A 144179-nucleotide genomic window follows, 5' to 3' on the forward strand; every position below is an offset into this window, starting at 1 on the left:
ATCTGCTAAAAGGATTTGGGTCCAAGGTCCAATAATCTAGGGTTTGGCATTGCTCAGGGTTGTACTGCTGTAGGCATGCACTATGAAACTATGACTTCATGACATTTTCAGAGGTGTATAACTATCTTCTATTTTAATGCAATGCTTTCTTGAACCACATGAATCCCATCAGCTTAGGCGCATACTGTTGCTCCTCTGCAAATATGATTTAGTGTGTGCTTTGTTTATGGGCAACAAGGATTTGTGGTCCTATGTTTGGAAAGAGAATTCAAAGGTCAAATAGCATTGTTCTTTCTTCATTCATTCTCGGTACATGAAAGGTCTGCCTTGAGAGCACTGCTGAAGGGCAGTCGAGAAATGCTCTGACTAAAATACATTAAACTGTGCTATTTTATTCCTTGCAAAAGCAATCTAAAAACAATTTGTTCTCAGTTGCTTGCATGTTTAGGTTACTAGCATTTACTTTCTCCAAAGTTCAAACTCTGGATAGTTTTTGCTTTCTTATTGGTCAAGACGCACAGGTGTGGAGTAGACTTGCCTCATACCTAGTGGATTTGGAAATTATGCAAATTTGCAATTACGTAGCAGAATGGTACTCTTGGTATTTGACAATTGGCTGATCTATATGGAGTGGTACCTCGGGTTAAGAACTTAATTCGTTCCAGAGGTCCGTTCTTAACCTGAGGTACCACTTTAGCTAATGGGGCCGCTCGCTGTAGCTGAACCGCTGCCACACGATTTCTGTTCTCATCTTGAAGAAAAGTTCTTAACCCGAGGTACTATATCTGGGTTAGCGGAGTCTGTAACCTGAAGCGTATGTAACTTGAATCATCTGTAACAAGAGGCACCATTGTACATTGGTTCAATCACAGTGGTATAGACTGAAAGCAATCATATGTGTCTCAAAAACTCGATTTTACACTTGCCCAGTAAATTGGAGGGTAGTTTGGATGCCTCCATGCTTTCTCTTGTATACCTAAATCACTAATATAGAACTCTGAATAAGAAAATAAAAGTGGGTTTCTGGTTAGTTGGAAACAGTGAAGACAGATGGCTTTGCTAGGGTCTGAAAGTGGCATATAATGTAGGGTTGCCATATTTCAGAAAAAAACCAAGGCCCCCCTGAAAGTTGTTGAGCTTTTTTTTCAAGAGACTTGCCTAAGATCCCAGACAAAGCACTGCCTTTCTGAAATTCCCCCCGGACCTCATTTCTGCCTTTGGAAAAGCCAAACGTATGGCAGCTCTAATATAATGTATAAGCTGAACTTTTCCCGTAAAGAATAACACATGGCTGTTTCCCCGCTTAACAAAAGCAGTTGTGCTGGGTTCATAGCAGGATGAGGGTCACAGTATGCAGAGAAGTTTTTTAAAACCTTCCCTATGCCACAGTTCCATCAAAAATGCCCTTCAGCTGCTTTTAGCCCCATGAATGATGCTTCTATAGATCAGTCGGCAGAGCACGACCTGGGTCTCAGGGTCCCGGGTCTGAGCCCCACATTGGACAAAGGATTCCTGCACTGCAGGGGGTCGGATCACATGACCCTTCCAACGCTAAAAACCTGTGATTCTATGAAAACATGAGCTTCTCTGCTATGCCAAATACCAACTTTGGGAAATGGAGACATATTTTTGGTGGGAAAGGTTTTCAACCTCATCTCCCCGCATGTCACAGTCCTAATCCTGCTTGCTCCTAAAGGAAAACAAACAAATACACCCACACATTTCATGACACCAGTGGCGTAGCGTGGGTTGTCAGCACCCGGGGCAAGGCAAGTAATTTGCGCCCCCTAACCCATGGATTTGTGCCCCCTAACCCTAACCCCCAGATGTTGCGCCCAATGCGGCCGGGCCCCCCTGCACCCCCCACACCACGCCACTGCATGACACACCTGTTTTGGCCCTGAATGATGGAAAGCCTGTGCTGATGCTGCCCCTCAACACGGGTGTTTGTGACGGAGCCCTGTGGTCTAAGTTTCTATAAGAATTATAGAAGCTTTGTAGCAACTCAATAAAGCCTAGTGAATCTGCAGTTACTGATCTGACGCAGTCTGTTCCTTGCTTAGGTCTCTGTTATATAATCAAAGACACAGAGATGTTGCCCCTGTCTGTACATGAATGGACAAAAGCTATGTATTGGGAAGAATGAGGAGAGTAGTGGGTTGGACTCTGATAACTGCTAATGCCAAGGCACCATTCACTTTGCACAATGTTTCCATAGCTTTCAGCTGAAAATGAGCAAAAGTTGCTATTGATTTAACCCCAGTCACTTGTTAGCAGTGAAATCCACCCATGTTATGTGATGGTGGATCTATAGCCAATAAGAAGACTGCCTTGTAATGTTTCCAGAGTCCCTCCCCCATAAAGTGCTCACTGCCCCCAAATCTCATTCTGCACTTGTAGGAACTCCAAAGGTTCTTGCTACTTACACAGAGCCTTGTTAAACACTTAGGTTGTGGGATGTCTACAGCCTGGACTGTGCAGAAGAGCATCTGAGCATTTTAAAGTAATATATTAAGTGTTTCCTACCTCCCCGAGTGGTAAGTTTTTATGGCCCGCACTGTTGGATTTAGTTTCCTTTGGGTAAGAGACACCCTGGAGATTTACAGTGCAGTGTTTCAAATATTGAAGTAGAGTGTTGAAGAGAGCAATTAGGCTCTTATATGGAGATAGCAAAACTACTGAACCTGTTTAAGATTCCCCAAACTGACTAGTTGTCTCCTGTACAGATTGGCCTAACCCAGGTGTCAGCAACCTTTTTCAGCTGTGGGCTGGTCCACCGTCCCTCAGACCATGTGGTGGGCCGGACTATATTTTGGGGGGAAAAAAGAATGAATTCCTATGCCCCACAAATAACCCAGAGATGCATTTTAAATAAAAGGACATATTCTACTCATGTAAAAACACACCGATTCCTGAACTGTCCGTGGGCCGGATTGAGCCACATCCGGCCCCTGGGCCTTAGGTTGCCTAAGACATTTGCTGCCTGAGGCAAAGGACAGGATAGTTTCCCCTCCCGATTCTACCTGCGGAAGCCACCTGAACTGGCAGTTAAATCTAACTGGGCCTGGTCCACACGCCTTTTATCCTCCAGTAAATACACTCCCGACGCACTGAAGTGAGATTCAACAGCCAGGATGGTCATCTGCTCTGCATGAAATAGAAGCAGGCTCCTTTCTTCACTCCAGGCAGCAAAATGCCTTGGGCCAGCCTGGACTCCCAGCTTGCTTTCTTAAGTCTTTTGTCTCCTAATTAAAACTTGCCACAAACTAGTTCTATGTGTATGTGTATGCGCGCACTGGACTTTAGAAGTTTGGGGATAAATTCCAGGTCATAATGGGACATTAAATTTCTTTTGTGAAATTCCTGGTCTCCATCAGACAAAATCATAATCATCAACCCATTCACAGTAATTAAGATGTTTTAATTTCATAATACCATGCAACTTTTTCTAGATTAAAAAAAGTAGTTAACTCAATTTATTGGTAAATTATCTTATGATGAAGCTCAGAATAATTGCAATGAAAGTCTGACATTCACATCATCACTACCATAATTACAGGCATTATGATTGTTCTTGCAATGAACACCCAGTAATTTAATAATAATAGAGGATATAAATAATTTAACTAAAATTTGGTAGATCCATCTCATTTACAAATGAGAACATGACATCTTCTTTTTCTAGTCACCTTGGACTAGTCTGCTGTAGATGAATCACTTCCTTCAGCCAAAAGTACTTGAGTAATTGCACTGGAATTTCTTTAGTAGCAATCAGTAAAAGGAAGGCGAAAGCATGCCTCTTTTGAAACACTCTTCAGTGAATTTCCTTGCACATTTGCTTTTAAATCATAGCCTTTTAAAAAGAATATTGTACTCATGGTGGTTCATATTTGAACAACAGAGGGGTCAATGCCCTGCTTAAAAGTTGCCTCATGAAATGGTGGGTCAGTGTAACCCAGTGTTTTCATGACAAAATCTTAATGGAAAATAAGTCCCTATCCATAGTGAAGGAGGTCAGATGTTTTCCGCCCTATTTTAAGGGTGCCCGTCATGCTGTCAGGGCTCTTGGTACTGCCTGGACTGCCTGTGATGAGTGTGAGGCCATTTAGGTAAAGGTAAAGGGACCTGTGACCATTAGGTCCAGTCGTGGCCAACTCTGGGGTTGTGGCGCTCATCTCGAGCTTCTGGGTCATGTGGCCAGCATGACTAAGCCGCTTTTGGCGAACCAGAGCAGCGCACGGAAACACCGTTTACCTTCCCGCCGGAGCGGTACCTATATATCTACTTGCACTTTGATGTGCTTTCAAACTGCTAGGTTGGCAGGAGCTGGGACCGAACAACGGGAGCTCACCCCGTCATGGGGATTCGAACCGCCGACCTTCTGATCAGCAAGTCCTAGGCTCTGTGGTTTAACCCACAGCGCCACCCGCGTCCCTGTGAGACCATTTAGAGAATCACAAAATCCTGACAGGCAGAAGGGTCTGAAGTGGGGGTGGGGAGGGCGAGTCTGTGGCCCTCCAAATGTTGATGGACTATAACTCCCATCATGTCATGGGTGGGCTTAGGATTCCAACAACATCTGGGGGTGGGCACAGGTTTCCCCCAAAGCATAGTGGTTTTAAAACGCTTTCATTTATTCTACAGTATTTGTATACTGTTTCTCAAATGATAGTGCCCTCACATATTGGTATCAAACTGGGATGGCAGCGGCACCCAATATCCTTGGGCAGATGCTGGGTCCCAAACTGGTGATGCCTGTCCTGTTGTTGTTGTTGTTTAGTCGTTTAGTCGTGTCCGACTCTTCGTGACCCCCTGGACCAGAGAACGCCAGGCACCTCTGTCCTCCACTGCCTCCCGCAGTTTGGTCAAACTCATGCTGGTAACCTCGAAAACACTATCCAACCATCTCGTCCTCTGTCGCCCCCTTCTCCTTGTTCCCCCCATCTTTCCCAACATCAGGGTCTTTTCCAGGGAGTCTTCTCTTCTCATGAGGTGGCCAGAGTATTGGAGCCTCAGCTTCAGGATCTGTCCTTCCAGTGAGCACTCAGGGCTGATTTCCTACAATCCCTTTAAAAAATCCTAAGTTTTGTGGTCACTAGCAGAGTTCTCAGCAACTTATAGGTGGCAATTCTTCCTGTCTCCACCAATCCCTCACTTTAATTTTTTTGCACTGGGATCCTGAGGCATTGGGTGGAAACCATCGTGGCAGCTGGAAACCACTCAAGGAAGAGTTCTGCTTCTGATGCAACTCCCTACAAACACCAGTGGCAAAGTTTTTTGCAAAAAAAGGAGGGGGAGCCATCTGGAGGCCACTGAGAAAGACCTGCAGTCCCCATTGGTGGTGGAAGCAAAACTTAAATCCACTGTAAGACTCTCCCAAGGGCCCACTGAAAACTGGAGAAGGCCTTGGTATCAAGTGCTTTTAACTCACAGAATCTCGATTCCATAATGCATGCAAAAATAAAGCTCTCGTTTGGGTTACTTACTTTTTTGCTGCTCTTGAAGATAGGAGTGAAGCCTGTTAATACAAAAGCTCCTTTAGTGAAAGGCTATTTCACTGCCTTGGTGCAATTGCACTGGCTGCCACTTTGCTTCCACGCCAAATACAAGCCACTGGTTTCTACTTTTGAAACCCTGGGTTCATTTAGGTCTTCTGGAAAGACCTAACCTTGGTGTTGTCGACGGTGACCCTTTGCTGGCGGAGGAGCTTAACCTCTTCTTTGCTCGCTTCGAGAAGGAGCCACCTGAGACGCCGGTATTACAGCCACCACCCCATAGGGGCCCCTCATTCACTGTAGAGGAGCACGAGGTGAGACAGGTATTGAGGATGGTGAATCCGAGGAAGGCTGCTGGACCTGATGGCATCACTGGAAAGGTGTTGAAGGGCTGTGCAGATCAGCTGGCGAGGGTCTTTACTAAGATCTTCAACAAGTCCTTACACCAGTCTATTGTCCCACCCTGCCTGAAGTCGTCAACTATTGTTCCTCTGCCTAAAAAACCCAGAATCAGTAGTTTGAATGACTACAGACCAGTTGCACTGACTCCAATCATCATGAAGTGTTTTGAGAAACTGGTGCGCCGTCACATTATTTCCTGTCTTCCATCAACTTTTGACAACTATCAGTTTGCATACAGGGCAAATAGATCCACAGAAGACGCTATCACCACCACTCTCCATGCTGCTCTGTCCCATCTGGAGCAGCCGGGGAGTTATGTGAGGCTGCTGTTTGTGGATTTTAGCTCTGCTTTTAACACTATCCTCCCCCATAGACTGGTGTCCAAGCTAGAGGCGATTGGACTCTCCAACTCCACCTGTCTCTGGGTTTTGGATTTTTTGTCAGAACGTTCTCAGAGGGTTAGAGTAGGGTCACATATGTCCACAGCCCTTAGCCTTAACACCGGCTCACCACAGGGTTGTGTGTTGAGTCCCCTGCTTTATACTCTCTATACGTATGACTGTACAGCCATCTATTCCAGCAACAAAATCATCAAGTTTGCTGATGACACTACGGTGGTGGGGCTCATTTCAGGAGGGGATGAGTCCGCCTATCGGGACGAGGTGGAGCGGCTCTGTGTTTGGTGTGGAGAGAACAATCTGGCTCTTAATACGGCTAAGACCAAGGAATTGGTGGTGGATTACAGGGGAAAAAAGGCGGACATTCAGCCCTTGTATATCAACGGGGAACGGGTGGAGAGGGTGGCGGAATTCAGGTTTTTGGGAGTGACTATCGATCAGGGCATGACTTGGAGCGCAAATACCACTGCTCTGGTGAAGAAGGCCCAGCAGAGAATTTATTTCCTCAGACTTTTAAAGAAGAACAATCTGAGTGAGAGACTGCTGGTGTCCTTCTATCGAGGCTCCATAGAGAGCATTCTCACATACTGTATTTGTGCTTGGTTCTCCAGTTGTACAGCTAGGGAGAGGAAGGTGCTCCAGAAGGTCATAACCACAGCCCAAAGGATTATTGGTCATCCTCTCCCATCTTTGGAAGAACTGTACGGTTCCCGTTGTCTTAGGAAAGCAAACAACATCCTGCAGGATTCATCTCACCTGGGATACAGTCTGTTTGCACTACTGCCTTCTGGCAGGAGATATAGAAACATCAAGTCAAGGACAAATAGACTGAAAAATAGTTTCTATCCAAGAGCTGTGGCCTTTTTGAATGCTGTAACTCGATAGTGTGACCTGGGAGTTTGATGGGTGTGGGTGTGGCTGGAATGTGGTTTGTTTGGTTGTTGTTTTGCTTTTGTTGTTTTTTAAGGGATGGCATCCAATTTCGTTGCACTTGTGCAATGTTGCACTTGTGTAATGACAATAAAGAATCTATCTATCTATCTATCTATCTATCTATCTATCTATCTATCTATCTATCTATTTAGGTCTTCTGGAAAGGGATTCCTCCGCATTCCTCCCTTCACTGTAGTGAGAACTTCCTCCCCTGAGAGGCATGACTAGTTCCTCACAGTATTGACTTGAAAGACATCTAATAAATATTATGTTATGATAATAAGGGCTGGGCTGGACCCAAGTTGGGCTGCAGCAAACTTTAGGTGTCTGTTGGAGCGGTTAAAGGCTGTATCTCCACCTATGCTCAACCTGCATACTTGTAAATAGGCACAAACATTATAAAATGCCAGAAACCTTCCAATGCCCTCATTCCAAAGGAAACAAATCCTGGAACATCTCACTGCTTGGAAAAGGGAAATGAGCATAAATACAGACAAATGCCTGAACCTGTGCAAGGGTACGGGGTTTGGATCTCTGTCAATGAGGGAAATCAGACATGTGCTTTTCCACACATAGGAAACGAGACATCAGGAGGCAGGCTTCTAGTCTAGCCTTTGTCTTGGCATGCTAGCGCTCTCTCTCTCTCTCTCTCTCTCTCTCTCTCTGTGTGTGTGTGTGTGTATGTGTATGTGTGGTGGGGAAATTTATATGAGAGGGCATTCAGTAATGCTCCTCCAGACGACCTGTTTATTGAGCATCCATCCCGATCTGCTTCTGCAAAGCTTACACAGGTGGTTCTTGGTCTTTATCGAGTGTTCATTCTGATTTGCAACTAGCATTCATCTTGAATTTGTGCAGTTAAAATGAAACCACTGCCCCCCCGGTAAGTTATACATTTTGAACTGGCTGCATCTTTTGATGTTATTGAAAACTGCATGTGCATCTAGTCATTTGCTTTGTAGATTATGAACTCCAGCCAATCCAAACATTTCTGAAGTTTGGACTCATTGGTTCTGGAATCTGCGGAACCTGAGACCCAGGCAGGCCCCTGTAATTTTAAAAACCATCATCATCTATGTTCAGTGGTTTGGATACCATGTTTCGAAATGGAAGTTAAATGAAAACAGAAAATAACCTTTTGAGCTCTGAACATTTTATTGAAAAGTAGAATACATCAAGACGTACAGATACATACAGATTCTGAAAAAGTTTTGTCAGGCATAAACATATATGACCTATAATAACACAGAGAAGCACCCCCATAATGCTCAGTTGAGTTCCTACCTGCCCCAACTTCCGTGCCCAAGGAATGGGAATTTGTGTGCCTGCCTGTTTCTACACTGACAAGTTCTTCAAGTTCTGGGACTTCCCATTCACTGCTCAGCTCTTTGTGGGCTGATGAAGAAGGTGGAAAGTGAGAAATGGGGCTTTGCGGAGCCCCAAGGAGATTCCTTTGCGTGTGTTTCAGCTGCAACTTCAACGGGGGAAGCGTGTAGGAGGAGGAATGGTAAAAAACGAGCGTCTAAATATGCAATTACATTTTTAGGCAGATTACCATAAATTTAATAATACATTTGTAAGAATCCGCCTATCCTATCTGAGTTTATAAGAAATAGTCTAGGTAGCAATAGTAAAGTTCAGTGGTCACTAGTTTACCTTAAAGGATTTGAGCGTCACACTGATGCCTTGTTCAATACATTTTTAGAAATAGGCTGTTCTGGGATATCAAACAGGGAACTGCGATTTCAAAGGAAGACTCCCCCCCCCCTCCATTCAATAGGTAACAATGCTATAAGCTGTGTTGAGTAGCAAGCAACTGTTCCTACTTCTTCTTCTTCCCTTTCTTCTTCTTCTCTTTCCCCTTCCCCTTGTCTTTCCCCTTCCCTTTTCCCTTTCCGGTGTCTTCATTCACGGTCAGCGACTTGATTCGAGCTTTCCCCAAAGGAGTCCTTGCATACCAAGCCTACAGAATCAGACGGAAATAAATTTTTTTTTAGAAGCTTGAAAGTATGCAAGTAACATGTATTTTTCTGCCCGCTGTAGTCCTTTTCTGATAAGAACCCTAATTGTGGGTGGCTCGTGTAGAAGCGGCATCACAGTCTTTAGATCTCCTGAGAACGCTATTATAACGAGAACAGTAGCAATCATCTGCTTGAAGTGGCTCATTAACATGAATACATAGCTGTGGTACTTAAGTTGCTATAGTTATGATAGCATTACAATCTCTGTGATCAACCCTATTTCCCAGGGTATATAACTGTAGCTGAAAATTCTGTTCTTTGAAATTTGGCAATGTCGCAAGATGAGTGATTGAGTTGGGTTATCTGATTTCAGTGAGCGGGGAAATCATTAACTGTTTGTTGCAGGCTTTCCTGATTTTCTTTCTTTCTTTCTTTATTTTACAAAAATTAAACAAGGAATGTCAGCTAGGAATTTTAATACTGTTTTCGTTTTTTACAAAAATGAAGTAGATGCAAGCGGGCAATGATTACAATTAGGTGATAGAAAATTTTTAAATCATTTTGCAGCACTTGGTTTTCAAAAACTACAGTATATGGGAATTCTTTGGCCTTAAAACACTGCCGGTATCCCAAGAAGTAGGAAATGGCTGCTTTTGAGATGGGTCTCTTTCTTGACAGAATGAATTCATTGGGTATTCATCTCAAGAAACTTGGGATAATGGATATTTCTCATTGTGGACTGGCACTCTTACTATAGGCATGTCATGTAAGGCATGCCATGTTTTGTAGAGTAATAATAGAAAGTACTTCTGTTATTCTAAAGTGGGGTGCCTGATTCCATAGAAGAAATATTCATTTGAAATGTGACTGTGGACTCAGGAGAATCAGAGGTTGCTGGAAGAAAGCTTAAATATAAACGTGATAAAAGAATAAAAAATATGATGTTTCTACATGTACTGATGAGACATAGGCTAGAAGCTATATAGTTGGTTTGAGTGCATGTTGGTCATCTTCAGTGGGATATTTAACTCTTTGTAAATACAGGACAGTTGTATAACCAATTCATCAACAAAACATTTTCTTGCACCAACAGATTTTGCCCTCTCCTCATTTTCTCAATATGGTTGGTAGAGAATATCAGCTTGCATTCCACATTATTGCATTTCCTTCATTTATTTTTAAAATTTGTTTCCTGCCCTTTGCTGGAAGACTTTCTGGTGGCTTATACAGTATGTAAAACACGGTAAAAGGCTCATTTATATATTGTGTACAGGATGCAGTGGGACATCAGGATTGACCCCACTGTACCACCCTAGTTCACCTCAGTAGGGGAATGTAGTATCTACATGGAATGTGTGAGAACTGATTGCAAGGCAGGTGTGCAAGATGCTGCGGAGTCTTTATCCCTCCAAATCAGGATGGTCAAAAGATCACAGGTTATCAGGCATATCTGCGCTGCATGCAACACACTCAGCATGCCGGCATCATGCCAAATCTGTGGAGGTGAAGGGAAATCAGGATGTAAACACACACCTACAAATATATGTTGAGACCCCGGGGGCAAACCATACTCTTGAAAGTGCTGTGCAAAACTCTGTTTTTCTGTTTAATTAAGGCAAAAAGGATTATCACCAGGCAAGCACTACCTTGTATGTTTCTTCCTCCTCCTTGTAAACTGGATCCTGCCTGGCTAGGCACACCAGGAATTCAGCAGCAGTCAGTGGCTTCTTGTTCAGCTGCATGAGGCGTCGTTCAGTTAAGACGGATTGAACTGCCTTGACTATGTGTCCCTGAGTGTAACCATCAGAAACCTGTGCCAGGCAGCTGATGTTCAGATTTTTGGAGAATACCCCTCCATTCTGCTCAATGACGTGTTTCCATAAAACTGTCCAATAATAAAAGACAATCAGGTTATGACCTGAATGTTCAGAAACCTGCTTGTGTAGCAGTAGCAGCTCTAGGAACACAATAATCAGTTTAAGCATCTGACTGCATGTCTACTAATTTAAGAAACAACTAGAATGTCTGGTATCCCATAATGACTTTCTTCAGAAGACTCTGAATGGACACTACAATTAATCTCAAAATTGTGGTTCCACATATCCTGATGCAATTTTTTTAAAAAAACTGATACGGGATGTAATAAGCTATAACCTTTGTCTGTGTGTGCAAAATCATTCCCGGGACTGGCTCATCCTGCAAAACTCTCCCCAAAGGTAAAAGTACAATTGCTTCAGCACAGGTCATATGGCTGTAGGAATCTGCTCTGACTGTGCTTATTTCAGTTGCTTGCTTTGAAAATGAAGGCGACAAACTATGTGACAACTCTACAGAACTGTAAACTGTGGTTATATCACCCCTAAAACCCTGGAGAAAATTTGGCTACCCATTTCTCCATGTTTGACTAAGATCCCAGGGCAAATCATCAGTATGAGAGTGATCAGTCTTAGCAGCAGAATGCAAATGCTGCACAAAGAACCTTCACTGTGTAAAAAAGAGAGCCCCAAATATAATCCTTGCCCTACTTTGCATGTACCATAAAGAATGGTTTAAGACAGAGGTTCTCAAATTTATTTGGCTTAAAAAGGTAAAGGGACCCCTGACCATTAGGTCCAGTCGCGGACGACTCTGGGGTTGCAGCGCTCATCTTGCTTTACTGGCTGAGAGAGCCGACGTGCAGCTTCTGGGTCATGTGGCCAGCATGACTAAGCCGCTTCTGGCGAACCAGAGAAGTGCACGGAAACGCCGTTTACCTTCCCGCCAGAGCGGTGCCTATTTATCTACTTGCACTTTGACGTGCTTTCGAACTGCTAGGTTGGGAGGAGCAGGGACCGAGCAACGGGAGCTCACCCCATTGTGGGGATTCGAACCGCCGACCTTCTGATCGGCAAGTCCTAGGCTCTGTGGTTTGACCCACAGCGCCACCTGCAACCCAATAATCACCAAGCGGGTGTCAAAAGAATATATATAGACATCTTAGGATGTTATCATGCATATATCATGCATATATGATCCATTTCCCGGGCTGAGTGAAGACGAAAAGCGTTCACCCAAGCCCAGGAAAACCTCTTGCCGTGAGAACAAGCACCGGATGCAGGGGAGGCATCTCATCCCGCAACAGCACCCCACTGGCAGGAAGTGTCATTACACAACAGATGAAACAGGTTTTCAAAATTTTCTCCTTTCTTTACGCTTCCACCACCCCGTTATTATTATCCAATTCCTCCCACTGCATCCGAGGCTCCTGCCGCCCTCCTGGATCATTCCAGCGCCTCCCAGGGGACGGTATTGCCCACTTTGGGAAACACTGGTTTAGGGCCTCCAGCTTTGCATGCTCCCTCTCTCCTTGTCTCATCTGGAGATCAGAAACTTTCACTTCTGTTTCAATTAATGGTGGTGACTTGCTACGTCTGAATGCAGACAAACTGTGGCTCATCTTAACTTTGATTTAGTGAAACAAGCCAACGGTTGACTTTTACTGTGCAGGCTATATAGTCTGCTACTCCTGATGGTGTTTTTTGGGAGGGGGACATGTTACAATACGTAGTCCAGGGGCCACCAATCATATTGTGCCCATGGACACATTTGAAACCCAGAGAAACTCTTGTGGGCACCACACACACTGCAAACAACTTTGTCTAGAATGCATTTCTGACAGCCTATTTAATATAATGCACTTTACAAATGTTTTGAGCATGTTTGCATAAATTAGCTTTATGTGAACAGCACATTCATCACGTTTTCAGATACTTGCCAAATCTTGATGCGTAGTCTGGCCTTGGAACCAGAATGATTTTCTTGTAAACTCTGCAAAAGGGTTTGAGGTCTGCATCAAAGGGACGCTTACTGGTTCCTACTATCAATACTCTGTCTTCAATTTTCAGGGTTTTCAAAATTTTAGGAAGTTGCTTTTTCAGTCGTCTGGGTTCCAACTTCCAGATCAAATACAAGTAAGTGAAATGTTAGAGAGGAGTAGGTACCATATGTTAAACTTTTATTTGGACCAATATATGATTTTAGAACAAACTCACTTGATTTTATGATTATGAAGGCATAACTTGGTATTAGATTTCTCATATATTTGCAGGAATAGTCAATTCCATTTGGCAGGACTTGCTTTGATTACAGTAAAGCAAAAGTTTTTTTGGGTAGCCTGTTCAATCTTCATAGCACAAATATGTGACATATTTGCTAGGATTTGTCATGGTGAGTCTGTCCCTCCTTTTCTTGCTTAGGCTCATTTACAGGTTCAGACCCACCCTTGCGAATTTACAAAACTCTGCCTTGAGATGCTTGCTAAAACTAAGGTTAATATTCTTGGAATAATTGCTAGTCATTCTGTTTATATATCTGCTGAGCTGCACTGTATCTAGCGACAGTATCAAAGTAATGTTCTTACATCATTATTGTGATGTTCCAATGTTACAGTAAAACATATGCTGCTACTCCAGCAGCCTGTTTCCTGATGGATCACACTTTGGAACAAAGCTATTAATGTACACAAGAAAGAGTGTGTAAACAGATAACAGTTTTTAAGTTATGGAATCATTCCCATACCGATTACACACAGGTCCTGCTATCTGCACACTCACTATCTGAAAATTCACTTATCCGCACTTAAGAGAATTATGCCCCAAACCCACTATATGCCCCACAGATTCACTTATCCAAACAGATGAATTCCTTACTTTCTTTTTTTGTGCTTTGCTGGCCAGCGACAGCCATTTTCAGGCAGAAATCAAAGGGTGGGGCAGATCAGACAAATCAAAGAGGAGGAAAAATCGGATAAATCAGGGAGCTCAGACATCCGCCCCCCTTTTACCTCTCTTTTGTGGATTGGCTGAAGCCATTTCAGGAAGAAATCATTAAGAGAGCGGGGCAGGGAAGAGATCAGACAAATCCCAGATTGGAAACATTTCAATAGGAAATAATGGAAATTGTGGACTCGTTATGTGAACACTCACTCAATGAACAATTTCCAGGAGAAACATTGTGTTCGCTAAGTGGGACCCACATGTAACTATTAAGTTAAAATACTGTGGCATACTTAGGAATAAAAAATACTCAATGCATAAAAGAATATACTTGATCTCTGCTGTATCTGTGGGAAACTTGGCTTAGATAGGGAGAAGTCTTGTGGAACAAGATTTCAAGGCTAGAACCCAGGAGTCAAAGTACAGCACTAATCTTGAGCACGGTCATCCTGTCCATGCTAAAGAAACAGTTATTTTCAAAGTACAACTCTGAAGCTAGTTTTTGGCTTAAATTAATTACAAGTTTGTAAATGCTGCAAATAAATTTGATAGATATACTAGTAATTAATTGGATGGTGCTTTGGTATTCTGTCCATGATTGGGACTGGAGTAAGGGTTGCTCCATTCACATTCAGGGGACTTGAAAGGTTCCCCCTTCAAGCACCAGATAACCCTACCGAAAGTGAGGGGCCTCATTAGAGCAGCATCTCATAAGGTACAGAATGATGTTTCGCCCATCTTCATCTCTTACAGTGCTATATGTACATTCATTCAACTAATTAATCCCCCCTTTTCAATATTTCAAATTGAATTAACTGCCATGGAAAGGAGAAGAGGAAGTGGGTAAGAACCAGCCAATCAGCACTCTGAACTGAAGCTTCTGAAAACAGGAAGAAGAAGCTATTCCTGTATGTCTGATCAGAATGCCCTCTCCCAGCAGACAGTGATAGCGACCAACTAGGATGACTTTAAAGGAGGATAGGACAAGTCCTTGGGAGAGAGGGCCATCGATGGCTATGAGCCAGGATACTCCTGCTCTACTTCCACGGTTGGAGCCAGCCGTGCTTCTGAAAACCCGTTGGTGGAAACCAGGGGAGGGGAGAGAGTGGGGGGCTCATGTTCTGCTCCCTGTTTGGTCACTGTGAGCTCAGGATGCTGGACTAGACGGGCTATTCTTGCATGTAACACGGCCACCACCGAATGGGCTCTTAGCTTTAACCAGCTTTAACAACTCAGCCAACTCTAAACACTTATTGCGTTCACTAATAATTGATGGGTGAGATTAAATTCTCCCTTTCAAATCAATGTGCTTCGTTTTGACTTGACTGCCTCCTATGAACCTTCAAATGTTTACACACAAAGGGTACAAAATCAATGCTTGGTCACAGTTTAAGTGTTTATGTGGAACAGTTTGAGATTAGCGGACTCTTTCACTTTAGGGTATGAGATACAAAACATTTAATGGAGTACTTTCTGTACATGAAAGAGTTTGTGGAAGAACATTGGCCCAATAACACGTGCAGCTTTATTCCATGAGATCAGTGTAGCAAGCTGTTTATGGCAACTTTAACCAGTAGAGGGCATCAGTCACCTCATAGCCAGGTTCAACATTCACATGCAATTTTTGAAAAGCTTATCTCACATGTCTCTGCAGTTACACATAGAAACGACCAAATTTAGAACTAAAATCAAGGGGTAACATCTGTAGGAACAAAGCTTCTTTTCAACTAATATTTCACTAATAGGCAAATTTGCTGTTTTCATTTTATCATGAAAACAAATGATGACTAGAACGTAATTAAGGCATACTAATGAGTAGATAAGAGTTTCAAGATCTGAAGTTTGATACACCTGTGCTTGTTCAAGACTCACATTTGAGCGTCTTATATGTAACTGATTTCTAAAAAGTAAAAAATGAATTCAGATTCTAACATCAATACAAAACTGAAAAGTTGGTTTCAATGTTCTCCATAAAGTCACCGTTACCTTTACTTTAAAACTCGCCTCTCCTTTTTGCCTTTTAAAATGATTTGGTTTTTCCATTTCCATGGTGCCCAGTGAAGAATTCTGTATAAGCCAGAAATTAGCATATGTTTTGTGACTAACCAGTGCAGGATGAGGCAGTCTGTTTTTCAAAGGAAAAACAAAGACTAGCCACTCAGTCTTGTGATGCTGTGAAATACTATCTTTTGTTTGTGAACCTGTGATTCTACTACTAAAGTACGGAAAACTGGATTTACCTCCTTTTCAGCTTTAGGCACCTTCTTGTAGAAAGTTTTCTCCGCGTCTCCAATCCATATGACTGATGGTTGTAGCTGTTTGGCGACCTGAGAGGTGAAAGAGTTTCACATCATAACATTTCAACATACCAGTCAGGCTAAGTGAAGATTAGAGTTCTGCATCTTGACCCAGCGCCATGTTCCAGGGATGGGAGCTTCTTTGTGCCTTCCCAGACCATGCAGTATCTCAGTGGCGTAGCGTGGGGGGTGCAGGGGGGGCTGGCCGCACAGGGCGCAACATCTGGGGGGTAGGGTTAGGGGGCGCAAATCCACGGGTTAGGGGGCGCAAATTACTTGCCTTGCCCCGGGTGCTGACAACCCATGCTACGCCACTGCAGTATCTCCCTCATTGACTTCAGTCAAAGGAGTCACAGCCAAGGGAACGGCTTTAATGGGGCTCCTTCGGCTGCCGAGGAGGAAGAGAAGGAATCTGGATGGAACTGGAAGGCAGAGAGGAGAAGGAGCAGGACTTGGGCTGGGCCAGGGAAAGGGACAGAGAGAGAGGGATAAAGACTCAGAGAGATTTGCAGATATGAAGGAAGGATGGCTGATGTGAGGAAGGAGGGAGGGAGGGAGGGAGGGAGGGGGAGAGAGGAGGACCCTCCCATGGCACCCTTGACCATGGGCATTGCCAGGATTTTGTTGGGGGAGGGCAGGCCTCTTGTTTTTTGGGGGGGCAGAACCTCAGTTAGTTTTGTATTTTTATTGATTTTTATTGAGGGGGCAGCTGCCCCTCCCTACGCCCCTGACCAATCATTAAGTCACCCAAGGGTGCTGAGGCACACAGGTTGAAACTTCTGCCATAGCCTTTTCTTATCCCAAAGATACCCCACACCAAGGTAGTGGAGGTTTAGGATCAGAGATTTCCTTCTCTTAGATGGGCTCCTTTCCCAGGTTGATGAACCCCATCTCACTCCCTCTATAGAATGTGCAGAAACGGCCTTCTTGAGCTTGTCCACTCAGTCTTCACATGTAGCGGAAGTCCCTAACTCACAGAGGGTTTGAGATGCATCACCTGGTTTAGTCGGCCAGTCAAAGGCATTTCCTGGGGTGTGGCTGCTGTCGCCTGCTGAGAGCTTTCAGGAGCCACAGGTGAGAGCTGTGTGCTCCTGAGGGTGGGGGCAAAAGGTGGACAAACTACCGCAGAAGGAGCACAATGTATCCCTTAACACCCCATTCACCCTGCTGAACCCAAGAACATTATAAAACGCACCCTTTAGCCAGTCCATAATAAATTCACTGATAATTGGACCAATTTATTCTGTTAGCAATTCTAGATAAAATTATGGATTTTTAAACTATGTGACTTTGGAATTCCTATTTTTCCTTCTCTTCCTGCATTTTTGTTTTTTAAATACACTTGTTCTAAGGAGCTGATCAGTTATACACACTGTACAATTAAGCTTCTACAGACAGTATAATCAATATTGTTAAATAGACAGGTGCAGATCCTAGAATATTACTGTCTGTTTTGCTGTGAAATAACCGAACGCAAAACAGGGAGTGTTCCCACTTTATATTAACTCAGATAAATCTGATGGTCTCTATTTTCTAGTTTACAAGAATTAACTATTAATGAGCTGATTAGCCCATGTGTAGAACAGGGGTATTCTGTTGTCTTGATCTGATTAGGATTCTGCTCTATTTTTTAACCAAATGAGACACCCACAATCCATTGGTATCTAATTGAAATTGTTGGCAGATATGTAGCAGACTGTATGTTCCAATGAAAGTACTTCATTTGAATTATCCATGAGTAGTTTGAATCTATGTATAATTAAATGGACTATGCAATTAATTTATAATTGAAATTTTATTAGAGTGCTTTGCTCTTCATTTTGTTGCAGCCACCAGCAGATGGCTCCTTAACCTTTCTAATACTGCTTTAAGTGAAGACTGTGATAGCATTTCATGACAGATGAAGCTTGTTGTTCTCAACTGTTCAGCCTTTGTTTCCAGGAAGTGTTCTGTAAACCAGCCCTTTAATGCTTGTTTAGCAGAAGTTTATTCCTTTGTTGCTTGTTCTCATGTTGTGATTGCAGTCTATTTCTATTACAGAGAAGCAGCAATAAAAACAGTTGTTTGAGGCTTCTATTATGTGTGAGCAATTTGTAGCCTCAAGACTATTTCTTAATGTTATATTTTTAAACTGACTTTATCTCAAGGTTGCACAGAAATACTTTACACATTCAGAAATATCAGCTGGGGAAAAAAAGACTCAGAAACAAAATAACCATATAATCATGCTTTTAAGCAGAGAATTATCTCGTGCTTTGCTCAATATTCACAAGAATAACATTTATACTCAGAAATCTGGGTGTATTGTGGTGTAAGTGTTCAATTGGCAGACCCTATTCATCAAATGCTGATAATATTTGCAATTATTCAAATTATTTTTCTACTACTACCAGATACATTACAAATGGTCAGAAAAAACCAAAAGGATTGCAAGTTATCATGAAGTTAAAAGGCAAGTCTAATTATTTGCTTATACAGATATAAAGTGATATTAACTCAAGATTTATTCTGTGGATCTGTTCCTTTCTACTTGATGCTTATAAGATACTTATACTTAGTAATCTGTTACATTTACTTCAGCATAATATATACCTATTTTCCAATGTCATTGGCCTGCTCACTAACACAATATAAATGCTATACTTGTTTGTTTACTCAGCTTTTATAAAATAGCGACATTAACTAAGTCATTCCTATGTAAATATATAGTGGTACCTTGGTTCTCAAACTTAATCCGTTCCGGGAGTCCATTTGACTCCCGAAATGGTTCGAAAACCAAGGCGCAGCTTCCGATTTGCTGCAGGAGCTTCCTGCACTCAACTGGAAGCCACTTCGGGTGTTTGGCTTCCGAAAAACACTCACAAACTGGAACACTTACTTCCGCGTTTGCTGGCGTTCAGGAGCCAAAACATGCAAGTACCAGGGCGTTTGAGAACCAAGGTCCAACTGTACTTGCATCTCAAGATTATCAAAAACTACCTTTGACTGGGGAAGTAACGAGTGCCTTCTACAATTCTGTTTAAATTAAATTTAGCTAGTATGTTAGTTGGTATGGCCAGCTGAAAACCAGATGATTATAATCACCTGTGATAATTTTGCACACATCGGTGTATAACTTCTAGTGCCCAATCTCTCTGGAAGAATCAGCGAATTACAAGTAATATGTCAACCCGTGAGGCTAGAGTCTCCCCTGCTCTGCCACTCTAGGAGACTGCTGGAGAGGGCTGAGTCCCTTTAGCACCTTTCAGTACAGGTGGTGCTAACCATTAGATGCAGCTGTGGCTGCTATACAGGGCTGGCGGGGGTCACATTTGTTCCATGCTAAAGCAACATTGGAACTCTGTGTTCCTAGAAAACAGCCTGAGCCCTGAGTTCAGCCCAGACCCTTCTCGCTCTTGCCTTGTCAGTCTGCCCTGCACCCAGCGTAAGTTCTGGCTTGCTTTGCCACAGAGCTCCCCTCTTCCACCAGAGGCCCCTGATGTAAACATGGAGTTGAGGACGATTCTTGGCTACACACAAGAACTGGAATCAAGAATAGTCAAATGAGACGGATGGATGCCAACAACGAGGTGCCAGACACTGACATCTAGCTGTCACTAAAGTGGTACACCTGCATCTGACATGATGTTCCTCTTTTCAAAAAATAACCAACAACATTGAAAGCTATCTGTTAGGGAGAAGACTATACCAGGACATTGATTCCTGAAACGCTGTTCTTCTATTTGTAGGATATTAATGATTTCTTTTGTATGTAGGAGCATCCATCACAGATTTTCCATCTCATTGAGACTGTGCATTGTTTCTGACACACAGGTTAACCTCAGGTTAAGAACTTAATTCATTCTGGAGGTCCGTTCTTAACCTGAAACTGTTCTTAACCTGAATCACCACTTTAGCTAATGGGGCCTCCCGCTGCCACCACACGATTTCTGTTCTCATCCTGAAGCGAAGTTCTTAACCCGAAGTACTATTTCTGGGTTAGCGGAGTCTGTCACCTGAAGTGTCTGTAACCTGAAGCATCTGTAACCCGAGGTAAAAGGTAAAGGTAAAGGAGACCCCTGACCGTTAGGTCCAGTCGTGACCGACTCTGGGGTTGTGGCGCTCATCTCGCTTTATTGGCTGAGGGAGCCGGCGTACAGCTTCTGGGTCATGTAGCCAGCATGACTAAGCCGCTTCTGGTGAACCAGAGCAGCGCACGGAAACGCCATTTACCTTCCCGCTGGAACAGTACCTATTTATCTACTTGCACTTTGACGTGCTTTCGAACTGCTAGGTTGGCAGGAGAAAGACCGAGCAACGGGAGCTCACCCCATCGCAGGGATTCGAACCACCGACCTTCTGATCGGCAAGTCCTAGGCTCTGTGGTTTAACCCACAGCGCCACCTGCGTCCCTGTAACCCTGTACCACTGTAGAAAAAAAAGATGTTGCTAATAAATACCGTATTTTTCGCATGATTGGACGCACCGGACCATAGGACGCACCTAGTTTTCAGGGGGGGAAATCAAGGAAAAAATATGATCCCCCCCCCCAGCTCTGGGAGCAGTGGACAGGCTGCACGCAGCCTGTGCGCTACTCCAAGACCTCCTCCCTGCTTTTGCGGGAGGTGGCGGAATTCCCCCACCTCCCGCAAAAGCCCACAGGAGCCCCGCTTGACTCCTGTGGGCTTTTCGACCAGGAGGGAGAAGGGACTGAAACGGCCTGTCAGTCCCTTCTCCCTCCTTGGGGAAAAGCCCCCAAGAGCTGCGTGCTCTTTAAAGGCTGCGCGGCTCTTGCAGGCTCTTCTGCGAGGTGGGGGAATTCCCCCCCCCGTAGAAAAGCCAGCAAAGCCGTGCAGCCCCTTTAAAGAGCGCACGGCTTTTGCCTGCTTTTGCGGGAGGTGGGGGAATTCCCCCATCTCCCGCAAAAGCCCGCAGGAGGGTTGGAGAGTAGCGGGAAGGCGTCGCGCGCCTTCCTGCTGCTCCCCATCCTCTGGGGCTGGCGATGGGGGAAGCACTGCTTTTCCCCCCGCCAGCCTCAAAGCTGGGTTGGAGAGTAGCAGACTCTCCTGGCTTCAGCGGAAGCAACGGGAAGCCTCCGGAGCGCAGGCTTCAGAGGCTTTGCCTTGCTATCGCTGAAGCCAGGGAGCCTGCATTCGCTCCATAGGACGCACACACATTTCCCCTTCATTTTTGGAGGGGAAAAAGTGCATCCTATAGAGCGAAAAATACGGTAGGCAGTTAAAAAGAATGATTAAAATGTTAGTAGAATTCTTACTATTTACTTCCCAAGTGTGTCATGTACTCTGTCATGTTTGAAATGTTAAGTTGGTAAGCAATTTAACACTCCCTGCTACAACTGGGGTTACTAGTGAATGATTAGTCCATGGGTAGGCAAACTAAGGCCTGGGGGCTGGATCCGGCCCAATCGCCTTCTAAATCCGGCCCGCAGACAGTCCAGGAATCAGCGTGTTTTTACATGAGTAGAATGTGTGCTTTTATTTAAAATGCATCTCTGGGTTATTTGTGGGGCCTGCCTTACAATTTTATTTTCAATAATAATAATAATAATAATAATTTTATTAATTATACCCTGCCCATCTGGCTGGGTTTCCCCAGCCACTCTGGGTGGCTCCCAACAGAGGACTAAAAACAGAATAAAGCTTCAAACATTAAACATTCAAACTTCCCTAATGTATTATTGTATTATTATAACAATGAATCAAAATGAGATACACAATAAATCACCTATTAGCATATGGAATAGAATAATTATTGTATAACTAAAATACAGTTTCATATAAATTTGCAGAAAAAAATTAAAATGAGAGGATCTTTTGTGTTCCTACCTTAAATACTATGTGAAGCATCATTTGCAAACCAGCCTTGCCAGGGTATTTGCCAACAATATTAGCTGCAGATAAATTGAAGAGGTTGGCTCCCGTTTCCGTGCAGAGAGCATGAACAAGCATCTTTTTCCCGACTCCTTCGGGTCCAGCCAAAAGCAAGGCTTTCACCAGAGGTGCTTTCTCATGTACAGACTGAGAACCTATGGAGGTGAAATGGGAACAATATGACGATGTAGTCATTCCAGTATTCCACCATGTGATTCCCAAGTGCTGACCCAGACATTAGTGGTTTGGGGGAAGACTTGACAGTGCCAAACCAAGAGCTTTTGTTTTCAGGTCAGCGGCTGGAACGTGTAGGGTGATGTCTAACATCAGACATACTCTGAATAGACTCATTTCACCCCCACAAGATCTTTATTAAAGTTTTTCACAATACAACAGGATAAGAGCTACAATAATTACAAACGGAACGAGTAAAATATGGAGTCGTCTCCTAGAGGCAATTCCAAATAGTCATTTTGAAATTTATGGGTTTAAGTAATTGAAGTCAATTGACTTTAATGGGCCTACTCTGACCAAACCCCACTTTCCTGGAAGTATGTCCCATTGAATTCAAAAACAACTCTTGCTTCTAAATAGTTTAGAAAAGAGAAAAAGAAAAGAAAATCCCCCCGCCCTTCTACAAATAGTGTATCTAATAATGCATCTGCAGAAATTCAGTATGGCAAAACACTTGGCAAGTTATGTACTTGGAGGCCCCAATGATTTCAGTAAAAGAGCACGTACATAACTATCCAATTGAAATCAACAAGATTTCCAAGTGTGTAACTCTGACTGGATTGCAGTCTTGCTATTTGGGAGTTTCTAATTGTTCTCACTCCTTCTCTGGCCATGGCTTGTGAGGTGAGGGAATTAAATTCAGTTCATACCGTATTGGCCCAAATAATAAGCCTTAAGCCACACCTTTAAAATTCAATGAGGAAAAAGAAAAAAAGACAATTCCTAAATATAAGCCTCTCCCTTAAAACTGGAGAGGGGGGAATTCCGAAAGGCACCCGCCCAACGAAGCGCAATCACACAACGAGGAACACACACACGACGCTTGCCCAGGGACGGGGGAATGAAAAGGGGGTCAACAAGCACCCGTCCCAAACAAGCACACTCTCACCACCGAAGCCCATGCGGTCGTCCGCTGCCGAATACAGTAACCAGAAAATGCCCACTGCCCAGCTGTAAAGGAACTGCCTCACAGCTGACCAGAGATTGCAGCGCGTAGGAGACCTTGCGTGAGCCGCAGCCGCTGCTCAGCTTGGGGAAAAGCTGCCTCATAGCTGAAAGGCTTCTGCAGTGCGCCTGGAGCCCATGTGGTCCCCAGCGCTGCAGTCAGGCTCCGCCAAATCCAACAGTGTCACTGCCACAGAACCAGTTCAATGGCTCCCCGCAACAGCGTGCTGCTTCGCAGCCGATCTAAAAGCCAATTTCGGTAAGGTCGTGAATATAAGCCGCACTTTAACTGTTCACGGTCGGAATTGGGGGGAAAAGTGTGGCTTATATTCGGGCCAATGCAATATTTAAAGCTGGATTTATCAAATTAGCACTTTGCGATATAATCTGAGAACCAAAACACAGTCATCCTTCGAAATTCACACTTATCTGAATGTTGTGATGCAGTTCTCCATCCAAACTATGTTTAGGAAAATGCATATATTAGGGGGAAATGTGCCTAAAGATGATTATATTCATGGAAATTATATACAACAAGTATTATATTGGGAGAAACTGTAAACAAAAACCTGTTTATTGGGAGAAATTCACACAAAAATGCTGACTAATCTTCACAATTTTTTTAAATTGCAAAAATCTTGCAGAATTCTAGATTGGAAAAATGAGAAACCGAAATTGACAGATCCTTCCATTCCTACTGCTAACATGGATCTGTTCTGAAAATCTGCAAACTGGCCCAGTTTGGAGGTGCGATAGGATGTTCTTTATGTAAAATTGACTGGATCATGTTCAGAAAACTGACAGGAGCTCTACTGCAGCCTAAGGAAAAGTCTCCCCGCCCCCAGTAAAGGTTTATACTTACCATATTTGAATAATATACTATGGCGATAGTACATTTAAGAAAACATACATGTTTGGTTATTAATTTCTAGAGTTTTAGAAGGCAAGAACAATTAAAAGCACTTTCTCCAATATATGAAATGAGCTGACTAATTCCATAAATGCTTCCATTGTTCAACAGCAAGACACATTAGCTGGCTTGTAAAACGTAAATTGCAACCTTAGCCTTTTCCCTAACTTGATTAAATTTATAATCACTGGAGCTTGTATTAGCTATTACCTTTCCCAAGTGACTTCCTTTATGTGCTACAGCTCCCAAACTGTTAACATGCAAACAAGAAACGGCAACGAAACGGCATGTCAAACACACAGCAACCACGCTCCCCTTTTAAGTATGCTATTAAAACCATACTGTATCAGTTCAAGAATACTTAATTGAAAAAGAATTCTGCAGAATGCTTTCAACCAAAATCAATCAGGCACTGTCATAGCTACTAAAAGTATATGAGGCTGACAGGAAGCAAAGCATGGTGTCTGCCCTCTGACCATTTCTCCTGTGATCTTACCTAATGGCAATATGCCATACAAAGCGATGAGCTGCCTGACATCTGTGAGAGAGGGCATTGGTTCTATGTCTTTCTGCCGAAGGGTAGACCCCAGATAGCTGTACTCACCTACAGGGAAGAGACAAAGGCTTCTTCATAGGTGATACTGTATTATTACAAAATGTGTAACTCCAGACATTAGAAACTGCCAGGGAATACAAGTTTAGCATCCTGTTAAGCCATAACAGATTTAAATCTATGAGTTCTAATAGTTATTAATATGGAACATGAAGACAAAATAAAAATAGAAGTGGAAATATTCAGCCGGCAATTTAAATGAATTTTGACCCTCATGCTATTTTTCTAGAAATGTGTAAATTATTTCACAAGTATACCATCAATTGGCAAGTACATAAAAATGACAACTGCACAGTGGGCAGAATTCATAGACAAACTAAACAGATTGAATCCTTGCAGCACTGATGTGAGATAGGTTAACACTGTTCCAATTTTATAGGTAAAGAACAAGGGCCTGATTGTGGGTGCGCTTGACAGGTCTCCAAATGCAGCTGGCATCCAGTGTGCTATCTCTGGGACCACAGTGGTTCTCATTGCTAGCTGAGTCATTCAGCATGGAAACGTGGATTCTAGTTGCTGAGACGCTACAGAGTATGTAACCCATGGACATAATCACAGGGTTAAGAAGGACTGACATGTGGTGAGGAGAAATGTCTTAAGAGTACCATTTAGAAGTAGAAGCATAATCTGTACTGACGGCATACATTTATGCAAACTTTTTATTGCTAGTATTTATTTACATGAACATATTTTAAAGGTTTCGCTTTTGAAACCTTTATGTGCCTTTGATAAAGGCAAATTTATCAAACAGTAAATTAAATAAGACTGAATCATAAAAATAGAAAAAGTGGGTGTTTTCTTTACAAGCCCCCAGTAGAGAGCGGGTGCACTGGCTAAGATAATGAGGTGTGATGCAGGAGGTTGTTAATTCAAGTCTCATCTCAGTTACAAACTCACTTGGCCTGAGGAGACAAGTCACTAACTCTCAGCCTTCTCTCTTCCCTATGGAAATACTTATCCACAGCATCCACGCAGGGTTGTTGTGAGGAGAGTGCGGCAATGGGTGTGAGGCACCTTGAACACTGAAAATACTGCATAAATGACCAGTTTAGTTGCCCGTTGGTTGTTAAGGATTTGGATAGCTGGGAGATCTTTTTAGTGTTGGACAAATTTGGCAGCTTCTGGTACCTTATATAGAAATAGCAAATCCATTCTGTGAAAGCTGATCTTTGTATCACCCAAAGGCACAATCCATGCACAATCCATACTCAAAGCATTTCTCCCAACACTTTGAATACAAGCTGCTTTCTCTGCAGAGGGGAAAGTCTTCCAGTTCTAGGGACATTTCCCCCTATGCTGAGACTTCAAAGGGATCATCAGCTGACTGTCAGCTAAAAGGATTGAGGCATGCTCAGAGGAGGCTACAGTGTAGCAACCGTATTTGAACAATTCCCTGATGTCAGATGATTGACAGGCAGGTGGTCCTGCCCACCTGTTAAAGTTGGCTCTCAGTGGGTGGGCAAGATCTAGCCCATCAGGCTTAAAGGGTTCCTCCACCCCTGTACTAAAGGGAAGTGTTTGCAGGGCTGGATGAAAACCAAGGTGTGCAGAAGTGCAAACAATGTTTAGAATACTAAACCATAAGGAGAGGAAACACCCCTACACACACACACACACACACACACACACACGCACGCACACACGCGCACACACACTCCAATGTTCAGTGGGCATAGAATACTGACTGTAGTTTGGGAGGGGGAATGGAAACTGACGTGCAGGTGGTGGAGAAGAGTATTCTGGCTGGTTGGAAGGAACCCTGAACAGGGACGTTCTACGCTGCAATCTTTTGCTGCCTTGGAGATTGGAGCACGAGGGATTTTGACACTGACATCATCTGATGTCCACGTGGGTTGCCCCTGCCTACCTGTTCAAATTTGACCCATGAGGCGCATCCTGAAAAGGGTCGGGCTTGTGAAGCCTGTTTCAGAGGGGTGCAAGAGTTAATAGCATGCGCAGCTCCATGCCAGCAAGCCAGACCTGTTCGCCATTAAGAGTCTGATCATATGTTGAGATTGTTTCAGCCCAAGAACCACTAATCATTTGCTTTACCAGATAAACTGCAGGAGGGTTTGGGTAATGAGTGAAACTTCAGAGGGAAGCAGCAGCTATTGGATGGTTCGGTTGGTCTTTTGCCCCCATATGCCGGCTGGATGACTGATTTGCACATCAGGACCCGAAGCAGTTTGCATAACTGGAGCAGAGTATAAAAGTGAGTCAGAGAAGTGGCACCATAGTGGAACCCACTTATACTCTATCAGATGTTTTTAACTTGGTCTGAATTATGCTTTTGAATAAATGCTTACATTTTCCCATATTTAGGGCTGATGTGGATGTTACTTTTCTCTGCCCAGGTTTTAAAAGCATGTAAGGGGAAACAGCCTGGGATGGCTGGTGCCAGTGCCTTTGCAACAGCAAGGGGGTCAGATTTAACTAGGAGACTAGAATTGTGCTCAGTTCCTGTGGCATCTATGAAGTGCACAGTCTGACCTTTGCAGCTTTCCCAAGAAACATCTTCAAAACACAGGTAGGGAAATGCTGTTGGAAGCCTCATTTAATTTAGTGTTTGGTGCCAGCCAGATGTAGAAATGACAAAGCACCAGAATTAGAAAATATGACGATTATAAATCACAGACTAAATCATGAAGATCTCTGCTTCAACTGTCATACTGAGTCAGAAGTTAAGCTTATATTAATTTTTATATCTGGAACCAGCTACATCTGTATGAATGGTGTGGCTTGTCTATTCATAGTCCATTATAGGAACACAAGGCAGGTTGCACAACATTGCAATTTTAAAATATTATATGTAAATGTAAAGGAAATCAAGATGTACTTCTGTATTGGTACATAAAGTTAATACTTTACCCACATAATCGCCGAGTTTCACTTTCTTGGCTCTTATTAATATCTGTGTTTCTACCAGCTCCTGATAGAGAGAATCAATGGTCCTACAAAGAGATACATAATTTAACACCCAGATTTGCAGATAAAAATGCAAATCATCTCTTAAAAAACACACCCTCATGTAAGCATTTGTAATGTCTGCATATGGCTAAAATGTACAATAATTACATTTTCATTTTTAGAGAAAACACACTCGTACACTTATTGTAACATTAACAAGCAATTTCCACCTATTAGCGGTATGAAATGCTGTGGAACACTAACAATACAATAGTGAAATTATTTCATAGAAACTTGGAGTTCAAGCCTTTCCCCAACACAGGTCCTCTCACATTATTGCTTCCAGGCTACTTGAAACATAACATCACCGTTCAACATCATTGCAGAGTTCCTGCAAGTCAGTAGAACAGGGTGAATAAGAAGCTTTTAGGAAGGCATTTTTTAAAAAGAAAGAAAAAGATTGTGTATTTTGAAATGCTGGAGGCAACTCTGTAGTACACAGATCTTATCTTGGATCTAGTTAGTGGTACAATACCACACAGGGCCAGCCCACCCATGAGGCAAGGTGAGGTGACCGCCTCAGGTGGCAGGATCCACAGGGGCGTCAGATCCAGCTGCCCGGCAGCCCTCCCAATGCCACCTCTACAGTGGCCTCTTGGTGAAGAGGAGGAGCTGCTGGTCTCCTCCCAGCCTTGTTTCTGGTGTCAATCTTCACCCACCCCTTCTTTGCTGGCAGGAGAGGTACCAGTGTGCAGTTCACTTCAGGTGCCAAAATGTTTTGGGCCAGCCCTGTTTGTGAATGAATCATAGGGGCACTATCCCGTATTTAATCTTGGAAGTGGTAGTCAGAAATGTTCAGAGAGTGGAATGGCCTCCCCACTCCGCCCGCCACTCAATGAATATGGCATTAACTCTTTTGCATGGAGATGGAGTTTAGTAATGTTATTTGTGGTAGTTTGGAAGGATCTAAATAAAAAACAACGATAGACATTTAGATTTGAAGTGTCAGGTAACTAGCAAAGGTAGTAAAGCTACAGCTATTTGTTGTTTCCTTGTTTTTTAATGTCCACCCCACCAATATGGCTTCAAAGAGATTCCAGAGCAGCTCGGAACACTATTTACCCTAAGCTTTTGACCGTCAGCCCAATGGGCAGCAATCTAAGAGGCAGCATCAAGGATTGTACTTTATGATTTGTTTTATATAGGGAATAAATGCTGCTTTGTTCAATTATTACAGAAGGACTAGCTAGTGTCCTATTTCAGGGATGTTAAAAACAGATGGAAAATCTGATACGTATCTGAAACTACCAGGTGTTCCTACACCTGCCACAAGGAATAAAATTTAATGACAATTCTTCAAAGAACCATTAGAGATATGATGAAAATGCACAGAACTAAGGTCCACAGTACATATAACCTAAAATGAACTCTCTGCAAATTGGTGGTTGACATTTCCTATCTAAATCTCTCTCTATATGTTATCCATTTTAAAAGAATTCTATGTTAGATTCTCCATAATTGCTAAGGAATTGGAGCTACCAGGTTCAGGTTTAGGCATACCAACTTTGACTCTCTTTGTGTTTGAACAAAGCAAAGAGAGAGAGAGATGTGTCAATGTGAATCTCAGAGGAGCAGGTGCATTTTTACCTGTCAGGAGTCAGATCTTTCTCCTTCTTAGATTTTTTCTTCCTTCCACCCTTTTTCCCTTTTTTCTTTTTCTAAGGATCATAAATGGAGAAAGTTAGCAAAGGCAATACTTCTACACCCAGCTAAAAGTTAGCACAAGATTCTGAATAGTTTTAGTGGCCTCTAGTGATTTAACTCCTCCTGCCCATATATATACACACTGTTTATGCTTTCTTCACTTTAGTGTTTGCAATAATTGCAAGCACACTTAACTACACTCAAATACAGTTGTACCTTGGTTTACAAACTTAATTTGTTCCGGAAGTCCGTTCTTAAACCAAAGCATTCTTAAACCAAGGTGTGCTTTCCCATAGCAGCGGGGGACGCAATTTACAAATGGAACACACCCAACAGGAAGCGAAACATGTTCTTATTCCAAGGCAAAGTTCACAAACCATAACACCTACTTCCGGGTTTGCAGCATTCTTAATCCAAGTTGTTCATAAACTAAGCTGTTCTTAAACCAAGGTACCACTGTACCTGTATTTTCTTGACCAACTCCCAAAACATTTAATATTTCCCTTGAGCCTTCTTCTCTCCCCTTTGCCCAGTCTGCAGTGGCTCACGTGGGTCTGTTCTGGCTACACATTGGTGAGGAATTCCAGCCCAGCTGGGCCAGGGAATCCTGGTGTGTCATTATTTCCTTGTGAAGAACATGGAAATAATGTTCTTCAGGAGGGATCAATGTTACATGGTCCTCCTCCCTCTTGAGGAAACATGTTGGATGCATCCTCCAACACACAGCCTTCATTTTTCAAGGTGAAGTTGTGGTCTGGGCTGCAACTTGTGAATCACTGCATCAATCTCATTAATTGGGACATACAAAGATTTCAGCAGCACATGCTGTATTGCATATGAGACATTGTGGGCCTCAAATTTATCACATTTTTCTGTCGCCGCCACTTCTGGCAGTGCAAGTACTGCTCAACAGAGAAGAGCACCCTTACCAGTCTCACAGCTGGCACACCAAGCAGGCCCTCTTTCCATGCTGAGTAACCACAAGAGGACCTGGCATTGTTTAAGAGGGGCGTAGTGATCCCCTGGCGCTGTCATCCTACTAGAGGAGTCCCAGGAGTGTGATTTATAGAAGGTTAGGAAACTAACAGAAAGTATCAGAATCCAAATGTTAAGACCTAAGATGTAACAACTATACAATTAAGTTTAAGGAGCTGAAGTGAAATAACTGAAAAGAAGCTATGTGTTTACCACCTTGAGAAGCCTGTAACAGCCACCAAATTAGAGGGGGGGGGCAGATAGTTATCTGTTTCTTGAAAGAATTCTATCTCCTAACACATCTTTTGTTTTACCAATCGTTCTGTAAAATAAAACCTTTCATCCGTTTAACGTCTCCCTAGAAGAGTCTTCTTCATAAAAACCAAAACCTGAGCAGTAGTTAAGAGGGGGTTTGCCACAACATCAACTCTCTGGCATCTGTATTACATGATTTTGCCTGGAACAGGGTTAAGGCAGCAGGGAATTGGTGGCCCACAGGCAGGAGCCAGACCTGAGAGTCTTTTCCACTGGCCTGACAGCCTTTGGGCTCAACCTCTGCCCTCCTCTGAGTAACAGCAGTGACATTCAGAAACAGTAGAGTGACATACAACCCAGACATTGCAGCACACACCTCTGCAGCACCCTTCTTGCTTTTTTTGGCAGTTGGGGGGGGGAGTTAAAGGTGAAAGCCTGCCAGGATGACTTATAGTGGCCCCGGTAGCCTGATACTGGCTCCCAACTATACCAGCATTTCATTCATTCCAGGAAGAGACAGCTGGAGACTCTGGCACAACGGTTTCCCTAACCACTGCTCTTTTTCTCTTGCTGGGCTTAAAAATGTCGAAGACAAAATAAAACTGTGTATGCCTAAGGGCGTGCAAAGCCATTTTTGAGGAACTGGTGAAGCAGCAGATGAAGAAGGCAGCGGGGGCAAGATTCCCAATGACAGCACTTCCTGGAATGATTGAAAAAACATGAAACAATAGCGCTATCAAAGAACTTCTTAAAAAGCTTCATTATACATCTTTAGGCGCCAGAAGAGGACGTTCCTCTTCAACCAGACCTTTGGCTGACTAATATTCTACCGCGTTTTAAATGTGTTTGTGGGAAGGGGGTTATAGTTACTGTTTTGCTTTTCTTCTAACTATTCATTTGTGCTTTTATCCTGTATTTTTATCTTGCGAACCACCCTGAGATCTTCAGATGAAGGGCAGTATATAGATTTAATAAAAAATAATAAAAACAGTAATAACTAAAAGGCTGTTGATTTGAGGAAAGTGACTGATTCATTGAAGGCAGGGGATCTGCAATGGCCAATGATTCTGAGCGTTATGAGAGACTGAGAAAGCCAATGAATGAGGTGGGTGCTTGTGTGTGTAAATGGATGGATGTGTGGGGTTGGCTTGGGTCCTATCCAGTTGTGGCACCAGCCCCACCCACCATTGACTTGCATCAATTTCACTTGGTGATCCCATAGTCCTGTCTTTGAACTTGGAAAGGCCCAACAGGAATCGCATTACCATCTGTTATCAGACAGATGATCATTTATTAGTAATACATTTTGGATACTTGCAGAACATTTTATGGGGATCTCTCTCTCTCAGACAGACAGACAGACACAGAGGCAGTCTGATGTATCAGTTAATAAATAGAAGCTCTACTAATTCAACATCGTATTCTATAATTAAAGCGGTTTGGGCAGCGCCAGAAAGTACCGTATTTTTCGCTCTATAGGACACATCCGACCATAGGACGCACCTTGTTTTAGAGGGGGAGAACAAGGAAAAAAAATTCTCCCCCTCTCTGCTCAGCGCCCCTTCAGCGAAGCGGCAGGAGAAATGGAGCCCCTTCCATTACCCCTCCCGCTTCGCTGAAGGGGCGCTGCACAGCTCTCCCTCTTCCTGGCTTCAGCAAAAGGAACCCGAAGCCTTCGGAGCGCAGTGCAAGTTCCTGCTGAGCTCCAAGGCTTCAGGCGGCTATCCCTGAAGCCTGGAGAGCGAGAGCGGTTGGTGCGCACTGACCCCTCTCGCTCTCCAGGCTTCAGTGAAAACAACACGAAGCCTCCGGAGTGTGAAGGGAGCACTCCCTCTGCGCTTTGGAGGCTTCACGTTGCTATCGCTGAAGCCATAGAGTCTGCATTCATTCCATAGGACGCACACACATTTCCCCTTCATTTTTGGAGGGGGGAAAGTGCATCCTATAGAGCGAAAAATACGGTATATCACATATCAAACTGGATCTACAAATATAACAACAACAACATATTACAGTAACATTTTTATGCGTGCATCTGGTATTAGTAATCAAAGCTTCTTATGGGATACATAACACAATACATCTTTGTTTAGCACCTCAAAGACACTGAAGATGCACCAATTTCCTCTTCCCCATCCCTCTTTCTTTTCTTTAGGGTCTATTATCTTTTGGCCCATTATCTTTCCCTAATTTAAAAATGATCACATCATGGAGATTAGATCATTTCTGCTTACATAGACAATGAGCATATGTTCAGCATATTGGCCAACTGTTAGCTTCCTTAAGGCAATTTCTCCACTAGAGTAATTTGGAAGTTTTATATACAGTATACTGTGGGAAAAGTCTTTCTAATTAACATCAAGATTTACGGAAAAATTGGCATGTACTAAGCAGAGACTGAGAAAATATTTTTGTTCGTGGCTTTCCTACGTGCTCTACTTCATGCCATATAAAAACCTCCTTTTGAGAGAAACTATTTAACCCCCTTATGAATTTAATGAAACATATTTAATGAAAACCACAAAAACATATCAAAACAGTTAATTAGCAGCAGTCCTCTTTATTTGCATCTTTATTTGATTTTTTCTTTTTGGCTTTTTCTGTTGAATGCATGCAATTTTTCGTGGGGGGGGGGGGGAATCAAGGTGTTGGTGGATATGTGTGTTTTGAATTCTACACTGAAATCTCAAATTTTAAGTCCAGGAAACCCAAACTCTATGCAACAATGAAATAAACTAAGCCACTTCCTAAGAAAATAATCAGGAAGTGCTCAGATTATTTCAAAGTCAATCTAAATGTGGGTATAAGATGAAATAAGCCCTTTCTAAGAGCCCCCAAATCCCTCCTAACCACCTACTTAAATGTCTTCCAGTTTTGCCCCATTTTTTGCTGCACCAGCAAAATAGACATGTTTCCTGACACCTGCAAAGTGGTCCTCTCAGCTATATCCAACGTGATTTTCAATCATTAGACATCAGTGATCTTTCCTCCAAATCTGTTTCATATGGGAAGGTTCTGGCTAGTGAAATTATTTTATTTGCCATCTCTGTTGGGAAACTTTTCCACAGACCAGTTGCTGCACTGAGAGCTATTTGTGTTATTTATTTAGTCTAATGCAATGCTACTGGATTAGTAAATTAATTGATAATTTGCTAGGTAATTATTATTACTATCATTCATTTTTTAAAAAAATATTGAACTGTTTTGTGTGTTATCTTTATGAATTTGATATATTCATTATATTGCTTTTATAAGTTTAACTGAAATATGTCTTGGTGCAGCTGGCGTTGTTGGGAGCCCTGCTCAGTATGAACTTGTTTATGGAAAGCAGAAGGCAAATATGAAATACAGAAAGACATCTGTGTTTTTGTTCCTTTCCAGTTCCACTTGTAGAGGGAACCTTCTATCAAGCTGCCCCAGAGCAAAATACTGGACTTGCATGGAATGCTTTCATTTTACACAGCTTTCCGAGGTTTAAATTACCATTTTATACTATTTTTGAATCCTGACGAACAGAGAAACTTATCTTAGAAGAATTGATTTAAATAAGAGTTTCTTACGAATAAGGTGTGTCCTTTTTACATTACATTTGTTGAAATGTACTACTCTCTTTATATATATATATATATATATATATATATATATATATATATATGCAGGTTTTGGTGTCCTCGGGTGTCTTCCCGTGTAAAAGTTGGGGTGTCTAGGCGACGTTTCGACGAGGTCTCACTCGTCATCTTCAGGCTGGTGCTTTCGGCTTCTTGTTACTGGAACAGAGCAGGATCTCAGTGTTTGAGTTCCTATAAATACTGTTGAGGGGGTGTGGTGTATAGCCTCCAATGTTCTGGGCAGAGAGGAAGTTCCCAGGCTAGTGTGCCTTTTCTTCTTTTGTTCCTTAATTACTTGAGGGATATCTTGAGTGATTTCTTGAGTGATATCCTGAGTACCACTTAGGTGGGTCATTAGGTGTGGATTAGTTGCTAAAGTCTTTGTGTCTTGACCTCTTGAACTTTGTGAAGAGTTTTTCTGAGAAGATGGCTGTACTGCACTTAGTTGTGCTCTGGCTTGGCTTCGTGTATAGGGGCGAGCTGTGGTTTTGTGGCCTGTGTCAGCCAGATCTGTGTAGGGATTGCAGGGGGGTGCAGCATCCGGAGGTGCCACCATGGTTTGGCTACTGGATGGTGTCTGTAATTTATCTGTGGAGAGGGTCTGGGTTTGGGTCCCCAAAAACCAAGACACAGAAGAAAACAATGGCATGGCCCTCCTTCCTTATATCAAGGGCACTACAGATAAAATTAGCAAAATCCTCCATAAACACAATATCAAAACAGCCTTTTGCACCAACCAAAAAATAGCCAATATCCTCAGAAACCCCAAGGATAAAATCCAGTTGGAAAACCAAGGGGTCTATGAAATACCCTGCAAAGTCTGCCCAGCCACGTACATTGGACAAACAAACAGACGAATAAATGCACGTATCGCAGAACACAAGAATGCCGTCAAAAAAGAAGAAAAAACTTCCTCTCTTTTCCAACACATGAAAGAAACAGGACACGAAATTAATTTTGCAGATTCCAAATTGCTCTTTAACATGGAACATCACCACAAGAGAATAATCATGGAAGCCATCGAGATAGAGAAACACCCTCACAACATGAACAAGCGTGACGACACATCCCGCTTGCCAGACATCTGGAAATTAGCCCTCCCCACAAAAACTGACACCAGATCCAGAGGCACACAGAACGCCATCACCAATCAACCACACCAGACCCAAACCCAGACCCTCTCCACAGATAAATTACAGACACCATCCAGTAGCCAAACCATGGTGGCACCTCCGGATGCTGCACCCCCCTGCAATCCCTACACAGATCTGGCTGACACAGGCCACAAAACCACAGCTCGCCCCTATACACGAAGCCAAGCCAGAGCACAACTAAGTGCAGTACAGCCATCTTCTCAGAAAAACTCTTCACAAAGTTCAAGAGGTCAAGACACAAAGACTTTAGCAACTAATCCACACCTAATGACCCACCTAAGTGGTACTCAGGATATCACTCAAGAAATCACTCAAGATATCCCTCAAGTAATTAAGGAACAAAAGAAGAAAAGGCACACTAGCCTGGGAACTTCCTCTCTGCCCAGAACATTGGAGGCTATACACCACACCCCCTCAACAGTATTTATAGGAACTCAAACACTGAGATCCTGCTCTGTTCCAGTAACAAGAAGCCGAAAGCACCAGCCTGAAGATGACGAGTGAGACCTCGTCGAAACGTCGCCTAGACACCCCAACTTTTACACGGGAAGACACCCGAGGACACCAAAACCTGCATATATATATATATATATATATATAAAATATTTGCTTTCGTAGATTTTCACGGGTACAGGAATGCAGGTTTTGGTGTCCTCGGGTGTCTTCCCGTGTAAAAGTTGGGGTGTCTAGGCGACGTTTCGACGAGGTCTCACTCGTCATCTTCAGGCTGGTGCTTTCGGCTTCTTGTTACTGGAACAGAGCAGGATCTCAGTGTTTGAGTTCCTATAAATACTGTTGAGGGGGTGTGGTGTATAGCCTCCAATGTTCTGGGCAGAGAGGAAGTTCCCAGGCTAGTGTGCCTTTTCTTCTTTTGTTCCTTAATTACTTGAGGGATATCTTGAGTGATTTCTTGAGTGATATCCTGAGTACCACTTAGGTGGGTCATTAGGTGTGGATTAGTTGCTAAAGTCTTTGTGTCTTGACCTCTTGAACTTTGTGAAGAGTTTTTCTGAGAAGATGGCTGTACTGCACTTAGTTGTGCTCTGGCTTGGCTTCGTGTATAGGGGCGAGCTGTGGTTTTGTGGCCTGTGTCAGCCAGATCTGTGTAGGGATTGCAGGGGGGTGCAGCATCCGGAGGTGCCACCATGGTTTGGCTACTGGATGGTGTCTGTAATTTATCTGTGGAGAGGGTCTGGGTTTGGGTCTGGTGTGGTTGATTGGTGATGGCGTTCTGTGTCCAGATCCAGAGGCACACAGAACGCCATCACCAATCAACCACACCAGACCCAAACCCAGACCCTCTCCACAGATAAATTACAGACACCATCCAGTAGCCAAACCATGGTGGCACCTCCGGATGCTGCACCCCCCTGCAATCCCTACACAGATCTGGCTGACACAGGCCACAAAACCACAGCTCGCCCCTATACACGAAGCCAAGCCAGAGCACAACTAAGTGCAGTACAGCCATCTTCTCAGAAAAACTCTTCACAAAGTTCAAGAGGTCAAGACACAAAGACTTTAGCAACTAATCCACACCTAATGACCCACCTAAGTGGTACTCAGGATATCACTCAAGAAATCACTCAAGATATCCCTCAAGTAATTAAGGAACAAAAGAAGAAAAGGCACACTAGCCTGGGAACTTCCTCTCTGCCCAGAACATTGGAGGCTATACACCACACCCCCTCAACAGTATTTATAGGAACTCAAACACTGAGATCCTGCTCTGTTCCAGTAACAAGAAGCCGAAAGCACCAGCCTGAAGATGACGAGTGAGACCTCGTCGAAACGTCGCCTAGACACCCCAACTTTTACACGGGAAGACACCCGAGGACACCAAAACCTGCATTCCTGTACCCGTGAAAATCTACGAAAGCATATATATATATATATATATATATATATATATATATATATATATATATATATATTATTGCTTGCACCCGATGGTATGATACCTGGACAAATGTTTCGCAACTGAAAGTGCTTTATTATAAAAAGGATGGCCTCTATTTGTTGTTGTTTCCTTGAATGCCTTCTGTGATACTGTGAATACTTAACAGAATAATAAGTCGTGAATGAAAATTAACAAAGGAAAATGGATAGTGCGCTTGACGAAATAAGTGGTAGATGGGAAGTCATTACAGATGAAAGAAGAACTTACTGTGATTTGATGTAAAAACTACAGTTTTTATTTTTCTGGACGAATTTCTGTTTGCTACTTTTCTTTCATTTCAATAAAGCATACACGCACACACACACAGAGAGAGAGAGAGAGAGAGAGAGAGAGAGTTCTTATTTCTCCATGGTAAATGACTTATCCTAGTCTGTTCCTATTTTTATTTTTGCCTTCTGATCATGCCTTGCTCCTGCTGCTGTTATCATCATCTGTAAGTTGCTGTTGTTGTCATGATCTGTAAGTTGCTAGCAGGGATCAGCTCTTTCTGCAGGATCTCTTGAAGCTGCATCTCAAAGTAAGTGGCTGAGTGCGCCTTGTCTCTAGTGCATGTGCAGATATGCATGGATAAAACCATGAAGTATCAAAATCTATGAAGCATCTTCTGGCACTTAAAGAGCCATGCTCTTTAATTCCTGGCATTTCACACACGCAAATTGTCAGAAGTTTTTAATATTTGATGTTTTATTGTGTTTTTATGTTTTGCTGGAAGCTGCCCAGAGTGGCTTGGGTAACCCAGTCAGATGAGCAGCATATAAATAATAATTTTTTTAAAAAATATTGTTATTATTAAGTGGTCCATTCACATCATGCTGAGGCTTATCTCCCTTCTTCAACTTGCCGCATTCCCAAAGGCATACTATTTTCAAGGTCTCCTGGCACATCCATAGATTCTGTATATTTCCAAGCTGACCAGCTGTTTCATGGATATGAAAATTGTAAGTGCAGATTATTCTATTTTACTCAAACTGCTTTAGGGGTTGGGTTCAGGCTGGCAGCAGCTCCCAGTAGCTGACATTTATTTGAACATTTAAAGTGGAACTAATGTTTTATGAGCCTGTGGACTGTTGTGAGTTATGTTTTTTTGTTGTAGAAAGCTCTTCATTACAAACTGAATTAACTCTTTATTCTGAGATAAACTACTTGGTGAATTAAACTTGTATTATTGTTTCAAGCAGAAATTGTTCTGGAGAACAGCTAACTCTAGAAATGGAGAAGGAGTAGACAGACAGCAGACATTAGGAATAAAAGTTCACAGGTTTGTGAAAAGCTGTCTCTTTATTTCTGCGCTATGGATAGCTGAGAAACAGGTCCAGTTCACACAGAAGCCTGAGTAAAACTATGACTAAGTGTGCAGGTACTCACAGGAAAAATCACAGACACGTTGCTCCTTTCCTACTTCTGCCATTACATCTGAATCTGGCCTTGTGGTTTGTCTCGCTCCAGACAAACCACATCCAGACAAACCACATCCAAACTTGACATGAGCCAAGAGTGTGACGCGGCAGCTAAAAAAGCCAATGCAATTCTGGGCTGCATCAATAGGAGTATAGCATCTAGATCAGTGTTTCCCAACCTTGTGCCTCCAGCTGTTTTTGGACTACAATTCCCATCATCCCTTGCCACTGGTCTTGCTAGTCAGGGATGATGGGAGTTGTAGTTCAAAAACAGCTGGAGGCACAAGGTTGGGAAACACTGATCTAGATCAAGGGAAGTAATAGTGCCACTGTATTCTAATCTGGTCAGACCTCACCTGGAGTACTGTGTCCAGTTCTGGGCACCACAGTTCAAGAAGGACACTGACAAACTGGAACGTGTCCAGAGGAGGACAACCAAAATGGTCAAAGGCCTGGAAACGATGCCTTATGAGGAACGGCTAAGGGAACTGGGCATGTTTAGCCTGGAGAAGAGGAGATTAAGGGGTGATATGATAGCCATGTTCAAATATATAAAAGAATGTCACATAGAGGAGGGAGAAAGGTTGTTTTCTGCTGCTCCAGAGAAGCGGACACGGAGCAATGGATCCAAAGTACAAGAAAGAAGATTCCACCTAAACATTAGGAAGAGCTTCCTGACAGTAAGAGCTGTTCGACAGTGGAATTTGCTGCCAAGGAGTGTGGTGGAGTCTCCTTCTTTGGAGGTCTTTAAGCAGAGGCTTGACAACCATATGTCAGGAGTGCTCTGATGGTGTTTCCTGCTTGGCAGGGGGTTGGACTCGATGGCCCTTGTGGTCTCTTCCAACTCTATGATTCTATGAATATGCCAACAAAAACTCTTGGCTACATCTCACTGTTGTTTGAAGCAATATAAACCACAAGCTGTTATTTCTGTTGGGAACTTGTAGAAAACAGTGTCTGCATTGGTTCCTAGTTAATTAGTAATTCTGCTTCTAAAAGAGCTATAAACGTTTACTCACCTTTCCTTTTTTGCCTTTTTGGCCTTTCCTCTCTATCTCTCTATCCACAGCTAGCTTTAAATTCTTCAGTTCCTGGCGCATTAGCTCATCAACCTGTTTGGACAGATATATACAGGGAGTCTGGAAAGGCATGCTTTTTATTCCTAAAGTCTCTTTAACCAGAAAGCACAAATCATGTGCTGGAAATAGGTGAACAACATGCACTCTCAAATTTTGGTATATATATTTTTGTTTTTGCTTTGTACTGTAAGATTGGGCGTGTAAAATCTTACAAGATCAGGAGGCAGAAGGGCAGGAGCTGGAAGCCTGCTAATGGCAAAATTAAGCATATTTTTTATCAGATTCGACCAATCCCTTGTGAATTCTTTTCATCTGAGACTTCACATTATCCAGGGTCCATTTCTGGTCTGAAATTAATGGAGTCTCCTGGGCAGTGCAGCTGCTGCCCAGAGGTTCTAGGCTTTATGTTGAGGTGATTAAACACCTCAGATACTACTATGGCATTCATGAGGGGAATGAAGTGATCTCTTCCAATCCTACATTGTGCTGAGGACCCAGGGAAGCATAGCAAAAGAGCTGGTGAGGTTTAGTGGCTAAGGGTGTGAACTGGGAAGTCTACAGTTTCACTCTTACTCTGCAACTACCAGTACTCTGCAGGTGGCCTTAGGCAAGCCACTAAGGCAGCAAGAGTCTCCCGCCCTTAATCCCCATTAGAAATCCAGGGGGAAATCCAGCTTCTGCAAGCAATCCTTGTTGCGCAGATTACCGTATTTTTCGCCCCATAGGACGCACTTTTCCCCCTCCAAAAATGAAGGGGAAATGTGTGTGCGTCATATGGGGCGAATGCAGGCTTTCGCTGAAGCCTGGAGAGCGCGAGGGGTCGGTGTGCAACAACCCCTCTCGCTCTCCAGGCTTCAGGAAGCTATCCGCAAGCCTGGGGGGCCCGCGGGAGTTCCCGCACGGCTCCCTAGGCTTGCGAATAGCAGCCTGCTGCCCGAAGCCTGGGGCACGCAGTGGAGTGCATCACTTCCCCCGCCCCAGCCCCATGCCTGGGGGGAAAATAATTCCCCCCCCCAAAAAAACCTAGGTGCGCCCTATGGGGCGAAAAATACGGTACTGATCTACACATTTAGCAGAATGAGGGCATCAAGGTTCCTGAGGTGGTATAGTCTCTACTTGAGATTAGAGATGGGGGATTATGATTTAAATACTTCACATTCAAAATGAAAACTGGCATATCAAATAGAAAACTTTTATCCCACAACTCTCCCTGCTAATTCTTTTTGATTACATAGGAGAGCATTAAAAATCTGATCCCAACCTGAAAATTTATGGTACAATCTCTTCTGTCACCTAAGAACTCTATTATCTTATTCTCGCCTCATTCTACTGCATGTGTAGATCAGACCTGAGATAATTCATGTAATGTCCTAAAGTGCTATATAAATGCTAAGTAACTACTGTTGCTGGCATTTATTCAAATGTCTCAAAACAACTTTCAATTGTAAAAGAGCCCCCATTTCTAACCAAAGGAACTATCAAAGGACTTTACTTTAGCTACTTCATAGCACAGAGTGACTGGGGAAAGGCAGACCGATGTCAAATCGATTAATATGCCTAACAAGCTTTTACTAGAAATTCTCTTTGGCAACAGCCAGTGTTTGTGGCCTGCTATTGGAAGTTCACCTGTATTCTGATCTCTTCTTCAACTTCTTTCCTCTTTTCCTCCTTGATCAGTTCAGGGTCATATTCCTGTGAGAAGTTCCATCCCTCATCTCTGTTTTGCCAAACATCTATTATCCAAGAGCAAAAAAGAGAGTGGCGTTTTCGCTTTGTTTTATATTTTTTAAAAGTAGCTCTACAGTGATGTTTATATTGCTATTATCTGACAACTGGATAACAGTAACAAGCCCTAGCATCTTTACACCGCACGCTTAGACATCTCTACTCAGGAGTAAGTCCCATGGATTGCAGAAGGACTGCCGCCTTTATCAAGTTTACTGCATGAAATCATATTCTGAAACGGAAAACCAACATTGTCCGTAATGATTAAGTTTCAACTTTTAGTTGCTATTGTATTAGACTGATTTTTACATAGTCCATGGCAAATATAACGTTATAAAATTGCTTAATTTCAGCTGTTCTGTTGTAGGTTTGTGGCTTTTAATGAAACCTACTCATAATTTATATTATTAGTAGTTTTTTTATATAAAAAAGAGCCCTACAACAGAGCAGCTGAAATTAACCACCTTTTTAACTCCTCCATAAAAAGAGGAAAAGAATGACACATCTGTCTTCTTGGTGAAGTAGCATACTAGTGCACAAGGCCTGTTTGAATCTCAGTTCAAAGGAGACTTGGGGCATATTATAGTTATAAATATCATGCATGGAAGATGCTTCTTTGTGGTTTTTTTGTCTTATTATGATGTATATTATAATTTCCCCCATTATGATTTAATTCTGCCCATCCCTGCAAAGCTGTTGGAATAAAATGAGAAAGACTGCTGCTCATTCCCTGTGTGCCTACAAAGAATAGGTTTGAGAATGCTTGTCAATCACCTTGGAGCAAGATTCCAAGAGTGCATGATCAGGTTCCTACCACTGTCCTTGGCCAAGCTTTATACCCAGAATATCACCTCTCCTGATTCTCCCATGTTTCCTCTTCTGTAATGTTCTAAGCTGCACAATGAAGGACTGGCACCAAATGCCAGTATTGCAAGCTGAACACAGGAATCAGCAGGGCTTTGTCCTGGCAAAATATGTTTGGGTATCTGCTTCGTTTCTCCTGAGTCACTGATCTGGATCAGCAAAGGCATTAATCAAACATGGCCATACTGCACTACCCCTCCCCCCCGCAAAGGTTGCCCTGTTTTGTGAAATATGTGACTTAATCAGGTAGGTTGATAGTGTTATGAGTTTTTCCCCGGGGGTAGCGGTGGCGGCGGCTGTATTCCCGAGCCCCCTTCTAATTCCTGGATCCAGAACTGATTTAATTACTGGAATACCCAGGCTAGCTTCCTGGTGAGTTAGGGCTAGGGTTAGGGTTAGGCGCTAGGTATAGGCCAGTTAGGCAACAAAGGAAGTGGCTCTGTGCTGGACGAGAAATGGTGTGTGTGTGTGTGTGTGTGTGTGTGATGTGGGTGAAAACTAGAAGTGAGAAACTGCAGCTGGGAGACAGAGCCATGCCCAGTTTCTGCTGGAATCCAAGGCTGTGGCTATGGAAGAAGCAGAACCCTCGTGGGGTATAAATGCTGTGAACCCCTCAAAAGACCTTCACGTTGTATAAATTTGTAAATACTATACAAGTTGGAGGCTTTGCTCTACAGAAATAACATGTCTACAGAATGGCCACTTTGACCTGTGAGGATTCACTCGGATCCTCACTGCAACTGTTCAGCCACTGTGAGAACAGGAGGCTCTTCCTAGGTTCTTAAAACAAACATTTAGTGAGTTTTTCTCATATGCAACCAAAATGGGTTATGCTGAAAAGCATTAATTTTTAAAAGTTGCTCTTAAGCTTTTAAATAATATGATGGATGCACTGAGATATATAAGCTGAGAAAGCTGGCATGCTGGTTAAAAAGACACTTCCATCAGGGTTATGAGAGTTTGGACTTTAAGCCTGTGGGGAATATGACCATTATATAGATTATTTGATTTTTACAGAGTTTTCTGGGTGGGTCAGCAAGTTTGAAGTGTTATGTTTTCACATGGACATTAGGACCTAGTTATTTGTTATTCATTGATGGACCACACTGGATTTTTAAAGAAAGAACTTATTTATTGTACTTATATGTAACCAGATGAATGATACCATTTCTCTAAGGACAAGGCGAGCAAAGACTTCACTCTACCCCAAAGGAATGGTAAGAAGGTTAAGGTCACAACGTTCACATATTATAACTAGTAAGGTATGTATAGGGTAACCTTTATTCAAATAAAAGTGAAATATGTTCATAGTTGTGACAGTATCTTGCAAAAAATCTGCAAAGTTATCTAGTTTTAGTACTTGTATTTCAGAAGGAATGTAATAAAAACACAAAACACACAGAATATACCAATGCTCCAACATTCCTTTCTCTTCTTCTCTTCCCTTCCCCCCAAAATGTTTATCTGTTTTACAAAAATAATCCTATGGACAGGATTCCTTGTTTTTTAAAATATTGTTATTGTTTTGCCATCACTTTTATTATTTATTATTATTATTTTATGATTATTTGGGGTTTGGGGGTTGCAGGAGAGCCCTTTTGTGGGCTGCTGGACCTCTTGACACCCTAAGCACCCTCTCAGGGCTTTTTGGAGGGTGCGCCTCGCCTTGGCGCTTCCCCGTTTCTCTGCGGGGCTCAAGTCTGTCAGATGATTCAGACTCGCACTCCTTTCCACCATCTGCAGAAACTGGAAGGCCAAAAGATAGGACACTATAAAATGAAAATTTATCACAGTTGGAACACCTCTTAGCTGTTATAGACTCTAGAAGTCTGGGATAGCTCAGTCGGTAGAGCATGAGACTCTTAATCTTGGGGTTGTGGGTTTGAGCCCCACTTTTGGCAAAAGATTCCTGCATTACAGGGAGTTGGACTAGATGACACTTGTGGTCCCTTCTAACTCTACAATTCTATGATTCTATGATTCCGTTTTTTCTGTTCCTCCAGAGATAATGTGATAACCAAGATTTATGGCTTGACTGTTATTAATCACCACATAATTATCTTTGTCAATGGAGTGTTGACAAGAGACGTCTAATCCACCATGATTCCTCCCCAGAAGTCCAATTCACAAAACAGTTCTTCAAGACACTAACATTATGGAATTAGTAAGCCAGTTAACGGGACGCAGGTGGCGCTGTGGGTTAAAGCCTCAGCGCCTAGGACTTGCCGATCGAAAGGTTGGCGGTTTGAATCCCTGCGGCGGGGTGCGCTCCCGCTGCTCGGTCCCAGCGCCTGCCAACCTAGCAGTTCGAAAGCACCTCCGGGTGCAAGTAGATAAATAGGGACCGCTTACCAGCGGGAAGGTAAACGGCGTTTCCGTGTGCGGCTCTGGCTCGCCAGAGCAGCGATGTCACGCTGGCCACGTGACCCGGAAGTGTCTCCGGACAGCGCTGGCCCCTGGCCTCTTAAGTGAGATGGGCGCAGAACCCCAGAGTCTGTCAAGACTGGCCCGTACGGGCAGGGGTACCTTTACCTTTACCTTTAAGCCAGTTAACACAAAAAATGCTAAAAATTCTTTGTCTCAGTCAGTACACAAAACTTTTGACCATAATTCAACAGTTTCACACAGCTATGAATTACTTCTGCTAAAAACTTAATTATCACAATCTTTATTGCATTTCATTTCCTTCTAACCTCACTTTTTACAACCCCCATCTGTATATATCTCTGTGTGTGTACACTCCCACACCCACACTAACTTAGGATAACACTTCAAGTATCACACACCATCTGTATTAAACAGTAAAAGCTTGGGGACATTAGTGTATTTCCACATGTAATCATCCCAAGCAGGAAAATTAAGCTAGAGGCAAATTCACCAGCTGCCTTCCTTTGTTCCACCAAACAATTTTCCAGCTCCCAGCATAGTCTTATAGAAACTGTGACTCATAACAAAGCCAAATGCAGCCCTCCAGCCCTACCCTGGCCTTTCAGCTTCTTGACAACCTGCTCTTTTCTCCAGCCCAAGAAATGCAGGTTTATGACGCTTCTGGTGGGCTGCCTGATATTTGGGTTGGTAGATCACAAGTTGTGCTGGCCTCCTCTAATATATGTACGGTTTTTATAACAATGGAGTGGGAGTTCCTATACTGGCAACTTCTTGAAATATGCACACATCTGTTTTCAGTTAGGTCTCAAGAAATTAACACTACCCTCCTCTTGCCACCGTGTCTACGTGACAAATGGAATTGTTTGATGAAGAAATCCACCATCCCATATCCTGTTAAGCTGCTCTGAAATCCCCAGATGCATATTTAGAACATATATATATATATATATATATATATATATATTCCCCCCTCATTTGTATTTCTGGAGTCTTGATTACATATTATGGTAAACAAGCCCTATGGTAAAGAACCCACATAAATTTATCTCATTAGGCATGTCTTAAAGCTTGAATGTTCAACCTACATTTTCATTTGTTGAATTAGGCACATGCTAAATGGTTTTGTGCTGTCATGATTGTGCCCAGCAATGGAGTATACTCTGGATCCACAGACTTGCCTGAATAAAGGTAAAGGTAAAGGTACCCCTGCGCGTATGGGCCAGTCGTGACCGACTCTGGGGTTGCGCGCCCATCTCGCTTAAGAGGCCGGGGGCCAGTGCTGTCCGGAGACACTTCCGGGTCACGTGGCCAGCGTGACGAAGCTGCTCTGGCGAGCTAGCACCAGCGCAGCGCACGGAAACGCCGTTTACCTTCCCGCTATAAAGCGGTACCTATTCATCTACTTGCACTTAAGGGTGCTTTCGAACTGCTAGGTGGGCAGGAGCTGGGACCGAACGACGGGAGCTCACCCCGCTGCGGGGATTCGAACCGCCGACCATACAATCTATCGGCAAGTCCTAGGCGCTGAGGTTCTATCCACAGCGCTACCCTGAATGCCTGAATATCATGCATTAAATTTTACAGTCAACATTTACACTAACTATGCTTTCTCTACTTGCCTTTGTATTTGTTGTTTCCTGCTTCCATCACCGGGAGAAAATTACTAGGTGACATTTTCCAACCTTCTTCTTCTTCCTTAATTTACAAAATAAAACCTTGACCTCAATAACTTAGAAACACAAACAATTAAAAGTTGATGTTACAAAACAGGTAAAATCAATAGTGGATGGTATCAGTGGTCCCCATACAACAAGATTCCACTCCCTTTCATCAGGGCATCAGGGCTCCAATTTCACTCTCATGGTGGCTGAAATGGGAGCACTGATGTCCAGAAGACATCCTTGTTGTCTAATATTTCATGAAGTGATAAGTTTTCTTTTCCCAACCTAATCAGTATTGTTCTTCATCGGTTTCTGGAAACTGTGGTTGAGTGGATGGGGTTAACAAAGCTAGAGGTGCTGTTGTTTTGGAGTCCCTATGATCTGGTAAAAAGAATTAGGGGCTCAAAAGAATAGAAGAAGAGCCTGTTGGGTCAGGCCAATGGCCGATCCAGCCCACCATCTTGTTCTCACAGTGCCCATGGGAGGGAAGCTTGCAAGCAGAACAGCACTTTTTCAACCTGCCATTCCCAACAAAAGATATTCAGACTCTTACTGCCTCTGACAGATTCAGTTCAGTTTGATTTACTGTGTTTAGTGAGCAGCCATTACATGCAGTAAAAATAATCATAACAAGAATACTGCTAATAATAGTGGTTTATATTTCTACTTCCCGATCTTGAAAGGGTAAACCATTTCCCATTTTCCCTTTAAGTTTTATTACACAAATTTGTAAAGCCTTGGCAAAAAAATTGGATGTTCCAAAGTACATATACCTCTCTACATCAGACAACAAAAAACAGATCTTTGCAAGAGACGCCCTTCCCTTCTGCGATCTTAACAATGGGTGAATGTAGTTGTTTCTAAGGTCATCATAAAAAGGGTATTCAAGGAGAACATGAGTTATGTCTTCTATTGACATAGAGTTGCAGCCACAAACTCTATCCTTCTTAGAAATTCCTTTATGTCGGCCTGTCCAATCTGCTAACGGAAGGACATTTAGTCTTGCCTGCAGGAAGGCTACACTCATTTTAACATTTGGCCAATCCACCAGATATCTTTGTAGGGATGGATACAATGGAATAAAAAAAGCATACAATTTGTTAGACTGACAGATCTTGATCTCAGCAGTTTGTGATTGCATCTCGGGGTCTCTAAGCCTTTGGAGTATTAATTATTTAACTGTCTCAAAAACCTGCGTCACAAGAAAGGAGGCAGAGAGTCCCAACCTCCTGGCAGCAAATTGAATTTTACATGAGTTTGGGGTCATGTCTTCTAAAGGTGTAACGAGGGATTTTGATACCTGCTTTAAAATAGCTTTTAACCCAAAAAGCAAGCCTAGTCTAAGGGGTTTGGCTTTATTGGGCATTACACCCAGTTCTGCACAGAGTAGTGCTATTTTTGTAAAGGTAGGGACTGGCAGGAATCTGCACAAAAAAATGTTTTGCACTCTCTCCAGTGAATCTAAATTGGTTGTGGCGCTCCATATAACAACTTTGGCAACACCCTGGTCCTATAAAGTTCAAAACTGCACCCAGTTACCCCCTTTTGTACGGTGGAATTGTAGTAGTCCGTTTAAAGTTCTATCAGCTATTAAGAGTACTTGACTGGACCTGTGCAAACCACCTGCCTGTCCACTGAAAGACCACACTGAGATTAAATGAGAATACTTGCTGCGGTGTATTTCCTTCAAGCGACCAATTGTAAGTTTGGGTGTATGAAATCAGGATTGCCTCATCTGTGTAAAGGAGGACAGTAGAGGTGAAACTTGGCTCACATAGCTACCAGCCATTGGTGGCTTTGTGATCTGTCTTATGTCACCCAAGTCGGTGGGGATCACTGCTTCTTTTGAGAGCAAATCCCACAGTTTAACTAGGCACTGTGTGAAGTACTATCTTTTGTCCTAAATCTTTCAACATTCAGCATCACTAGGTGCCCCTGGATTCTCTAGGAAATGAGATTTTACCACCCTGTAAAGTCTTCTCTTAACACTCAATGTTAATGATCACAAATAGTAAAAAAAAAAAAGGGGGGGAAACCCCACACACTGTGTGCTGTTTGCTCTAATGATAACGAAGTGGTATATAAATCTGGTTAAATAAAAAAAGAATAAATACACATAGGGGCTACCCTTACAATTTAAAGGGTGGATAATCAGGGTTCTAGATTGTGCTGGAAGCCCCCACATGTGAAACAAGGTCTCCACAGCAAACATTAGGCCTCAACATAGTGACAGCTGGAGGAGTGATATAGCTCTGGGCGTGGAGCTAAACTTGCAAACCCCTTTCCTTATGCTTGGCTTCTTTATATCAGTAAGAGCTGTCACTTGGGGAAGAGGAGAAACGGAGAAAGAGAGGTGGGGGAGAGAGAAACATAGATAGCTTCCCTCCTCAATTCTTCCCCTGTGCTTATATATGGCAATGTAAAGCACTCAGGTTTGAATCCGACAGCCTGCTCTGGTCCTAAGGTTTTTAGGAACTATTTAACACAGTAGAGGAAAGTTTTAGGAGGGTGGGAAACAAAGAAAGGGTCCTCTGAGAGTCCACATGGCTCATATTCCAGGCTGGCTGGAAGCCTAAGCAGAAGCTTATTGTGGGTCTCAAAGTGTACACATAGTTCTCATCCAGATTCTACCCAACATTAATTGAATCAACAAAATTTGATAACAGTTGTGCATTAGCATTTCTTGCCTGCTCTTTCTTCTTTGGTTTCGGCTCTTTTTCTTTCCCTTGCTTTTTCTTTTTCCCTTTTTCTTTCTTTTCTTTTTTCCCCTTTTTCTTTTTCTTCTTTTTGAGTTCTTCTTCTTCTTTAGCAATTATTTCAGCAGCCACCTGGCAGAATGAAGAAAGGAGTCGAAACAAAACAACTAGCTTCATTCCAGCTATCAAACCAACAAATCTAACAAACATTTATAACATAGTTAACCCTTGCAACTTTATGTTATTTTGAATGAATATTTTCTTGCTAAATGATATAGGGTTCAGCCACAAAGATCAGTCCACCCTGAACAAAAATGAATCAATGCTATTATTTTACTCACAATCAAAACATAACATTTCATGTAGCCACTCCTTGAAAGAAGGAACCTTTAGCAATCAATGTTCTTGCTACCACTATCAGATTTGTTATCAGTCTCCTGTTTTCTGATTCGTGTTTCTTACTTTGCTGTTTTTAAAAATACTTTTTCATTTTTTGTCTATAGTTAAAAAGATTACTTTAGAGATATTGGCACAGAATAACTGTAACATGAAAACTAGCCAGTAGTGGTCCAAAACATCTGGTTGGGGAAGGCTGCAGCAGCCCATTGCTCAGCAGGTACTCTTAACCTGGCCTGGGTAGAAAAGACAGGCATGTGCCTCACCTTGCAGGAAGACCCATAGGCTTAAAAGGGAGTGGGAAGCAGTGCTTTCCACCAACAGTAATCAGGAGTCGGCACAAGGCAGATCAGGATCTACTGATAGATCTCTGGCTGATCAAATCAAATTGATGATGTGATTAGCCACCCCTACATGCAATGAAGTAAATTATACTGCTGATATTTAAATAGGTTGGGACGCGGGCGGGGCTATGGGTTAAACCACAGAGCCTAAGACTTGCCAATCAGAAGGTCGGCGGTTCGAATCCCCGCGATGGGGTGAGCTCCCATTGCTCGGTCCCTGCTCCTGCCAACCTAGCCGTTCGAAAGCATATCAAAGTGCATGTAGATAAATAAGTACCACTCCAGCGGGAAGGTAAACAGCATTTCAGTGCGCTGCTCTGGTTTGCCAGAAGCAGCTTAGTCATGCTGGCCACATGACCCGGAAGCTGTACGCCTGCTCCCTTGGCCAATAAAGCGGGATGAGTGCCGCTACCCCAGAGTCGGTCATGACTGGACCTAATGGTCAGGGGTCCCTTTACCTTTATTTAAAAAGCTTGGGGAAGAGGGCAAGCAGAACTGAATTTTCCTGTGGAAGGGCTGTGAGCTCTGTTTAATGCTGGTACTCAAAATCAACTTCTAGGCTCAGAATTTTTAGTTCCAAGTGCCTATCTTTTGCAGCTGGCCCCACTTGGTGGATCTGGGGTTCTAGTAAAAAACCAAGTAGATTCCTTCCCACCTGGAGTCTTTTGCCTGGAGAAGCAGATAATAGTCCAAGCTGCACATGGTGCCAAAGAAGGATAGAACTTTCTTTATGTATGCTACAGCAGCAGCAAGAATACTCATCGCAAAGCATTGGAAAACACAAGATTTACCCACCTTGGAAGAATGGCAGACGCAAGTAATCGACTATATGGAAATGGCTGAAATGACTGGCAGAATCTGAGATCAGGGAGAAGAGTTGGTGGAAGAAGATTGGAGGAAATTTAAAATTTACTTACAGAAGCATTGTAAAATGTATGAATGCTGATGACATTGAAATAATATGAAGGGGTTCTGGTGACAAGAGAAATTTGAGAGGTAAAATATTTAAGGGTAAAGTAGCAGGATTTGAATTTGCTGAATTAATTGTTAAATTGGGATACAAAAAAGGGAGGCGTGAGGAAGTCAGGAAAATAAGTTAATCAAAGATGAATAATCAGAAAAGAGTGATCTGTGTTTTTTCTTATTCCATTTTTGTGTGTTGATTGATTTTTCTTTTTCCCTTGTTAGGTTAAATGTTTATATTTTATGTTTTGTGAAACTCTGTATTGTTGTGTCTTATATTCTTTTTTGTGCTTTTATTGTTTTTGGTTTGATTGTTCCCGCTTTTATCGCTAAATTTAATAAAATATTATTAAAAAACAACAACAAGCTGCACATGGGAGTCTCCAGGGTGACATATCATCCGTCACCAATTCACCAGAGTGGCTTGTCTATCTCACCCCCCCCACCCGTAACATGGAAATGATGACACTTATAGTTATTTCAGAGGAAAAATAAAAAGACAAGAGCGTAAGAAGAGCCTGCTGGATCAGGCCAAAGGCCCATCTAGTCCAGCATCCTGTTCTCACAATGGCCAGCCAGAAGCCTATGGGGAAACCTTTAAGCAGGATCCAAGCGCAAGATCCCCCTCCACTATGAAACGACCCCCGTCTCTTCCCCCCACCCCACATTTCCCGGCAGTTCTCATGACCCCTCTAGCCCATTTTGTAGCCCATGGACTCCCACCCATTTTAAGGATTACAGAATAACATGCGTGAAGCACTTGGATATAAATGCTAACTATTGTTATGTAAAGTAGGCAAAGAGCTGTAAATATTTGAGTAAGCATATGAGGAGGGAAACAGAGGCATGGAAGGAACTGGGAGGAAGAACAAGAAGAAGAAGAAGTGTCAAGGGTTGAAATGGTGCAGTGGCCAGGATCCCAGGGTCTTATTCAATGGGAGAAGTGGACAAATTAGAAGGTCACAGCAGCTGAGTGAGGTTCATTTCTACAGTTGTATCTCCTAAATATCTTCAACTCTGAGTGTCCCTATATATGTAACAAATTCCAAAACGCTGACACTATATAATCTTGTGGCTCTTTTGAGATTAATAGATTTATTATGACATGGGCTTCTGTAGGCTAGTCTTTACCAAAGAAACAGTAACTTCTGGAACACTGTCATGGGGCAATGTTAACACAGTACAGTGGTACCTCGGGTTAAATACTTAATTCGTTCTGGAGGTCCGTACTTAACCTGAAACTGTTCTTAACCTGAAGCACCACTTTAGCTAATGGGGCTTCCTGCTGCCGCCATGCCGCTGGAGCACGATTTTTGTTCTCATCCTGAAGCAAAGTTCTTAACCTGAAGCACTATTTCTGGGTTAGCGGAGTCTGTAACCTGAAGCATATGTGTAATGGTTATATGAAGTTGCTCGTGCGTAAGTTGCCGCCACTCCTGGCTAGGTAGCCTGGTTAAACCTTTCCTGGCTGGACAGCCCTTCACTTCGTGGCTGTTCAGTCGCTAGCAGAATCCGTCAGTGGGCGTTTCTTGAACTTCTTCCAGCAAAGAAGTTCTTTGACGCCAAGTCTCCGCCTACTTTCCCTGCGCGGAAGCCTTCTGCGCAGGGCGAGTGTGGGTAGCGGAGGACCTGTGCTCTCCCCGCTGGTCTCCAGCGAAGAGTCCTGGAGCCCTCTCTCCGATTCCCCCATCCGCCCCCCTTTATCCCTGGTGTTACGCTGATTTCCTTCCCCAACTGCTGAGTCCCCTCTCTCCCTGCTTGGCCCTTCTCCGGCATCGCTTGGGAGCCCTGCCTCCACTTCTGGCTCCGATGTCAGTTCCCTGACAGTATGTAACCTGAGGTACCACTGTATGTAGTTACATGCTGAAGAAGAAGTGTGGCCAGTAGCATAAACCAGGGATAGTCAATGTGGTGCCCCCAGAGAGCCCCAGCCTTCAGTCCATGCTCAAGGCTGATGGGAGCTTTGAGTGCAGCAACATCTGGAAGGCACCATGCTGCCTACCCCAACGAAGATTTGCATGCCTGGCGTTCTGTGGGTATAGAAATACTTTAGGCTGGTTTTCGCATTGCTTTCCAGACATGGGATGGGATGAGGAATGGCTCCTGGAATGTGGCAGAAATTGTTAATACATGTGTGGAACCTTCATGTGACTTGACTGGCAGATCTCATTAAAGGACTCTGCAGAGGAACCGTTTGGCATCTAGAAATTGTAACCAGTGCCTCAGAATCAAATTCTCTAATGCAGAAGTCACGTAACAGGGTTTTTTTTAAAGAGAATATGAGTTAGGAAGGGGGATAAAAAGCCCTAGTGCAACTGTGTTCAGACCTCTGAGTTCCAGATGAGATTTTAATATCCTTTTTGGCTGCACCTGTGGATCCAACCCAGTAAGATCAAATTAGGTACTATAAATCTGGGTCTACCATACATTGTTTCAAAAAGGGAATAAATAATAATCCTTTTTTAACCTTATGTCTGAAACAAATGCTACCTCCTCTGGAGTTTTTTCAGCAAAAAGAACAGCTGAACCGCCTTGTTCTTCGTCAGGGTAGTCCGGAAATCTTCCTGTCATGTGCCTGTGTGAAATAAAAGGCTTCATTTCAAAAACAGCACAAAGCCACATGTTGTTTTAAGGTATTAATTCAAAAGGGTTAGATAATTATATATGGTTAATCAGCAAAATGTTGTTCCTACTCAAAAGCAGTTTGATGTGGGCAGGTGAAGCAAATAACTAGAGATGAAGTGTGATGTGGTAGAGACAGCTATATATTCGCAAGCCGGGTTCTCTTCAGCTCTATTCCAATGTATGCAATGCAGATGGGTTGCTCCCATCTTAAAGGGTTCTTGCGATCACTCTCTTGCAACTGCCCTAAACATCATTTACATTAAGTTTTTTTTTATTTTAAAAAAATATTTATTAGGTTTTTTAAAAAAAGAAAAGTACATAACCACCACAGAAGTAAAAAAAAATGTAAAAGGAAATAAAGCATAATCAAAAGTAACACATAGAACAGATCAAAACACTAAAATATAAAATACAGTAAAGAAAAATTCCACCCAACCAAATACAAAAACATAATAACTCCAACTTTTTTTATCATACTTAATTAACTTCCTTTCTTGACTTCCTCACGCCTCCCTTTTTTGTGTTCCTCTTTACCCAATCAGATACAGCAAATCCTTACCCTCTTTCAGATCTCATTTCTAATTATTAAGTTCATTCTATTATGTCACCAATCTTTTCTCCTCGTACTTAATCACCTTTATAATATTATTTACTTTCGACATAATATCACTTTAATCTTTCCTCCTTTTCTATTGCATTTTGCATACTTTTTAAGCTATATCACTAATGCCTTATTATTTCCAAATCCAACATTATTTTAACATTCATAAACTTTGCAGTGTTTCTGCAGATAGTCTTTAAACTTCTTCCAGTCCTCTTCCACTGATTCTTCTCCCAGGTCTCGGATTCTGCCAGTCATTTCTGCCAACTCCACATAGTCCATCACTTGCATCTGCCATTCTTCCAAGGTGGGCAAATCTTGTGTCTACATTAAGTCTTACTCTGTTAAGCACCATGCATTTCATCCTATATTCTAAATTACTGAGGCAAAACTGTAAGAATGAGATGTTGGACCACATTTTTATGTTAGTTAGCTTCCTGAAATTGCATTCATACATTGTTCCATCTAATTCAGAAATTCTCTGACAAACTAAGTGCCCATACAGTACCTTTCAGTAATTGTTTGTTGACATGTGGAAAATGAAACCCTGCGTTTCATTCTTCTGAAGTCATTCCCTTGGTTCTGCAAAGTTCTCCTTGTTCATAAAAATTAAGTGTTGGACAAGGGGCAGAATCAGCTTAACGTGAAATATCTCATCCAATAATGGACATCCCTCTTTCCCTTATTTCCAACTTTTAGTAGAGTAAATCCCACAGCTGAGCAGTAAATGGCTCTTTCTTTCCTTCCCAGATTTTTTTTAACATGATGGGGGAAATGGTTTTTACATACAGAATTATTTCTAACGAAGAACAAATATAAGGTACAGATCCAATTTTGTATTTAACTTAAATATTAAAAGTCATGCCAGATTATTCCTTTTTTATTTTTTTTTACTGCCTTTCAATGCATGCATTTGAAAAATGGCACTTGGCACTAGAACTGAAGTACAGATGATTTGGCTTGCTTCATATTTAGGCCACATTAGAGAGAAATGTGTTGTTAAAAACAAGCATAACTAATGACTCACTGCAGCCCTTGATTGCCCCCAAGTCAATTCTTTAGCAGTTTCAGCTGTTCCCATTATTAATCTGCCATGTCCTCTGTGGGGAAAGATGGTCCAGCATGAGGCACTGGTTTCAGGCTCTGTACATCTGCGCTATGCTCCATTGCACTGTGCCTCAACATTATGCAATTAGTCAAATTTTAAACATATGTACACCAGCTGAATCTCTGCAGTGGCAAAGGCTAACATGCTGTTCTTGACTACATCCTGACCTTGTTCCAAAGAGCTAGGTGCAGATGAAAAAGAACTTCAATGCAGAGAGAAGGCTGAATTACCTTTTGTAAATCAATAATGTAGGGCACAAGGAAGCCCTCTTCCTTTTTGGAACAAGAGTAATGTTGAGGTTCGGGAAACTGAGGAGAAGAGGAACATGGCGCTGACCTCCCACTGTGAACTGTATGTGTTGTGTGCCAGTGCCAAGCACAAGCAAGCTCAAGGCAGAGGGCTTAACTGGCCACAGTGCCTGCTGGATCCTGCCCAATGTTGGGGCATCAACTGGATTATCCTGTTCTTCAAAATGCAGTAATAAAAATTATTTGCAGTAATAAAAATTATTTGCAGTAATAAAAATTATTAAATGTATATTTAATATCTGGGGTTGTTTTAAGGCTGTGATTGTAATTTATTGCAGTTATGACTGCTTTTTAGATTTTGCTAGGCCAACCTATTCATGGTTTAACTCAGGACAGTTATATCCAATAAAAAGGCTCCATTTCAGAGGGCCAAAGAAACTTCTCATATTTCCATGGTTCGCACACATACACCCTATGATGCTCATTTACTATCTTAGTGTTAAAGGGAAAATTTGGGAACCATTACTCTCCAAAAGGTTCCACCTTAAAAGGAGTTTTGACCTGCTCCGTCTCTGACCTGGGCCGGTTCACCCCTCCTTGGGCAACCTGGCGCGCCTTGGCTCCCCAGGGCTCACCATATTGATGACGAACTTAGTGCGGACACTCGATCGGCATAGCCCACAGCAGCCCCGAACTCCTGAGCTCAAGCGATCCGCCAGACTCAGCCTCCAGGAGTAGCTGGATTACAGGCACGCGCCACCGCGCCCGGCTCTTAAAAGGAGTTTTGTACAACATTACCCAGTATAGATAATGCCAGGGACACTGACCCACAATTTCCTCTGGTCTGCAGGAGTCCTGGCACTGCTTAGCCATACCCCCAGAATAGCACATAAGAGACAGTGATCATTAGGGTTTAAATGTTCGGAGAAGCCAGAATTGTTCCAAAGGCAGTAGATTCAATACTGACTTTCTGAAATAATTCCTTATGTTCAAATAAGCAATAATCCGAATATCTTTTAGTCATAGTTCTAGCTCACTTTTATGTTGGGGTGTAGCAGATTACCGTAACTGAAAGAATTCAAAGTAAGCACTTTCTCCCTCTTTGGGTGGCATCCAATCCAATTCAGGCATGATTGATTTCGGGTCTTTCATTTTAATGGGTCTACTTATATATAACTTAGTTGGATACAATCCTTTCATTATTTTACTCCTATGACTACTTTGACACATAAGACCTACTGTATTCCTTGGAACTCACCTGTAAGCAAACACGTTTACAATTATACTGTAGGTCTCAAAAGAATTGAATTTGTAACAACATTCAAGTATTTTTTTGAAAATCTACGCCAAAGAAAAGTGAGTAGTATAACAAAGAACGATGTCACAGTTAATTAAAGCAAATGAACAAAAAATATTCTCATTATAAATAATAGTATTATGATGAACTTAAATTATTTGAAGAGTACTTCAGCTACAAAGAGCTTTCCCAGTTTTTAAAAAATACCCAGCACTGAATTGCAAGGAAGTCTCTAATCATACACTTTAGTCTCCAATTAGAGCATAGTTCTGAAACTCTTTCTGGTGCCTGGCAGACTTTGAAGAGAAAGAATGCTTCTAAAATTAGATTGGTATGTCCCTTTCGTCATTGCAGCCACCTTACAATGGAAACACGCATGAAACTTGGTTGTGGCAAACATCTCAGGTTCAATCAAGTTGTGAGGTGGCACAAGTCTGGCAATTCTAAAGCTGTATTGCTCCCATAACCTCTGATCCAATAAACGTATGGACCTCTACAGAGTGTGGCTTGCAGAATGCAGAAAACCCAAGTATGTACATATTGACTTGCAGACAGGCAGACCTAATTACCTTAATTGCCAGTACAACTGGAGGGCATTGGGAATACTTTTCACAGCCTTGACTCAAGGTAGCCAGAGGGCACCTTGGCTGTGAGGCCTGGAAGAGAAGACCTGCTCCCTGCCTTGCTAGCCTTTGCCCACCTGACAGACTCCAGCTACAAAAGCTAAAGTGCTGAACAGACTCTTGGGCTGGGGTGCTGTTTAGGGGCTTTTGTTGGGGTGGGGTTGTTGCTGTTATTTTATATTAATTTATGGATCTTTATTTTTATGATGTACATGGAAATTGTTTGATTTGATTGTGTACTTTTTGATGTTTTATTTGTGGTTTATGACTATTTTTGTTATGTTTGAAATTATGAGGGTTTTTCCTGTTGTAAGCTACTTGAGCATGGTTTGAACTATGGAAAGGTGGCATACAAGTAAAACTATGTATATATGTCCTTATGAAAGAGTACGGCTTGTATTCATCCCTTTTTTTGTTACTGCAAGATGACCAGTTTTAGTCAGTAATGTTCATTCCCTTTTTTGAAGTTATTGTAATTTTTTTTTATTCTGTATGCTTTTATAACTGTAAGTCACTTGCAAGCATTTAACATAGTGAGTCACAAATAAAGGCAATACATAAAAATAATTAAAATATGATTATTTGTAATAATAATAATAATACAGGTAAAACAACTTAATTTACTCGCCCTTCCACCTCTTTGTCCAATAGGAAGGTGCTGCTTAAGTACCACCCCTGGTGATCCCTGGACTAAAAAGAGGGAACCCAAGCAAGACTCAATCCTGGGTGTTTGGCTGCAGCGCATGTTGAACTGAACTCTAAAAATTGTATGTAGTAGCAGAAGGATCTCTTTGTGGAAGGCGGGTGTAAAAAAACGGTTCTGAAAATTCAACATTGGTTTTATTTATTATTAATTTATTAAAAGTGTATCTTGCCTTTCTGTGTGGATGCCCAATATGGCTAACAATAAAATACACAGTAAAAGGTGCAACAGCGTGCAACTCTCGGAAAAGCTGGAAATCCCTTGAATTGTTACAAAGTACTCTCAGTTCACACATTATATTTTGACATCCAGGATGTTTCATGAATACAATTATAAAGTCAATGTGAATATGGCAAACAGAGGTTTGTAAATACTTGCATTATATAAATATATGTCAGGGAGCTGTGATTACCTGTGATTTTTCATGGCTGCATTCATATACGTTTCCCCAATGTTTCCCTAACATTAATTTCCCATTATATTTGAGCTTTCGCATGAACACTAAACCTGCACTATATTTTGCTATATTTACAAAGTAGCATTTAAATAATGTGAAAGCTCAAATATACTGCTGAAATTAACAATCATGGAAACATAATAAAAACCCAACGATTGTGTGCAAGCAGCCTTGGTGGCTAAAGCTGCCATCTTAACCTCACTTACCTGGGAGGAATTCCCACGGAACTAAATGAGACTTATTTCTGAGAAGACATGGTTAGGACCCGTGCTTTCTTTCTGGAGTACTGGCACCTTTTTCCCTAGAAGAAAAGCACTTCTTGGGGTTGCAGCCTAAGCCAGGTTTTCTGCCACACAAAGTCTGAAATAGCTAAGGCCAGCCTCTGCAAGGTTCAGTGCGCAGAAATAGATGCTTCTTGAAGCGTTTACAGTATGTGTCAGAGGGACAAAATTGGGGTGGAGGGAAGGAATATTTGACAGCAAGGAGTGGGGAGGGAGGAAAGTATTAAATAGCAGTTGAGGGCAAATAAGATGGAGCTATAAAATATTTCAAATAATGGGAGGCAACAGAGTTCCCCATGAATGTCTGGCTCTGCCACAAGCATATATAAAAAATATTTCAAAACACATTCTTTTATAAATTGAAAAGCACAGTGAGATAGAATAACAGAGACTCTTTTGGGTAAAGATATGAGGAATGCTGTGTGTAAGATGTACATATTCACAGTTTTGTAAAACAAAATTCCAATGTTTACATGGAGTGTAAACACTTTGTGAAATAAGCTGGTATGCTATATTTCCCCCCAAATACTTTCCCCTCCCTTACCTGTATGTAGCTGTTTCATTCTGCTTATGAGTTACTTGGAAATTTGGTTAGAACTGAGTTAAATGTGTGTGTGTGTTTCTTAAAACATATTATTTACCTGGACCCTCAAGTGTAACTAGCAAAAGATGCCCTAAGGACAGCCAAGAATTCCAAATTATTTTAGTTAAGATATGCAGTGAATTAATTGTGTCAAAATACACAAAGGAGCTGCACACTGTACACCCCAAATAATGCTAACAGACTTCTCCCTACCCACCTTTTTGCAAATCATTCTCAATTTAAAACTTACTCTTACTCTCTGTATCCTTCAAAGTGCTGTACTGATGGAGATTTATGTCAGTACAACTCTAACCTAAACATTTCCCTAGTAATAGACTCAACTGTGTACTACCTAATCTCTATATTTCTGCATGGCTTTACGTGTGCTGCTCCCTTCTCCCTCTCGCCATAACTCCTCTCCCTAATTGCCTAAAGGGCTCTGTCAAGATAATAAAAAATAGTTCTTCTGAGAATAAGGATAGCTGCACTCATTTTCAAGATTATAAGGAATGTTAGATTTGTTATGAAACAAGACATGAAAAATTACTGTGCAATGTAAGAAGCACAGTCAATCTTTCTGGGGAGTAATGGGCTCTGTGTTTCAAAACCCCACCTTTTAGACATTCTTTACAGCCAGTTATGAGGCAAATTTTATTTATTTTTGTTTTTATTGCATAATTTTATTACATAATAAAAACGGTTTGGGAAGGAGGGATTGTTATAGCAGTGAATGTCTGAGCAACAAAATCCTCCCCAAGAGATGCTTCAGAAGGGCCCAGAGTCCACAAAAACCTGCGTCTGCTCAGAAAAATACCGTATTTTTCGCTCTATAAGACGCACCAGACCACAAGACACACCTAGTTTTTGGAGGAGGAAAACAAGAAAAAAAATATTCTGAATCTCAGAAGCCAGAACAGCAAGAGGGATCGCTGCACAGTGAAAGCAGCAATCCCTCTTGCTGTTCTGGCTTCTGGGATAGCTGCGCAGCCTTCATTCGCTCCATAAGACGCACACACATTTCCCCTTACTTTTGAGGAGGGAAAAAGTGAGTCTTATAGAGCAAAAAATACGGTAAGTCCCACTGTATTCAATGCAATGTCCACCTGAGAAGTAAGTCTAGGGCTGCAGCCTTAATTTAGAACAGTGAATCTTTGGAGAAGACTGATAAAGGCCGAGACTCAGGGGCACGTGAAGGAAAGAAGAAGGCTGCTTAAACTCTAAGCTATGCTCCAAAACCCAGAAAAACAGCTTGGAATGAAAGCCCCTTGCTGTCTAAGAAAACCTCAAACCTTGAAGAAAAGAGAGGGCTGAGCAAAAGGACTCCAAAAAGCTGAAAAGAAAAGATCTTATTCAAAAAACACTAATGCATTCAAGGACACTAATGCAGGCGGCAGCGAAGATGGCACTGCCCTCAAGAGGCCTTTTCCTCTTTGGAGAAAGAAAACGGTCACAATATCTAAAGGGAAGAGTTTGCAGCACAACAAGAAGCCATAACGGAGCTTATTGAAAACACTTGGAAAGAGCGAATGCTCCCAATGGAAACGAAGTTGGCAGAACTCAACACGGGGCTTGACTCTTTAACAGAAACTACAGGCAGGCATGTTCATTTACGCATGTTCAGTACGTGCACAACCATGTGTAAGCGCATCAGGCCGAACCCGGAAGTGGCCCAGAAACATCATAAAGATGTCACTGAATCGTCACTAAAAGGGCAGAATGGGGGCAGGACGGGATGTTTGCAGCTTCCCAATGGGTTTCAATTTTACATGATTTCCCCGACACACACGGTACCTCCGAACGTAACCCCCGCGTAAGCAGGAGACTGCATGTACAGCAACAAAAGAATTAAGCCAAATCCATGACAAAAAGATCAAAGAATGAAAAGAGAGATATATGCAACAAGTTTGAAGATGCAAATTAATTCTCCTATTTTGATTTTCTACATTTCTGGGTTTTTTTTAAAGAGGGAGTGGAAGAGAATGATTCTGCACAATTTATTGCTTCATGGCTTAAATCACTGCTTCCAGACCTCAAAATCTCTGCTGCTGAATTTGAATGGGCACACATGGCAATTGCACTCAAACTGAGAGAGAGGTTCACCCCCCACCCTGCCTGTGATATCATTGTCTGCTTTAAATGGAAAAGAAGGAAATCTGGAACAAATGGAGAAACCCAATATCTAACTTATAAAAGTATCCTAGTTATGGTGATGTGTTTCAGATCTGGTTTCTGAAACACTGAAAAAGGGGGAAATTCTACATGCCTGCACTATTAAACTGCAAGAGACCAGAAATTTCTGAAATTCTGTCATTCACTAAAGAACCGACTTAAGAAAGCATCTGACACATCCAAACCATTCTCGAGATGGACAACCAGAAAATGCAGCAGTTAAGATTTCAGTCTGATGTTACCAAGTAAGAAAGGGATATTGGAGATATTAAAAACAGGAGAAACCAGGCTCAAATGAACAGCAGCTGGTCTCTCCAGAAGCCAACCAAAAGGAAATGTGGTCAGAAAATCCTCTCAAACTTCTTGCTTTTCCACATTTTGTGGAGTGTTCATAAGGTATGAAAGATTTGCATGCTAAGCTATGCTACGAACACAGAAAGCCGTCTTATACTGACCTAGATCATTGGCTACTGCTGCCAGAGGTAAGATGCCAGGAAGATAGGACATTCTTTATGTATGCAACTACAGCAGCAAGAATCCTGTTGGCAAAGTATTGGAAGATGCAAGAACTACCCTCTCTGGAAGAATGGCAGACGAAGGTGACTGAATACATGGGACTGGCAGAGATGACCGGCAGAATCCGTGACCAGAGGAAAGAGACAGTGGAAGAGGACTGGAGAAAATTTAAAATATATCTCAAAAACTATTGTAAAATTGTGGACTGATAAGATGTCAAGGGGTGAGAAACAAAGAATTACAGCTGTAAATGTTAAATCTTAAGTAAATTTAAAAGAGACTTGATTAAAAATTGACTGAAGGGTTGCTTGAAAAAATGATAAAATAAGGATGTGGTGAAAGGAAGGTATGGGGAAGTCAAATCTTTGTTGTATGTTTTTGATGTGTGTGTTTTGTTTTGTATTGTCTTTTGTATGTGTAAAAAACCAATAAAAATCATTTAAAAAAAAAAACAGAGGTAAGATGCCAGGGATCAGAACTTTGGCTGCAATATGTGCTGATCCCTGCGATTTCCCCAAATGCAGGAAACTCGACTGCATAATTTCACTGAGTTATGGACTATGGGCATTTGATGGAGAAGCTGCCATTGGTGCTTGCTTGCAGTGGCCTCCAAGGATAGGGTCAGAAAAAGGGTCATGAATGTTTCTGTCATGAATCACACCTCCGACTACCTCACACAAATAATGGACAAACTGAAAAAACAATCGAAACTGGCTATGTTAGATCCTTCCTTTCACAACACAACATTGTGATGAAATGAAAAGAACTGTGCAATTTTGGATTTCTTTGCTTTTCAGTCACTAACACATAACCTTCACTCAGCCCACTGAAAATTTATTTTTGTGCCACCAAGTCCAGCCTATATTTTAATGCAGGTCATAAGCAAATTTACCAGAATTCAAAGTTTGGCTTAATATGATATGTGAACTAAACTAACTTAAACATTAATTCAATTCTAATGGCATGGTATAAGAATCCCCCCACCCACCCACAAATTCCCAACACAGCAAACACAGTTTATTTAGAAAATATGGACGAAACCAAGAATTTATTTACCTCACAGCCAGTAACAATAAGCTATTTTGCTATGTTGATTCTCTCGAAGGCTGCTGCGTACTTCTGTTCTAAATGGTTTCCTTTCTGACGTTTTTGAAGAATCATTTATGCCTCTAGATTGTCTATGCTTACAAGTGACTGTAATTTATGCCTGGATTAAATCTTTTATAATCAATATTTTGAATTGTGCAAGGCATTTTTTAGCCTCATGTCAGTGTTGTGCTAATGACATTACTGTTACGCTTGAGAAGGCACTTTGATTAAGGAGGGTTACAAGTGCATTTTCTACTAAAGAAATCGGAGAAGGCAATTTACCATTAAAAAAAAATTAGATGACTGTTGTTCCTATCCTTAATTTTTAGCACACACTAGACATTATTGTATCAGAACATTACACTGCATGTTAAGAGAACTATTAAGTTTCATTCATGGTAATAATGATTTTATTCGAACAAGAATGGAATAAATAGCACATTACAATGGTTTCACACTATCTTGTTTCTGGGGCCTGCTCTAAATAAACCATTATGCTTAGGAGAAAAGAGAAACTAGACTATCAGTTTAGTTATACAGAAATGTAATCTTTCATTTATTTATTTTTCAGGGATGCTGGACAGTGAAGATCAAATACCTTCCAGATTCCTAATACAAAGCATAAGCTGATACAAATTGGCCAGAACCTTGGCGTGCTTTCTGTGACTTCTGAAGTGTGAAAGATGATGAAGAGAAATAAACCAGATGTCTTCAATTAGAAGCTAGCCCTAGTCTAATGCGGAGAGCCCATTTATCAGTGCTGCTAATTGAAAAACTCTGTTAGCTTTGCTGTCCAAAAAACACATTACAGTGCCTTGGGATGCCAATCTCATTAGCTCCCACTTTTCATATTTGCAAAAGAGAAACCGACAGCTTTGTGTTTTTATCCATGTAGTTACCATGTCTGTTTCCTCAAATAGCAAGCTCAACTGCCTGATTTGGAGTCAAAGCAGGGATCCCTAAAATAAGGTAAGGTTTCTGTATACTTGGGGGACTCCCAAAGTATGCAGAAGCATGTGGTCTGCCAGCTATGACCATTCATGGACAGAGATCGTTTGGCCTGGTAACCTTCAGATTGGGCTATTGCCCTTTAGGTTGATTGCACTGAGTGCAGAATTCTGAAGATGGGCTTCTGGTTGGAAAAGTTCTGCATCAGTACAGTGGTGCCTCGCAAGACGAAATTAATCCGTTCTGTGAGGCTCTTCGTATAGCGGTTTTTTTGTCTTGCGAAGCAAGCCCATTGACAGCTTAGCGGATTAGCGCTATTAGCGGTTTAGCGGCTTTTAGCGATCAGCTGTTAAGCGGCTTATCAGCGGATCAGCTGATAAGCGGCTTAGCGGCTTAGGAAAAGGGGGGGGGAACCCCGCAGGAACTCGCAAGACATTTTCGTCTTGTGAAGCAAGCCCATAGGGAAATTCGTTTTGCGAAGTGCCCCCAAAACGGAAAACCCTTTCGTCTAGCGGGTTTTCCGTCTTGCGAGGCGTTCGTCTTGTGGGGCACCACTGTATGCTACATTGGTGCTGAAAGCTCTGCATACCTAGTGCATTACTGAGCTAAGTTCCATGCCCTACTGTCAATAAATCAGAGGTGCCAACTTGAATAAAATATGGGGGGCATGTAAGCCCCACCCTACATAATCAATCACATGATGGGGATCTCCCATACCATTTAAATACCATCGACTGGGGGGGGACTGGCCCCCTCAAATATTTTATTGGGAGGGTGAAGAGACTTTGGCCCCTAGGAACTGGCTCTTACACAGTACAGAGCCAAAATAGCTTAGGACCAGGTTGCCTTATCACCTTGTCCCTTATACACCTTGTCCCTTATACAGTCATACCTTGGTTCTTGAACGGAATCGGTTCCAGAAGTCCATTCGATTTCCGAAAACGTTTGAAAACCAAGGCACGGTTTCCAATTGGCTGCGGGAGCTTCCTGCACTCAATCGGAAGCCGTGTAAACTGCGTCAGATGTTTGGTTTCCAAAAAATGTTCACAAACTGGAACACTTACTTATGGGTTTGCGGTGTTTGGGAGCCAAAACGTTCAAGTCGCAAGGCGTTCAACTTCCAAGGTACGACTGTACACTCAAGATCATCCAAAGCACCTCTCCCGATTGTCCCATGGACAAGCAAATACTTTTAGCATAGTGGTGCCATTACTCTGAAACACAATTCCTATTGTAATCAGACATGCACAAACAGATGTTGTTTGCTAATGATGCAGCCTTGACAGCGCACTCCAAGGTAGCAATACAGAGACTCATCAGCTGTTTTACCCAAGCCTGCAGGGAGTTTGGACTTACCATCAGCCTGACGAAGGCCAGTGTCCTGGGTCAGGACGCCACCAACACTCCACACATCAGCGTTGGTGATCACATGTTTGAGGTGATAGATGATTCTGTCTACCTGGGCTGCATCATAACCAGCAGCCTCTTCATCATTGTTGAGTTGCACAAGTGTACTGGCAAGGCAGCTATGGAAACAGCTTGCCTCTCCAAATAATGTGAACATAAATATCCAATATCAAGATGAAGGTCTACCAGGCTTGTGTGTTGAGAACGCTGCTTAATGGAAGTGAGCTATGGGCAACGCCTTCCATATCATGAAGATTTGGGGCATCACATTTCAAGACAGCTTCAAACTTCAAGCTTCCAAGCCCACATTCCCAACATGTTTGCACTCCTGTCCCAGTGACATTTAGCTGGCTTGGTCATGTCCATAGAATAGAAGATGGCAGGATCCACAAGGACACGCTCTACACAGATCTGGCGTCAGGCACCAGGCTCCCTGGCAGACCAACGCTGCATTACAAAGATGCTTACAAATGTGACTTGAAGGCTGGTAATTTGTTCTACAGAGGTTCTATGAGCTTCCAAGATATATGGAATGTTCAAGTGTCAGTTGAAAAAGGGACAAAACTGGAAACTGGGAGAGAGAATTAGCCAGATCAGGGATCTAGGGTTGCAGGACTCTGTGCTTCAGAGTAAAAACAACACATTTTCCCACACAATACAGGGATGTGTCGGGAGATAGGAATGAAAACAGCACATCTTTTTTCAACTTTACAGAAGCCCCTACCCTACCATATAGCCCTCTTGATCTCTGCCCATCATGGCTGGGAAAGTCCACTACAAGGTTGACTGGATGTATCTAATGCCTTGTAAGATGTGGTGGTGCAGCCCCTTTTGAAGAGGTCCTCCCTGGATCCAAAGGTTTAGAGAACACCCATCTAGCCTTTAATATTCCCTTCCTGGGGCACACACACATTCTGTGCATTTGGCATTGAATGTGTGAAAAGGGTTTCAGTTGCTGCTGTTCCAGGTTGGCTAGAATTATGGCAACCCCAATTCATCTCTGGATATGTACTGTTTCACTACAGCACCGAATAAAGAAAATGCAAAATTAGTGTTTGTAATACTTGCTTAGAAGTCTTCTTTAGAGATCTGCAGGTTAAACCAACAGCACAGGTCTCCAGGATAGATCTACTTTTTACAGGAACTTCCCCAAAACAAGAGACACAACCTTAGCTAAGCATTGACAACATGGAAAAGCACCACCTATCAGCTGAAGTTGTGGTTGTATAATCAATGTTATAAAAACAGAGAAAGAAAAAAAAAAGAAGAGATGAAAACTATAATCAATGCCTTCCCCCCACACAAATCAAACAAAACAAAACAAACCCTAGGCCAAAGTTGTGGCAATTAACACCATTCAAGGGGCAATTTACAAGTTGTTCATCACTTAATCCTCCACCCACACTCATCAGGAAGCAATAAAATGGGCAGGCTTGAAGTGTTTAATAAATGGCAAAGCAGCAATTAAAGGCCTTAATACTACTTTGCCTGTCCCAACTAGACAAGATGTAATACAATTCACCCAGCTCACACAAGAAATGAGTTCTGAAAAACCACAGGAGTCAACACAGAAAACAGCAGAATTCAATGGGCTGATATTGTCTGGATGCACTGTAGCAAGTGAGTCAACGAAGGATGTCAACTCCAGAAAAAAGCACATGTGGAAGCCTCAGGTGACCTGGCAGCCCTGGATTTCTCCAGGGATGGACATTTACCCTATTTCAGGTCCATGTCCGTTTTACTTGAGTTTGTTCATAAGACAGTGATGTCCTGTTTGCACATCCAAAAATCTTTGGATTTTTAAAAAATGCATAGAAAAATTCATATTTAAATACCTACATATAAATTATGTACTCCATCACAAAATACATACAGTGGTACCTTGGTTTACGAACTTAATCCGTTTTGGAAGTCTGTTCTTAAACCAAAGCGTTCTTAAGCCAAGGCATGCTTTCCCATAGCAGAAGAGGACTCAATTTACAAATGGAACACACTCAACAGGAAGCGAAACATGTTCTGCTTCCAAGGCAAAGTTCACAAACCAAAACATGTACTTCCAGGTTTGCAGCATTCTTAATCCAAGTTGCTCATAAACTAAGCTGTTCTTAAACCAAGCTACCACTGTATTTAACTACACATTTAATCTTAATGTATGCATTTCTATGCATGCTTTATGCATTTTGTTACAATTTTTTGAGCTGAGAACTACGTCACAAAATTCAGACAAGTGAAAAATCCAAATGATAACAGTATTATAATCTGCATATTAGTCCAGGAGGTAAAAATCTGGTTTGCTTAAAAACTGACAGGTGATCATTTTCAAACACTTAATGGAATGGCAAAATCAAGAAACTATTTACAACTGTTGTGGTGACACAACTCAGCATTTCAAATTTTGTAAACGTTAGTGCAATTGGAAAAATATTGTATCTGGTGGCTTGACTCTGGAGTTCAACAGGCTATATCACTGCAAAATAACTTTTTCTATTTGTTTAATCAAGTACAGAAAATGTAAGAAACAGGGGCTTCTGGCTGATCCGCTCCTAAGCCACCAAGCTGCCTCCATTACTGTCGGAAACCCCATATATTTATGTCTAGACTAAAGTAGGGAACTTTTGCCATTGCACAGAAGCTACAACAATGACTCTGGCCTCCTGTAAATCCCACAGCACTCAATAAAACAGATTGACTACATATGGGCTTAACTACCCTCTTTTTGGAAATAAACATGATTCACACTAATGGTATGAAAAGGGTTATACAATTAAACTAACAACAATTGAATATATCCTTCAGGTATATTTCAAATTGAGTAAAATTTTCCTGCAAAGCAATTCTTAAATGTTTCCCTCTTCAATGTGTTCATTCTTTACGGTGCTCTCCTAACCTTCAGTCTGTTCCTTCTGCTCCCGCTAAAATACTTCTCTTCTGTTCAGTGGACCAACACGCTTAGCCATTTGTTTTGACTGCTTATCTATTAATCAAGAAATGCATTATCTAGCCAGGCATTTATTCTTTTCCTATAATGATTAATAATACAATCCTTTTCAAACTTTCTACATTCAGAGAACACTTTCCACGCAAATTGTCTGCTAAGAAATTGCCCATGAAGAATATGCTAGACTGATTGCTGGTCAATATGTGGCACAACCAACAGTGCCAACTCCAGATTTTGGGGTGTCCACATGAAAGTGGGTCTCCTTCAAATATGCCTTCATGTGTCATCAGTCATCCTGCTTCAAATACGAAGGACATTGCTTCTCACCCAGTAGGGTGGGGCAAGCCAGATGCCTGGTGCTCTTTTTGGCTTGAATGTAAGACTGTAGGGGCGTTTGAGGCGATTTATATTTCCTAGTGGTACCCAGCCATACCAGTGCAGCTGTACCCATCTGAAACGTATGGACTGCAAGGATATATCTGAGGAGGGACAAAATGAAAACTAACAAAATGAATTTCAATTGGGACAAATGTAAGGTTCCACACTTAGGCAAGAAGAACCAGCTGCACAAATATAAGATGGGGGGACACCTGGATTGACAGTAGTACACGTGAAAAGGATCTTGGAGTCTTAGTAGATCACAGGCTTAACGTCAGTCAACAGTGTGATGCAGCAGCAAAAGCTAAGGCTATTCTAGGCTGCATCAAGAAAAGTCTACTGTTTCAATCAAGGGAAGTAATAGTACCGCTCTATTCTGCCTTAGTCAGACCACACCTGGAATACAGTGGTGCCTTGCAAGACAAAATTAATTCGTTCCACGAGTTGTGCCGTCTTGCGATTTTTTCGTCTTGCGGAGCGCGGATTCGCTGGGTATTAACGGCTTTAAGAAAAAGGAAGCAAACTCGCAAGACGTTTCGTCTTGCGCATTTTTCGTCTTGTGAGGCATTCGTCTTGCAAGGTACCACTGTACTATGTCCAGTTCTGGGCGACACAATTTAAGGAGGATATTGACAAGCTGGAACACATGCAGAGGAAGGCAACCAAGAAGATCAAGGATATGGAAATCAAGCCTTATGAGGAATGGTTTGAGGGAGTTGGGTGTGTTTATTCTGAATAAGAGGATATTGAGAGGAGGTATGACAGCCATTTTCAAATATCTGAATGGCTGTCCCAAGCAATCTTGTTTTCTCCTGCTCTGGAGGCCAGGACCCAAACCAATGGCTTCAAATTACAAGAAAGGAGATTTTGACGAAACATCAAGAAGAACTTTTTAATAGTAAGAGCTGTTCAGCAGTGGAACAGGCTCCCACAAGAGGTTGTGGACTCTCCTTCCTTGGAGGTTTTTAAGCAGAGCTTGGGTGGCCTTCTGTGGTGGCTGCCTTAGTTGAGAGTCCTGCATTTCAGGGAGCTGGACTAGATGACCCTCAGGATCCCTTCCAACTCTACAGTTCTACAGTCTTTCCCTTTGTTTCTTAGTCAAGTGGGGGGCCACTCTCAGTCTGGAGGTTTGGCAAGTGCTTCGATATGATGACTGCTGACACCAGGCTCACTGGGCTTCATAGCCACGCCACATGAACTAAGAATGCTCCCTAGAACAGGGGTTTCTCAAGCACTGCCTAGTTTTCCTCCTCACTTATCTGCCTCTACCTCCAAGCTATGCCATAGCTCTGGGTTGGACCAATTCCTGAACCAAGAATTCCTTCTTTGGTGGGTAAAGGTGCCAAGATATCATTGGGGGGGGGGGGAGAGAAGTGAAAGTTTTCCCTTCTCTGAGATGAAAGAGCCAGAGGAGGTATTGAGGGAAATTAGAAAGTGAGATAAAAGGAGAGGGAAGAGGAGGAGAAGGAGAAAAGGGAGAGGAAAGGTGGCAAGTACAGTGGTGCCTCGCAAGACGAAATTAATCCGTTCCGTGAGGCTCTTCGTATAGCGGTTTTTTTGTCTTGCGAAGCAAGCCCATTGACAGCTTAGCGGATTAGCGCTACAGCTGTCAAGCGGCTTCCAGCGATCAGCTGTTAAGCGGCTTATCAGCGGAACAGCTGATAAGCGGCTTAGCGGCTTAAGAAAAGGGCGAAAAAAGCTAAAAAAACCCGCAGGGGGATGCAAGATTTTTTTCGTCTTGCGAAGCAACCCCATAGGGAAATTCGTTTTACGAAGCGCCTCCAAAACGGAAAACCCTTTCGTCGAGCGGGTTTTTCGTCTTGCGAGGCGTTCGTCTTGCGGGGCACCACTGTAATGACAAGGAGGATTAGAAATTAAGGTGGTAATAGAGGAAAGCTCTTACAGAGGGAAGAAGTGAATGCACCACAGCCAGAGAGGAGATGAAAGAAACTGGCCATTGCAGGGTGGAATGAAGAATAAGGCACAAATGAAGTATGAAAGGATAAGGAGGGAAATTATAGGGGAAGGGTAAAAATACTTTGAGAGGGATGTGGGGGTGGGAAGGGGAAAATACAAAAGAAAAAGCTCAAAGCTACATGCTTTAAAAAACATCTTACTACCACTATAGGAAAAAAGAGAGTAAAATTGATTTAATTGCACAAGTGTGAAGCTATAGTAGGAAGAAGGGCTTATTTCCTAGACAAAACAAATACTTGGTAAAAGAAAACATTACTAAACTCTCTGAACTATGGATTGATTGAATCAGATAATATCAAGCACTTATACTAAATATTAAATTTATCTTTGGACACAAGAATGTACAAGTATGGTGAAAAGAAATACAGAATTCACATCAGCACACAAGCACTATTATTTTATCTTTTATTATGGAAAACGTTCTTTTGTCTCTATCCTCTACTTCCTCTCCCCATCTGACTCCTGCTTTCCACAAACCTCTGAAAGCTTGTTGACATTGCACTTGGCCCGCCATCCATTTAAACCTAGTCTGAAAGGGCATTTCTTTCTTCTCCATCTAAAAAATTAATCTACATTTGTCAGAATAATGCATAGTATGTACATGAAAGCTACTATTACTTAGATCTTCTGTTATTAGGTCAGGAATGCCAATTTAGAGTTCCCCAGGGCACTTCAGAAACACATAAATCCTCCATGAAATTCAGACTAATGTGTTCTAGCCAGAGGCCACAGGATGGGTTAAGGCCTTGATTGTGAATCTGGCTGAGTCGCTCTCCAAAAGGCCCAGTGTTTACTTGATTAATGTTTTGATTCCCCTTCAGATATATCTAAATCCCGACATTCTACAGAACTTTGGGTTGCTTTAACTACAATGGGAGCATCTTAATGCTTAACTCTTCAGAACCGGGGAAGACTGACCTATTTTGAAGAATTAATCATAGTAACTCATGCAGTTGACATTCAGACTGCAGTTCAGAATACCTAACACGGTGTTGCATTCAGCACATGGGGGGCGGGGACAAACTTTCTTTTAGCCAATGTGGGTGGAGAGGCAAAAGACCGGTGGAGACTGTATCTTTGTACAGTAGGTATTGTTATACAGTGGTACCTTGGTTCTCGAACAGAATCCGTTCCGGAAGTCCGTTCAACATTCGAAAACGATCAAAAACCAAGGTGTGGCTTCCAATTGGCTGCAGGAGCTTCCTGCACTCAACCGGAAGCCGCGGAAGCTGTGTCAGACGTTCGACTTCCAAAAATAGTTCACAAACCGGAACACTCACTTCCGGGTTTGCGGTGTTCAGGAGCCAAAACGTTCGAGAAACCAAAGTAGGACTGTATTTATATTGATTTATACCCCATATTTTCCCCTGAGAGGACTAGAGGCAGCTTACAGATGAAAACAAGAACTGCTACAAATATAGAAAAACCAATCATTAAAGTACAATTAAATCTGTTTAAACATACCAACAATAACAATACAAACAAGCACAGCACCAACCATTTAATCAAAAGCAGCCAGTTTCCCAAAGCCTGTTGGAACAAGAAGGCCTTCACCTGCTAGAGGAAGGACAGCAAGGAGGGATCCAGTCTAATAATAATAATAATAATAATAATAATAACAATAATTTATTTTTTATTTTTAAATGCATTTTTATTAAAGATTTTCTTGATTTACAAAAGTATGTGCAATGTCTCTCGTATTTTTTTCCATGTAACATTTTTACAAATCAGTTTCATTTGTTGAGACATTAGGGGGGAAAGGGTGGAGGGGGGAAGATGGGTGGGGTCGGGTGGGGATGTTTCTATTTTGCTGAATGTATGTAGGGTTTGGTGTCAGCGTTGTTTGTGCAGGTTCTCTGATGTTCACTTGTGTTCCTTTGGTGGTGAGAGAGGTTGGGGTTGGCCTAGGGTGTGGTTGTTTGTTTGTGATTGGCTGTGGTGATCTTTGTTTTCCTGTGTGAGTGGGGTGGGTGGGTGTTTTGGATCAGGTTAGCCATATTGATTTGTACGCTGTTGGTGGATTTCTGTCATTGTCTTGTTGGGCTGTGTATGTGATAAAGGGGAGCCATACTGGGGTGAAGGCATCTTCTTCTATTTGTCCCCGTGTCAGTTTCAGTTTATTGGTTAATTTTTCTAGTAAGACTGCTTCCATACTATTTGGTATCATTGGTCCATGCTTACGCCTGACAGGTCTCTCCAGTGTCTGGCTATGGTGTTTCTGGCTGCTGAAAGCAGGTGGGTTATGAGTTCTTTGTGGTGTAAATGGGCATTACTGTCTTGGAAGATGTTTAGTAGGGCCAATTCTGGAGTGATTTCTAATACTTGCTCAGTCATTTTACATATTTCTAGTATGGCTGTTGTCCAGAATTATTATTATTTATTTGTACCCCATCCATCTGACTGGGTTGCCCTGGCCACTCTGGGCAGCTTGCAGCGCGCACGCACACACACATATAATATATTATATATTATAGATATACACACACATTGTAAAACGTTAAACTTTAAAAAGCTTCCCTATACAGGGCCACCTTCTGATGTTTTCTAAATGTTATATAATTACTCATCTCCTTGACATCTGATGGGAGGGCATTCCACAGGGTGGGCACCACTACCGAGAAGGACCTCTGCCTGGTTCCCTGTAGCTTTGCTTCTTTCAGTGTGGGAACTACTAGAAGGCTCGATCTCAGTGTCCGGGCTGAACGATGGGGGTGGAAACGCTGCTTAAGGCATACAGGGCCGAGGCTTATCATATAGAGAAAATTCCAAAGTCTGGGAGCAGTCACCACCGAGAAGGCCCCCCTCCTACGTCCCCACCTCATGTGTCTGAGAGGGTGGTGGGACCAAGAGACGGGCCTCCCAAAAAGAACTCGAAGCCCAGGCAGGTTTGTATGAGAAAATACAGTCTTTCAGATAGCTTGGATCTAAGCAACATAGGGCTTTATAGATCATAACCAGCACTTTGAATTATGCCCAGAAAAAGACCAGTAGCCTGTGGAGATTTTGTAACAAGGGAGCCGTCTGCTCCAGTGACAAGCGCTGGTCAACCATCTGGCTGTAGCTCTTTGAGCCAGTTGACATTTATGAACACTTTTCAAAGGCAGCCCCATGTAGAGCTCAAATGGGATGAAACTAAGGCATGTGTCACTGTGCCCAAATCAGACATTCCAAGGAATGGGCACAGTTGGTACATAGGCGCCGACTCCATGGGGCTTGAGGGGGCCCGAGCCCCCTCAAAAATTCGTTTGGGGGGGCTCTGCCCCCCCAATAATCTCCGGCGCCCCTCCAGCAGAGCGCCATCGCCGCCCCTCCCCCAGCCCAAAATGCACAGGGAGGGGCGGGCTGCATGCCTCCTGCCCTCCCTCCCGAGCAAAAGCTCCACCCAATTTCCTTTGGAGCTGATTAATAGGCGCAGCACGCTCTCCCCTATTCGCTCACGAGGAGGCGGCGCCACTTTATTTGCATATTGATGAGCTTATTTATTATTCATGAGCTTTCCCGGGCCCCCCCAATATTTTTTATAAGTCCGCGTCCCTGAGTTGGTATGCTAACTTTAACTGTGCAAATGCATTGCTGGCCACTGCATGAATCACTGGTGGATCTGCTCCTGAAGGCCATCTTAGATGTCAGGACCTTCAATTTCTTTCTCACACCCTTTGATGCTTACTAGAGCTTTCTGGATGTCTAAATTGTGTTTCTCCTCAATTTCACATCTTCAATTAACCAGATTAGAATATACTGGGACTCAGGGACACCCAGTTGATTGTCAACAGCTGATCTAGAACAGCTGGCCTAGGGCACCATAGACTCTTTTTGTAGCTGCAACATTTTGAAATCAATTCAAAGTCATGTGATTGAACATTTCTCTCTACAAAAAAATAAAATCGAATCCCTGTACAAAGCCATGAAGCAGCATTTATATGGAGAAGCATTCAGTCATGCAGACCCCATTTGCCATGCAAGATGGTACAGCCCAGATACAGGTTTATCACCTCAATGAGAAGCAGGCCTTAGCCCTACCTTAGGTAAACTATGAACCAGTCCTTGGGATTTGCTGTGTAACTGCCTACATCCCACCCTTCCCACCTTCAAAGAAACTACAGAAAGCTTCTCAAGCATAAAACTGAATGAATACCAGTTCCCTGCATATATGGTATGTTGAAAGCCTCTTTTGGAAAATACTAGAAACCTGTAAACAAGCAAGTGTGGGGGGCTGCGGAGCAATGATTGCACCAAATCCCCCTTTATGCAGGGAAGAAGGGAGTGTAGATCCACATGTGGAAAAGCAAAAAAGCAATCTGCTGCTGTAGATTTCTGAACCAGAGTTCCTACAACGTGAGCAACTCTAGGCTCATGAAGTAACGATGGTGCAAAGAAATGAGATGGCCTAATAATCTACAAGAGAATAACAAGTGTTTCTCCAAAACCGTTAAATGCACAAAAGCCGTTCCAATGGGATTAGATAAAATGACAAGTGTAGTTGCTGTGGTAATATATATAAATCTGCTAGTTCCTCACCGGCATTCAATGAACCACTGGCGGATCTGGTCCTGGAGGCTCTCTTTGATGTCAGGACCTTCAATTTCTTTCACACGCTCTTTGATGCTTACTAGAGCTTTCTGGAAGTCTAATTCATGTTTCTCCTGAAGTTCACATCTTATATTATCCACCTTCTGGGCACGCAGTATTGAAATGCTAGGTTTTTGGAAATGAGGAGGTGGAATCTAAAAAAGAAGCAGGAATAAACATCAAAATAAGTCCCATGTTGTATTCCTGGCTTTATTAACAGTATTATTCTGGTACAGTGGTACCTCCATTTACAAACAGCCCTGTTTACGAATGATTCAGGTTACGAACTTCCGCAAAACCAGAAGTTTACCTCGGTCTACGAACGTTACCTCGGTCTAAGAACGGAAGCCGAATGGTGGAAGGGCACTGGTTGCGGGAGGCCTCATTAGGGAAAGCAAGCCTCGGTTTAAGAACGGTTTCGGTTTAAGAACGGACTTCCAGAATGGGTTAAGTTTGTAAACCGAGTTACCACTGTACTAATATCAGAGGCTTACTAAAATCAGAGAATTATTTCAAGTTCTGTCACAATCAAATGTTATTTCCCAGTTTGTCTTAATATGTTCACTTATGTGTCTTGTTTTGGCTAATAGCCCATTTCCTTCATTCCACTTCTCCTTTCATCTTTAGCATCTGGATTAGGATGAGTTCATAGCCTACAACACTCACTCATGTGACACTGGCAAGTGCTACATAAGAAATGCCTGAATGTGTGAACCACATTGGTATCAGTTATATGGCAAGTCAAGTGGTAAATCAAGCCATGTTCTTTGCTGAGTGGTGGAAGGAAGGCATGCTTTGGGGGTTCTACCACAGTGGAAAGTGCGCCTGTGACTTTTGAGAGCTGCCAACATCTGAGTAGACACTGCTGAGCTAGATGGATCAATGGCTAACTCAGCTCAAGAAAGCTGCAGATGATCAGCTGCAGAGAGTGGATGAGCTGCCACACAGCGTTTCCTTTCTCAATACTATGCTATGAGTGGGACCATCTATCACATTTTTTACTTTAAACAGACATTGTCTCTCATAGTCTATGATAGCACCGTAGGCACTTGAAGTCATCAGAGTTATTTCACAGATTGCTATGGAAGATTGTCTGATTAGTGTGCAGATTAAGCATGTGATCGTCACATTTTCATTCTATAAATGGATGCAGTGTTTCTCATGAGTAAAGGGTACTTCAACCAATTATCACCATAAAAGACACGTCTCCCCATCCTTGAACCACTCCTACCGATATTTTTTACTATCAGTTTCACAGAGATGTTTGGAACTACAACTGGTTGATACAGCACTGACTGAAATGAGTCCAGTATCAAGTTTCCACATTAAAACAGGAGTAAACTGCCTGTACTGTACATCTAAGGATGCATAGTAAATGCTGCTGGATCAATTTATTCCCAGTCTTAACTTAATTTTCTCAACATCTGGAAAGACCTGCTTCTTTAAAAATAAAACAGATAAAATCCCTAAATGTACACAGTGGATAACTATGAATGCTTCATTGTCAATTAGCAATACTGTAGAAAAATGCTTTAAGTGTTGGGTCATGGGACGCTTCATAAAGGCGGGTGAGAAGACTGCTGTTTAACAAATGCAACGTTTATCCATGTCAGAAGGGTGCCTAGGATTTTTAAATTGAATTTCCCAATGTTTGCACTTCCCATTGGTTCTGTTTAATTAGTGAAGTATTGTTTCTAATTTGTTCACTTAAATTTTATGTGCACTGTTTAGTCAGTTGCTTCCTGGCATTTTCTTGCAGCTGGTAAGAGACTGTGAGGAAATCCACTTCCCCTGAGGGGGGAGAACTGTGGTAAAATGGATAAAATAAAAATTAAAAGAGTAAAATGCTTTAATAAAAAAATACTATAGATGTTTCCCATTATTTTAATAGCTTCATCTAAGAAAAAGTAAACCAGCATAGGGAGCAAAAGCTCAGCCTTCTTGCTGCTTTTATTACAACATTTCAAGAAAAGATGTTCATTTTTACCTACTACTGTGACTGTAGATGTTTTGGAAAAATTAATAGTTGAATCCTGTGCTCAACTTCACACTAGCCAGAGTTCTGCATTGGTTCCATGTAGCCTCTGCTGATCCATCTGGACTCCCTGGGGGAGGAGCAGCCTTAGCCTGAGTATTAAACTCGCTCGGATTTCACTCCCAGCCACCCTACCAACTAAAATTACATTCCCCTTCCACTCAGTGCCCAAGAATCAACTTCTGCACTGTCCATCCCACAGCAGAGCATAGGATTTCAATGAAATCTGCTGCACTCAAATCTAAATCCCGTAACAGATGACAGGGAGGATGGCCTCATGTCATACACACAAGTGGGGACTTTGGTGGCAGGAACTATAGTTGAAAAGGCACTTGGCACAAAAAAACTCTATGTACAAATAATCTGGCATCATAATAAATTCAGAGCACTGCCATCACCTCTTCCTAGCTGCTTCCCCCCGCAAGAGCAGTTTTTGCCTTAGGGGAGGAAGATGGATGACTAGTTTAGGGACCACAGCAGAACGGTGGTATATTTTGCTCCTCCTGAATCCATTGCCAGTCATTCAAGGGGGGGGGGGGGGCTTGCATATTCAGTTGCCACTGCTTGGAATAGTTGTCCCATGCCTAGTCCATCTAGCCCAACGTGCTCCCAAAGTTGACAGCAATGCCTGAAGCTAATAATCTTCTGCTGTTGCTTTCTAGTAAATAGTACTGTGTTCAGTTGTCCATTTGCTCAGTTTGGAGCAATGCTATGGGAGCTATTTAAAACAAAATTAAATTCGCAGTATCCAGAATAATTGGATGTCATCAATAAATGTAGCCATTTCACTGCTAAGGAGATCCCATCTCTCCATTATTCCTGCTGCTTCCTGTTCTTTGACCGGTTAGCAATCCATGAGTCTATCCTCGAATTAGCGGTATATACTGTTAATTTGCTCAGGAACCTTTCAGTTTGTTAAAAGTTTTTTGAAAGTCTAAATATGTCTACTGGATCCACGTGGTTGCTGATACTCTCAAAGGACTTAAATTTGAGGCAGGATTTTCCTTTGCAAAAGTGATGCTGATCCTTACTCAGAAAGAAATGTTTTATTGTATATTTGATAAATTTAATAATGTTTACCACCAATTTCCCTAGGACAATAAACTAACTGCCCTGTAATTGTCCATATCTGCCTCTTGATATTTTTTAAAAACATTTACGTTACATTGGCTATTTTTAAATCCTCTAAAACATAAGCCAATTTAACAAGTTGCTTTCTTTTGTTAGACAACCAGTAAATTCACCTTAGATTCCTATTAGAAATCTGTGATGGGTGCTCTCTGGGCCTAGTGACATCGATTTTAATTCATTGGTAAGTCCAATAACTTCTCTTATCACTTTTTCACTCAGTTCCCTAGTCTACACGCATTTGTAATATGCTCCTTAATTTCTGCCCCACTTCTATTAGTTTTGCCAGAATTGTGCTCCTTTCCATTCTCCTGACTTAGACAGGAATTCACTTTTCTGGGAAAAAAATATAGTTCCTTAGACATAGCTTATGAAGCACCCTGGCATTCTTTTGAACTTGTTGGTACTTTCCCTAAATTAAAGCATGCATTTTGAACTTCTACTGCCATGGTTCCAAACAAGGTTCCTGGAGATATCTGTTCCTATTGATGCCTCCCTGCCTTTGAATGTCAGAATTTAAGGGTTAGATTTAAAAAGTATCTTACAATTATTATTTTTATTTTTACTACTGATCAGTGTTGCTCCCATTCAACAGAGTAAGGAGACTGTGGCTGAGGCATCAAATGAAAATGTGGAGGCCAAACTAGAAGTGAGCACAGTATGTGAGGCAGCAGAATGCGTTTCCCTCTTACATGACATGGAAGCTTAAGTAGGCACCTTAACTTAGCCTTTTCCCATGTATTTTGATGCATGAGTGAATTTGTAAGTACCACGTGAAATGAAATTGGCTTTTTGAAATCCTAGAACTGAATTCTTCATCTTCTTCTTAATAACCTGCTTTCATTGTGCCATTTTCAATTGTGCCCCAAGCTTCAGAATGCCTACTAAAATCTGTGCGTAAGCTATTGTGGGTATTCAAACCAAAGCAAACACTTGATCCTTTTGCACTCTACCCATTACGTAGATTTCCTAAACCTGGGAGGTATTGCACCTATGCTTTTCCTTTAGAATTGCCTCATATTTTTACGTTCAAGCTTTTTCCTGGTTGTGCAAATTTCAAATTTGTTAACTCGCCCTATGAGCAGTTACTCATTTAAAAATAAATGTATACGTCTTAGATGCAGGCTGCATATTTAGTAGTATGTGATGGTCATATCAGCAGTAGAATAATACATCTTAATGAAGGTTTCCTATGTGAATAGAAACCATTATGTTTACAAGCTTCCTACAGTTAATGACCCAAAACAGGATAACGAAATTCACATATTTAGCTGGGTCCTCTGTCAGCAATAATATGCCTATTAATAATTGATGTTTCTGTAAAAATAGGCTGCAATGGGCACTTCTCGTGTTTGTCAAATGATAGGACTATATGGCCCATTAACTTAAAATGCTTATCTAATGTTTGATGAGCTTTGTCTTAAACTGTTGTTTAAATTGATAAGGCAAAAGTGGACATTAGCCCATGGAACAAACCATTCCAGCCCATCAGTCACAAAGTATGCTTTGTTCTCGAAAAAACTCCTTATTTTCATTTTTAAAAATGGGAATTCGTTGAATTTCATGCATGATGGTCACAGTTTCGATTCACCTGAAAAATAAAAATAAACTCTGGTGTTGGCCCTAGGAATCTGCAGGTTGGCCGATAATTAACTCAGAGCAACAGTTCTGAATGTAGGGTGCTCAATAATGCAATAAAGAAATATTTTACCAATGTAATATGACAATGAGAGTTCTTGCTAAATTCACTAATGTTGCAATGAAATAGCTGCTTTCTTGATAACGTTCTAGGTGTGCTCTGGGTATGCTGTTAAACCTCTTTTACTAATGTAATCCCCTCATTCAAAGGAGATTACTAAAACAGTGCATGCTCAAAACATGCCACACGCAGGAGCATACCTAGGGGTTGGGCAGCTTGGCTCCTGCCAAAGGCGCAGGCCCAGGGAGGCACAAAAACCGCCCCTCTCCACTCTGGTTCGGAGCCTGCCTGCCTGCCTGTGAACTCCCTGGGCCACTCCACTGCTCTGGGTGCCTTGGCAGAGGAATGAAACAGACAAGGCGGGCGCTGAAACAGCTCCTGGCCAAGGGCACAGGGGAGCCTAGCTATGCCTCTGGCCACATGGGTATCCCAATGGGGAAATGCACACAGTTCCAAAGGTGTTACCCCTTTGATAGATAGGACTCCTTTTTTTGCATGGCGGCAGCCTCTTGCTCACTTTTGGAAAATGCATAATTTAGAACTAGCGGAATGCCTTTTACCAATTTTGTATCTTTTAAGCTGCTTTCACTATTCAGTGGTGCCTCGCAAGACAAAAATAATCCGTTCCGCGAGTCTCTTCGTCTAGCGGTTTTTTCGTCTTGCGAAGCAACCCTATTAGCGGCTTAGCGGAATTAGCGGTTTAGCGGCTATTAAAGGCTTAGCGGCTTAGCGGCTATTAGCGGCTATTAGCAAAAGGGGGGGAGCGAAAAAAATCGCAAGACTCGCAAGACGTTTTCATCTTGCGAAGCAAGCCCATAGGGAAATTCGTCTTGCGAAGCGCAGCGAAAAATGGAAAACCCTTTCGTCTAGTGGGTTTTTCGTCTTGCGAGGCATTCGTCTTGCGGGGCACCACTGTATCACTAGTACAATAAGACAAAACCATATTTCTTGTATGCCTAGCGATTGCTTATCTCCTGAAAAGTAAAAAGGTGCCTTTCCCACTTCCTCCCTCTCAAAAACTGCCTTGTCTCTATGGGAGTTTTAAAAATCTAATTTCACACACACCCAATCCCAATTCCCGCAAAGTGTTGCAGTTTAACACCAACAAGAAAAACCTTGCTAGCCTGCATCAGAAGTCTTATAGTGCTCTATCCTTGTAAAGGATAACTTTTTCTTCTTTTCCAGGCTTGTGCTGCTAAGCTATACAGAGCAAAGGGGCTTAGGACTGGGGTTGGCTGTCACACCTGAACATGGTGCAGTTTGAGGACAAGAAGATTCCTAAATTTGGAATGCAATGTGAATCTCCTCCTCCTCTTTCTTTAAGGAACAGGTTTCCCCAGAATTTCATTCCTCTATGTCCTCTGGATTCCAAAGGTCCTGGTCCAGTTTATTTGACACAAGTTTTTTTTCAGGGAGCATTCTACTTTTTTGTGAAATGAAAAACCAGCAGATATATAAACAACGGTTATTTTAGAGTATAAAAAGGATGTAAAGTAGTCAAAGTTTGGATTAATGAGATCAGTAACACAACAAGGAACTCGAGAGAGTAACTGCAGAAAATAAAGCCAAAATGGCATTTTCAGATATGCTTAATGAAACAGACATCTGACACCCCTGAGCTATCTTATTTTCCCATTTGCAGGAGCTGAAGAATATTCACGCTCTACTTATTTATAGAGCTTGAAGTTTTGCTATAAGGAATCTAATTATTTCTTTGACCACAGTTTATATTATTTATAATGAAAGCCATTCTATGGAGAGATTTACTTTTCTAACTAGCTGAAGCACAAGAGGAAATAAAATACATTATTCAAGCCATGTAATTAAATAAATATATATAAGATATACATTAAAAGAGACAGAGAGGAAAAGTTACTGATGGTCAAATTATGTCCTTTCACATGAAAAAGCTGCATTTAAGTACATTCTAAAAGTGATTAAGAAAATAGTATTTTTATATATGGCCATCCATAGCTCAGTTAGTCAAGAAGGGCTTGACTTTTTCCTGGACTTGAAACAGCACTTGGATTGCTGCATCTTTTCTGGGCAGCCACTCTAGGACTGTCTGCATGTCACACAAGGCAGACAGGAAATCATGTTTCCATGTACATGAGCTAACAGCAAAATATCTGACCTGCATGCAACTAACACCACTCATCCAAAACTTGTCTCTCCTCTCCACTGGCAAGGAATAAGGCCCTCCTACATGTTGAGGGCTGCTCTTGAGTGTTGAAGGTCTTGGGCTGGCTGGAAATGGCTTCTTCATGATGCCAGCAAGAAAACCATGCAGGCTTTTAACAAGGGAGAAAGGCAGAGAGAAGCAAGGAAGAAAAGTGACGTGAGAGATGGAGGAAAACAAGATTAAGAAATGGGGAACGTGAGGACATAGTTTGACCCTGACTCCTGGAGCAGCAAGGACAGAAAAACTGTGGGGGGAGCTCTCTCCCACGCAAGGAATAACGATGGCCTGATTTGTATAGCCCGGCCTCCTAGAGCAGGAGAAGCAACCCAGATAAGAATATCTTCCTCCCCCATAGGAAAAATTAGTCATTCTTACTAGACACATCAGTATTTGTTTGAGGATAAGTTTAAAACAACAGAGGACCATGTGCAATTCATGTAACTCTGAATGCGTAAGAAAAGCAAGCCCTGCAAATAATTTTATAGTATTAAAAAAAATATGCTGGTACAATCATATATCAAAGGGGGCTTGACCACTACCTGCTGCCCTACCCCACATGAACACCAACACGAACGTGTATGAGACCTACCAGGTTCCCCAAGTGTTCATGGAAGAGAACATAATCTTAAAGAGGATCACAACCAGGACTTATGAATAACAAAAGGCCATTTTTATTCTGAATTAATCCCACCCATACTCTCTTTACTGGATATTAATTGACTGGCAAGACACTAAGTGATTTAAATCTAGCATATCTAGACTAGCATCCACTTCCCTGGATCATCAAAGGGCCTTCTTGGCAGTGGCGCCCTCCCTTCAGATGTCAAGGAGATAAAGAATTAGACAACATTCAGAGGGCATCTGAAAGCAGCCTGTATCAGGAGGTTTTTAATGCATGATATTTTTATTATGTTTTTAGGTATGATGTAAGCTGCCCAGAGTGGCTGGGGAAACCCAGCCTGATGGGCAGAGTACAAATATTTAATTAATTAATTATTATTTAGCAGGACACATTCCTTTACCAATGGGAAGGCATCAGCCTATGGTTTAAAGGAGTCATCTTCCTTTTCCCACCCTGGTTCCTTGCAATTACATATGTGTGGGGAGTGAGACACTGTTGATAGAAATTGTGTTAATGCTAAGTATCTTTCTTTCTCACACATTTAGAGAGTATTTTTCGCCACTCTTTGAATATTTTTCAGAAACCCATTAGGCAGAGGAAGCTTTCTTTAAATGTTGGGCAGTGATAATAATAATAAATAACAACAACAATATCCAAATCATTTCTAGTGGGTGGCAGGGGTGTATGACTATGAGAAGTACCATTGATCCGACTTTTGATATGCTCTTCAATCACATCAATGTCATTTACAAGATTGGTTTGGAATAAATAGCACATTAAAACCTGCTTGTAATTTTTATTCTTAACCTCATTTCTGTAGGTATAGCGTATGGGAGAAGTACCCATGCAAGGATTCCCATGGGGTTCAATAGGAGCCAATGTGGTGTAGTGGTTAAGAGTGGTAGTCTCGTAATCTGGTGAACCGGGTTCGATTCCCCGCTCCTCCACATGCAGCTGCTGGGTGACCTTGGGCCAGTCACACTTCTCTGAAGTCTCTCAGCCCCACTCACCTCACAGAGTGTTTGTTGTGGGGGAGGAAGGGAAAGGAGATTGTTAGCCGCTTAGAGACTCCTTCGGGTAGTGATAAAGCGGGATATCAAATCCAAACTCTTCTCCTCTTTTTTCCTCGCTCTCACACGCACTAGGAGTACACTATTGGTATCAGGCCAGTGACTTTGCTGTGTTCTTTTTGGCCCCTGCCAAACAGCTTTAATCTGTTTTAGTCTATTCTATTGCAGTTTTAAATTATGGCTGTAAAAATTTTTAGAGATAATTTTATTGTTTTACCTTTTAAAAATTCCATTGCGATGTTTTCTCCTACAACAAGTGGTATACCATGGTTAAGAAATAAATGGATGAAGTGTGGGGAATGAGCAGCCCCTTCCCCCGAGATGCAAGATGTTTCTGCCCTGGGGCAACAAAGTGTGGGTTCTACTAAGCGCTATGGGAAACCTCCCTGAGTGCTACCTCCGGAAGTGACAGAAAGACAGGCAAAACATAGCAAGGACTGTGCACTTGCACAGATATCAAAGGAAATTGCAATATTTATTAACTCTAAAGAGTCATATTCAGTACTGGTGTGGGAGAGAAGCTACTCTATCATCAATGTTAGGTGATGACTTAAGGAGCAGCAGTGCCGCTGACCACCCCACACTTCTCTCCTTATTTGCCACTTAGTGGTAGTAGTGATATACTACATTCACCCCCGACCCAAATTATCACTTTTCTGTTCTTATTTTGGTTAGGTATACAGGATACAGTATTCGTAATGACAACTGGGAACTGTTTTGATGTAGACATTTATTTTTGTTAGCAGGTAACCTTTATAACACAGAGTTTTAGAACACCCATTTGATAGCATCTAAAATCTGGAATTATTTAAAATGGCAAATTGGAAGGAAAGGTACATGAAGACTCACCATCCCTAGAAATACCATTTCTTCTTCTCTGAGTTTCAAACTTTTCTTCCACTGGGCATATCCACGCCAAAGCTGAATTTGGAATACAAACCTAATGAGATTAATTGCCCTTTTTACAACTTCCTGCACAGCAGCAAGGGGAAAAACAAATAGAGGAAGGAAAAAACAGACTCCAAATCTAGCAATGTATCATTAACAGTTACCATCTGGGGGTTTTGGCATTGGGTCTTAATCTTTCCTGCTTTGTTTGTAGTGTAATTTGGATGTGATAATTCTGTGAATTCATTTGGAATTTGTATGATTTATCTTTTAACCCATTTTAATCCTTTATTTCTCTCTGTCTTTTCAAATAATTTTGCACAACACTATGCACACAAATGCTATGTAAAGAAATGACTTAATCATTGAAGCTGCATCCTTTTTTCACAAAAATACTTTTCAAATGCAGAAGTAATGTAAGAAGGGATATGTACAGTTGTAAGAATTGAAGGAAATTCTTAAGCTTTCATCAAAAAGTGTTTTACGATCATAGGGTAACATCCAACTAATTCATACTCAGGGTAGACACATTCAAATTAATAATTTCCTACAATGAGTCTGCTCCAAGGATAAATAACATCACCCATACATATTTACATAGAGTCATGTTGTTGAGAAACATGTGCTGGTCATATAATCTAATATGAAACGAATGCTCCTTTGATTGACATCAAGAACCCTGCTGGACAATTTTCCCATAACACATTTTCTGCAAATATGAGGGTTGGATTTATATTTTTAAATGAAAACTAGAATGATTTTCGATCTTCTACCAAGAGCCCGTGGGTTTTCCAGCTGTTTCAGGGGCTGCATGTGCTCCACAGGGCTGTGGTTGCCCAATCTTCTAGGCATAAAAAAATCTGTTTGCCATTTAATGTCTTAGGAAGCTTACTCCTTCAATACTATCACTAGTTTTTCATTTAAAAACAAAGACAACTCAGCTTTCATTTGAAATATTCCCAGTCGGGTGGGGGGGCCTACAAGGAAGATTAGAAGACATGAATCCTGATGGCTTCAAGTACCATCCCCTGAATGCATTCAGTGACACGACTTCTTACAAATATTACAATATTACGATATATCTTTCTTTATATCTTATAGTTTACCTGATATATTTGTTTACTAAAAATTGTAAAGTGAGCAGAATATTTTTGGCAATTTACAATTCTTCCCTATTGTTGTAAGTGCCCCTATCCTGCCAAAGATGCCATTTTTATCAGAGAAACAAACAGCTCACCAAACAGCTGTTTGGAAACGTCACAGCAGATTTCAGTATTGTAGAATCCATTGTCTTGGAGTTGTTGTTTCCCCCAGTTCCTCCTGGCTCAATCAACTGAGCCAGGAAGAACAGAAAACTACAGTGCCTGGGTGTGTCAAAGCATACTCTGGAGCATGGAACGTGTGCAGAGGAGGGCAACTAGGATGATCAAGGGTCTAATAGCCAAGCCTTATGAGGAACAGTTGAAGGAGCGGGGTATGTTTTGCCTGGGAAAGAGGAGCCTGAGAGGCGATATTATAGCCATCTTCAAATCTCTGAAGGGCTGTCACATGGAAAGTGGAGCAAGCTTGCTTTCTCCTGCCCTGGAAGGTAGGACTCAATCCAATGGCTTCAAGTTAGAAGAAAGGAGAGTCCGACTAAACATCTGGAAGAAGTTTCTGACAGTAAGAGCTGTTCCACAGTGGAACGGTCTCCCTCAGGAGGTTGTGGATTCTCCTTCCTTGAAGGTTTTTAAGCAGAGCTTGGTTGACCATCTGTCAGGGCTCTTTAGCTATGATTCCTGGATTGCAGGGGGTTGGACTAGATGAGTTGTAATCCCAAAAAAGATTGCAAACTGGGACACGCACTTCCGGGTTTGACGTGTTTGTAATCCAAGACGTATGCAAGCCAAGGTACCACTGTATGAGAAATTGTGTTGGGAAAAATGGAACTCCACAGCGCCATCTGGTGTCACAGTGTTATAATGCATAAACAACACATATAAAACACTTTTTCTTTACCAATCTAGCAAAGTCCTATGATTCTATGGTCACCCTCCAGCACCACAGTTGTGCGGTGGCAGCTTCCAGAAAGATCTTGCAGGAGTTCCACAAGACCTCACCAGAAGCTGCTGCCTCCACAGCCACACAACCCTGGTAAGGGAGGTGGTACCACATTTGAGGAGCAGGAAGAAGTAATGACAGCAGGAGGCTATTGGCAGCAGAATAAGGGATTATCACAGATCCAGGCTTTCCAAGCTTTTTCTTACAGAACTTTCATAAAAAACCCTGAGCTTTCTCCAAGAGACCTCTAAAAACATCTCAGAAAAACCAAGTCAATTAACAAAGCATGCCAGGATTAGAAGAGATTGTGGATTACTAGTTTAAATATAGATTATTCTCTTTTTTCCAAAGGCAACTAAACATGCATTCCATTTTCATAGCAATAAATCTCTGATTAAAAAGAAGATATTTTACCTTCTGAATGAATAACACAGCACCATCTATATCTAGGGCTTTCTCACCCGTAAGCCTGGCTAGCCTCTCTCTCTTTTCTTCCAGATAGATTTGCTTCATGAATGTAGCCCGGAGTCGGCCCTGACGAGCCCGCTCAGCTATTTGAATGGTTCTAATAGCTTCTTCTAAGGGCATGAGCTTCACAACTTTTTTCTATAACATAAAATGGAAGCATAGGACAAAAATAAATACATTGTCTTTATCCTGTTCCAATTAAACAACGTTGCTCTTTCCTATTTCTTTGCAGAAATGTGTCAGGTGCACAAAATTGCATCAGAATGCATGTATTTTATACTCCTGCATTTATGCTTCCCACTTTTTCTTTGCTGCTATGGCATCATTCTAGGTATCAGAAGCCATGGGAAGCTTTTCAGCACACCAAAGTCCTTTCAGTGGATGTCAGACACCCTGGAAACATTTCCCGGGTTCTCTAGAACCTATGAAGGCAGGAGGGAGACATGGGAAGAAGTGTCCTTTTGACTCAGATGACAATGTGCACCACAGAACGGCTCTCAAGGCTGTAATGTTTGCCTCAGATTAAAGGCAAATGTTACAAATAAAAAACCCCTAAGGTTCAGAAGAAGGAGGAAGACATTACAAACTTCAGCAATGTCAGTAACTTCTAATACATGTTTTATTAAAATTTACATGCATAAACTTCCTGCTTCTTCCAAACCCCTGTTAGAAAATCTATATATGAGTACACTTATAACTAACAAGAAAAATAATGCATGTGGATTCCAAGGTAATCAGGAATGCGAAATCAGGAAAGTCACCAGGGCCGGATGGACTGCCAGCTTGCTATTACAAGAAAATGGAAGAAGTTATATCTCAACTTTTAAAAGAAGCCATGAACGATATACTAACCAAAGGAAAAATACCGGAGACTTGGAAGGAAGCCAGTACAGAACGCTAATCCCCAAACAGGGGACAGACTTAACACTCATCTCAAACTACAGACCAATTTCATTACTTAATAACGATTACGAACGCTTTGCAGCCATCTTAGCAGAAAGACTAAAAAAGACCCTGAGAGAAATAATCCATGAGGACCAAGCAGGCTTCCTTCCCGGACGACAGATAAATGACAATGTAAGAAACCTTATTAATATACTAGAATACCTAGAAGCTCGAAACGAAAAACCAGCAGTACTTATGCTAGGAGACGCAGAAAAGGCATTTGACAACATCTCTTGGAGCTTTATGAAAACACAAATTATTTAATGGGTCTTGGAGAAACATTTTGCAGAGGAATAGAGGCAATATATTTGGAACAGCGAGTCAAACTTATCATAAATAGCAATATCACAGATAGTTGCAACATAATGAAGGGGACAAGGCAAGGGTGCCCACTGTCCCCACTGCTATTTATTCTAGTATTAGAAACCCTGAATAGGAAAATAATAGAGGACGAGAGGATAAGAGGTATAGTAGTATGGGGGAAATCCTACAAATTAAAATTTGCAGATGACCTCATTATAACCACAGAAAATGCAAAAGAAAGTTTACCAAAACTGTTGGAACTGAAAAACGAATTCAGGCAGGTGGCAGGTTTTAAACTCAATAGCAAAAAACCGAAATTACTGGTAAAAATATGGGGATCCAGGAAAAAAGTGAATTACAAGAAATTTGTGGTTTGGAAATTAGCAAAAAAGTAAAATACCTGGGTATATGGCTCATGACAAAAAATATTAATCTATTTCAGGATAATTTCTGTATTTTTCCGTGTATGACATGCCCCTGTGTATAAGACTACCCCCCCTTTTAACATTATTTTTTAGTAAAAAAATACATGGAAAAGTACGAAACGTTAGAAACTGGAAGGAGATAAAAATGTGTTTGGAGATTTGGAGCAGGTTAAACATCTCCTTTAGGGGAAGAATTTCTACAATAAAAATGAATGTGCTCCCAAAAATCATCTTTCTGTTCCAATCAATTCCAGTGTTCGGGGGGTGCCAGCTGTTTCAAAGATTAGCAGAGGGGCAGCTCAAGATTTATATGGCAGGGTAAAAACCCTGGGATTAAGCACAAACTATTAACTGATGTTAAGGGTGGGGTGTCACTGCCAGATCTGAAACTGTATCATGACGCGGCTTGTCTCTCCTAGATCTGGGAATGGTTGACGCTACAAAACACTGATTTGCTGGATCTGGAATTTGCAGGCTTCTTGAACCACGTGGTTAGGAAATCGTTATATATGGTGTGGGCTAAGGAGAAGGACTTACTAGAGCCAAAACCACCATGGTGGCTATCCCCGACAGAAGCATTCTCGGTAAAGAAAAAAACACCTGAGAGGTAATTGGGCAATTCACCAAAATTTATTGGAAGGAAGAAAAGGAAAATAGGCTAAAATTTAAAGAAATTGGAAGAAATTCGAACCCATTTAACAGATTGGTTGCAATATTTCCAAATGAACAAGACATTCCAAAAAGACAAACAGAAAGGCTTTTCCACAGAACTTTCAAGACTCAAGAAAGATCTAATTCAAAAAACCCCCCAAAAAACCCCAGCTCTCTTAAAATGTACAGACTTCTCCTTGACAGGGAGGTCAAGGAGGAAGAAGTAAAATCAGTTATGGTCCAATGGGCCAGAGATTTTGGTTACAATATCCAAATGGAATCATGGGAAAGGTTATGGAGGGAGGACCTGAAATTCACTGCATGCTATGATTTGAAGGAGAATTTCATGAAAATGCTTTACTGATGGTATCTACACTGTAAAATTGGCCAAAATGTATAAAACCAGGTAAAGCATTCGTTGGAGATGCAGGGAGGTGGAAGGCACGATGATCCACATGTGGTGGAACTGCAAAAAAGAAAAAAAGAAAAAAAGGGGGAATTCTGGGATACAATATATAATGAGCTTAAGAAGATGTTTAAACGTTCCTTCCCTAAGAAGCCTGAAGCCTTTCTGCTGGGTATAATGAGTAATGAAAAAATCCAAAAAATTTAAGGAGAATTTTTATGTATGCAATAGCAGCAGCAAGAATTCTAATGGCAAAAGGATGGAAAGGAGACTCCATTCCTTCCAAATTGGATTGGCAGACCAAAATGCTAGAATATGCAGAGCTAGCAAGAATGACAGCAAGATTCCGAGATGATACAGATCAAATATTTAATAGAGAGTGGGACATTTACAGAGTATAACTAAAAGAGCATTGTAAAAATCTAAATTCTTTGGCAGGCCTGGATTGACTTCTGCATGAAGTAAGAGAATTTTACAAAACCAATACAACTGAAATAACTTAGGAGAGAGAAAGGAAAGTGTATAGTCGAAAATGTAATATAAGAACCACAATGAAAGTCATGTTGGAATTAGTTACCGTATGTATGAATCTAAATTTTTTTTGTAATATGTATCGATTTTGGATTGTTTTTGTTGACTGTTTTGTTTTTAAAATCAATAAAGCATTTTTAAAAAAAGAATTCCAAGGTAATTCACAGCCTGATCTAAACAGGTTATTTTCTAATATTATTTTTGTATTGGACCATTTCCATGGTGCATTATATGAGACAATAAAAGCAACACACTCCTGAATGAAGGGGCTCACCATTTAAATTTACCAGAGGGGGAAATACTAACAGGAATATCTGCCTAGGACGCTGTAATCATGCAACCAACTGACAGCACTCCCCATTCCTGCATCATAATTTTGCTTTGTCTCCATCAACTCAGAAAATAGCAAGCTAACTTTGTTACCTAAAAATCCTAATATCTGCTTTCTGTCCAAATGTCTAGCACTCCTGTAGGGAAAGGTATGCTGTGCAGAGTCAGAAACAGGATGACAGAAGTAAGAGGTGAATGGATCATGGGCCTTCCTTGGGTGCTCCAGAATCTACCACTATCCCTGTATTAAGGGTTGGTCTGATCATGTGGCAGAATAAAAAAGCTATTTTAGGTGGTGTTGGGTGGCATCCATCTGTCTCAAGAGAAAATGGAGTGCACCTCCAGGGGTGAAGTCAAAGCGCTGCATTAGCAGCACCAAAGTGACTGCTCCAGGATGCAGCGTGTATGGAGGTCCTGGGCTGCCCAGATGACAAAACCCCCTCTCAGCCTCTCTGATGGGGTCCAAAAGAAAGCAGAGTAAGACATTTGGCACCAGAATGGCTGCAGGAGTTGGCCTACTAGGTGCCATCCAACTGTCTTAAGGACTCCATTCCAGATTTGTGTCGGATTTGCTCCTTAGCCTTTTCTTCTCCCACAAGTCAGCAGAGATTTAAAATCAGAGCTTTCCTTCTCCTAGAGGGCTACTTTCCCAGGTTGATGAGCCACATCTGCCCCTCACTTCCCTCTACAGCACATGCAGAAACCACCTTCCTGACCACTGGGTCCACTGTTGGTCTCGTCTGCTCAATGCGCCAGAGCCTCTCTTTGCATGTAGCGGAAGTCCTTAACTCACTGAGGGTTTGAGAGGCATCAGCCACCCTCACCTGTTTAGCCGGCCAGTCAAAGGCATTTCCTGGGGTGTGGCTGCTGTCACCTGCTGACAGCTTCCAGGTGCCACAGGTGGGAGCTGAGTGCAGGGTGGGGGTAAAAGGTGAGCAAAGGTGTTCCCCCCACAGAGGCACTACCCCTCCCCTAACACCCCATACACCTCTCAGGAGCAAACTGGAGCATTCCTGGGCCACCGCCTTGCCTGCCTTATTACTGCCTGGTTCTCTCACCAGCTGGTCCTCCTGCTACGGCTGGTATCCCTGGTCACCCAACCTGGGAGGCCTTAGGAGTTGTTACTCAAAGCAATATGTTCTGGGCAAGGTGGCCAAGAGAGTGCATGAAACATCACTGTGGTTTGCCACAGTCACTAAAACTGTGGAAATGTTATAAAAAATTAAATTAAGTTCGACATCTTTTTTTACTAGGTTTAAGCATGAATTCTAGACACTGCACTGATGGCAGTGTAGGCACTCTCCCAGCACCTCTCCCAGAAGGCCTGGCTGCGAGGAAGGATGCTCTTGGCCCTTCCAAGAGTGAGTAAGTGAAGAGCAGGGACTAGAAGAGAAACTGCCTCTGCTATCACCACTAAGGCATCAAATAAACAAGAGTGGAGAAGAGGAACAGGAATAGGAATGGGTCAGCAATGGCAGCGGAGGAAGAAGAGGACAGCAGGAGGTAGAAGCATCTCTTTCAGCAGCCCTGACTGAAGTGATTTCACAGATATACTCACAGGTTCGCCATCATACATCCCAGCATCAAGCATTATCTGAGCAAGGATTTTCTCCCTCTCTTTCAACACCTTTATTTTCTCCTTAATAAAATACCTTGGGATTGGAATTTCAATGTTTTCCTATTGGAGAGGAAAAGTTAATTTTGTAAATCATGCTGGTCATTCAATGGATACAATTTCTCTACAAAACAGTCAAAAGTGCCCAAGTAAACATACATTTCTGGGAATGCTGAATTATGGATGAGCATAAAAGTTGCTATTATTCTGCAATTGTCTTAACTTATTTCAGCAATATATAATCCCAATGAAGGGATTCCTGAATCTGGTTATGTTGCCTTTCAGTTGTCTTATACTGAGAGCTCGGCTATGAAATGGGTTATAAATCAACAAGATAATGTGATATATGAACACTTGAAGATGCTAATAAAAACACAAAAGGTACTGCATCAGGCTGCAGTACAGAAGATAGCTGTTGAGTGTACTTATTCATTACTAATTATTGCATAAGAAATCCTTAAGTGCAACCCACTGTTGGAAAGAGCAACTTATACTAACATAATAGGCTGTAGAATGCCAAAGTTGTATTATTTATATTTGAACGTCACTCACAAATACTATCTTGGTAATCTGCCTTTACAGGTAAAATAAGAAAATGCTGTAACTTCAATATGTTGTCTAGAAATTAGCTAAACAATTTCTTTAATGTGTTGTATTTCTTGCTTGGATAAAGTGCTTACACGGATCAGGGCTAGCCAAAGACACAGATGTGGGTATTTCTGCATGTGGGAGAAGAATGAGACATTTATGGCTTGCTAACCATTAGACCAGGAGATGAACCACTGACAGGCTATTTTCCCTCAAACTACCCTGATGAAGGAGTCTTTTGAAAACTGCTGCTTAGGGGTTCTCGAGGAGCAATTTGAAGGTTCTCAGTAGCCATCTTTTGTAAAGGTAGCTTTGTGTGAAGAATGTAAACATAGCTTATGTGCTGAATTTACAGTTTAACATCTTTTTTTAAAATGAAAGTTTGATGCAGTTCATTATGTGGGCAACAGGTGGAGCTGTATGAGAGAAATAAATTAAATCCGTGATTCTCAATGAGGCTTGCTGGGGTAGTATCAGCTCCCCCCACCCCAACTCACTGAAGCCCAGTTTTTGTATGTGTTCCTTGATTACAGGTGAAGGTGGCATGTCTCCGCTTAGGTCCATCCTTACTATCTTCTTTGCACTTGGTATCCAGGGCTTAGATTTAATCTGTTGTGGGTTGGAGCAATTTTTTGCATTTCTATGGTGAAACTGAAAAAACCTCACATACTATAGTTGAAAAATGGAAATGGAATAACAGTTCAAGACCCAAGTGCCAGCAAGTATTCAATGGAGTGGGGCTCTTCGAACTTTTTTCATGTGTTTTTTACAAGTGAGAACAATTGGACAACTATATTAAGATGCAGAGAAGTCAGTTATTTAAAGAAAACAAACAGTTATTAAGGATTTTATTCTACAATATGAAAAACAACATGAAGGGACTATACTTACAGGAGCCAGCTTAAGATCTTGTAAAATGTCATCAAAGTAATGATATTCTGACAACTCCAGCTCCACCATTTCATTCTTTAACTCCAAAATACGACCCATTACTCCATCAAGCATTTGCCGAATAATTAAACGCTTTTGTGGGTGAACAATCTGGTCGTAAGCAGCTTCCAAATTGCGAAATATCTGCACATACTTGATGTAGAAAGTGCCTAGCATTTGAAACACTACTGGCCGATCTTTCATTGGTTTGTGGGATTTCTCTTCTATCTCCTTCTGCAACAGGCAGTTGAGGGACTCCTGGGCTTCCGCCCACATTTTATTGTAAGTGCTAATAAAGTGGGGTGGGGTTGGGGAAGAGAACACTTTAGTACATACAAAGAGAACGAAGTAAAATATAGCAAATAGTGCAACCCTATTCATGTCTACTTAGAAGTACCATACTTAGAAGGTTACCATATTTTTTTCCAATGAATCCGGGAACACTTTTCAGCTTCAATGGATTTTGTATGAGGATTGACTTGTAAATCTGGGGACAGGGAAACAGGGACGTCTGGTAACCTTAACCAAGTCCAATGGGATCCACAGGTACTTACATTTAACCAATGTTGAATGGGATTACTGCCCCCCCCCCCGAAAATGCAGGGTCTGTGGTTTAGTGTTTTTTTTGGACCTGGCTTTGACCCTGGATGCCCAAGAGTCAGCTACAGCCAGAGTGCCTTGGCCCAGCTGAAATGGGTGTGCCAATGACACCCGTTTCTGGAAGAAGCACATCTTGATTATTGCATTGCATTTGAAAGTGGGCAACTCCTTGATCCAGAGTGTTAACAGGGGAAACTTTTCAGAGCCTGGCTCGCCTATTGGAACAGCTGCACTGGCTTCAAAGTTGGTTCTGGGCAGAATTCAGAGCATTTGTGATGACGACGTTTAAAGGCCAATTTAGGATTGCCTTTTTCCGTACAAAGCGACCCAGCTATTCGGACCATCTTCCAGGAACACTTGAGCTCCTGGGCCGTATTGTAATATGTGTCTCTCACATATATGCACCTAGGGGAGAGTTCTGCCTGGACGGGTCCCTTCCTTGGAGGCGCCTCGGCTAGGAAAGAGGCTTCGGGGCCCCGAGGAGCGAGCCAGCCTCCTTCTCCCCGAGAGCGAGGCGCACTTACTTGTGGGACATGGCGGCGGCGGCGCCCCGGACTTCCGTTCCTGGCGGGCTGGACGGAGAGGGGCGCCGCGGACCCTGTTCCTAGGGGGGGGGGGGCTCTTTCAGCCCGAAGCCAAGCCGTCCCCGCCGCCCGGTTTTGCACGGCGACACCCGCAGCCTTCTCCTCCTGCTCCAGGCGCTGCTTAGCAACGGGGCGCCAGGCCCAGCCAGGCCCGCGGCGGAGGCGCCCCGGGAGGTTGCTATGGGAACACCCGGAGGCGGGGGGGGCCAGGGCGGCCCGTGGGGCAGCAGCGCAGGGCCACGTGGTGCCTGGGGGGGAGGGAGGCTGTCTCCGCCCCCCCCGCCGGGCTGCCTACCTGCCCTGCTGCTGCTGCTGCTGCTACGCGCCCCCCCCCCCCCAAAAAAACACTAAGGCAGAAGAGCAAGGAGGTGATGGGTTGGCCATGCTGCCTCCTCGCCTTTATTAAGCATTTTGTGTTTTTATTTTGTGCTTCTATGCTGTGCACCGCCCTAAGGGCGATGTGTACATATGTCACAACTAAACAATCTTTATGATTATGATGAATTAAATTTGTATACCGCCGAGGGGTATACATCTGTAGATTTCGCAGCATGAAAATACAAGATAAAAACACCAAAGTACGTAATAAAAACAAGAACAAAAAACCACTAACCACAAAACCACTCTCCCCCCACCCACTCCCACAACCACATTTAAAAGGGTATAAAGGTAAAGGGACCCCTGACCATTAGGTCCAGTCGCGGACGACTCTGGGGTTGTGGCACTCATCTCGCTTTATTGGCCGAGGGAGCAGGCGTACAGCTTCCGGGTCATGTGGCTAGCATGACTAAGCCGCTTCTGGTGAACCAGAGCAGCACACAGAAATGCCATTTACCTTCCTGCCGGAGCGGTACCTATTTATCTACTTGCACTGTGCTTTTGCACTGCTAGGTTGGCAGGAGCAGGGACCAAGCAACAGGAGCTCACCCCGTCACAGGGATTTGAACCGCCGACTTTCTGATCGGCAAGCCCAAGAGGCTCAGTGGTTTAACCCACAGCACCACCCACGTCCCTTAAAAGGGTATAAGAGGACGTTAATAAAAGACAGGGTGGTGCTGGATGGGGGGGGGCAGCATGTGTCCCCCAAACAGGGAGCTTGCCCTCCAACACCCCCTAATTGCTGCACTCCTGTTATTTTCTTTCAGAGATGATGTAGGGCACAACTATGCCAGCTAGAAATATATGTTGCTCTTTCTGTGACACCCCCCAAAAAACTTCTTTTGGTGCCACCACCATCCTGTCCCCAAACACTTTGCAGCACAGAGAGAGGTCCCCATACAGTCCTAACCCATAGCCAGAAGTAAGCCTGCTGAATTCAATAGGATTTACTTCTGAGTAGATGTGGTTAGACTTGGGGGGGGGGGGAGAGAGATAATTCCCTTGACATTTACTTTCCAGCTACCCATAGATGTGATTTACTACCTTCTCACTTCTCTTCACTTCTCCCTCTTCAGTCCACATCAGTCCACTTCCCCACCTGCATCCACTTCCAGGATGTATCCTTAAACTCATTTAATACTACTTTATTGACCATCACCCTGAACACCCTTTGTTGAACTCACAAGAGAACAAAATAATAATTTCCACTCTCTGAATACAATCCCTTTTATCTTGCACTGCAAATGACAAGTGCAGTTATACTTTTGGAATGATAGGATTGGCACTTAGGTCTGTTTTTCAGCATGAGCGGTAGTTTTAATTTCAGGTTCCTAACTGTCCTCAGGCCATATAACCTTCCCTAATAAGCTTTCCTGGCTACTTCATTTTGTCTTGTAATGAAGTCTGTGAGCTAATGCTGTCCATGGGCAACATTGAGGGTGTGGGGAACAGCTGCCGGCTACAAGGACCTACTGCTGCAGTGATGCTCAATTCAAGGCAAGATGGTCAGTACAGTACTGTAGTGTGTTTTGTTTGACTTTGATCCAGTAGCAGCATGTTCCTCAGGGCTGCACATAGTGCATGGACCTAAAGGTTTTGGAGGAAAGTTGAAAGACATAAAGTTCAAATTTAATTGGAGGAATCCCACTCCATACTTACAGGGAAAGTGACTCCACGGTGACAAATATAAAATGTCATGAATAATAAAAATAGAGTTGGCCAGATATTAAATATTATGCCATATGCCACAAGTTTTACTGCAGAGTAAAAAACCTAAATCATGGTTTTTGGTGCAAATTAAGGTAGATTTAAAAATAATAATAAACAAATCTAGGTCAAACTATGCTTGGCATTATACACTTTATTATGAAATATTTTCATGGGAAAACAGGGTGGGGTTTTCTTTTCTTTTTTTCACCACTATGTTCATGTAGGATGCCACTCTAAAACAGATAATGTTGCAAATCTTACACACAATACAAATTGCACTTAACATATACCAGATGTTTGGGCAAGAAAGGAATACTAAACCTCTGGCTATTAGCCAAGTAATTTATTAGCAGATAGTTTAGAAAAGTATTTGGCTTAACATTTTGCAAGGGTCAGTGTATATATTCACAATACATCAACACCAGAACAGTGTCAAAGTTTAACCAGTTAGGAGGTTAGAGGTCATTTTTGTAGTATAGTAAAAAGTAAATATCAGGAAATTAGAAACTAAGCAGTGATGGCCAGAACATGTGCAATGTTTAATATTTTCTGCAACCTGCAATCTGTCAAGTTTTAATGTTTTTAATATGAATGGAAATAGAACTGCCTCTGTACCATATGCAGGTTAAAACATGGCTGAAGGATATTATCCCACTACATTTTCTTGCTGAATACAGCTGGTTAAGGACCCTTTCTACATATATCTGCTGCTTTAAAACTATACATGGAAATATGATGAAACCAAAATTGATGTTAGGGCCCTCCAGGGTGCCCATGAAGCCTCTGAACCCCCTTTCCGTTATCAGGTGAGGGTACATAGCTCCCTTCTCCTTGAGAAGTACATAATAATAATAAATTTTATTTATATCCCGCCCTCCCCAGCCGAAGCCGGGCTCAGGGCGGCTAACAACACCAAAATAGTGCGACATTATAAAAACATTATAAAAATTAATTAAAATCAAGATTAATGGCAGCCATAAAGTTTTGTAAAGGTTGCCAAAGGAGGGAGTCAGGCTGCGCCCCAACCAAAGGCCTGGTGGAACAGCTCTGTCTTGCAGGCCCTGCGGAAAGATGTCAAGTCCTGCAGGGCCCTTGTCTCTTGTGACAGAGCATTCCACCAGGTTGGAGCCGCAGCCGAAAAGGCCCTGGCTCTAGTTGAGGCCAGCCTAACCTCTCTGTGGCCTGGGACCTTCAAGGTGTTTTTGTTTGAAGACCGTAGGTTCCTCTGTGGGGCATACCAGGAGAGGCGGTCCCGTAGGTACGAGGGTCCTAGGCCGTATAGGGCTTTGAAGGTTAAAACCAGCACCTTAAGCCTGATCCTGTACTCCACCGGGAGCCAGTGCAGCTGGTATAGCACCGGATGAATGTGATCTCGCAGCGAAGACCCCATAAGGAGTCTCGCTGCGGCATTCTGCACCCGCTGGAGTTTTTGGGTCAGTCTCAAGGGCAGCCCCACATAAAGCTGAGAGGAACTTGGAAGAGCTGTCCTCTTACTCATTTCCTCTTTCAGCTCGAAGTACTTTTCAAGTGTGGCAGCTAAGCAGAAAGTAGGAAGGAAAGAGGAGAAGAGAGGAAGTGAACTGGGATACTGGGCAGGGGGAAGAAAAATGGGCTGACCAGAAAGCAGAAAGTGGGGTGCTGCATGAATCAGGAGAGGGAGAACAGAGCATCAGAGAGAAGGGCATGTGAAATGCATGCCCTGAACCCCAGTGAAACTGATCCTCTTGAAACTGCATATTTAATGGGTCCCTGCACTCCCCAACCACATGATAGATTATATTTGTCTGAACTGTAATACCATAACAGTGGCATCTTAGTTTATATCTTTCCCAGTGATCTTATACGTGCGCGTAACAAAATGAGTATAAGATGGAATCTTAACTGTCTACCATTTTCCAGCTCAACATACTTACATAGCTGCTTCCGATGAGTGGAAAAACAGCTGGAGGCATGGTTTTGAATAGAAAATGGCTGGAGGGAATAGGCGTAAACATCCCCTTCAGTGTTCTTCCACACCTAGACCTAGACAGTGTCAGTTTATTGGTTTTCATCCATTACTGCACCTGGGCACTGATTCAAAATGCCCACTGCCTCTTCTGGTTTTGATGAAAGATGAAGATAGAACTTGTTGTCCTTTACCTCTTGACACTTCTCTTCCTTTATCCATATTACCTCACCCAGGAGTTTCTTCACATAGAAGTTTAACAGTATGGGGGATAAGAGAGAACCTTGCAGGACGCCAAAGCACAATTGCCAGAGGATTGAGCAGACGTCCCTCAGCACCACCTTCTGGAATTGGTCAGCCAAGTAGGAGCAGGACCATTCGAAAGCTGTGCCTCTGACACCCGACTCAGACAGCCTGTCTAGGAGGATACCAGTGTCAATGGTCTCAAACGTCACTGAGAGGTCCACAAGAATTAAAGAGCTGTACTCCTCCTGTCTCTTTTGTCTCAACAGAAGTCATCCTGCAGGTGACCAAGATGGTGTGTGCTAAATTTGGTCTTTGGTGTTCACAAAATAATACAGTTGTATTTCCCCTCTGCTGAAAAGGGACGTTCTTCTCTTTAGTTTGTAAATCTAGCTGTGGTTTTTTGTTTTTGGCTGTTACATGCTAAGTTGGCAAATATGGTAAAACGTAAGTCAGCCAAAATTAAGTTTGAAAGTTCCTTTGGTTTCAAAGGGAGACAGTGAAGTGCATGCTTCATATTTCACAAGTGTGCCTACTTTGCACTGGATTGTTTCCCCAAATATCCCAAAGCATCTCCAAAGGGTTAACAATCTGGTTTGAGCTGACAAGAGAATGGAAAACAGACTGGTCAAGAGAAGGGCTTCCCTTCATTTGCTTCTGCATCACTTCCCCATGGAAGTGAGGATCGTTTCCCCCTCTTTCCAAGCAGGTAGGCTTTTATTGACAGGCTATAAATAAACCTTCCAGTGTGTGAGAAAAAAGGGGGGAAGAATAGCAGCTCTCTGTGTGACTGTGTGTGTTCTAGTGGCAGGATGTTTTTTATGATCCTGTTTCTTGTAAACACTGATGCAGCTTTTGTAGCACAGATGTGAAGGAGGCGGCTACTCATTGTTCTAACACCTGCTGTCCTTTAAAATGGACACTATTTCCATAAGTTGTTGAGAAAACACAGGCTAAGAAATATACTTTGCAGGCCAAACCTTGTGGATAATTTGGTAAAACCATTGAGAAACTAGCACCTGCCCAGTTTTCATTATATTTTATTGGGAGAGGAAAGAGATTTCCTCCATCATAATAATTATACAGAACAATGGTTTCAATATCCAAGGTGTCAGTGTGAGAAAAATCCTAACAGCATGTTAAAAAAAATCGGCTGCATTTATAAATGAAAGTCGAAGCTGTAATTTGCATAGCACTGTAAATTTCTAGTATTGTAATATTTGCGTTTGAGATGACTAGAATTGCATTGCAAATCGCTAACAAGATGTTTATAACCATGTAACAGTATATTAATAGTGCTTTAACTCAGAAGGTAGCATTCTCAGTTCTTTCACACACAGAAACTTCCAGAACCCTCTTGAATTAAGTAGAATAGGAAAGATCTCTACACATCAGATCAATACTTTCTGCACTAAGAAATGCAAACTGACAATGACCCATGAGCCAAAGAGATATGTAACTCTACATCCGTTAGAAGACATGTGAAGGCAGCCTTGTAATGGGAAGTTTTTGAAAGTTTAATGTTTTGTTATGTTGTTAAAGACGTACAGTATGTTGGAAGCCGCCCAGGGTGGCTGGGACAACCCAGTCAGATGGATGGGGTATAAATAGTAATATTATTACTAAGGAATATTATTTCTCCCTACTTTGATTGGGAAAATGTTGGAGGGTATGTATTGTGTGACTTGTAGACTCCTGAAAAGGGAAGTTGAAAACAAATTGTGTGTTCAGCAACACTTCAGATAACTTCAATTAAAGAAGCATGTGAATTCTATCTAATCTATTACTGTGCATATAAGGATTTGGGATCACAGAAGGCTCTTCCCATCTCATTCTTTCTTTCTTTCCCTCTGCTTCCCCTGCTGCCAATAGGCTCATCACAGACTTCCTCAACTGGAATGAACAGGATTTTGTATGTGTCATACATGACAAGGATCCATAGCTCACTGTACTTTGAACCAGGGCTCACAACAGAATCTATTGGGGCTCTTCTTCACAATCTGTGAAGCAAAAATGACCAAGAGGGTATTTTGAACATGTGCACAGTTCATTTGTCTCACTAATGCCAAATTGGGGACATGCGATTCAAAGTCCAAAGGAATACTGTACCTTCCAGATAGGTTTGTGCCACATTTTAGAAATTAATCACTTATACGGAGTCCTTGGAAGTCTGGCTTTCACAATGGAAGATTGTTGTAGCCTCCCTTCAAGAGGAAAAATGACTGGCCTGTAATATATGCAGTTTGATTCTATGAGAACGTATACATCCGTAATTTGTTCACACATTTAGCCACCTTGGCACTTCCTGCGAACTGCGGCTGCCCCAGTTTAGCAAATACACTGTGGTGATTGTTGGCTCCATACTTTTCAAACTGCTGCTGTGTGTTGAAGTGTTACTGCCTCCTGAGCCATAAGACTAATGAAAAAAACATTCTGTTTTCACTTAACGTGCTGCCATTCCTAAGCCTTTCAGCGGAGCCAAAAGGAAACCCACAAGCCAGACATTTTGAAGGTTGCGTGTGGAAATAATAAGACAAAAGAACTAATTCAAGTGTATGCATTTATGAAAAATGTAATTTTTGAAATAAAGTTTAGTATAAAAAGTTTAGTTCTTATACCGCAGGAAAGGGCAGTGATTGAGACTGCTCCTTAAGGACCTCGTGCTGAACTGCATTGAGGCCAGCATGATTTATAGCTCTCATGAGGTGCGTACATACTGCACAATAATGAGCATTCAGTGCTGGATGCAGGCACTTTTGGGGGGTGCTGGGTGCGTGTCATCCTCATGTCATCCCTGTCCCACACTATTTGTCAATTCAATAATGCACATTCTGCTGTTATACAGTACAATCTCATCTTGCACACATTTAATTTGTGCAATTTCAACCATACATGATTGAAGGCAGACCGGTTGAAATTGTGCAAGTTAAATCCAAGCAGAGTGTTTGAAAGCTCTTTTTGTGCTGGGTCCACTTGGCTTACCTGGTGCAAAAAGCTCTTTTAATATCCCCACCTTGTTTGCTGAGCAAAACCTGCTTAACTTGTAGGCTCTGGGAGCACTGGGGATTCTGTCTCTCTCCCCCTCACTATCACCCACTAGCTGCCGAGCAACTCCAAGGCTTTGGGTATGCATGCTTTTTGTGTATACGCAGAACCATTGGAACCAAACCTCTGAGTAAGATGCGATTGTAAAGTAATCCATTTTGTGTCAAGAACGCACTTCTCAAGAGCTTGCTCCCTATGTGTGTACACAGAGAGCATTTTCTCTTGGTGCCTCCTTTTGGGGCAGGGCTGTGACACTCCACAACACCATGTTGATTGTTATGTACTGAAGTTCTCACCCTGGGCCAGCAGGGGGATACTGTAGATAGTTTTCACTCAGGTCCACATATTCAAATAAAGGATTGAAAGTGACGTTCAGTGATTGGATAGTTACAGAAAGTGTTACAGTTGCGTTGTAGTGGAGCTCTATATAAGCAGGCTGGCTGAACCCTTCAGTTCAGTTCTGTTCTGGCCTGTGAATAAACAAGAGCTGTTTGAAGAATCGCTGTGTTGTCTGATATGTTCACCCACAACTTAACATTGATAACTTGTCTATGAATGAAACAGGCACACAGGAAGCTGTACAGTAATTTGCCAACCCCTCTCTCTTTAAAAGGATGGTGGAAGCACTAATTGAAGGGACAAAAACAGAGAACAATGTTGTGCACTCATTTGAAAACATGCCCCCTGAGTGTACAGACAACACAGCTTGCAGCTGCCATGATGATGTGATCGCATGATGATGGTGTGTACAAATGCAAATCGCTTTGTCCAAAAGTGTGCTGTGAGTAGGTGACCCAAGGCTATGTGTGTGACCACCTTATAGTCTTTTTCCAGCACACCCTGAGGAGCCCCAAGGACATTACAGGGACAAGCCAAGCTGCTCTGGTACCCAGACCAAAGGTCCTGATTCTGAACAAGGTACAAGTATTTTATACATTTCCACAACAGGTGACACAGCCATTGTTCCTCTGTCATTTAAATAGAATAAAAACACCAGGTGCCGCTGTGTGTGTGTGTGGTAAAGGAGCTCAGCACACGGAGCAGAGCACACTTCCCCTACCTTCAACAAAGGGATCCATTGGGAGGCCTGCCCCACTCACCCTGAGACAATGTGAGGCAGCTGCTTCAGGTGCTGGTTGCTGGGATCTGGGGAGAGTCTGTGGTGATCTGCCTGCCGTTCCTCTTGAGCCTCCTGTCATCCCTCCTGCCCTATTGGAGGGCAAAGCTGTGGGCGCCTCCCTCCCCAGCCCCCTGTGCGCAGGTACCATGGACGATACAGGCCCCTCTCAAGTGTGGAACTAAAATTCAGCTGCCCATCAGTTTGGCTTCTTTCAATGGAATAGGGCAGATGGCAGGAGTGCCAACTTGAATAAAATATTGGGGAGGGGGCAGGTAAGCTTCACCCTGCATAATTAATCACACGACATGGCACATTTAAATGGCAATGTCCGTCAATTAGGGAGGGCTCAGCCCCCTCAAATATTTTAGGGGGGCATGAAGGGACACTGGCCCCCAGGAGTTGACTCCTGTGGCTGAAGGAGACGTAATAATGTCCTTTGTCTCAGGTAGCAAAACACCCTGGGCTGGCTCAGGTTAGAAGGATTTGATGTTCTCTCTCACAGCAGCATCTGAGCAACTCAACACACCAAGTTCCTTTGGGCCAGAATAAATGTGTATTAAATCGGATCCGCCATAGTGAGAGATTTAAAGGGCTGGCAGGGCCCATGTTTTGGCCCCAAACCTGCTTTTTAAAGTTATTTCACTCCCAATGAGACTTCACATTAGCTCCGCCAAGAGAGAGATAAAATGTTAGAAAAATCAAGATGCAATGAAAAAGTATGAGCTGGGGAGCATTCAGATTCCCTCTTCCACATCCCTCCATACTGAACTTTAAATTGCCCCCAGACCTATTTCTTCTTAGGACTTGGCAGGCCTGGGTCCTGCTGCCGTGACTCCTTGTGCCTCAGTTTGTGCTGAGTTCTCCTGCCTGCGCAGGAACAATAGCAGGGGCATCAGACGTGGCACTGTCTACCAAGACTGACACAAAATTCTCCCATGCCACACTGTACATTAATTGGCAGTTTTCCTGGACTTCTCGTTTAACGCTAAAACACTGTACTGGGAGAAACTCCCATGTAGACCTGCCTTCCAGGAACTTAGTAACTCACCCTAAAACTTGCAAATGCCCTGGTCCTTGAACACAGCTGGAATTCTGTACAGAAAACTACAGGCCAAAGGAGTTAGTTTCTTAAGTGCACTGAAATTGTAGTTGGTGTGTGTTTAACCTCAAAGCATCCTTGGGTTTTAATGCCAAATTGCACAAGCAGTTAACCTTCCCTAGAGGTGCAAGGCTGCTTGGTGCCGTGGATTCCTTTCTTGGCAGCTTCTCTTGGAAAGTGAAAATTTAAAACAGGCGTGTGTGTGTGTGTGTGCGCGCGCACTTGTGGGGGCATTTAGTTATTTATACAAATGATGCAAAAGAAGGCCTTGGGACTTTAGTGGAAACATTTGGGTTATGGTTATTGGCTGCATGACTCATTCCACAACTGGAATACAGCAGTGGGAGTGATTAATATGAAGCAGTACAAAAGGGAGCTCCTTTCGCACTTGTAATGTTTCAGTGTTAAAAGGCTAATGTTCCATCAAGGGATAACTTGGTTAGAAGTGATGGAGGGCTGCCCACAAACCAAGAAACTGCCGATTAGAGAGTGATGTACATTTCAGATAATTCACAAGCATTCAGGGATCCGTTATTCAGGGGTCCTGGATAAAAAGTCACCTGGCACCTTCTTTAGGAGGATTTAAGCGGGGATGTATTACACTGGAGTTCTTTGTATTGAGCTGTTTGTAGCTAGGACTATAGGAGACTGAAAGAGCAATTTACTAATCACCAATACAAACGCAAGGCATGTGATGGAATGAGTAGGAATCCAATTAAAGGTTCAGGGAACAGTGGCGTAGCGTGGGTTGTCAGCACCCGGGGCAAGGCAAGTAATTTGCGCCCCCTAACCCGTGGATTTTAGTAGGGGCAGAGAGCTGCAAGTGCGAGTGCGCCCCCCCAGATGTTGCGCCCGGTGCGGCCGGCGCCCCCCACGCTACGCCACTGTCAGGGAATAAGAATAGTCTCCTATAAACTGGGAATTTGTTGTGTAATACTTGAGTAACGGCGGGGTGCCCAGAAGACAGATCAATATGTGAAAAGGCCAAAGGATCTAGGAAGGCTTACCTTGTGGGACTGGGGTGGGGTGTGTGTGCAAAGCAATAACAAGATGACAGGATACCAGCCTGCGGCAGAATCATCTTTCATTTTCTTGCCCTTAATAGGGATGTGGGAGTAGTAGCAGTCTTCAATACAGTGGTGCCTCGCAAGACGAAATTAATTCGTTCCGCGAGTCTTTTCGTCTTGCGCGGTTTTTCGTCTTGCGAAGCACGGTCAGTCGCAACTGCACCTCTTCAAGCGGTTTTAAGAAAAAAGGAAACAAACTCGCAAGACGTTTTCGTCTTGCGAAGCAAGCCCATAGGGAAAATCGTCTTGTGAAGCAACTCAAAAAACGAAAAACCCTTTCGTCTTGCGTGTTTTTCGTCTTGCGAGGCATTCGTCTTGCGAGGTACCACTGTAGTGGAAAGTGATATTAAGCTCAAAGAATGAGAAAATATTCCTTGCTACAAAAGCAGCCTGTTGGTAAGCAAAGATGAACAGGAAGGTGTTTAAAGGCCTCCATTTAGCAGCCTGCGGGGCTGGAGAGGCATCTCTCAAGGAAGCTTTCAGCCTAAGATTTCCTGCTTTGGGATACGGACTAGATTAGAGGATCCATATGCTCTACTCCATATGATTCGAAATAGTTCTATAGTTTTTTTAAAAATAAAAAATGAAGAGAAAATATCTGTTCTTGTCCTTACTTTTTATTCTCTTTTATCCAATTTTTAAGGCAAATTTAGCAACACTGGAAAACAAATAATAGAATCAGAGTTGTAGAGTTGGAACGGACCTCAAGGGCCATCTGTGAACCACCCTGTGAACTGCCCTGAAACCTGTAGATATAGGGCAGTATATAAATTTAATTAAAACCATCATCATCATCAACATCATCTAGTCCACCTTTTGACTAGCATACATATGGTCACATGTATACATGTGGTCACATATGGACTGTTCTATTATCAAGTAGTTCAAGAAGACAAGAAGGACATGCCATCAATTTGATTTGAAGTAATTTTTTAATGAAATGATTTTAGAATGTTGTATTATTTTATTGTTGTTAGCCGCTCCCCGGCTCCCCGGCTTCGGCTGGGGAGGCCAGGATATGAATAAATTATTATTATTATTAGTATTAGTATTATTATTATTATTTTGACCACTACTACAATGGCCAACTTTCTCAGTCAATACAATCCCAATTCCAGTACTCCACGGTTAGATAACAGGCACACCGCAGGAATGTGCTGTCACAGAAAACAGCTCCAAGTAACACAGGAAAGTGGACAAATCTCTGCAAATTAAATGTAATTCAGGAAGACTTAGTTATTGCCTGTGTTGTTCATTTCTTAAATTTACATTATATTTTACTAAAGGATGTCACATAGAGGAGGGAGAAAGGTTGTTTTCTGCTGCTCCAGAGAAGCGGACACGGAGCAATGGATCCAAACTACAAGAAAGAAGATTCCACCTAAACATTAGGAAGAACTTCCTGACAGTAAGAGCTGTTCGACAGTGGAATTTGCTGCCAAGGAGTGTGGTGGAGTCTCCTTCTTTGGAGGTCTTTAAGCAGAGGCTTGACAACCATATGTCAGGAGTGCTCTGATGGTGTTTCCTGCTTGGCAGGGGGTTGGACTCGATGGCCCTGTGGTCTCTTCCAACTCTATGATTCTATGATCTATTTGTCAACTATACCATCTCTCTCTCTCATTCTCTCTCTCTCTCTCTCTCTCTCTCTCTCTCTCTCTCTCTCTCTCTTTCTCTTTCTCTTTCTGTCTCTCTCTCTCTCTCTCTCTCTCTCTCTCTCTCTCTCTCTCTCTCTCACACACACACACACACACACACAGAATGGCTGCTTGTCTGGTCCGGAGGTGGGCAGTGGTTGTGGCCCTGAGTGGCAGCCCCTCACCCACCCAGGGGGGAAAGGCCATGATGAGTGGCCATTGGAACTCCTCCCCAGCTGACTTCCATCCTGAAGTTCAAAATTGCCCTATCAGGGGCAAGCTGAGGGGTGGGGCCTGGATGGCGGACCGGAGTGGAGAAGTCTTCACTCTGGTCCACCACCTGGAAATAAAGGCTGACTGCTCCCGGGTGCAGCACTGCAGTCAGCTGAAAAGCAGCACAGAAAAATTTCCCTATCAGGGGCAAGCTGAGGGGTGGGGCCTGGATGGCGGGCCGGAGTGGTGAAGTCTTCACTCTGGTCCACCACCTGGAAGTAAAGGCTGACTGCTCCCGGGTGCAGCACTGGAAAAGCAGCGCAGAGCAGAAGAAGGATGGCGTGGAGACCAGGAGTGATGAAAGCATCATGGAAGCAAAGCGGGCAGGACGGGATCATCTTCATCATTGGAGTGATGTGTTGGCATAACTAAAATTAACCAGATTGTGTGAGAAGCTACTTGCTACAGTTTTTCTGTGCCCCTATGCTGGAAGAACTTTCTGACAGTAAGTAAGAGGTGTTGGACAGTGGAAAGGTCTCCCTCAGGAGTTGGTGGACTCTGCTTCCTTGGAGGTTTTAAAGCAGAGGTCATCTGTCAGGGATGCTTTAACTGAGATTCCCGCATTGCAGGGGGTTGGACTAGATGACCCTTGGGTCCCTTCCATCTCTAAGATTCTATGATTCTATGAAGTGTTATGCCAGAACCAGGGCTTATTCTTCCAACATTCAGCTCAAGAGCTAAGTAGCCAGCAGGCTTGCAGTTTGGGGTTACTCCTGGATTTAGTCCCACCTCAGGCCGCCCAGTCAGCAGTGGGGTAATGGATAGGAGTGGCCGGAATTACCAACTTTGCTTTGTACACCAGCTGATACTTTTATTAGAGACACCAGACCTGGTCTTGGCCATGCATCCTGTGTCTCTTCTGGGTTAGATTATTGTAAAGTCCTCTGTGTAGGACTGCATTGAAGACTGTCTGGAAATGGCAGTTGATCCAGAATGCCAGGTTTATTTTGATGGGAGTTGGTAGATCAGATCCCATTAAACCGGTTCTTTCTCATCTTCATTTGCTTTGGGGCACAATTCAATGCACTGTCCCCCCATATGAGCCTGCCTCCAAACCTAGATCCGCTCCTGTGGGTCCTCCTGCTTCATGGCAGGTGGGGGCTCTTGACTGGGCCTTTCTTTGTTAGGGCAGGCAGCATTTGAAAGTTGGAACCATCTGACTTGCTCTTGTGGATGAGCGGCAAAGACAGTGTTCATAGAATCATAGAATGGCAGAATTAGAAGGATTTCCATGGAGGATGAAGGCAGCCAAACATGGCTTAAAGTGACCAATATTACTTCCAAATACTTGCCTCTTCTAAGCAAAAGCCTCCCAGAAGCTATGGAAATTATCACAAGCAAAGTGAATCCATTAACTCACTCTCTGTGGATTATTCATATAAACAATGCAATTTATTGCATCAAATAAAATCCATGCAGTAAAATCTACACAGACATTTAGTCTAAGGCCACGCCAGTCTAAAACATAGCAGACTGAGAAATATTAACAAAAGTATTTTCCCACCTTTTTCTCTCTAAATATGCTAGCACATTTTCTTAATGTTGCCCTTACCCTCCAACATTGCTCAATTGAAAATAGGGATGCTCTATTCCATAATCATAATAATATTATTATTTATACCCTGCCCATCTGACTTGGTTGCCCCAGCCACTCTGGGCATCTTCTAACATGTTAAAAAAAGTATAATAAAACATTAAAAAAATTAAAAACTTCTCTATGCAGGGCTGTCTTCAGATGACTTCTAAATGTTGTATAGTTACTTATCTCCTTGGCTTGGTGGTCACATAACTCCATACTCTCCAATATTTATCCAATAAAAATAGGGACATCATATCATACCCTCCAACATTTCTCTGATGAAAATAGGGATGTCTTAAGGTAAAGTGGGACATTCCGGCAACACATCAGAAACTGGAATGGCTTCTGTAAATCCAGGACTATCCTTGGAAAAGAGGGACTCTTGGAAGGTCTGCCCTTGCATTTTAACAAAAATGGTTAAAACAAAACAATGGAACAATAATAAAAATCCCAGAACAAATTAAACCACACATACAGAGTCAGAACTAAGATCAATAAAACGCTTTGCAGCATTAAGAAGTCTTCAGGGACTGCTTAGACTGGGACAACTTTAAGGACAAGAGGTGAAGCAGCCAGGTGGGGTTTTTAGTGGGGAAGAGGGCCCACCACAGAAAGGGCCCTGTCCCTGGACAGGCCAGAGAGCAGGTACCTGGAGCAGATGCTAGGGTCCAAGCAGATTCATATAACGAGGCTGCCCTTTAAATAACTTGGTTCCAAACCATTCACAGTGAGGCTGCATAGCCATTTGCCTGGGATGCTGTAGTACTTGCGTCCCGCCTTTTGGATGCAGCATTGATCAGGCAATTGGACTTGATGACCCGAAAAACACCATCTCTATTAGTCTACATTTTTCTGTGTTTCTGCTGCCTACCCTAAGCATTTGAGTGCTGTTGTAAAACGGATTTGGGGCCTGGACTGGCTGCTGCAGACAGAGAGGGAGTAGACAATTTCATCTGGAAGTGGTAAAACAATTTTGTATATATTCCTGCTAATCTCCACATCAATGTGATTTAAACACTAGCTGAGAAAAAGATGTCACCAATAATTAAACAAAAGCATCTGGCTCCAGACAGTAGGTCTTAATTTATGTCCTTGTACTGGGATTGCACCAGCTGGGGCCAAGCGCTGCATTCTTGTATCTAAAACCTCAAAGGGTGACAACCTCATCCAATTTGAGAATGAAAGAGCTGAGAATTCAGAGCCTCCTCAGAATGCATTCTTCCTGAGCCCCACCTAAGTTCTTCCCTTCATGACCTGCAGCTCAAACACTGCATAGTTTTGCATTTCCGAGCTTGCTTTTTCTCATCCTCCACTTTTGCTCCCACAGCTTCCCTACATGCATTCCTGAAAAGACTGCTCTTTGTACAAACAACCGCCAAGCTGTCTATATAAGATCTTATTTTTTTTCACATCAGTTTGGCTGCAATGTCAATGTCAGGGCTAACTACAGTCAGCAATAAATATTTCATAAGAGGTGGACAACCTGAACCACAGCATGGTAAATTACGAGAATTTAAGCCCATTTGTATCTTTACTTCGGTGGGAATTTGACTATGATTCTAAGCACACTTACACCTGAGTCCGAGGGCTCCTCTTTGAGCAAAAGCGAGAGAGAAACAAGATGGTGATGATGATGATGATAAAGATTCACTCAGAACTGATTTCCAAAAGACTTACTTCAAAGGAAATCGGAGTACTTTGGCATAAGAGAAAAAAGGGATCAAATTGAGAAAAAGGAAACAGTGAGACTATCCAAAGAATGTTCGTAGTCTCTGGAGCCGTTGGCGATATTAAGCCTATCTTGTGGTGCATTTGCGGCAGAACTCTGCAGTAAAGATGGAACTGGGTTTTAGCATTCTAACATTGCACAGCATAAAAGTTCCATTCCTTATAAAGATAGGTTTTGTTCCTTATAAAATTAGGACATCATTTATTTTGATAAGCAGAAGGCTACCAGAGGCTGGATGTTACCCCATCCACATTTTGCTGTGAAGTTTGTAAATCACAGGTATTTCCACAGCGGCTTGAGTTTTACCCTGGAACTTTATGTTTCACATCTGAGGGCCTCAGAAGGAAGTTAACAAGTACCCTTTGATATTGCTGCTGCAAAGCCTGGCTGCTAGAGAATGGCTGGGAGCACACTTAGGTCACCCATTCTGCGGCTCGTGGTTGCGAGTCCAGGTACAGCATTGTGTGCCGTACAATGTAATGGAAGAGCAAAAGCCGGGGGCTGGAAGAATGGAGCAGGGCTGCTGCAGGCAACTGAAGTTTCCAGCAGCTTTGTGCATTACTTCTGGCTTATTTTTACTCAGTTGAGAGAAAGGACCGTGTTTTCAAGATATATTGATTTTAAAAAATACATCGTTAGTACATACTTCTCAATTCATCTAATTTTGGGGTAAATATGTAGTAAAATGTTGATTAAAAGATCTGATTGTTCATTCCAAGAATTAGCATAAAAATCTAGCAGTGGGAAAGGAATCCCTTAGTTGTCCCACCAGTCTGTTTCCACGGTAACCATCCTGATTGCATTAGTTCATAAATCAGTTTCTGTGAACTTTTAGCATTTGTCCTCTCTGATGTCATCAGGATTTGAACCTGCGACCTGCCCATATCTCATTACTTGGTGCCTTTTAGCTACAAAGCCATTTCCTTTTCGCAAGGAAAATAAATGCGGAATTAAGCATTTCGCATTGACTTACAATTTTTAAAAAACCCCAACCACTCCATTGCTGCAAAACATATGCAAAACATAAAATGCATATTACATGGGATCGACTCGTGAGCTGACTCACGGGCCCTTTGTCAGGATGGCTACATCCACATGCCCACAAACCAAAGAAGCTTGTTAAGTATGTGACTCTAGTATACATTTGTGCACACTGGTGGCTACTGATGGAGGATGCAGTGATCACACTCTGTAAAGATAACCCCAGAAAATCGGCTTTTATCTACAGCGCATCCCATTTAAAACTGTTACTATTATTACAAACTGGAAGGAAATAATAGCTGCTTTGATGTGTATACCAAGACTTTCCTTTACTCAGGAACCACATATTGATAATTAAATTAAATTTAAAATGCCGAAACATGTAGTAAGTGCACTAAGTTTAACACACTTATATTATCGTCCTATGGTAAATAAACTCCATACATGCTCAGGGGGACTGTTATTTCCTCTCTGGCTCCAAAGCCCAACTTGTTCCAGTGGCACCATGTAATTGCTAGCTATTAAAGCACGCAGCTATTTTCTGTGCAGGCCCTGTAGTCCTGGTGTCGCTCCCCAAAATCTATGGAAACTCCAACTTATTCTGCACACTACAGTCCAGCTCTCCGTCAGATCAGGCTGCAGAGAAAGAATCTAATTCTTTCTGTTGATTTGTATTGGCTGTCAGTTTGTTTTTGAACCAAGTCTGGGGGACTGGCCTGGGATCATGATGCCTAACAAAGCACCTTGCCCCATATGTGAATACTTCCTGCGAATTCAGGTCAGATGAAGGGTCATTGCTCTAGATGTCGCTGTCATTGTTAGTGAGGTTGTCTGCTAAAGAGATGGAAGTGTGCCTTTCCACCAAGAGGAACACAGTGGAGACTCGGTGGATAGTCTCAAGTACACACTTGGATGCATGTCCAAGTTTGGCCTGTGTTGATTAAGCAAGTGATGAATGTTTCTGGGCATGGATCAGAGGAGGAAGCAGAGTGGATCAGAAGAGGAAATACAGTGGTACCTCAGGTTACATACGCTTCAGGTTACAGACTCCGCTAACCCATAAATATTGCTTCAGGTTAAGAACTTTGCTTCAGGATAAGAACAGAAATCGGGCTCCGGCGGCGCAGCAGCAGCAGGAGGCCCCCTTAGCTAAAGTGGTGCTTCAGGTTAAGAACAGTTTCAGGTTAAGAACGGACCACTGGAACGAATGAAGTCCAATGGTACCTCGGGTTACATACGCTTCAGGTTACATACGTTTCAGGTTACACACTCCGCTAACCCAGAAATAGTGCTTCAGGTTAAGAACTTTGCTTCAGGATAAGAACAGAAATCGGGCTCCGGCGGCACGGCAGCAGCAGGAGGCCCCCTTAGCTAAAGTGGTGCTTCAGGTTAAGAACAGTTTCAGGTTAAGAACGGACCTCCGGAACGAATTAAGTACTTAACCCGAGGTACCACTGTACTTAACCTGAGGTAACACTGTACACTTATTCTTAAAGTAAAAAATAAATAAATGTGTGGGCAACATACACAAAACTGCAAAAGAAGACCACAGGTCAATTCTAAGTGTGTGAGGTGTGGTGAACCTAAAGGCTGCTGTTTTATTGTGGGCATACGCAGCAACATATAATGGATGCGTTAAAAGCAGATTTGACATGGATTTATTCTGGACATGTTCTGCAATGCTTACCAAATGTTCCTGCATTATTGCATCCATCCTCCTCCTTGCCCATTCCATTGTCCATGTTCCTGACCCCCACACTGCTGCTCCAGAGATACATTGATGACAGTCTTGAAAGCAACCAGCCTCCTACCACAAGCATGCTTGAGTCTAATCAATGTTCTTGGGCCGGGTTTCCCAAACTCCCATCACTCCTGACCACTGGTTCTGCTAGCTAGGGATCAGTGGCGTAGCGTGGGTTGTCGGCACCCGGGGCAAGGCAAGTAATTTGCGCCCCCTAACCCATGGATTTGTGCCCCCTAACCCTAACCCCCAGATGTTGCGCCCAGTGCGGCCGGGCCCCCTTGCACCCCCACGCTACGCCACTGCTAGGGATGAAGGGAGTTGTAGTCCAAAAATAGTTGGAAACCCAAGTTTGGGGAACCCTGCCCTAGAGTAAGCTGCTGCCCTGCCAGACTTAGCCTATGCCACTTTCCCTCATATTGGGAGGAAATGGGCAACCAAGCCTTTTGTAGTACACAGTCTGTGTGTGAGGAGGTCTGAGCTGGTTGCTCCAGCTCAGTTGCATGGCTTTAACCAGACCCTTCTGTTTCAAACAAGTAGGGAGCCCGAAACTTGCATTTTTCTATACCAATAGTTTAGGAACTTTTACCATTTTGCAACCAAGCAACGTTTTCCTGCCTGTGCAACTTTTTCCGACCGCTGTATGGAAAAGCACATGAATCTGACCTTTGAAGAGTTTTGTAAATAAAATATGTTATAACTTATCCAATGTGTGGTCTACCTTTGTGCTAGGGAAGCGGGACTTTGGAGAGAACCATTGAAAGTGGGATACTTTGGGAGTTCAGTGGAAAGGCACGTTTTAAAAGTTTCACAGCCTATATTTCCACACTTTGATTTGCTGCATATTTTGCTGTGTTAAATCTCTGCTGGGATAATGACACACTAGTGCAAGCTTCTCCCTCTTTGTTTCAACGGTGAGTTGGTTGCGCTGTGTTGCCATCCCACCTTACTTCCATCTGAACACTTTCTCTGAACGTTTTCCTGCTCAGTTTTCCTGCCCAGGCTGGGGCTGCTGTACCAAATGGGTGTCTGCTTCCATGGAAAGCCCTCAAGGGTGCCGGTGTCCAGCAAAAGGAAGATATATGTCAGGGAACTGCCATCGGAGCTAGAGATGGAGGGAAGGCTCCAGAGGGATGCCGGAGAGGGTCCCAGCAGGGAGAGAGGCAGCCCATCTGCTGGGCAAGGAAATCAGCGTAACACCAGTGGAGAAGGGGGGCAGATGGGGGAATCGGAGAGGTGGCTCCAAGACTCTTCACCGGAGACCAGCGGGGAGAGCACGGGTCCTCCGCTGCCCACACCCTCCCTGCGCAGAAGACTTCCGCGCAGGGATAGTAGGAGGAGACTTGGCGTCAAAGAACTTCTTTGGTGGAAGAAGTTCAAGAAACGCCCACTGACGGATTCTGCCAGCGACTGAGACAGCCACCAAGTGAAGGGCTGTCCAGACAGAAAGGGTTCACCCAGGTAACCTAGCCAGGAGTGGCGGCAACTTACGCATGAGCAACCCCTTAGAACCATTACAATATATGTGGGAGAGGTTACATCACAAAGAAGCAGATACATTTGAGAACGTTGCCGAGGCGTTCTTGCACTACAGCACATTAAAAGCGGGACAGGGGAAATGAAAACAAAAACAAAAACTGGAGCATTTGGAACATAGAAAGCTATGGGATTTTATCAGGAAACCACAGGGCAAACATCAGTTGTAACCAACTGAGACAATGGCTGGCGCAAATGGTATTGAAAGGGTGATTGCATATAACCACCCCAATGGCATCTTGAACACAATGCATGCTGAAAGCACAATAAGAAGGATGTGTGGAGCACCCCCAAGTGGTGGGAGAAAAATATTCCAAACACTGCTAAAAGACCACTCTTCTTTTTCTAAGTATTTCTCATGGTTGAAAACCAAGTCCATCATCCATAATTAGGTCCTCTTTCTTTTCATTTTTAATGACTGTTAGCCTTTCGAACCAAGGATGGGAAACCTGTAACCTATTTGTTCCCCCCTTATTTCTTTTTCTATTTTCTTTTGGCATGTATTTTTCAGCCTTTCTGATGGTAAGAGCTGTCCGAAAGTGAACGGTCTTCCTCAGGAGATGGTGTATTCCCCTTCCTTTGAGGTTTTTAAGCAGCGGTTGGATGGCCATCTGGCATGGATGCTTGAGCTGAGATCCCTGCATTGCAGGGGGTCATCGGGTCCCTTCCAACTCTAAAATTCTATGATTCTATCAATTTTCTCCACGCCAGTTCCTACCATCCCATAGCTTCACTGAGGTTAGAAGAGAATAGTAGTGGGTTAAAGGTAAAGGGACCCCTGACCATTAGGTCCAGTTGTGGCCGACTCCGGGGTTGCGGTGCTCATCTCGCCTTATTGGCCGAGGGAGCCGGGGTACAGCTTCTGGGTCATGTGGCCATCATGACTAAGCCGCTTCTGGCAAAACCAGAGCAGCGCACGGAAATACCGTTTACCTTCCTGCCGGAGCGGTACCTATTTATCTATTTGCACTTTGACATGCTTTCGAACTGCAAGGTTGGCAGGAGCAGGGACTGAGCAATGGGAGCTCACCCTGTCGCTGGGATTTGAATGGCCGACCTTCTGATCGGCAAGTCCTAGGCTCAGTGGTTTAACCCACAGCGCCACCAGCGTCCCATAGTAGTGGGTTACCAAAGTGCATTTCATAGTGGGTAGTCCTTAAATGTATGCATTTCATGGCTGTCTGACTTGAAAAGTGGTCAGTACAAATGAGACACTGTATAGTTTTAACCATTTTTTAGCATTTGCAACTAGCATTCACACATTTAGTATTTGCAGTGAAAGTGGTAAATGGGTAGTTTTATTCCCCCCCCACTTTACATTTAAAAAAGTAAATTAAGATCTGCTTGCTTCTTTAGCATGCAATGGAAACTTCTAAGAAATCCAGGGCTGTCCAGCGTTTCCCTGTTTTATTTTTATCCTTCTCTCAAGGGCAACCTGAGAACACACCAGAGACCACAAACTTCCTCAGGATTTTCTCAGGAGCGGGTGGAACCCTTCCAAGGATTGTTTTCTGCTCCCCATATGTCCATAGAAGTGTACTGTAAAATGCTTACGTAGACAATTGGTGCTTATATAAATGATCCCACAGAAAAATCTGTTTTGTGATATTTTAAACCAAATTTCAAATTATTTTGGCCCAGAATATTGCAAATGCACATATTAAGCCTGTGAGCATATAGAAAATAATGCTATGATTATAAAGAGCCAGTACTAGTTTCTTAACAATGAGGAGGGCATGACTCATTTTTACCTCCTTTTTTGGGATAGAGTTACTAGCTTAGTAGATCAGGGCTAAGCTGTGTACTGTATGTGGTACTTTGGGTTAAGAACTTAATTCATTCCGGAGGTCCATTCTTAACCTGAAACTGTTCTTAACCTGAGGTACCACTTTAGCTAATGGGAACTCCCGAGGCTGCCGCGCGATTTCTGTTCTCATCCTGGGGCAAAGTTTGTAACCTGAGGTACTATTTCTCGGTTAGCAGAGTCTGTAACCTGAAGCGTCTGTAACCTGAAGCGTCTGTAACCCGAGGTACCACTGTATATATCTTGGTTTCAGCATGGCTTTTGATACTCTTGTTGACAAGCTGTAAAATGTGGGCTAGACAATGCTACTGTTAGGCAGATCAGTCATTGACGAATTGTACCCAAATGGCTTCTTTACAGCCTAAAGAGAAATGCTGTCCTCCTGGGCCTGGTGTTCTTCAACATCTCCATGAATTACTTGGTCAAAGAAATAGAGGGCAGGCTCATGACGTTTTCAGAGGACAACAAAACTGGGAGGGGTACCCATAGCTGTCAATGTTTTCCCCTTTTTAAGGGAAATTCCCTTATTCCGAATAGGATTCTTCGCAGGAAAAGGGAATGGGAGCTATGGGAGTAGCTGATACCGTAAATCAGAGAAACATGATTCAAGATATTCTTTACAGGTTGGAGAACGGGGCACACACAAAAAAAATGAATGTCAAAGAGGTAACTAGTAATTTGCATTTAGGTGAGAGAAGATCATCAGTTCATGTGAGAAGGATCCAGGGGTGTTAGCAGACCACAAACTAAACATGAGTCAGCAGTAGCTTCATTAACTATGCACCCTCAAAACTGGTGCCAGTGTTTTGCAGTGAACACCCCATGTTTTCATAGGCGCCGACTCCATGGGGCCTGAGGGGGCCCGAACCCCCTCAAAAATTCGTTTGGGGGGGCTCCGCCCCCCAATAATTTAAGAAAATTATTAGTTATATTATGCTTTGTAAAATCACAAAATTATGTTGGTATTTTTTATTTTCCTTGTTTGACGATAGTTACCTTTTAAAATACATTCAGTAATGAGTTAAAACAAAGCCACTCCCGATCTAGAGAGGGGGTGGGGTTGCGGGCTCTCGACCCATCAACAATCTCACGGGGCTGGCCGCAAGAAGCGAGGATTCCCCCTAGCTCATTAATATTCACCGCCCACGGCGGCAGCCAATCGGCTGCCGCAAAGGGCGGGCCCTCACAGGTTCACTTAAGGTCGGGGCAGCCCGGGGCTCGCCCCTTTCGTTCCCCCAGCAGAAGCGGTTTGGAGGTCTTGGGCCCCCCCAATATTTTTTATAAGTCGGTATGGGCCCCCGCCCCCCCAATATTTTTTATAAGTCGGTGCCCCTGCATGTTTTGCAGAGCTCCACAAAGGAAGCAATAGACCCTCAAATCTGGAGGTTACAGGGTCACCCAAAAACCCAAAGCTGCATTTTGCAGTGCCACACAAAGAGAGTAATTGATACATCAAACCAGGGTTTAAAATCTACAATTCTAGGCTGCATCAACAGAAGTACAGCACCCAGATCAGTGGTTGTCCCATTCATGCAGTCAGGGAAGGAAAGGGATGATTGCAGAGAGTTGATCTGTATCCTAAATACAAGGGGAGAAAGTCCTCTGTTTTTATTTTTATATCTGTGTTTACTCACATAGCAAATTATATTTCTTTCCAAATTTACTGTGTTAGTTGATGGTACTAGGCTTATGTATAAAACTTTGGAAGGTTGACTGGTTTCCTGTTTTAAGGACCTCACTCTCATAAACAGCAGTAAACAATATAGCCTGGTAGGTCTCCTTTTCAGTTTCTCAATTAAAGCAGGCTGGCTGCTGGTGGTGTTTGGAAGTGGGAAAATTTTGTGCATTGTCCTATGCTTGCTACATGTGCGCTCTGCTTTTAGTGCTTAGAATGCACTTACATGGGTAAAGGTGAATTTCACAGGCTTCGGCTCTCAAGATACCTATTACTGCATGTAACAACTCTCATGAATTGATTTACATTTGCTCTGCAAAAAGTGTTTTTCTTTAAAAGTACTAGAGATGTATTAAAAGAGCTCTAAACGATTCTTGTAAATCTTTTAAAAATGCATCTTGGGAACCCAGAACCACTCAAGAAGGTTCATAATTTTTTACTACTTGTTTTTTCAATAGCAATTTGAAAGCCTTTGTAAATATCTATGCACGTGCATCCCGGCAACGGCAACATCCACAGGATGTGGTCTGGATTATTTATTTATTTTTAAATCCAATTCATTCCACCCCACGCCATACGGGCAACAGCATGTTAAACCTCTCTAGTTCAGGGCATAACAAAGCAGCATTAGAAGCAAGTGAGATGCTAGTGCTGTAAGGAAGCCATTGGTTTAGAAGCTGGTCCTGTCCCAACGGAGCAAAGCTTATGAGCGCCCAGCAGGACCATAAAATCCATGTACAGCTGGGCTGGGGAAAGCAGAACCTAGAAGGAAAGCAGCCCTGCAAAGTCCACACAAGTTATTGGTTCACACATTGTTTTAATAGTTCCTCTGACCTTGTGAGCCATTATGGTATAGAAAACAGAGTTGCGTACATGGAACAAGGAGATCCAAATGCCTACTCTGCTCATCTTGGACCAGCTACTATTTTCACTCTGCCCTACCTCAGAGGGTTGTTGTGGCATTTCAGTTGTGAAGAATGAAAACAATTCCCAGTACAGTGGTACCTCAGGTTACATACGCTTCAGGTTACATACGCTTCAGGTTGCAGACTCCGCTAACCCAGAAATAATACCTCAGGTTAAGAACTTTGTGTTATGTATTGAAGTTCTCGCCCTGGCCACCAGGAGTATTGTGTAGATAGTTTTCACTCAGGTCCCCGTCAGTTCCTTTAGGCTGGAAATCCTGGGTTGTTGTTGCTATAATGTTGACAGCCGGCTGCCTATAAAAGCAGGCCAGCTGAGCTGTTTGCTGTTCAGTTCTGTTCCAGCTTACAAATAAAACGCTGCTTTGAAGAAATCGCTGCGTCGTCTGCTCTGTCTACCCACTATTCAACACTTTGCTTCAGGATGAGAACAGAACTCATGTTCCGGCGGCGTGGCGGCAGCAGGAGGCCCCATTAGCTAAAGTGGTACCTCAGGTTAAAAGCAGTTTCAGGTTATGAACGGACCTCCGGAACAAATTAAGTACTTAACCTGAGGTACATTCCACTGTCGAACAGCTCTTACTGTCAGGAAGTTCTTCCTAATGTTGAGGTGGAATCTTCTTTCTTGTAGTTTGGATCCATTGCTCCGTGTGTGCTTCTCTGGAGCAACAGAAAACAACCTTTCTCCCTCCTCTATGTGACATCCTTTTATATATTTGAACATGGCTATCATATCACCCCTTAACCTCCTCTTCTCCAGGCTAAACATGCCCAGCTCCCTTAGCCGTTCCTCATAAGGCATCGTTTCCAGGCCTTTGACCATTTTGGTTGCCCTCCTCTGGACACATTCCAGTTTGTCAGTGTCCCTCTTGAACTGTGGTGCCCAGAACTGGACACAGAGGTCTGACCAGAGCAGAATACAGTGGTACTATTACTTCCCTTGATCTAGATGCTATACTCCTATTGATGCAGCCCAGAATTGCATTGGCTTTTTTAGCTGCCGCGTCACACTGTTGGCTCAGATTCTATGATTCTATGACCTCTGTATAGAATCACTGAATCATAGAAATAGAATTGGAAGGGGCCCTAAGGGACATGCAAGAAATGCAACGCAAGAAAACCAAGTGGAGTTTCCTGTTGTGCGCTTACAACCTATGCTTACAAAACAAATAGTAGCTGTTAGTATAGGCATTCCCCTGTGTGCTGTTCTGGAGCTACCCCTGCAAAACCAACTTCAGAGGTTGTGCAGGGGCAAGAGAGGGGCAGCGAAGGCCCACTGCACACAGAGAAGGCCTTGCTCAGGGCTTCGGCTGATGGGGTGTGCTTGATGAATCCCACCCTACGTCCTCTCTCTGCATCTCTTTAAGCTCCACAGTTTCACAATTCCACACAAAACCGGGTGCTGGAACCCTTGAATTTCGTGACACTGAGCAATCGGAGCCGTCCTACCCATGAGGCAGGGTGAAGCAGCTGCCTCAGGTGGCAGAAGGCAAGAGGCGGCGCCCCACCTGCTCCACCACTTCTGGCAGGCCGCGTCGCCTCGGGGCAGAGCAGATGAGCGACAAGGCCTTGCAGAATGCCCTTCCTGCTGAGTTCCAATGAGAGGAGGCACTCCAGCAGAAGTGGGGTGGGTCAGTGGGTGGGGCAGGGAGCAGCACATTCCCTTTTCTCTTCAGGTGCTGAAACAGGACGGGCTGCTCCCGAAAGCCTGACTCCACCCCAACCTGTTTCCCCACCTGTGCAATATCCCAGTGAAGTGAACGGCAGCCCAGAGCAGAACCTGTGCCTAACCTTAACCACTAATTTAAAACAGATTCAGACATTGGCCATTGGATTCATTCAAAGCTTGCTTCCTTAATTTTATAGCAGCAGCACAGAATTTAACCACTTTTAAGATAATCTCTGGTTCCCTGTCCTCTATTAAGTACAGTGGTACCTCAGGTTACGTACGCTTCAGGTTACAGACTCCGCTAACCCAGAAATATTATCTTGGGTTAAGAACTTTGCTTCAGGATGAGAACAGTAATTGTGCTCCGGTGGCATGGCAGCCGCAGGAGGCCCCATTAGCTAAAGTGGTGCTTCAGGTTAAGAACAGTTTCAGGTTAAGAACAGACCTCCGGAACAAATTAAGTACTTAACCCGAGGTACCATTCTATTTTAAGCAGTAATCATCAGTTAAGCTTCAGGTTTGCTGCATGATTCGAGTCAGTGCTTTTTTTTTCTTTAAAAAATGTTTAGGGATACTCTCATTTTGACTCAAGAAAATCACCATTTTATAGTTCAAATTGGGAAAAATATACAGTAATTGGACAGAAGTACAAAGATTCACAAAATGTTTAGTAGTATCTGTACCCCTGCTTGCCCCCCCCCCAGAAAAAAGCACTGATTGGACTTCTAAATATAGAATGTATGTTGCTGTTTAGTGACCCCATGGACCAGAGCACGCCAGGCACTCCTGTCTTCCACTGCCTCCCGCAGTTTGGTCAAGCTCATACTGGTAGCTTCGAGAACACTGTCCAACCATCTCATCCTCTGTCGTCCGCTTCTCCTTGTGCCCTCCATCTTTCCCAACATCAGGGTCTTTTCTAGGGAGAGTTGTTCCTTTTGTCTCTTGACTCCCTACTTTAGCATTCCAATCCCCTATAAATGAAAAGAACATTCTTCTTTGGTGTCATTTCTAGAAGGTGTTGTAAGTCTTTATAGAATTGGTCAATTTCAGTTTCTTCAGCACCGGTAGTTGGTGCATAAACTTTGATTACTGTGATGTTAAAAGGTCTGCCTTGGATTCGTATCGAGATCATTCTATCATTTTTGAGATTGCATCCCAGTACAGCTTTCACCACTCTTTTGTTGACTGTGAGGGCCACTCCATTTCTTTTATGGGATTCTTGCCCACAGTAGTAGATATGATGGTCATCCGAACTGAATTTGCCCATTCCCATCCATTTTAGTTCATGATGCCCAGGATGTCAATATTTATTCTTGCCATCTCATTTTTGACCACATCCAGCTTACCAAGGTTCATGGTTTTTACATTCCAGGTTCCTATGCAATATTTTTGTTTACAGATTTGGACTTTCCTTTCGCTTCCAGGCATATCCGCAACTGAGCGTCCTTTTCGCTTTGGCCCAGCCGCTTCATCAGCTCTGAATCTACTTGTACTTGTCCTCCGCTCTTCCCCAGTAGCATGTTGGACGCCTTCTGACCTGAGGGGCTCATCTTCCAGCATCATAACTTTCATATGCCTGTTGTTTTTGTCCATGGAGTTTTCTTGGCAGGGATACTGGAGAGGCTTGCCGGTTCCTCCTCCAGGTGGATCACGTTTAGTCAAAACTCTCCACTATGACCTGTCCATCTTGGGTGGCCCTGCACGGCATAGTTCATAGCTTCTCTGAGTTATTCAAGCCCCTTTCCCATGACAAGGCAGTGATCCATGAAGGAGGTAGAATGTATAGCCCTGCAATAATGAAAATGTACTAGGGCATGAGTAGCAGTTTTGACTTCCTTCAAAACACATAGGCATATTTGCTCCGAATATGGTTTGCCTTTAATGTTAGTGTTGTTTTATACATTACAAATGCTGTAATACTTTGTGAATACTACAATATAACTTTGGTTGCAATTGCGCTGTTTAGGTTTCTTTTTTAGCTGTGTTGTTAATAGTGTTTTATAGATTATAATTGTTTAATTGATGATTAAACAGTTGTTAATTGTTAATTGTTCTATATGATTTGTGCTGTGTTTGTGATATTCTATTATGTTCTATCATGTCATTGCTATTGATTGTTTGCAAGCTGCTTTGGGATTCATTTGAATGAAAAGCGGCACAGAAATATAATCAATCAATCAATCAATCAGTCAGTCAGTCAGTCATTTGTTCGAGGCCAGCTGTAATGATAATGTCCTCAGATGTGTTGGTTTAAGTTTTGCTTCTTTTAAACAGATGGGCTTATCACTGGGTTTGTTGGTTGTTGTGCTGAATTTAATAGCTTTAATCAGAAATATTGTGAACCACCCTGGGGTATTAAAAATTTGCTAAATAAACAGAATTGCTGACTAAGTGCTAGAAGAGGCAGGGGAAACTTTGGCCCTCCAGATGTAGCTGGACTATAGCTCCTATCCTACGCAGCAAGCCCAGAGTTTGCTGGGAAGAGGGAATGATCGCTAATCCACCCTAAGAACTGTAGTGGGGGGGGGGATAGGGGGTCTTCTAACAACTTTCAGCTTCTTTAACAAATAGCCACTCCCAGGATTCTTTGGGGAAAGTGGTAGGATAGTGCTTGAAGTGCATGGCATGGATGGGACCTTAGTCTCATAACCAGGGACTCATCCACACTTCTTTTGTTCTGTGCCTAGAAAGCACAGTTCCTTTTGCTTGTCTTGTGCTATCTAGGGATGGGTCTGAATGGTTTTGCATTTGCTCTGCAGCTTTCCGTGCGAAAACCTGTTCTTTACCACTCAGTTGGAACAAACACAAACAGCAATCTGCAGAAAACTGGTTGCCGTTTGGTCCGGTTCGGTGGTAAAGGGCAAATTTGAATGCTGCATGTGATGGAAACGTCATGAGATATTAATGGTCCACTTGAAGAACTTTCTATCTGGGAAAATACATTTCTTCATGTTGGAAGTACAGCAGCAGGGATCATTCAGTGCATGTCTTTAGAGGTTAATTTTGTTATCAGTCTAGATGACAGTAGACTATCACTGGCTGGAGAAAATGACAAAGCTTGAAATGCACCAGGTCATTTTGTAATAAAAAACACAGCCTGGCTATTTTCCCTTCTGTCACAAGTTTGTGCAGCTCTGTTGTTGCTAGACCACTATTACTGTACAAACATACTTCCATTTGCAGAGGCATATACAGGCATACCTTGGAAGTCAAACAGAATCTGTTCCGGAAGTCCGTTCAACTTCCAAAATGTTCAAAAACCAAAGCGCGGCTTCTGCAGTCAATTGGAAGCCCCGTTGGACGTTCAGCTTCCAAAAATAGTTCACAAACCGGAACAGTCACTTCTGGGTTTGCGGTGTTCAGGAGCCAAAACGTTCGAGAACTAAGCTGTTCAAAATCCAAGGTACGACTGTACAGTCGTTCTGGAAAGCATGGTGTGCCTTTTCTGAACAGCAACTCCAGGGCAATCCTGCAGAGTTGGAAAGAGAAGCAGCCTTCTCTTGACTTTCTGCCCTGCAACATTTCAATCATATTGATAGTGCAATGCTAGCAGGGAGGAATGTGAAAAGTTGTTGATGATGATGATCATTTTGATATTGCATGGCCTCGGGTTTCTGTTTTTTTTTTTAAATTCAGCAGTTAGGCCTGGTGGTCTTTCGACAAAACAGCTCTTAAGGGTTTTAATATAATCAGCATGCTGCAGCCTGTCTATGTTAGTTTGTGCACCACTGGCTGAAGTTACATTGCAGATGGCATAAAGTAAATAGTAGCTCCAGTGGAGCATTAATCTCCATCGTGAGGTTATTCTTCATGGCACATTGACCTATCTTGAACCTGCAGTAAATCACAAAGTATTATTGATAGTCCATCTCATTCCCAAGATGCAACATAAACATGGTAAGTGGCACCTTCCCTTCTGTGTAAACAGACTGCACAACACTTTAAGTAACAGTTACAGCCCACATCCTGGTGGCGGCTCTACATTCCCTCCAGTATTGTCTCTGACAGAGCCAGGGCCCCACGTGCAGAGTGCTAGAGATGGAAGCAAAGAGTCATTTGCTCCAGATGTTTAGCTGACCCTTAACAGCAGTCATACGCGAAAGGCTATCTCTGCCAGTCAAACACACACTAATGCCCATAAAAAAATATTTACATCTCCTTCAGAAAAAGATAATGGACACGGGTGTCGCTGTGGGTTAAACCACAGAGCCTAGGACTTGCCAATCGAAAGGTTGGCGGTTCAAATCCTCATGACAGGGTGAGCTCCCGTTGCTTGGTCCCTGCTCCTGCCAACCTAGCAGTTCGAAAGCATGTCAAAGTGCAAGTAGATAAATAGGTACCGCTCCGGCGGGAAGGTAAACGGCGTTTCCGTGTGCTGCTCTGGTTTGCCAGAAGCGGCTTACTCATGCTGGCCACATGACCCAAAAGCTGTATGCCGGCTCCCACGGCCTTTAAAGCGAGATGAGCATCGCAACCCCAGAGTCGGCCATGACTGGACCTAATGGTCAGGGGTCCCTTTACCTTTAAGAAAAAGATGTCTCCCTAGGAAGTGTGGGTGTGTTTGTTTGTATGTATGTATTTAAGCAAGCCATGTTAGTTTCACAACTGCAGCAACAGTTTGCCTTCATGCACTTATGGAGATCTTTCTGTTCCTTTTGCATTTGCCTGTTGACCTGGCTTTGTGGTACGAGATCTCTCAAACTGAGGCAAGAACCACAAAGATACATAAACAGATGGGAAAGCGAGGTATGACCTCTATGATGATGTTCTGATTTTGCCAGGAGGGTGGTGTTGAAGTGGAGCACAGGTACATGTGAATCTGGCCAACTCTGGTTTGCTGGTCATCATCTAACAAACAGTCTGGTTTGTTGATACTGTGTCCTCTATCTTTATACAATATGAACGGTTCCCAATCTTTTTTAAAGTCTTCATTGTCATTGTCTCTGAGTCTTCCCGTAAGTTTTGCCATTTATGCGTATTCCATAAGTTTAACTTGTCATTCTTCTTTCGTTGGTATCTTGTCGTCTTTAATCATTTAATCATTACACATTTAACTTCTTTAATTTCCCATTCTAGCAACAAATTGTACATCTTCCTCAATATTTTAGTATTGTCTTCTATAATTTCTCTTTGAAATCTAAATAAAGTACAGTATTGAGAACTAAATCCTTTCTTATTGCCTTATTTCAATACCTCATTTAATTGAAAATACTGCAACCAGTCATTGTGGTTCGAGGGCCCGACCGCCGCGAAGTGAAATGAAGACACAAGGACACGTGATATAAGGTTAATGGGCTAGAAAAGGCCACAACTTTATTGATTACAGCAATGAAATGGTATTGGCTTAGGCATTGGATCGAAACAAGTGGGTTTATTCGCCAGGGGTTCATCACCTGTTGATGCTAATCCAACTATAGGCTCACCCCTGCTGTCACCGCGGGTCGTGCCATGGCCTCCCGCCAAGCAGGCATCGGACAGAATACACGACCACCAGATTCCTTTAACGGAATACCCCTAAAAATTGAAGGCATAGGCGATGGCCACACCTAGCACTTCGACACACCACAACACATTATTCCAATGCCTAACCTACCCACCAATACCACAAAAGTTGTGACGATTGCTACGAGGTAGGTGAAAAAACCAAAAAGCCTATTGCCAAATGGAAAAACTCCTACCAGGCCCCCCGGGCAACCAGGGCGACCAACCTAAGGTCCATAGCAAGGCCAATGACCTAAGCCCTAATTAAAAGGGAGTGGAGGGTGGGTGACTCGTGACGGGACGACGATGAGGAATGAGGCCAGGGAAAGGCTGGCGTTGCAGCAAAAGGCTGCTGAACACGCCCCCACCGCGGCACCTGGTTGGGTGGCCACCAGGGGGGGGGGAACGCCAGCCAGATGAGCTGGAGGCAGGGGGCAATGCCCCCTGCTGGGCGGTGCTCAGGCTCCCGCCCACAACCACTCCCCTCTCTTTCAGGGAGGAGAGTCTTTGTGGTTCGAGGGCCCGACCCCCGCGAAGTGAAATGAAGACACAAGGACACGTGATATAAGGTTAATGGGCTAGAAAAGGCCACAACTTTATTGATTACAGCAATGAAAAGGTATTGGCTTAGGCATTGGATCGCGAAACAAGTGGGTTTATTCACCAGGGGTTCATCACCTGTTGATGCTAATCCAACTATAGGCTCACCCTTGCTGTCACCGCGGGTCGTGCCATGGCCTCCCGCCAAGCAGGCATCGGACAGAATACACGACCGCCAGATTCCTTTAACGGAATACCCCTAAAAATTGAAGGCATAGGCGATGGCCACACCTAGCACTTCGACACACCACAACACATTATTCCAATTCCTAACCGCGTGACGGGACTCGTGACGGGACGACGATGAGAAATGAGGCCAGGGAAAGGCTGGCGTTGCAGCAAAAGGCTGCTGAACACGCCCCCACCGCGGCACCTGGTTGGATGGCCACCGGGGGGGCGTGAGCGCCAGCCAGGTGAGCTGGAGGCAGGGGGCAACGCCCCCTGCTGGGCGGTGCTCGGGCTCCCGCCCACAACCACTCCCCTCTCTTTCAGGGAGGAGAGTCTTTGACGTGATCTCGGACCTCTTTGAAATCCTTCAATTTTAATTTTGGTTCCTTTTCTTTAAGAGAACTCTATATGTAAACTATTTTTCTTTCTTATTTATTTATTTTATTGATATTGCTTCTGTTGGTGACAACCACCATAGTCTTTTGTTCTAATAAATCTTTATATCTTTCCCAGGCTTTTAGAAGTGATCTCCTGATTACCGTATATGTTTATAAAATCCTTTATGCACTTTATCATATGACAAGTATGCATGCCATCCAAATCTATTATCATGTCCTTCAAGATCTAACAAATCTGTATTTTCTAATTTAATCCAGTCCTGGATCCAAGCAATACAGGCCGCCTCGTAATATAATTTCATGTCTGGAATAGAAAATCCTCTTCTGTCTTTAATATCTGTAAGTAATTTATATTTTATTCTTAGCTTTTTCCCTTTCCAGATAAATTTTAAAATATCCTTTTGCCATTTCTTAAAGCATGCTGCATTGCTTACAACTGGCCCTAACTGAAATATGAATAACATTTTTGGCAATACGTTCATTTTAATCACTGCAATTCTTCCTAACAATGATAAATTTATTCTTCCCCATATTTCTAAATTTCTTTTTATTTCATTCCATTTTTTTCATAATTATCTTTAATAATATTAATATTTTTGGTTGTCAACCAAATTCCAAAATATTTCACTTTTTGTGGATCTTTCTACATTCTGTTGCATTTTTTTTTATCATTTTCTGGTAAATTTTTCACTAACAGCTTTGTTTTATTTTTATTCAGCTTTAAACCTTCCACTTGCCCAAACTCCCGTATTTTTTCTAACACTTTTGGAAGAGAGTTATTGGGATCCTCAACTGTAATTACAAGTTCATCTGCATATGCCTTTAATTTATACATTTTCTTCCCCACTGTAATTCCACTGATAGTTTCATCTGCCATGCTATTTCTCGTCAGGACTTCTAAAATCAAAATAAGTATTAAAGGTGATAATGGACATCCCTGTCTTGTTCCTTTCTGAATTTTACAGTTATCTGTTATTACCTGATTCACAATTAATTTGGCTTTTTGATCAAAGTATATCACTTGGACCCCTTTCCTAAAATTTTCTCCAAAAGTCATTTCTTCAAGGACTTGTTTCATAAATTCCCATGAGACATTATCAAATGTTTTTTCCGCAACTATAAACATCAACGCTGCCTGTTTTTCATTTCTTACTTCCAGCTATTCTATGACATCTATAATATTTCTTATATTATCTTTCATTTGTCTGCTTGGAAGAAAGCCTGCCTGATCCTGTTGTATAAATTCCTTCAATATTGTTTTCATCCTATTAGCCTATATATTAGCAAATAATTTGTAGTTGTTATTTAATAATGAAATAGGTCTGTAATATTTTATTGAACTCAAATCTGTATCTTGCTTTGGAATTAAAGTTATATAGGCCTCCCTCCATATCTCTGGGATCTTCCCTAGCTTTAAAATTTCATTCATTGTAGCTTGTAATGGTGCTAATAGTTGTCTATTTAATTTTTTATAGTATTTAGCTGACAATCCATCTGGTCCTGGTGACTTCCCTATTTTTCCTTGATTAATTGCTTCCAATACTTCTGTTGGTGTTATTGGGGCATTTAGAATTACTAATTTCTCATCTGTGATTTTTGGTAGTTTACTTGTTCTCAGATATTCCTCTATTTCAATCTTTTTTCTGCTCCTGTCCTATATAAATCTGTAAAATATTTGACAAATTCTTTCCTGATCTCTTTTGGGTTGTCTATAAGTTTCCCCTTGACTTTAATTTTATTTATAGTATTTTTCATCTCATTTTTATTTAATTGCCATACCAACAGCTTCCCTGGTTTATTGGCATACTCAAAATATTTGTGTTTCATTTTTTAAAAAAAATTCCACTCTACTTCTTTGCTAATGATAATTGAATATTGTGTTTGTAATAATTTAACAACCTGCCTTGTACTCTCTTTATTTGGTTTGTATGTTAACTCTTTTTCCTTTTTTATCAAGGCATCTAAAATTTCCGTTTTACTCTGTTCTTTCAATTTCTTTTGGTATGCATTTTGTTTGATAAAGAAACCTCTCATCACTGCTTTACTAGCATCCCAGACCATCTTAAGATCTGTTCCTTTATTTAGATTTAGCAAGTTCTGATCTTCTAACAAGTCTTTATTCAGTCCATCTAAGAGTGAAATGTTTTTCATTTTGCAATTCTAAGATTAAAGGATTATGATCTGATATTGTTCTTGGCCTTATTTCTACCTTTTAAACTCTTAATTCCAATTCTTTAGAAATCCACATTGCATCAATTATTGCGCTACTTTCATGCACATGTGAAAAAAGTGAACTCCCTATTTAATGGGTGTTTGGTTCTCCATATATCTATCAAATTTAAATTCTCTACCATGTAAAAAAAAACCTTTTTGGATGTTTCCCTTCTTTAGTGTCTTTAGTGTTCTGTCTATTTCAAGTGAAAACACCCAATTTAAATGACCCATTAAAATAATTTTTTTGGTCAGCAGATTCCAGTAATTCTGTTTCTATTTTTATATATATATAATTTTGCTTTCTTTTCATTTGGAGCATAGATTCTGACTAAAATAATTTTTTCACTTTGTACTACAATCTGTACTGCAATCACTCTTCCTTGTAAACAGTGTTTAGAAAAAATATGTTTAATAGGGGAAATGTGAATAAAAATGAATATATTAGTAAACATAACACAAACAAATGCACTATAATAGGGGAAATTGCTTGCAAAAATGTGTACATTAGTCAAAACAGCAAATAAAATGTGTTTATGATGATAAATTCATACTAAAATGCTGAGGATTTTTTTAAAATAAAAAAAATCAAATTGCTGCAAAAATTAAACTGAATTTTAAGAATGAGAAACTGAGAAAGCCAAAACTGACAGCCCCTTCCATTCCTACTCTTCATTTGTTTGTTTGCAAGACAATGACTTTCTTGTCTAGCTAACTGCTGAATAAACTCTCCTCATTAAGAGAACCAAAACTCATTAGGAAGTGCTTTTTTTGTTCACCTTGTCTTCTGTTATTGTTGTGGTCCCATTTTGTATTGTTATTATGCAAGGTAGCTAATACACAGGAGACTAAGATTAACACATGACAAAAAGCCCAATCCCCTTGATGGGATACATGATGAAGAACTACCTAAACTCTGTTGGCTTGGGTTATAGTTGCTGTTTTTTACATCTAAGATTAATTTTCGCAGCTACTAGCATTGTTAAATTGTTCATGTCATCCTCACCTTAATAGTCTTTCAACTGCTTTGCACAAAATAGGCATTCAGGGTATTTCAAATACCATTTCAAATGCACCTTTTAAGGAATGTCCATCTCCTCTCTGAAAATATGGACACTTATTCACTCCTCAGACAGCTTCTGTCTTCTGTGAAACATTCCTTTGCAAGTATTTGGCTTCTAGCATATAATAAAAATCCACCCACACGAATAAGCTTCTGTCCAGTTTCTCATATAACATGGTAATTTACGGCACAATCCCAACCATGTCTACTCAGAAGGAAGTCTGGGGCTTAGTTCCAGATAAATGGTGTTGGGATTGTAGTCTTGTTTCCAGAGGAACTGTTACTCAATTACCTTGGTGTAAGAATTGCCACAAAAAGGGATCACATGGGCCTAAACAGTCTAAGCTGATGACAAAGTAGGAAAAGCAGGTTGCTAGCACATCTTTCTCAAAAGCCTTACAGATAGCCCACTCCAGCAATGCAAACAACCCACAGATGATATCTCCCCACAAAAAGTCCGAGCTGAGTTAGCCAGTAGCGCTTGGTGGGCAGGTAATCTGTTAAGCAGCCTGGCTTGGGGGGAATTCCTGAGTCCAGCATTATGGTTAGAGCCTCAGGTTAGAGCCTCAGGTGAGGCTGAGAATGGTGGCAGCAAGCTTTTACTGGCTTCAGCAGGATCACCAGCTACACTCTATGCTGGGTAAGCTGGGCATCACATAGCAATCCATGCTGTATTACTAGAAGAAATTATGCCTTTAGAAAATGCCTGGAGAACTTGTGGTCCTCCTCATATTGCTAGACTTCAACTCCAGCCAAGGATGGGAGTTGCAGGGCAGCAAATTAGAGATCCATAGGTTCCCTGCCACTGTTTTAGAAGACACAACTGGTACACAACATTGCCATCACGTTGCTGCCTGGGCTCAGTTGCAACTGCTGGCTTTAACTTTTAAAGAGCTGAACAGCTAAGGACCTGAGTAACTAACAGAGCAGTCCTATACAGACTTAACTGGGAGGAAATCCCATTGGATTCAGCATAACTTACTTCTGCCATTTTCCTCCTTTATGTGTCACCCTGTATATTCTATTCAACACCAGAGGCTTTGCCCTCCATCCCTGTACCAAATGAGGGTTGTATTCAAGAGGGGAAACCAGCATCAGAACAACCAAGCCCAGAGTTTTCCAGTGAGACTCAGTGTTACAGTGACATTTTGGCCTTTGACTTTTTGCTATTTGATTGATATGGATATTCGTATTAAGCAATTAACAGAGTGACGTGTGACCTTCAAAAACTAGTAAATCAGCTTCTTAGTCTAAAATCACTGGAGAAAATATTGGGCCCTTTGAATACAGAACTCTGTAAGGTATCAGGTTATCAAAGTAGCATTTCTAATACAAGTCAAATCCCCCTCATTTCTAAATATTTCAGGTTTTAGTTTCCTTTGATTACAATTACAAAATGATAACTGGTTGCTTAAATCTTAACATGCACCCACATGATGCTTAAAGCCTCCCCAGTTCCCTCATTCAATGTGTGTACAAACCACATCTGCCTTGAGAGTGCAATGAGAGGCCTTTTATATGCATGTGGACCAATGCCGTCTAAACTAATTGCTAAGCTGTTTGATGCATCAGTACTGGTTAAACTTTTAAAAAAGCCAAGTTCTACTCAAAAGTTCAAGGTTCTTTTTTCTTTCAGTACATGAATGTTGTTCTTGTGCTCTCTTTGGATTTTTATTTGCACTGGGCTTAACTAATCTTGATCTTTAACTTCATCATGTTTCAAACAGTAGTCAATGGGGTCATTGACTTAGCTCACCTGGGTTTGTTTTTAAGGTCATCTCAACTCTTTGACCTAATTCTGAACCATAAGCATATTCCAAGACTCCTTCATTGGACGTAAACTCCTGCAATGTGGTTAACATTGGAATGAACTAGCAATGTATTGTCTACATTAAATAAAAAAACAACAACATCAAGCCAGACAGAGCCTCCCCATATTATCACCCCTTATTAGGGCCTTGGAGTTTACACAGTTGGGCATATACACATGCATAGGAAGTATTTTACAAATGTATTTTCATTTTTAAAAGTGCAAAGGTTTCCTGCTATAAACTTTAGTATTTTGCAGAAATAGGGACTTAGTGAAGACAGTCTGGGTGATTTGAGAGTTGGTGTCAGTGTAGCAACTAAAAGCCAGAGGTATGGATCACAAAATCACTGATTTAACTCTCACCTCTGCCCTGAACTGACCAGGTTGCCTTAGGTAAACCTTGGCCCCTCCCCCCGTGTGACTCAATTACTTTGGTGTAAGAATTGTCGTAAAAATATATACAATAAAATCAGTCAATTTGAGTTGTGCCACTCAAATTGGGTCTACTTACTACACCTTCATTTTTTAAAGGAATGTGGAGTAACGTTGCTTCTGGGGCCCCTCCAGGATTGGGGCCCTGAGGCTGAAGCTGCATGTGTTTCATGGTAGATCTGCCCTGGCAGGAGTCTTTCCAAGCCCTACCTTGAGATGCCACGGACTGATCCTGGGACCTTTTGCAGGCATAACAGATGCTCTACCACAAAGCACTGGTTCCTCCTCAAGTGTCAGGAATTTGTGGGTTAAACCACAGAGCCAAGGACTTGCCGATCAGAAGGTTGGCGGTTCGAATCCCTGTGACGGGGTGAGTTCCCGTTGCTCGGTCCCTGCTCCTGCCAACCTAGCAGTTTGAAAGCATGTGAAAGTACAAGTAGATAAATAGGTACCGCTCTGGTGGGAAGGTAAATGGTGTTTCCGTGTGCTGCTCTGGTTCACCAGAAGCGGCTTAGTCATGCTGACCACATGACCCAGAAGCTGTACGCCAGCTCCCTCGGCCAATAAAGCGAGATGAGCGCCGCAATCCCAGAGTCGGTCACGACTGGACCTAATGGTCAGGGGTTCCTTTGCCTTTACCTTTAATGCTTCAGTGTACAGCAGGAAAAGAGAGGCTGGAAACTGAACAAGCTGGTGAGAGCAAGAGGGGTGAGAGTCTTTCCTTGTGGGCTGCTGAGATCATATTGGAGCAAGGGGAAACAGAGTTCCACAAAGGCAGTCTAGATCCAAAATGGGTGTAACTGGCTTCCCAGGACAAGGCAAAGCTTTTTCCAGCCAAACCACAGAGCCAGGCAGGGCAGGCACCAGATCAGGGCTCCCAAGATCACTCTCCCAAAACACAAGACTCTTCATCTCAGGCTTGTGGCCCCAGGTTGGGCAACAGATTCCTGCATGGCCAGAGGTTGGACTAGATGACTCTCATGGTCCCTTCCAACTCTACAGTTCTATGATGCTGTAAATGGGGGCAGAAGGCCATAGATAAGCACTGCATTTTTGCTAATTGGTTTGCCAAATGCCCATACCACGGCTTATTATTTATTTATTCCGCTTTATTTATTCCACTTATAGCCCTGAGAAGCTTTCAAGCCGATTGGCAAAATGTTATAATTAAAAACACATTCAAGTCAGTTATCAGGATCAGAGTAATACACTGTCCCTCTGATACAACTTCCTTGAGTGAGTTTGACAAAACTATAATCCTGGCAAATTGTGGTACAGCAATCTCAATTGTCTCTTCAACAATGCCAGCCTCAGTGGCTCAAGGGCGGCTTCTCACACTCTGGCTTGCCTAAACATTTAAAAAAAAGTAATATAAAGTTATTAACATTCCTTTGGTCATTTGCGATTAAGGAAGAAGATTTTGCTCATGTGACTGAGGCAGAAAGGTTCTGGAGGTAGAGGGGGAAGTCCTTCTTCCACACTGCAATTTGCTCCAGTTCTGTACATCAAGATAACTTGGTAAATGTTGTTTGCTGTTGTCTAAGCAACACACACACATTTACACCCATGCTAAGGATGACAATATGTTGCATTGCTGAAATTCTGTTTTTTGTTTGCCTTGTGAAATGTTCTATTATGCACCCTTAGACAGGCATGATTCTGGCCTAATCCAGGACTGGGCATTTGGACCCAGTAATCCAGGGCTCCCTTGAATCCCTAATACTTTCTAGTTCTACTCAAAATGACAGTTCGTTAATTGGGGCCCCTTTCCAAGGCATTTTGAATGGCAGTGAAACCTTTTAGAAATAATGATTAGATTATAAACTGGTTACTCTAAAGATTTTCTTAGCTAAGTGCAATAACTGCTGATGACAGAATTTCATGCTCGCTCAGTATCCTCCCTTCATCCTGTGCTGTCACAGCCCATTGCCTTTTCAAGTAAATTATGTCAGTGACAGCAAATTATGAAAGTACCAATGACATCCATAAGTTACACTTTTATTTAGAGGGCAAAGGCTTAGATGGGGGGGGGGGTGGATTACAAAGCGGGGTCATCTACAATAATTAGTTACATGGGAAAGATTTCTAATTACGCTGAAGGTTTTGGGCTTCAGCACTTCAGAAAAAAGGTTTGCCCATTTATCTCCTTTTGCCCTTCTAGCAAGAAATGCCAAGGACCAGCAACATCAAAGCATTTCATAGAAGGAACTAAAATATTATCGGGATCCCTCCCACTCCCCGCTATAAAGATCTGCCTTATTTCTGAATTGGTCCGCCCAGCTCATCATGGGACCTGATAGCATCTACAGTTATGAAATGTGCACATAAAAAAAGCAAATAGCAGGTGCAGATCTGGACCTCTACATTTGCAGTTCAGGTTGGAAGGACAGTTTCCACTGGCATTAACTGAAGTGTCTCTTCCAATGTACACAGCAGGCTTGAGGACCTTGATCTGGATCTGGACCACAGCAAAGAGCAGGAAAAAAGCCTCTCTGCCTCCCACCTGCTAGTTCCTTTGTTTGCACTGTTAATTGCTGGTTGTGTGATTGGTATGTCTAGATTGGCCTACCTGCCTCAGAGCAACTTGCCAAGCCACTGGTCTTATTTTAGCACACACTTTTGGCAACTCTAGAGTATAGGTGACAGCAGGACTCTCATGTGGGAATGTTAAATTTATATATTTATTTATTTACGGCTATTAGCCCATAAAATATGTACAAACATAAAAGCACAGAAGCATAAAAACCAATACATCGAACGACAGAAGAGGAACACCACGATGCAAGAGTGGGACATTGAGCAGTGACAAATAACAGCTTGGGGCCCGGAAAGATCCGAGGGACGGTTCACAGAGAAAGGAGAACTGGAGACGAGATCCGTCATGCACTCTCATCATAACTGTCCGATTAGTTTTTGTTGTTGTTGTTTTTTGGTGGTTTTTGTGTGTGAGATAACCGCATTCAGGAATCTCGCCACCTGCAGAGTTACAGAAGGATCTGTATCCTGCAAGAGCAGTGCGGCATATGACTCAACAGGCCTGCGAACCAAGCGCAGTAAAGCAGGACCCAGGAATTTAGTCCTGGCTATTCTATGTAAGGGACAGTTGAACATTATGTGTGGAAGAGATTCAACTGTTTTCCCGTCACACTCGCATAGCGGAGACACCAAACCCTTGGAAAATCTGTGGTTCAGCAGGTTCGATGGAAAAACATTGAACCTTGCACGAATAAATGCAAGTCGGTGTGGTACTGATGAAAGAGATGACATGTATGATGGAAGGCCAAGTGGTGGGGTTATTCCGTGATACCTGGGAGAGCAGACACCCCCACCCCTGGAGAGGTTGTGTTGATTGTCAATGTCTGCTAATCTTTGCTCGATGAGGCTTTTGGCTGAGCGTAGGTTCATCTTTAAGGAGTCCGCTGGGGAAATTCCGATGCTCAGAAGTTTGGGCATGGATTTTTCCTACCCACGGATTAACAAAGTCATCCCGCCAGAGGCACTGAAAGAGGTAATGGTCGGGAAGCCTATGCCAGCTGGACAGCCAATAGCCAAAGACTCGCTTCCAGATGACAGTCTCCAAAGATGCAATCTTTAACTCCAGATGTATGGCTGCATTGCTCACACACATGGGGAGTTTCAGGAGGCGACGGAGAAACTGATTCTGCAATGTCCCCAGCGATGTTAAATTGGACCCTGGGGCCCAGAGCGGGGCAGCATAACAGAGGGTGGAAACCACTTTTGCGTGGTACACTTTCAATGCAGAAGGGATGTGGGAGGCTCCGTCGACCGCAAAAAATTGGAGTAGAGTGTAAAGTATTGTTTTCCAATAAGGATAGTAGCAAGGATAGTAGCAAGGGATAGGATAAGGGAAAGGATAAGGATAGTAGCAAGGGATATACAGTGGTATCTCGGGTTACATACGCTTCAGGTTACATATGCTTCAGGTTACAGACGCTTCAGGTTACAGACTCCGCTAACCCAGAAATAGTGCTTCAGGTTAAGAACTTTGCTTCACGATGAGAACAGAAATTGTACTCCGGCGGTGCGGCAGCAGCAGGAGGCCCCATTAGCTAAAGTGGTACCTCTGGTTAAGAACAGTTTCAGGTTAAGAACGGACCTCCAGAACGAACTAAGTACTTAACCTGAGGTACCACTGTATTGAATAAGTATTATCCTTCATTCACTCACGCCAGTATATATATATATAGTATATATAGCAGAGCAAATTCCCTTCAAAATAGCAGGAAGCTAGTTTGCAGATTCCTTTGAATCTCTTTAGTTAAGTCATCCAATCTGGTTTGCCCAGATGGATTATTCCTGGTGTCCCCTTTTATCCCTCTTAAAAGAATAAAGACACAAGAGTCTTTCCTTAAAAGTAACAAGAAGTTTACTCACATTTCACTTCAAGATTTGATCCCTGAAAGGCCGGCTTTACTGTACTTTGTAGCTACATAACAATCTGTGAGTTCATCTCATATGGAGATTGAGATCATGTGCTGCTGGCTGAGAGCCAGCAGACAGAACAAAATGGCTTCAGGAGAGCAGCAAGCAAGAGCGCGAGAGAGAGAGATCAAGAGAAAGAAAATGGTTGTGTGACTCGGCTCTTTTATGGAGTCACGCTCATCTCTCAGATCACATGCAGGGAGAGGACGCTCCAGACCAGTGGAACAGGAAGTTACACTGACTGGAGTAACACCCCCCTGCCTGGGACCACTCTAGGAAAATAAGGAGTGTTGTACTTGACTATTCCAATGGATTACACCCCACATCTCAGCTCAGTTCCCACTGTTCTTTGCATTGCTTCGGCATCCGTGTGTTTTGTGCTCATTGATATTAATCCTGCAGAAACTCCAAGTCTTATTCTGGTGTGCTGAATCCTTTTGCCCAAAGGATTATTTAGCTTAGAAATGTGAAGTGTGACTAAATAAAAAAAGCAAGAAAATGCTAGAAGCTCCATGGGTCATTTTAAAGGGTTTCTGAAGAATTGTGTGCTCTGGCTGACACAGCTTTGTTCAGGGAGGCTGGGTGTGCCAGTGGCCACCACTGTAGGACAGTGGAGAGAGAGAGAGTCTAAGGTAAACAGTGCCTGAATAAAACTCACCTAAAGGTTTCCAGCAGCCTTCAATCAGGTTTGGAAAGGTTTGGAAGAAACCAACAAAAGTCAGGCAATGTGCTCCACAGCTTCCTTCCAACTTCAGTACCTCCTTTCCACCTGAAAAGGAAATCCACTGGCATAAAGGACACAGCATAAGAGCACTCAGTTTGGATTGCCTGACTTTTGTGGGAGAGGGTGCTTAACTTGACTTAGACCGGCTTGGGGGCAAGAGTTAAATTCCTTTGGCTATCTTGTACTGTAATGCCCTGCAGAATAGAAACACAGTACAGCAGGCATTAGCTTAGATAAAATCTAGCACTATTAGTCATCAAACATTTTCACTAGAATGAGAATAAACCCATACTGTTCCTTTTTTTAAAAAAAATAATATTTATTAAGTTTTAACAATAAAGAAATTCCAAAACAACAAATAGAAAAAAAGACACAAGAAAAATACAAAAACACAAAAATACAAAATACAAAAATACAAACATTTAACATAAAAAGGAAAAAGAAAAAAAGCACAAAAAACCAAAAATTCCTCTTTTTTAATTTCTCATCTTTGATTAACTAATTTTCCTGACTTCCTCACGCCTCCCTTTTTTTGTATCCCTTTTAAAAATTGGTTCAGCAAATTCATATCCTATTAATTTATCCTTAATTATTTTTCCTCACATATTATAGCTTCAAATTTTCATCTATTATCAATCCAATCTTACATTTTACCTTGTTGCTAGAACCCCCTTCATTTCATTACAATGTCATCAACATTCAGAAATTTTACAATGTTTCTGTAAATAAATTTTAAATTTCCTCCAGTCTTCTTCCACCAACTCTTCTCCCTGGTCTCAGATTCTGCCAGTCATTTCCCCATACTCTTCCATTCATTTCCCCCCTTTAATACAGGCTGAAGAGAAACCTGAATGATGCAAGAGGGAATAGTAGGGATTTGGGATAGAACATTCCAATATAAAACAGCAAGAAGCTATTCTTGACGGACAAAGGAGCTGGATATTCAGTTTGATCATGTGTTTATGAGACTAATTCTATGCATGTTTGATCTGAAGTTAAGTGCCTCTGAGTTAAATCAGGTAGGCTGTCAAATAAATGTGCACAGGCTTGGAGACTTGCCCTTTATGCATCTTTACTTGGAAGCAAGTCCTGATGCATTTTTCTTGGAGCTTCGTCCTGCATAAATGTGCATCACATTGCCATCTTAATCTCTCTCTCTCTCTCTCTCTCTCTCTCTCTGTGTGTGTGTGTGTGTGTGTGTGAGAGAGAGAGAGAGAGAGAGAGAGAGAGGATTGTTGTGGAAGTGCCATGAAAAACCTATTGAGCAGAAAGGGTTCTGAATAATCAGCAGCATTTGCACTGTAAAAAATGGCTTGTTAATTTTTCTTTTTCTTCCCTCATATTCATAGAAACGGGTCAAATTTCTGCACTCATTTCAAATGTGTCCTCTTAATCTTTGAATTTCATGCTTAATTTAAAAGTTTGGTATCAGTTACTCCCTCCTCCTGGTCTAATACTTTTAGAATAGAACGTATGTATATATACTTCAGGGACACGGGTGGCGCTGTGGGTTAAACCACAGAGCCTAGGACTTGCCAATCAGAAGGTCGGCGGTTCGAATCCCCGCAATGGGGTGAGCTCCCGTTGCTCAATCCTTGCTCCTGCCAACCTAGCAGTTCGAAAGCATGTGAAAGTACAAGTAGATAAATAGGTACCGCTCTGGTGGGAAGGTAAACGGCGTTTCCGTGCTGTCACGGCCACCCAGGATGGGTCCCAGCTCACAAGAGACCTCACTCCGTTGCAGTTTATTTACAGGAAAAGTTTATTGAAGATTTCTGCTTCTCATACAGTTCAGCATTGTGGCCGTACGTCTGTCACGTTAGACCGCTGCACCACCCTTTGTTCTGCTCTCCACCCTTTCCGGCTGAACACCTTGCTCCAACCCCCTTTCTCTGTTCTCTCCTAATCCTGCTCCCTCCGAGAGGCTGACGACTCCACCCCCTTTACTCCGTTCCAGCTGAGACGCCTCTTGCTGCGTCTGTCTTCCACTGGGCTCCTCTCCGCTTCTCCCTTCTCCTCCCTTTTGCTTGATTAAGGTAACCCCCTTTTGAGAATCCTCTGACTCGCTGCTCAGACTCGTGGATTCCCTTAGAATTCCGTCATCTTCTTCCTCATCCTTCTGCCCCTCCTCCCACTCGCTCTCCGTCTCCTCTGTCATCTCCTCCTCTCTCCCAGAAACCCTGACATCCATCCCCCCCTCGAAGCCCCCCCTTCCCCCCTCCCGCTCGCCGGGTGCAGGTTGAGGAAAACGTGGTTCTTCCGGGGTCGGTTCAGGATACAGGTTGTCCACTTCAACGTTCTCCTCTGGCAGCTCCGTATATGTGTGTTCGAACTCGGGTTCCCCACCCAAAGACATCACAGTCTCTTCCTCCATCACTGTTTCTCCTGGCGCTGCCTGCCAAGGACCTACCATCCATCTCTGACTCCATGCCTCCCTTGGCTGATCCACCCACCAACAAGGGCCTGTCTCCTCCCCCCCCAGTCTCGGATCCCTGGTCGGGCTTGTTTCGGGCGTATGGCCCTCGGGCGAGGAGAAACCCTCGAACGTGCTGTCCGACAAAGTGGGCGTGAAAAGCCAATCATCAAAATACTCCTCGGGCATGGGCTTGTGCGGAAAAAGTGCATGGAACTCCTCCTTCAACAGGGGTTCGTCCAACGCGTAACCCGGCACCCAGCTATTGGCAGAGGCCGGAGTGCCTTCCCTGGCGAGAAAATATTCAACTCCCTCCTCCCCCCATCTCGAGTCCAGTATCTCCGTGACCTCGTTAAGAGGTTCTGGTCTTGGCGATTCCCCCCTCTCAGGCGCCCTCCTACGTGGCTCTGGGGGTGCTCCTGACTCTTGAAACCTGTGTGGGGTTTTGTAGGGAGTGAGCACCGACCTATGAAAGACCGGGTGCACCCTGGAACCCTCCGGAAGGGCTAGACGAAAAGCCACCGGATTGATCTTAGCCTCAACTTGATATGGCCCTAGCTGCCTGTGTCCTAACTTCTTCTTGGCCAATGACCTGGCCGGCATCGCGTGGGCTGCTAACCACACCCAGTCCCCAACCTGGATGTCCTCTCCCGCCCTCCTGTGCTTATCGGCCTGCACCTTATACGCCTGTTTTGCCAGCTCCAAATGTCTCCGCAGCTCCTCGTGCACCTCTTGCAACTCCGCTGCAAACTGGTCGGCATCTTGAGGCCCCCCCCCTCCTGGTGCCGCAAATCTCGGGAAGGTCCTGGGATGACGGCCATTGTTCGCGAAGAAAGGCGTCACCCCGGTGGATGCGTGTTTCGTGTTGTTGTAGGCGAATTCAGCCATCGGCAGATAGTCCACCCACGCCGCAGGTCGCTGGTTGGCGTAGCACCGCAGGTACTGCTGCATGATCGCGTTGACCCTCTCCGCTTGACCGTTGGTTTGTGGATGCCTCGCCGATGTCAGGTTGATTTTGACGTGCAAGATGCCCAGAAGCTTTCGCCAGAAAGTGGAAACAAACTGGCGCCCCCTGTCGGACAAGACGGACTGCGGAAGTCCATGCACTCTGAAGACGTGATCGATGAAGAGCTTTGCGGTCTGTTCTGCCGTCGCCACCTTGGCACAAGGGATGAAGTGCGCCATCTTGGTGAACAAGTCCACCACCACTAACACCGCCGTCTTACCTCTGGAGCTGGGCAGGTCTGTAACAAAGTCCAACGCTACCCTCTCCCACGGTTGCTGCGGTGTCTCCAGCGGTTCTAGCAATCCCGCCTGCTTCTGGTGCACTGGTTTGGACCTCTGGCAGATATCACACCTGGCGACGTAGTCCGCCACCTCTCCTCTCATCTGGGGCCACCAAAAGTCTCTAGCCACCAACTCCATCGTCTTCTCTTTGCCGAAATGGCCTGCACTAGGGGCGTCATGCAATTGTTGCAGAACCTTGGCTCGAAGCTCGTCGGTGGGCACGTAAAGGGCACCCTTACGAGTCAAAAGTCCATCTTGCAAGTGAAACTCATCGTTGTCTCGCGACCCTCCGCGTAGCTCCTCCATCTTAGACTGTGCAAACTGATCCCTTTGCAACGCGCGTCGCACCGCGTCCAGGTCGACTGCGATGGTAGCGCACGTCCACGCCTGCGGTGCGAAAATGTGCTTTGCTGCGATTGGAGCTGCTTCCTCCAAGTATTGCGGCTTTCGGGATAGCGCGTCTGCAATAACATTGGAGTCTCCTGGGATGTATTCTATTTTGAAGTCGAAGTCCGCGAAGAACTCCGCCCAGCGCATGTGTCGCTGGGTCTGCAACTTAGCCGTCCGCCAATACTCTAAGTTCTTGTGATCCGTGCGGACCTGCACCGTGTGCTTGGCTCCTATCAAGAAGTGTCGCCACGCTTTGAAAGCTGCATGAATGGCCAACAACTCCCTGTCCCATATGGTATAATTGCGCTCCGTCTTGCTGAGCTTCCGGGAGTAGAACGCACCCGGTCTCCAGTTGCCTTGTGAATCCTCTTGCAAAAGAACGGCCCCAACCGCTCTGTCTGACGCATCGGTCTCTACCCGCATGGGTCTGCCGGGATTCACGTGGAGCAGCTGCTCTTCGGAGGCGAAAAGACCCTTAAGCGTCCGGAAGGACCGCTCCGCTTGTTCGGTCCAGACGAACTTCTTCTTCTTGGAACTGAGGGTGTCAGTGATAGCCGCCGTCGCGTTCGCAAAGCCTTTAATAAACTTGCGGTAAAAATTGGCAAAGCCGATGAACCTCTGGACCTCTTTCCGATTTCGAGGGCTTTTCCAGTCCAACAGCGCTTGAACCTTAGCCCTGTCCATGGCCAGTCCCTCGTCGGACAACTTGTAGCCAAGGAAATCAACCTCTCTGACATCAAACTGGCATTTTTCCAACTTGGCGTACAGCCTGTGTTCCTTCAGCCTCTGCAGGACCTCCCTCACGTCCTTATCGTGATCCTCCGGCGATTCCGAGAAAATCAGGATATCGTCGAGAAAGCAGACACACTTTTTGTAGAGGAGACCTGCTAGCACGTGGTGCATAAATGCTTGAAAAACGTGGCTGCCATTTTGGAGGCCGAAAGGCATGACTCTGTATTCGTATGTGCCCAGAGGGGTGAACATGGCGGTCTTCCACTCATCTCCTTTCCGGATGCGGATGAGATTGTAAGCTCCACGTAGGTCCAGCTTGGTGAAAATCTTGCCCCTCCTGACGGTCGCTAAAAGGTCGTCAATCTTGGGCATGGGGAAAGCTTTGGGCTTAGTCAAGCTGTTTATGAACCTGTAATCCACTATAAGCCTTT

At 42.8% G+C, this 144179-nt stretch overlaps 1 protein-coding gene and 1 long non-coding RNA gene across 2 annotated transcripts; one reads left to right on the forward strand and one right to left on the reverse strand.

The window, feature by feature from the left end:
- Positions 1-8364: 8364 nt before the first annotated feature.
- On the reverse strand, positions 8365-95485 carry DRC11 (dynein regulatory complex subunit 11). Its single transcript, XM_081916736.1, has 19 exons — positions 95386-95485; positions 94223-94550; positions 92687-92806; positions 87484-87675; positions 84991-85062; positions 75355-75560; positions 53379-53463; positions 49177-49317; positions 46448-46523; positions 41478-41584; positions 39792-39884; positions 29367-29437; positions 27681-27763; positions 24696-24803; positions 22066-22265; positions 16184-16270; positions 12944-13121; positions 10836-11074; positions 8365-9191 (listed from the first exon to the last, which is right to left on the reverse strand). The coding sequence occupies exons 1-19, from the start codon at positions 95394-95396 to the stop codon at positions 9051-9053; spliced, it is 2538 nt and encodes an 845-aa protein (XP_081772862.1). The 5' UTR covers positions 95397-95485; the 3' UTR covers positions 8365-9050.
- A 1077-nt stretch (positions 95486-96562) lies between these two features.
- LOC309363664 lies at positions 96563-102324 on the forward strand. Its single transcript, XR_014165525.1, has 2 exons — positions 96563-98339; positions 99715-102324. It is a non-coding gene; the product is annotated as an uncharacterized lncRNA (long non-coding RNA).
- The last annotated feature ends 41855 nt before the right edge of the window (positions 102325-144179 follow it).

The sequence above is a fragment of the Podarcis melisellensis genome (assembly GCF_964234715.1).
Source record: "Podarcis melisellensis genome assembly, chromosome: 1".
Lineage (NCBI taxonomy): Eukaryota > Metazoa > Chordata > Lepidosauria > Squamata > Lacertidae > Podarcis > Podarcis melisellensis.

Excerpts from the sequence above, each read along its gene's own strand:
- DRC11 (XM_081916736.1), bottom strand. Across the intron at positions 11,075-12,943 it reads AGACTACGCATCAAGATTTG|TTTTATGGAAACACGTCATT; the intron begins GCAAGTATCTGA and ends ATTATTGGACAG. Across the intron at positions 9,192-10,835 it reads AGGAGGAAGAAACATACAAG|GCTTGGTATGCAAGGACTCC; the intron begins GTAGTGCTTGCC and ends CTGATTCTGTAG.